This window comes from Gymnogyps californianus, chromosome 5, assembly GCF_018139145.2.
Source record: "Gymnogyps californianus isolate 813 chromosome 5, ASM1813914v2, whole genome shotgun sequence".
NCBI lineage: Eukaryota > Metazoa > Chordata > Aves > Accipitriformes > Cathartidae > Gymnogyps > Gymnogyps californianus.
In genome coordinates this window covers 22,061,079-22,205,257 of record NC_059475.1, presented here as the reverse complement: position 1 = coordinate 22,205,257, position 144,179 = coordinate 22,061,079, and the positions used below count along the sequence as shown (strand labels likewise).

Genomic DNA, 144,179 nt, shown 5'->3' with positions numbered 1-144,179 from the left:
AGGTGGTGCTGGAGGACTCTTCTAGCAGCGGAAACTCAGAGTGACCAGCAGTCACCTGAGGTAAGGTAACCCTCCCAAAACTGCCTCTTCCTGCAACTCATCAACCCCTTCACCTCCTTTTTGCTGCCCCACTCAGGCAATGAAAAATCTTACAGCAGTTTGTGCAATTACACCAAAAACTGGCAACTGTCTTCTTTCTGCTTTGCTATTTCATAAATGGTGCTATCATCCAGTGCTTCTATGGCCTGACATATTTTCTAACTAATAACACAACTGATTATTCTAGATCACTTCAGCCAGATCCCGCCAACCCTTCCCCCATTTTACTTAATGAATTAATCTGATATTCATGTCAGAACGTCTGGTATGAAGCATTTTTGTAAGTAAGTGGGAACACTGAACAAACCACTTATTAATAAAGAATAAGTACTTGCAACAGTTATTCTTAATGAAAAATGGAAGGTGGTACTGGTAGGAGTACTCAAGAGCTAATAATAGTGGGTTTAAATTACAACAAGGAATATTTAAAACAGACGTTAGGAAAAGCTTTCTAAGGCTCAGGGTAGTAACAGACTTGACTTGACTTCCCGAAGAGGCTGTGGAATACCACCACTGAAGGTTTGCATTACAAGGTTAGACAAACATCTCTTGGAAACGGCAGATACAAGTGATCCTGCCCTGAGGGAAGGGCAGACTTTGATGCTCCCTGGAGCATCTTTCCATCTGCATTTTTTTGTGGGTTTCTATGTTCTGCTCTGGCAGCACCAATGGTATGGCTGTGGCAGTGGCTGCAACCTGTTGCAGACAGCCCCCTCCGAGCCCCACTGCCTCAGCTCCTGCTATCACAAGAGCCAATTTCTTAGTCTAAAAGCCTAAGCCACAGTCAAGAGCGACTCCTCCATAGCACTGCAAAGTATGCCATGCAACAGCTTCAGCAAAACAGTGGTGGTGGGTCAAAACCAACTCCTGAGTGAGGTTTGAGCAAGGTAGGGCAAGCCCTGACAGCCATCCTTCGGGCAACTATATCTGCTGAGATATGAAAAGCCCTGGAATCCAGGCTAAGCAATCTTGACACGGAAAATGTACAAAAAAGCAGCATCAGCATGGACACAGAGTGCTTACTCTGTGGACTGGTGGTGGGGGTTGCGGCTAGTCTCCACTGGCTTTTCTCAGTTGCAGGGATATAGGTATGCACTGAAGCTACGTTTCATCAGTGGACTTTTATCCCCCCTGTGTGAGTTGTCTCTTCACCATGCTTTAACCACATCATAAACAACTACACACCCTCTCCATCATATATATGCTAAAGTAGCCCCAAGACTCTCCAAGAATAACAGGGCAATTCTGGGTTTATTTGGGGTTTTTTGTTTTGGGTTTTGGGTGTTTGTCTGGCATTTTTTTAAACAGCTGTCTCATCAACTGCTAAAAGCTGGAGAGAAACAAGTGCACTCCAGACAATTATGGAGGAAGTGGGTGGTTGGAAGTGACACAAGGAGCTGGGGGCCTCTGTGCAGGCAGGCGCTATTTTTAAATCCTGATGTGGAATGTTTGTTCTGCTCAGAGAAAATCCATTCCCCCGTACTGTGCCACGCGCACTCACTTTAAATTGAAAGACTTCAAACACCATCCGTCTACTCTTTCTAGTCTCTGCTGTAGGATTGGGTACATAACTTCTTCACAGGAAGCACATTAGATCCCAGAGACTCTGTAAACCATTTTTTTCTTCCCATAAGGATTTCCCTCCCAGTTGTTTTCTACCAGCAGTAGCAAAAATACTGTCTCCCACACATACTCACGATTAATATTTTAATCTCCACATTAAGAGCATGACTCACCATGGCTTCTTCTCCCCACTCAGCTAACACAAGCGACAAAGCATTGGTGTTTATCCCAGTAATGAAGTGTTTTTTAAATGGGGTAAGGCAAAAGGAGAAAAAAAATTAGCTCAGTGTCCAGTGTGTCCCTATACCTGCTGAGACAGGGACTGTCTCTGTGCCACCTTGTCTAGGATCAAAAAATCAGCCTGCCTTCTCCAGCATTCAGGGTGCAGTCAGAGGGTAGGACAGCTACCATGTTTACGTTAGGCACAAAAAATAACACACGCATTTAAGATCCTGAGGCACTGACACCATGATGTCCAACTCCTGCTGCCGCAGAGAGGCACAGTGGGATACACCAGCATGTGGAAGTGCACCAGGGAGGGGAACTGCATGGGCAAAGCACCACTGACGATACAGCCAGGGCCCCAGCATTATCACCTCAGCTCTTACCAAGTTTGACTGCATATGAAGGACAGACACGTTGTCCCTGTCATTTGCTTCTCCATCGCACCCTGCAGGAGAGTGCAGCCCGTACTCCCCAAAGGGGACAAGCTGCCACCGCACCACTGATGTCTCCTCCCGGGAGGCACCAGCCTCACCTACTTTCACCTGCAGGATAGACTAGAGCACCATCAGCACTGACGCAGCTCAACGTGATTTCAGAAAAATCCAGTTATCTCCTCCTCAGTACAAACACAGCCTTGTCGATATTATTAGTGCTATTTTTTTCTGTGGGAAATGCATTACTGATCAATACAGTATGTGCTACTTTGTGAGAAGATGAGTAATTAGATGAATTACAAACAGAAGGTCCTTCTCTTCTGCTGACACTATCCCTCACCCGTTCCTTCTCCTCTGCATAAATTCTGCCTGGCGTCTTAGGAGTGAGCCAGTGAAAGATCTCACAGCCAGAATAGGATTCATTATTAGATCTTTATCTGCAAGTCAGGTCTCTTCAGTTCATAAAAACTCAGGGTTAAGTGTCCTCCTCTCCTTAATTCAAGTCAGATCCTTCAGCCCAAACTGATCATGGGGATGAACCAGGAGATAGGAAAAGACTGTCAAATACAACACTCAGCTGCTTTATCACTATTATCATAGTAAAGTTTTATATGCAGGCACTGAGGGCCTTAAATTAAATGTCAAATGTTATCTGGCACCAGGAACATGAAGTATAGTCTTGCTCTGTTTGTCAAAACAGCAGTTGCCTCATTCAGCTCTTTGGGCAAATGAACCACCATTTGCAAAACAAAAAGTTACCAGATACTACTCACTAATGTCTATCAAAAAGAGGTGCTGGTGATGGTAGGGAGTAAAGGCAATTTTTTTAATCCTATTCAGATGTTGAAAAGATTGATTTCTCCACTTGTAACAGTGGAACAGAAGAAGATATAGAGATGTCTCAATTTTTTTTTTTTTTTTTTTTTTTTAAGTTGAGGGTGAAACAAGGTCATTAAATCTTCTCTCCTTTCAGCTTGCCTGTGTCCTCTTCACCAGTTAAACAAAAGAAATGCCATGCCCTGAGCTTTTTTCCCCTCTTGGGCAACCCGGGAACTGCTGCTGCTTTGTTGAATAGACTCCAGAAAGCTTGCCAGCTGAAGTTTATGAAGTCTAGTTAATTGCTTCAGCGTATTGATTTCATGTTTGTATAGCTGGAGGTACCCCTAGCTGGTTAGCCCTCCAATGGCTGGCGCCGTGGCACAGCCACGCTGGAAACACTGCTTGGTGGAGGGAAAGGTAGGATCCTCTAACACAGCAACTGCTGCTGTGTCCAGAGTCACAAAAAAACCCCAACTTCCCGAAATCTACAGCATTGGTGCAAAGGCACATTACTAGGAATTGCTGATAATCATCCAGATTTTAGAAAATGTTGCACCAAAGAGAGAAATTTTGCTTTCAGAAAAGCAGAATAATTTAGATGATAGTAATAACTTTCCCTAAGCATCTGATTCTGTCAACAAGGAGCATTCTGTGCCCCCACAGATCCAGAACACACCCCTCCCAGTGTATGGGGAGTTACGCTGCAAGCAGGAAGATGACACAGGGAGAAAACAGCAGCTCCCAACTGGCACAAGTGGGCACACTCACATGCCTAAGCACGTGCTGGAAAATATATGGTAATTACAGCTGCCTCCCTGATGCATTAAATTCATTTTAAGTGGGGTTTTAGGGTGTAAACTGGAAACTAGACTTAGGTGTGCCAGAAAACAGCTATGGTGTATGGCACACCTGACTTGGGGAAAAACAATAATCCATGGGAACAACTGTATCCCAGTCAGACTGTAACACCACAGTCCTGCTTGGATGTGCAGAGCTCAGAAAGGAGAGTAACGCACAAGACACAAGCAGAGGGAGACCCAAATTTATTCTTGACATGTCTTACTGAAAAAAATCTTTCCCCATGCCTTCATAAGGGCAAACTCAGTGCCCACTGAAGTCAAGCGTGGATATGTTAGCTGTGGGAGGAAATGGAAGAGTGGATCAAAACATTAAAGTAGAAAATGAAGCAAGTTTCCACCATGAAAGTTCTGTTTGGGTGCTCACATGCTTAAGCAACCTTTCTTCTTCCAGCTCGCAACAGAAAGCACTAAAAAGGCTCTTTCCAGGATGAAGATTTACAAAGTTTTAATGACTGCAAACAAGAGCAGAAATTCTAGATGTGCTGAACTTCAGAAGGGATGCGGGACCCACTCTGCCCCATGGTCACGAGGCAAGACTGCTGGCCCTCGCAGCTCTTTAATTAGAGAAATAAAAGGCAATTCTGAGCATTGGGGGGGATGTTGGAATCCATCCAAGTTGTAGCAGAGAAAGGAAAGGCCATGAGATTTGTAGGAGACAAAATCATAAATCTTCATCCACCCTTTGCAGAGCTCTAACATTAATGCTAAAAATAACTACAGCACCTGCGGGATTTCAGCATTTGGATTAATCAAGTCTTGTGGTGTTAGAGGGGGGAAAAAAACAGCGGAGGAACAAAGGGCAGAAGGATTTCAGGACCTGAGCATACTGACAAGGACACGGCGTCCAGAGAACAAGCTGCCATTTGTTCCTGGCTGGGCAGATGTTCCATAAGGATTACAGCAGGGGAAGGAAGGGAAAAAAAATTGGGCAGGCACAAAAGCACGTTGAGAAATGGCTCAGGCTAGAGCAAAGCTGTCAGCCTTCCCTACCCACAGTATTAAAGCTTAATTAGTCTGAGATCTCTTATTAAGGTCCATGAGCCAGGATAGGTTATCCTGGCTGCATGTCTTCAGTCACAACTTTCCTCCACGGCCTTTCAGATGCCTAGCATTGGTTTGCCACTGCTATACAACTTCCACACTTGAAGTAAACTTCACAAGCGCTAAAGTACGTGACTCAGCGGCTCAGAAGGGCAGAAACTATCATTGTGCTCCGCAGGAAAATAGATGCTGAGGGTTAGAGATGGGAAAGACCTATTGGGGTATCTTGGCTAGTCACTCTGGTTTATGCTATTATTTTATCCTGTTCAATTTATATCAAAATAAGGCAGCTAAACTTCTGATGTCTTCCTGAAAGGAAGATTATTACTGACTTTGAAGTTTGGGACTTTTTTGTAATGTGTGACCCCAATTTGCTTTTCCTTACAGTCATGAAAAGCCTCTTGTACAAAACAGTGTCATCTCAATCCTACCAATATGCTTTATTTTACAAATATGCTGTGGATTAGAAGCCACCTCTCTTCTTTTATGGTTGTTTATGAAATGGTAATACTAGACGGTGGCTTTACCCTCTAGCTTCCTCACTCCCAGTGCCTCAGTGGAAGCTCCAAAGCCACATTATTTGATACTTCCATTTTTGGATTTTGGTTAGCAAATTAGAATTTACACTAGCTGTAACCATCGGTGGCTCTTGCTCCAATGTCAGATAGAGGATCCAGTACTCTAGATGTTGCATCTTCTCTCCTATTTCCAGAAAGACCTTCCAGGCAGCTTTGTCATATTCACTCCTCCTGATCATGTTACTTCTAGCATGCTTTCTGACACTGCATGAAAAGCTGAGAACAACTTTGACTTCTCTATGATGCTCCAGTACAACCTTAGCTACAGCCTGGCAAAGTCTGGACCTTTCATGTGATGCTTGTCCAAAGCCATTTTATAATGAAAGCTAGCCCTTAAGGTAAACACTGTGGTACAAGTTCATTAAGCACCTGTCTGCAGTTCAGAGAAAAAAAAACAAAAAAACAAAAAAAACCCAACAAACCCACACTTACCAGTTACATGTTTGTAGTCAGAAAATTGAGGGGGAAAATATGACTTACTACCAGGCACATTAGGAGCCTGCTTTCTGGGGTTTTTTGATTGGCAGGCTTAATTAGAGCTTAATGCAATGTTCAGATAGGCATTAACAATACACTGCGCTTAGATCAAGGAGCATGAAAGGCAAGAGCAAGTAATGAAATGCTCAAACAAGCAATCACTTCTGTAACTTACTTTTGGGTCTGTAAACTTGAACTTTAGCCTTTCCACCACCTCCAGCCTGAGCAGGTTCAGCACAACAGGCTCTGTTCTGTAAGGATGGGGAGCAGGGGGCACTAGACAGCACTTATTTCAACTCTACAAAGCACAACAAAGATTCTCAGTAAACAATGGGAGGCAGCAATTTTTCAGCTTATTCTGTCAGCCAAGTTGCAGCAAAACTATGAATACATTAGCCTGCCCTTGTGGGACTGCTTTTGTTCAGTCAAATGACCAAGAAAGAATTAAAAAAAAAAAAAAGAAAGAAAGCATGAACTGGGAAAAGAAAAAAAAAAGCAAGAAAGAATAGCTGCCAAATGAACTGGGAAACCTGCTAGAATGAAAATTAAATGCAATTGCACAGGCAATTCATTTCTCTCATGGCTTTTTTGCATCTTTTTTAATGAAGTTGGGCTATGAGAGATGTTCCTGGATGCTCCACAGCCACCACCAAAGTCAGTGGCTCAGGAGCTTGTGGGGGGCACTCAGTCCTTGCATGTACAGGTGTTAATTTGCTCTCTAGAATGCACACTGAGTGCCTTATAAATTAATACTCTGAATGTCTAATTTGATTTATTTATAAATGGGAATAGAGGAGATTTTAAAAGTACTAATTGAGGAAGCAATCAAGGATGCATGTTTCAGGAGAGAAAAAGTAAAGTGTGAAGTTAAGGAATACCTGAAATATTTGTTTCCTTTGCTTCAACTACTCCCTGCAAAAAATTGTTGCTCTTATTTGAGAGGCAGCAGTTTGTTAACAAATGAAAGAGTTGAGGCAGAGTCTAATGGAGGCTTTTTCCAAAAGAATTTTGATTTTATCTAAGGCATTTAACAGAAGAGAATCCAAAAAATGTGCTGACACCTTGCTAGAGGGAGGCTTAGATAACTAACCCCTGATTCAAATGCCAACATCCAAAATGTCAATCCTCAACCTCCCACCTAATCCTAAAGACACTTGAGTGTCTGCCAACAAAATACTTTAGATATCCTTTTTCCCCCCTCTAGCATGGAGACCCCGTAAGTCTCAAAGACCAAACAGCCTGGCAGCAGCCTTGCACATTGTTTCCCATCTAATTCATCCACTGAACCATTCTTCTGCCTTTGCCACAGGCAGGCCACACGTAAAACAAAATGAAGCAATGCTCTCATGGTCCCCTTGTCTTACATAGCCAGCACCCTTCTAACAAAGATCAGGCTCAGTGACGCTGTCTAGTTGATAGACCTGAAGCCAGATCCTCTCAAGAGGAGTGCTCCAACTCTTGGTCTGCTGGCCCTTCTGGGGCAGGACTCAATATCTCAGTATCTCCTCCTCTCTGCACAAATAATTAGGTCTCAGTCAGAATACAGAAAAAGTTGAAGATTCATTGCTCTATATCCCAAGCTGAAACAGGTGTTCTCCTTGGCATGGAAGACAAAGGATGAAGCTTAAACTATATGTTTCTCCTAAGCATTTCTGTCTGTCAACCTCATGGATCCACATTCTGGCTTTCCTGAATCACCTTCTCAGGCAGTAACTGTTCTCACACATAACAGGGGAGCCTAGTCCCTAAATCAGAAGGGTATTTGTTATTACAGTAGTTGCTTGATGACTCCAAAGCTGAGAGATGCGATGCTTAGACTAAGGCTTTTTCCCAAATCTAGCCCCTCACAGACACCACTCTTGACAAACTCCCTCTTGTTCACATACGGAAGAGTGGGAAGAATGCAGGAGGTCCTCTTTGTGTTTCTGTCCAGTCATCTACCCCATGTACTAGCAAGACTACTGGATTTTGACATCAAGTTGCTGGTATTTTTGCTTTATCCTCATACCACCCTCCACCACGGCCCACCAGGGACGAGAGACAGCTACACCAAACCAGCACCATCTGCTATCAGGCACTTCTGCTCTGACCTCCACTCCCAACTGGAAACAAAGAAGTGGTGTAGATATCCTACCTAGCCATGGTCCCAATCTTCCAGTCCAGGGACATGTGACGGCACTGACAAGGGTGGTCGATGCTAGTACAGAAGCCTTCCAAAGTGAGTGTGGGGCATATCCCTTGCCATGTCACCAACTACCACTACCTCAAGACTTTTTCACTTCGCAGTACTCATCCCACTGCTGAAGAGCACCTCTAAACTCCATTTACCGGACCGTCACAAAACAAAACCAAATCCTATTTCACATGTACTTGGTTTCTTGTGCATGGAAATGAATTAATTTCCCATGCTCCTCACCCTCCTTTCTCACTCTAAGCCTCGTGATGCTTATGGAGTGCCAATCACTAGACTTCCTAGGTACTGCATCCTCCACTTAGGACAGCACAATTATCTCTTGAGCAATCAGCTTGTGACATAACAAGTATAAACAGCAGCTAGAGATAAAAATCAAAAGCAACAATGTTTTCACACAGGTGCCCCAAGTCGCCAAAAAACGAAACTGTAAACTTGTAACATATGGTATGCTGGCAGGATTGCTTCCAAATAGATACTTTTTTTCTAAGCAGCATCCTGAGGGACTAGTAATACTCAAGACAGAAGGCAGAATGACTTAAACGAGCCAAGAAGCATCCCAATAGTCCATTAACATCCCCCTGAAGTAACTGATAGAGGCAGAAAACAAGAACATTTTTTTCCCTCTCTCAAGAGACACTGCAGACACTGAACATGAAATCAGAGAGATTTATGTACAAGTTCCACCTGACTCCAGGTTCAGCCGTGGACTGGCTCCACTTCGGCAGCTCCACAGCTCTGACCACTGATCAGCGTGGGGCAATTCCTACACTTTTGGTTTCCCTTGCTATATGGCTCTTCTGCAGGATAAGTGTACTGTCACAACTGGTTTGCATTACTGTTCTCTCTTAAGGAAGCATTAATAAACTAATAAGTGGACACAATGGCAACACGCAGCAGGGCTTCTTTGCAGGGCCAGGAGGTGAGTCCTTTAGGCTTATACACACACATTACAGGCAATGTGATCTATCCCAGTGCTAAAAAAATATTAGCCATTAAAGCCTTTCCAGTCTGGACAAAGCCAACAATTTGAAGTACGCACAAATACTAATCCATCTTATTCAGCCTCCACCTGACCTAAGCTCCCTCTGTGCAGCAGGAAGCCTACCGACGCATAGAAGTGGATGCTCTCCTGCAAAGCACTTCTAACTCATAACAATTTTACCTGTGCAAGTGCCCTCAGCCAAGGCCCACCTGACACAGATGGTGCAGCCAGGTACCAAGTGCCTGGGAGGGTGTACCAGGCATGATGAACACAAACTTGCTAGCTCATTTCAAGAAAAATAGCACTGCAAGGAAATTAAAGCTTTAGCTAGCAAGTATTTATCTTGTCAGTAATGGAGATGGGAGCATCATTATTAGATTTGGGTAAATACAAATCAGTAACATTCAATTAATTTAACCTGTGTACATTACGATATAAATAAGAGTCAGCATTGGCCAAGGGCAGATTCTGCACAACTTGAGGAGAGCGGGGGGGGGGGGGCGGGGGGGCGGGGGGCAGGCGGGCGGGCTGGCTGGCTGGCTGATGCAGTGACAGAAAGGACTGTCAGTAATCTCACTGCAACACCAAGCCAGCCAGAGACCACTTTGCTCCAAACCAGACTCCAGGGAAGACCTTAAGAAGGTAAGGTTGTCTCAAGGGCTCAAGCATCTGTACTTTCTTTTAGTAGCAGCTGCAACCAAAGCACAAAACGTAAGAAGGGATTCTTGCCTCCTCCAAAAGTAGGGATGCTCGAGACCAAACTAAACGCAGCTAGCCATGTTTCTTCCTGATTTTCCGGATTTCTTGGTTTGCTTAATGTCTAAAGGTACACACGGACCAACAAGAACACCCACAGCTATCTAGCAATCTTATTTGTGTTAGCAGGTCTGTGATATGACATTTTCCTTTAGAAAAAAGGAAAGCCATGATCTTCAGGAGGAACCTGAAGCATTAGAGAAAAAACACAGGCTACTCCCTAGAAGAAGACTTCAAGTTACGTTTCTTCCATTCCCCTAGATAATAGCCTTTGTTTCTCAGAAACTTTAATATGCCTAATTTCCACTGAAGTCACAGCGGACCCCAGGCACAAAACAGGAGCTGTTTTTATAAACCCTGGAGGCTGAAATCCCAACTTCACATACAAAATATGCCAAGTCATAACAGTATGTAATTTTTTTCACCATGCTTTAATCTAGCAGTTGGAAAAAAAAAAAAAAAAACCTTCACAGGTAGCGTTTTTGCTAATGCTGCCAGCTGAGACAACACTTTGCTATATGCACTACCAATAGCTGCTACAGCCATCACATGGCAACAGCCTTCCACCAGTTGGAAGAAACTTGGAGGCTAGAGGACTGATATTTTGCTAACAACCCCCCCGAACCAGTCCATTCCTCTCCCTCGCTAGCGCAGGAGTTGAGGAGGAACTTCCCAAAGCATCCAGCAGTGAATGAACATGGAGAACACAGGGAGTGCTTGCTTCTTCCACTGACTGTTTTTTCTGTTAATGAACGACGTTATCGTCAAGCGAGTAATAAAACTCCCAATCCCTGGAGCATCATCTGAATATCCCTCCCCCTGTCTATTTTAGTAGTTACAAAATTAACACTATGATTTAAACACCTCCCACTGCTACAGAGTAGCACTTCTATGGGGCTCTCAGGAAAGCGGCCATCAGGCAAATTCTTGGGAGACATTCAGTGAGACCTAGCAAGGTTATAAGGGCACCTTGCACCAGCAGGTTCCTGGAGCACCCCTAAAGCTCCCACCTGACAGGGCAAGAGGACTGCACACTCAGCCACCTCCTGGAGTGACATGGCAGGAGACTGGGGGGAGAGCGGAGAGGTGTTCAGGAGAGGCCAGCCAGGTGGCAGACACACCAAGGAAATCCAGCACTGCGACGGTTATCAAGAGCCACATGCACAATTACAGCTTACGCCAGGAGCTCCCAGTTGTTTCCCTCACAGAAAGCACCCGTCGCCCTGGACTAGTGGCACCTTCCTCTCCCTCACACACCGATGCTCTGCCTTTGACCACGCCGACCTCGTCTTTATGTTATCCCCAACAGTTCTTTTCCCCTGCGGCACCTCCACACCATATACACCAAAGCAAGCGCTCCTCAGAGAGGGAAGTCACGCCCTGATGGCTCCCGAGGGTTGGTCCAAGTAACGTCCTGGCGGCTCGCCCTGTGCCTGCCAACGGAGCAAGCGGTTCTGCGCGACCGCTGGTTGTTTCCCGGCTATTTGGGCAGCGCGCGGGCTGATTGCTCGGGGTTTCCTCACTACGGTTACGGCCAGCGCAGCACCGCTGCCAAGACCGCAGCGCGGACAAGCGCCTGCCACCCGCGGCGGTCCGCAGGGCGCCGCCGGCACCAAGCGCCACCTGGACGGGCAGGGCTTAGCCTGGCGGCCGCGACCGCCGGCAGCTCCCCCGCCCAATGACACCACTCAGGCGGCGCGGCGAGCCTCGGCTCGCTCGTCCCGACTGACCTCCTGCCAAAGTTTCCCCCTAGGGCATGAGCACAGAGAGCTTCTCCACACCTCTGTCCCACATGCACTGACTTGTCCCTGCGGTGGCCTGTCCCTCAGCCACGTGCCACCTTGCGCACTGTCCAGGCAAGGTGGCTCTGTGGCACATGCCAGAGTGGCACAGAAATAGCCCTGCCGGTGGCAGAGCAGCCGTAGGCATGGGCTGTGGCTGTCAAGCAGCTAGGCGGGCAACAAATCTCTCCTGCTGCGGGGGCAGCATGCCTCTCTCATGGTGAGAAGCTGGTCTGCAGAGCGGGCAGGCACTGGGCTGCTGGGGGCCCCCAGGCAGCAGCGACGAGTGGAGACAGGAGGAAGGACAATGACGGGCAGCGCGGCGCGGCGCGGCGCGGCCCGGCCGGCCCGGCCCGGCCCGGCCCGGCCCGGCCCGGCCCGGCCTCCCCCATGCGGGGTGGGGCCGGGCCCTCCGGCGCCTTAAAGCGGCGATGCCACCCACGTGGGCTCGGCAGGCGGAGCTGCCGCACGACCAGTGCGGGGCCGCGGCAGGCAGAGCCCAACACCCCCCCCAAAACGTGCCCTTTGGTGGCCTAAACACGCGGTGTTCTGCAGTGCATACCCGCACACCCATACACTCGCACACCACCCCCACCCCCCCCCCCAGAGTTTCCTCAGTGACAGCGAATCCACTCTGCATCACCAGGGACTCGCTGTTGCTGCGTAACAAGCTATTATCCTTAATCTTGTTGTTAATTATCACTACAATTGGCACGGTTGTTATTAGTGATGCCTGACACAAACATTAAGCAGTGTAGCCATATGCGCTGTAAATCTTTTATTATTTACTCGTAGTAAGTTCCCGCTGCAGCACCTCTACCCGTTTGCTTCTAATTGCTTACGCCTGATCGTTGTGTCCTCTAGTTTTGTTCTTGCACAACAGGGGATGAGGACGGTGCATTCTCCGATGGCAAAATCCATCAAGAAAAACGGTCGTTAGCAGTGCCCTTTTTTATTGCACTAAACGGAGGGTAACGTGATGCTATTAGCTGTGTCCCAGCTTTTCTGTAGAGATCCTTTGTTTCATCACAGCTGCGCTGAGGCATTTTGTTCAATCAGATCCAGCCGGCCCAGAGCTTAGGCTCACAGTGGTTCACCTTTTGTCTGCAGGCAGCGAGCAAGCCAGTGGCTCCTTGGGCAGAGCTGAAACAGCAGTGCCCGTGGCTGCCACGTGTTTCACCTTCTTGTCTTGCACAGGTGAATGTGGACAGAGCTCACTCCCACACCAGCCATGGCAGCCAGAGCTAACCTCACACCCAAAAATGCTGACAAGGACGCAGAGGCACCTTCCCACCCACTTGAGGGGAAGCGCTCAGGATGGGAACTGTGCTGTGGCTCTGGTAGGGGAGGTGAGTGCAGGTGACCGTGAATGATGGCGCTGAAGTGTTTGAAGTGATCAGAGGAGATGGATGCAGCCCTGACCTTCCTCTGGTCCAAAGTACACCAGCTGCACTTTCATGGAAGCAGGCCGTGGCATTTGAATCCAGAACTGCAGTGGTGCAAACCTTACGCCTGTGAGCATTTATCAGCTTGCTTTCATACAAAATTGCAGTTGCAGTCAAAATGCCTTCTGGACACCAATTTTAGCCCTTACTCCTCCATCTGACCATGGCAGGAGGAAAGCCACTCACCTCGCAGCTCAGAAAACCCCTGTATGCCCCAGGGAATCCCTTGGTAGAGAAATCAGCAGTGCAGCTCCCTGCTGTAGGTGCCCCATGGAGGGATGGCTGTGGGAGAGAGGACGTGAGAGTTGCTCTCTGCTCCTCTCTATTTCATCACATAATGGACCACTGCATCCCCTTGGCATGGTCCTTGGGGGCTTTTGAAATGAGGCTTGTCAAGAAAGAAGTCAAAAGCCCTAGAGAGCCATCTGATGAAGAGCAAGTGAGTTTTTATGTGCTTTAAACCCTCCCACCCAATTTTTCCCTGCTGCCAGGCAGTTCACCCCTTTCAGCACGCATTAGCGAACATCACAGGCCTATTGGAAAAAGTGCTGGAAAAGAAAAATGAAATGTGCTCTATTTAGCCTTCAATTAAGGAAAAAGAGTTTACTCCATCTCTCTAGGGCAGCAAAAACTGGAGCAGAGTGTTAGGTTCATTGAACATTAATGATCTTTTCCTATTATGCTAAATTATTGTTTCCTTAGCCTGTGATCAAATACAATAGCTTTATTAAAGCCCATTTCAGTTAGAAAAAAGAAAGTGCCTTTCTGCTGTGGTAGCTCTTATGAATGACAAAGGAGCAAGGGCCCTAAAACAGGGTGATTGTTGGAAACAAGGGAAGCGATGGTCCCCGCTGCTTCTGCGGATGCCCTCACCTTTCCCCCGCACCAGTAACAGAGACATCGAGCTGCCTGAATGAGAAGCTAATTTCAGCTTCGTGCTCACCCGATTACAGGCTCCTCTGGCCCCCTCCACTATGCGGCAGGCACTGCTAAGCAGGTCTCTTGTGGTGCCCTGCCCACAAGTACACAGAGCTCACCCCACAAAAAAGCATAAACCCCCCTAAAAAGGCATTTAAGTCATGACTCGTGTGTGCTTTTGGCAGCAAGGAGCAAGTGCAGGCCATAATAATGTAATCCTGTGGGGAAAAGATAGACTGAAGCATATTGAGCCAATTTTCGTGCAAGTCTATGGAGGCAATGCTACACTCTTTAGACAAAATTAAATGAAACATTTTTAGTGGAGTTCTGTGGAGACCACAGTCCAATGTAATTACAATGGCAAATTGATGTTCTAAGTATGCTGCCGCTAAAAGGAAAGGATATGAAGCCACAGCAAGTACAATAGGTATAAAACAAAGGTTGAAATTAAGTTAGGGGAACATTGTAAACCACTTTTGAGATGTATTTATTTATACCATACCCCTTCTGTGTCCCTCTCTGGCACTACAGCGCCCTTGGGGGATGATTGCCTCTCACCCGTGGCTCGACACTACCCCACGTGCTGTTCATGAAAACCAGGTGCACGGCCTCATCTGCTGCAAGAGGAAAACACAGAGGCAGAGGTGGTGTCTCCAGAAGCCCCTGAGCCATGAGCGGCTGTGTGTTCCTCTCTCCCTACCTGCTTGCCCTAGATGGATGAACAGCTTGACCCTGCTGGGTCATTCAGCAGTTGGGGATCCTTCTGCAGCATTCTCAGACATTCATTTTCACACCACTCTCCCGCAGTATTTAAAATGCCATTGCTGCTTAATCTGTGGCATAGATAAAAAATTACTTATCCGGGCCATAGCTCAAACCTGAGTGGGTTTGGGTGGGAAATGGGAACGATCCGTGTCATTTGCATGGCAGGAGGCACAGGGAGGAGGGGAAGGAGAAAACCGAGTGCTGGCAGAGGAATGCTGCGGAGCACATGGAGAACAAGTCCAGCAACCCCCCGGGAGGCACGAGATTTGCTTTATTTCAACAAGACACTTTTGAGCTACGGGAACTTCAATTTTAAAATTGTTTCTCCCTGCCCCAATCTGTCTCTGTCTTGCCATCCATGCCTTAGTGCCCTCTGATGTTAAATAACCTGCTTGAAATCCACCTGAATAAGGGGAGGATCAATAGGCTCTCAGTTTTGCATCCATGGCAACACACACTTTACATATCATTTTATCCTGAACAAAAGAAAATTAAATACTTGATGTTAAAAGACTTGGGGTTTCAGGGAAGGAGGCGGGGGAAGGGAACAGGCTTTGCCTCCAGGTGCAAACCTATCATACAGAATTCTTAATGCAATGCACTTGAGAAAAGTGTTGATAGAGCAAAACTTGAGGCTCTGTGAGGAACATATGAATGCCAGACTGATTTCAGCTGATACGACTCACAGTCTAATGCAAACTAACAGAGCCATCATCAACCCTCAACAGACAAACATGCAAACAAGTCATTCTCAAAATGTAATAATAGAAAAAAGACAGCCAACCCCCTCCAAAAAAACATCACCAAGAAAGATCAAACATTCACATTTTGAACTAATCACATTCTAAACCTGATTCTGATCTGACTTCTACTGGCAGAAAGCTAGAAAATCAGTTTTCAAGCTGCAGTGGTTTAAATCAAAAGAAAGTCCTTCCTGTGTTCCTGAACCCTGGAAGTGTTGCTAATACTAGGTGGCATTTGTGATTACATTGGATTTTGATAGCTGATGATCTACAGAAGCCTCACCTATGTCTAATGATTTAAGTTAATTACTTTTCTTTCTTAATAAATGTATATTTATTTTCTTTTTTTCAAACCCAGTTATTCTGAAGTTGGGTTGAACAGTAATTAAATTAGGTAGTCAACAGCATAAAATGGCCTGATTTTCTTCTGCTCTGTCCCTAGGGTTTTATTTACGCAATCACAGAGTGAGTAAAATGCATAAAACTATACATTTCTCGTATGGTTTAATTTTACAATCATTATGATCTACACTTTTAAAAGTGCATATTCCTACACCAACAGCAGGGCAGTGGAAAAATAATTTCCTAGCGGTGTGTCTATCCACATGAAGAACCAGCTCTGCAATCCCAAATCTTTCTAAGAAGTCATTACCGTGCCCCCAGTAAGTGCACATACCTATGCTAATATATAGTGCTGCACTGACTCCTCCGATCAAGCAGTTTCAAATTTCAATTTTAAAGCTCTGCTCTTCCAGGAACAGCTTTGAACCAGGGGTGCTGTGAGACTGCTTGTGCTCCTGCTAAGGCAAGTGGAACACAAGCACGCGGTCAGGCCAGCCAGCGGGTGGTAGCAGGCGCCGTTTGCTACAAGCAAGTCTGGAGACAATGCCAGAGGGGTTGGTGCATCACATCTGAGTAACCACTGTGCAAACTCCCTGCGCATTGCAAGCCTGACACTCCTGAGTCAATGGTACCTAAGGAGCAGGAGATTGGCCCGAAAGGCTTCACCAGCACAGAGCTTCTTCCTGGTCTTTTGTTAATAATGTGTCCAAAGATGCTCTTAGCTGATTGCTAGCAAAGGCAGGAAGTCATAAAGATCATACTCTCAACAGAAAATTTGTACAGTTAATACAGCACTGTTGGGTAAAACCTTACAGATTTTCAGCGTACTTTAAGGTTGTGTATTAAGCCATCTCCCCAGGGCAGGGATCCCAGAAGACAACAGATGTAGGCATGTGAGCTATTGATGCCACATTTGTGCTAGTTAAGAACAGAAAGATCTCATGTAAATATGGGGAAAAAGAGAAATAATTAATCTGGATACTGAGGAGTGCCTACAGTCAGGTTATTCCATTAAATCCACATCGCTGCCCTTCGAGGCACATGTCACACAAGGACTCTGGGAAAAATATGAGACGGACAAAGATGTCACATTAAATACAGGCTATAACCATGTCACAGCTTTCTTTTACTTGCAATTATGACCCTGAGGCTTGTAACTATAATCCCAGGACTGCGTTACTTTTTCTTTACTCTGTAGCCTGCCTGGCATTGTTGGGAAACCAGGTAAGATCTACAACGTGGCTGTGCTGCTCTTACAAGGGCAGCACCGCAGCACCAGGCAGAGGCACGGGGGAAGCCAAGCTGCAGGAGCAAGCTTTCTGCCGGCTCCCGGCGGCAGTGTGGGCAGCCTGAGCCGCCAGCTGCCAGCTAGGGGGAAGTGGGTCCCCTGAGGGACCACAAGCAAGGGCCCCTCCTGCCCATGGCAGATGGTGAAGGCTCCTGCCAGCCTGCAGCATCAAGAGCACCTCTAAAGCGAGAGCACACTGCTGCCCGCGCAGCACGGCTAGGAGAAGAAAACCTGTGCTCAAGTCTTGGCGGCTTCGGTGCGAGGTTCGCCTTAGTTTACCTCCACCTTCAATGCAATATCTGCTAGAGCTTACCCATCACTGGCCTTGCTTTCCTGCTAAGTTAGGTTCTCTGGCTCTGCCAGCTCCATGCAATGTGCCTTTGGCTTCTCCATTCCTGTTTTCCTCTCTGTAACAGGAGGGCAATCAAGACCACTGTGATGCCTAACTCATCTTTGTAAAGTGCTTCAAATCCGTCATGAAATGCTCTGAAAAAGTCCAAAACACTGGTGTAACATCGTCAATATTACCACAGTATTTATCGTACTGCTATCTCTGAATGGTCCATGTCATTATCGTTAAGCATGAATATTATTATTTATTATCTACCCATGCTATATCTCAGCTCCTTGGCACTTGTAAAGAGATGCTGTAAATGCTTTTCTTGTATTTGCCCTTTCCCAACAATTTCAGGAAGATGTACACACGTCTGAAACGTTAGAAGTCAAAATTCTGTCATTTCTAATGTACAAAAGTCTCCATCTGGCACACCTATATTTTTCAGCTACTATGCAAACTGAGAACTGAAATGTTAATGAGCTTTATGAGTAATTTTTATCAGGCGGGATAATTTTTAAAGTTGTTCAGTGAGTACACTTTTCTTTCTGTGAAGAAATTCTCTTGATGACTGTGAACATACCGATAGTTGCTGGAACTGAAAGAAACGGGTGGATATCACTAAATTGACAGCAGATTAAAAAATTACAATGAAGAAAACACTTATTTTCTTTTCATCATAAAATAGCATGTCATGTGTTCCTTACCACCCCAGCTGATGTTTCTGGGGCACTATGTGTAGGTATGGGTAGGTCCTCCTAGCCCAGAGTAGCAAAGAGGAGGTAGCACGCCCCACGAGGCGGGCAGACTTGTCTGTGTATAGTATAACGTGTACCAGCATGTGTGAATATTGGTGGTGTCTGAGAACTTGCAGAAAAGTGTGGACAGGAGCAAAAATTATCTAGATGGTAAAGAAAAGGATTTGAGTGGTTTGAACAGGGCGAAGGGTCAATATGCTCAAGTTCCCTTTCCAGATGTGGTATTTGCTCATTACCACATAGCCCGTGGCAAGGCACTCAAATGCGCCAGGGTGTCGTAAATAAGGATTTAAGCATTTTAAGTGCCATCGGAACAGACGAGTTCGCTGGAACATGTTTCTTCCTGCTGGCCAGACTCTGCTGAGTCTCCTGCGGAAGCAGCCGTCCCACCCCGACATTTCAGCGGTGCCCCTGTCCCAGCCTTTCCACCAGCAGGGACCGTGAACCTTGGCTGAGCAGCATGCAGCTGCAGCCTCGGCTTGTGGGATGCCTCTCCCTGCTTCCTGATGGATCCTTCTGCTTTTGCTCCCCAGCTCCAAGGTCGAACCCTGTGGCTCAAGAGCAGCCTTAGCTGCCAAAGTGCTAAGGATGATCCTGGCAGGGAGAAGCACCAAGTCTGAAGCAAGCCAATATCTTTTGTTAGCAAACTTACAGAAACATTCATTTTTTTGCCACTTAGTACCTGCTAGAAATCATGTGTCGGGTTTCCCACTTGTGTCGAACAAGAGCTGTGCCTGTCCTTGCTCCTGGCTCCAAGTGCAGCCGGCGACATGGCACGCATGGCCCCACAACTGTGGGGCCGGCTGTGACTGGGGACAGCTGGAGCGCAGAGCCATGGCACGGTGCTCATGGCAGACAGGACGACTGCTCCTGGAGGAGCCCAGCTCTGTCCCCTGCGCCAGCTGCCACTCTGCCGATGCTGGATTACACTTACATCAGTGGCATTAGCACAGATCTTGCAGCTTCCCGGGCCACCTGTTTCAATCTTGTCTGAATGTGCTTCGGGTTGCTCCATGGCTTAAACATCTATTTTCAACCGAAGGGGTGGGAGGTGAAAGAGGAAGAAGGGAGATGGTTGCTCTGGGACTGATCCTGAGGGTTTTCTTCTCTGAAGGCCAAACAAAGCCTCTCTAACACTTGCACTCACCAGTGTCTTGATTCATATCAATTGCTGACACTGCATATGCATCTGTGATCTACTTACTAACCCGAACTGTCTATACCGTCACAAAGCATCAGTACATCACCCATGAAGCAACCAAGCCTTAGATCCATACTTCAGTATGTAACCTACCTGTCTTATGCCTCTTTAATCAGAGACAGCTTTCCTGATGTCACCAAAAGCACTGTTAAGACAGATGGGATTGCTGTGCTGTTTTGTAGGAAATAGATGTTGCCACATGAAGCAGATGTCTGCTCTCCCTTCGGCATAAAGGAGCTAAACCTGATGGTTTGAAACAGGAAAAAATTGTAGCCTGGTTTGTTAAGATTCACAAGGAAAAAATCCTAAATATTCTCTTTCAGAAAATACATGAAGAAAAAATTTTAATGATTTTTATGGGAATAGCTTAATTTCAAGGAATACCAATTGTAGAGTCTACAGTAGAGTTACTGCAGTGTCCTGATTGTGTAGGAGAGGTCTAGAAAATGAAACTGCCTGGAGACTCATTATTGACAAGAAGCGCCTCATTTATGTGCCTTGACTAGGAGGAGCAAAATACAAGTAAAATAACTATCTAGACTATTCACTTACAAGTAAATTACATTTCTAATTTAGTTTTAATCATCTGAAGAACTAATAGAAACATAAGGAAGGGAAATGGTTTGGTTTCCTTCTTAAAGAAAAATAGGAGACTTAAGCCAGGAGCATCTATTTAACCAATCTGTATCAGCTCCAACCACTCATGTTCAGAAAGTCAGGCATTTCATCAGCTCCATAACAACTGGTAAGAAAACTCTCAGTCATTGGTTGTGGTCCTTTGTTCTACAACTGACAGGCGCCTGAAAAGACTAGTTAGCAGCTCCTCTGCACTGGCTTGAGTGGAGGGATAAATGACTGCACTGGGCTCTGTCATTTGCGATTTCAGGAACCTCAGACTCTGCCACTGGACAGCATCCCACGTAAAACGTTGTGCTGATCCCCAGGCTGTTTCTGTCCCCCTCTGCACTGTGCCACCTTGCTGGGAAGGGAATCTACTAACCACTTTAATGAGTCTTGAAAGTAATATAGCTGGAGTCAGTGTGACAGTCCTAGTTTGAATATTTTTTTTTTCTTCTTTGCTGCTACTTTTGATAAATTTCTACATGGGTAATTGTTTTTATGAGCCAGAAGATAATTGTCTCATTTTTGGCACAATGTGAAATATTCCTTGATAGAGGAGCTCATAAAACCTCCTGTCATCCTGACTCCTGACTCTCACAGCAGGCTCTGGTTAGCTGGGCTCCTGGCAGTCTGCTGGCTCGGTCGGCAAAGAAAGGAGCAAGAAGCACCACTGTCGCTTGTCATTTCTAAAAGCGAGACGAAGCATTTCTTAAATAATACTCATCATGGATATACTCATCACCAGATTTTGCATCCAAATTGCAGGCAAATTCATGCTCTTGCTCCTGCATGGCTGTAAATCAGAAAAGAATTTAGCCTGTTACTTGCATTTAACAAATCGCAAACAGAAGGCCTGGTTTTGATCTCTGGTGGCTATCAAACCAGGAATATCTCCACTGAGCAGTTGGCTTGCTGGGTAGCTGGTGTGAAAGGAAATAATACCATTAATATCCTCCAGATCCTTGCATCCAGGTTCATCCATAATGTATGCCACCTGATCTCGCACTGCACTGTTAAAAAATAAAAAATAACTCTTTGTCAGATGAGCAAATCCTGTATGTTTTTAACAAAACAAAGGAAGTGATTGCTTTTCCTTAGCTTGAACATACTAAAGGGCATTGAAATCTTTGGGGATGATGAAGGTGACCCAGCTAAACTAAAGCAAATTAACTAACTGCAATCACTTAAACAAATAAATTCTGCGAGCAGGCTCCTAGCTCGTCTACAAGAAATCATGTATGGATAAAAAAAATTCACAACGGCAGCTTTAAACCATAGTTTATTAATGCTCTTTCCCCCACAGCAGGGCACAAAAAGGAAACTGGCAAGACAGGTGCATCAAAAAATGATGACTCCTCTGACTGAAACGTATGATATGCAGAAGTACACCCCTCTTCTTTTGTGCTGGGGTAGGAGATACTGATAAAAAACATGTTCGTTCCTTACCTCATTACCAGGTTGCATTACTGTGTTAGCATCGCTTGAGGTAAATGCCTGTCTGTCCTCACTGCGAGGCATTTTTTAAGACCCCAGCCATGAGGGGAGAAGGCTTCTGGCAGAAGAGGGAGTTTAAGGGAGGGGTAGTTGGGGGGCGGGGGGACAACAGACAGACAGACACAGATACTTTAACAGCTGCCTTTTGCTTTCTGTGAGATACCTTTGGGAACAAAGCCCTTCAGCTACATTTCAGTTAAAAGAGGAAAATCAACTTCAACTCAGGCCATTCAGACAAACAGTAATTTTAACTCCCGCACGTGCTTTTGGGGAACATGAGGAGCAGCGAGAGGCAGCAGAGAGGGGGCCCTCCCAGCCTCGCTCCTCACCCAAAACCACACCAACCCCAAACATCTGTGAATCCTCACCATCGCAAAGCTGCAGGTGTAAGCTCTGAGGATGCCTCGAGGCTGACAGTAACCCCTGGTTCAAATAGTTTGGGAAACCCTGGGCTGTTACATACTTGGTTATTAAATTATATATGTGGATTTTATAGCACCAAATGGGAGCTTTTTAATGAACTGCTCACAACTCAGAATGGGGAAAGTAAAAACATTTTCAACTTTTCATGAGTTTTGGTAAATAATATTGAATGGGTTGAATTAAATATTGGGGGCAGTAAAAATTATTGAACGTACATAATGTTACACAGCCCGAAATCCATCAGATAACAAAAACATTTAATGACAGGTTTTGAAAATGAGCCTGTGCTTTCAAGATCACAAATTGTCAGTGGTCTACACAGGGGAAGGGCAGGTCCCCTGTACTCGAGTGACGAAGGCCTCCTAGTACACACATTTTTCTCCTTGTTCTGTGACACAGGCTGCCTAGAAAAGACCCATTTCAGAGGTTGTTGCAGGAAACCTGTTACAGAAGGTAGAGAAAGGGGCTGTGCGAGACACGTTGCCTCTGCACCCATGCAATTTCCTCAAAGCATGTTTGCTGCTTGCCATCCCCAGCATCTGCAAGGAGTCAACTGTTTCTCTGTCCTTTTATGGAGCGCTTTCCCCTTCATTTCTGTGTCTTTCTATACCTCGCAAGGCGGAACATGTGAATTCATTGAACGCGTCCCATTGCTGCAGACATAGCTGGAGTAGAATTCACCTACTTTTAAGTGCCTCAAAATCTATTTCTTTTTTGGAACTTTCATGCCTTTGACTACTTCTTTGAAAACACCTTCTGCTGGCTTGACACCAAGGACTGGCTTGACACTGTGTGACACTTAAAAAAGCCCAGGTGACAGAGGGTAGAGAAGCATGATGATATCCTGGCAGTACATGTAATGGTGCAATTTAAATCTGCCTGTATTAATTGTGTTACAATATGCTGTAACTTACTCTTCCCCAACTTGCATTCTACTTGTATCCCACCTGAGATACCCCTACCTGCATAACCCTCCCTGGGATAGGAACTGGAGAGGTCTGGGTCTTCAGGATGTCTGCTCAATTTTCCCTGCGTCAGCGATAGCTGCATTTTGCACTCAGTGTTCCCGCGCGTTTGTTTCCTTGCAGAAATGGTCTGAGTGCCACACGCAAAAAACCCCACAACCCAAAACCCACAAGAAGTGGTTGAATAGCAGGATCACTCAAAACCAGCCAGTTCGATTGCAGCGTCAGACCCTCTCTGTTGTCCTGTTACTGTCGTTCATCCTCCAATAACCCAGCCGGAGCTCTTTCACTTGAGTGCAGCACTGGCTTGCTTTCACATGGGTTTACTCTTCTTCCTTTGTCTGCACAACTCCTTTCATACCTGCACACAGCAGCGGTCCCAATTCACACGGGCCTGTGTGCATGCTTCTTTCTCGTAAGCTCATCCTGCACCTCCGCCTGGAGCGGGCGATGGAAAGCCACAGCACGAGAGAGGGTTAAGACGTTACAGGTATAACACGTTGTTCCTGCCCCATATACAAAGTACACTGAGTTAGATGAGGGTGGGACTGATAATGTTTGTTAAAACACCAGTTGATTCACAACAAAATACTCTTTGCGGACATGAGTCACCATGTTGGGAAGTAACTTCTGCTCAGATGAGTGCGCATTACTTCAGTGGGGAGAGCTACATTAGCACCCAAGACAGCAAGGTAAAAGGTTGTCTAGGTCACTGAGAGTCGCAGGAGCTGTGCAGGTGCCTGGCAGGCACTGCTTACTGTGCAGCCTAGCCCTTTCTCATGGGAGCTTCACTGCGTTCAACCCAGGGAGCATAGCTCTGAAGGAGTGATTAAATTTTACGCTGTGGCTGCAAAATAGGAATAACATGCAAAATGGGATTAAGTCCTAATATGATCTTATATCCAAGCTAGTCCTGGACCACCTAGTAATATCAGTGAGAAAATTCTAAGTATTATTACCATTAAAAAAAATGCACTGAACTTCAAAGGGAAAGCAAACCACAAAAACTATGCTGGTGATGTTAAGAGCATGCTGTACGCCCAGTAAGTCAAAGCGTAACTAACTATATTTTCACTGTCTTCCACTGGCCCTGAGTTATTTCCCAAATCTTTGAATGGGCTCACATGGCCTCAGTCGGGCAGTGAAGTGTGGCGCCAGCAGTCAGCTCGGCTCCATCCCCAGGGCAGCTGCTTTTGTGTGAGAGGTGAGGGGGACTCTGCGCCTGGGAAGAGCTTCCCAAGCAGCGAGGGAAATTCTCAAAGGGAAACCCACAATGAAAATAAATCCAGATTCGAAATTACTTCAGATACAAGCAAACAAAAGCAAAGGAGATTTGTGCTGCAAATGCCAGTCTTGCTTTTTTCACTAAGTGGGAACCCCACTGAATTCAGCCAGGCTCTGCTGTTCAGTGTTATCTGGGGGTGCAGTAGCCACTGCAAGCACAATTTCGATACTCCTTAGGCAGTTCTCAGAAACTGTGAATTCGGTCCTCCGTTCACACTAGTAGGGTTTGGAGGTAACATCCCAGTGACTATGAACTCAAGCTGGGAGTAGCAACAACTCCCTCCTCTACATGCTTCCTTAGATTCCAATGAAAGAAAAAATCTGGGGGAGGCATTCTGAATTTAATCAGGGAAACATACAGAAATATGGGACTGAATGAAGTGCATTCGAATTACAACATCCTCTAAATATCTTTTTCCTGTTTTTTTCTGAAGCTAGTGTTATCAGTTAAGCACATGAGTCTCCACAGAGCTGAAAGCCAGGCCTCCTGTCTTGCATCTGGGACAGACAGCGTGCTGCCAACCCCACCCAACCTTTTCAAGACTCTTCTCAGATTTGTGCAACAGCCCGCATCTGACTGAGGCACCAGTGCAGCCAACCTGTAAGCACATACTTCACTGAAAGCCTGTGAAAAGTGGTGGGAAGTTAAGTGCATCCTTAAGTGTTCTGCTGAGTGAGGCCTAAAGCCCTACAGCCCCATTTTGATACAAGTCGCACAGCTGATTCCTTGAGGCTCAGGTAAAGTGCTGCTGAGCTGCCAGCAACGCACAGTCAGAACCGGCTGATCCTGCTACTGAGAACAACCACGTACTCACAACTTCCAGGTCCTAAAATCTTCTTGTTCTCAAATAAGCAATAGTCTTCCTTGCCTGTCCGATTACTGTAACTCAAAGGAAACTCTACTGGAAGAAAGCAGAGTTAGACAAATGCCATTGAAATTATACTACAAAAAGTTTTACAGAGTTTCACCCCTTGGTTCTGCAGGAAGATAGTCAAACATCAGACAGCATATACAGCTAAAATGGCATGCAAAAAGTGTAGCAGACCACTAATTTACGAAGCACTGTTTGCCTTAAAGAAATCACATGGACTAAAGTAAGTTTTCCTTAATATGATGGTAATTGAAAGCTTTCTCTGGCACAGAAGCAGATGATCTGCACCAGAAGAACAAAATGCAGCAACGAAGTGAAGTATAATCATTCATCCAAGCTAGTTTTCTCTGCCCTCGTTGAATAAACACGTTTCCTGATAGGGCACGGCTTCTCTAGCACAGCACCTCTAGTTTCACACCAACCTACAACTATGCCATTTTTGAACACGTAACCTATATATAACTTGAGGTAGTTACCAGTGACCAAATAGAAAACCACGTTTCTTCTTGAAAGGTGTAATTATCTAGGCTCTGGCTCTAAAGACATTGCAAAGGAGATTTATTTCCCATTAGTCATCAAAACCACAGTTGTGCCATACTTATAGAAATACTTAAACGGAAATGAAACCTTAGATGCTTGTTGCACAGCAGTTTGCTCTTCAGTGGTTTAAAATTTATGCCAGATGTTTATTATTCAAATGTATTTTCATTAGGTGAATGCGACAGAGCTGCTGCATTCAAGTTACAAAGCAATACCAAAGAAGAATTAAGAATTACCCAGTTAAATTGTGTATTATCATGTAAAAGGCAAAGGAATGTCACATGGGATTCTGTGCATCGTTCAAGAGACAAATGCAGTGAGCTATAAATACAAGTTCAATAGAGAACCTTGTCAGTTAAGCAGTTGAATGAAAGCTAGTCTTGGAGGCTGCTGGTACGTTTTAAAATAAATACTCATACACACAGTTGCAATATCTAATATAGCTAACTAATCGACCATTAATTTTAAGTTGTTTGTAAAACTGTTGTCTTATTAGGACAACACTGTAATGGCCAAAGAAAATTGTCTTTATGTGAAGTTTAATCTAAATAAATGAATATTAACAGACAAAGACCTCCTGCAGGTATGAATGCACAGCCCTTTCCGAGTTCAGGGGAAGGTTAGCGCTCGAAATACTGAAGACAGCACCTACTTGCATAGCAGCCACTGAGCACGCTGCTGCCTGCATCGAGAGGTGCCTGTCCAGATGTAGAAGAGATTATGCTGCTGTTTGACTATGGCAGGATGTATACCAGCATTTGGGGTTTAAAGAGGATTAGTTTGTCCTTTGTCCTTATTCTGGCCATATTTTGAGCCATACAATAGCCTCTTCTATGGTACACGTAAAAAAGCAAACAAGAGATGCAGATATTTTATTTTGTACATCCACTGCTACCCTACCCTACCTAAAACAAAACTTTTGTAGGAAAAAAAACACCAACTATTTTAGCAAGATTGAAAAGCTTTCCTGTTCTTCAATTCTGCTTCAATGCCCGTTGCAAAGATAACCAAAATGGGAAGAGAGGACCGAGAACCAGTATAAACACCCACTGAAAGGAACCGCCACCTCTGGAGATGTTTCTGGTACAGTAACACTTGACATGACCTGTAATTAAGAGGTTGGTACCTGGTCCCAGCACCTGAAGAGGCTGACAGCAGCTAAGCCCACACCATCTATATCAGTTTGCTGAAACTAACAACTGCTTCATTTATCGCAGTGCTAGTCAAGGCAGTTCATTTCAGGTTTTAAAAAACAGACAAAAGTCTATTCAGCTAAAGTATGCAACAGTCACATTATTTTAGCCACTCGAAGAGCTTTTGCCCTTTCAGTGACACAACAGCTAGGGGGGAGAGAGAGAGAGGGGCAGCGTTTGAAAGCTTAACTCTACCCCTCCTTGCCTCGGATGGAACGAGTAAAAGTTCGTTCAGTTTGGTGGAGCGAGAAGCTGTAAAGAGGTGGTCTCCGTCACCCATCAAGGAAGACCGAGGAGGTGCAGACTTCTCTGTCCAAGCTCAGGCAAACATTCAGGACAAAGAAAGCAAAACATTAACACACTTTACTGAAATATCAGTTTCTTTAGTATGTTACAGAAAAGCTTATGAACATATATAACGTACATAAAAGGCAGACTTTGTAAAATAAAAAGTTCTTCTTTTATAAAAAATTAAAAAGTCAAAGTAAAGTGCATGAAACAGTTTTTCCTCCACTTTAACTACTGCGTCAAAGTCTTAGCACAGAGCAATGTTTTTAAAACCTGGGAGATCCTCTTGTGTCACCCATTTGTCAGTTACTTTACTGGTCAGATGAAACGATGATGGTGATGATTACAAACAAATGCTTAAGAACCAAAACAGTTTAACCAGATGCATCCAGAACAAAGACTAAGAGCTAACGGAATATGAGCTTCCTATACACTTCTCATCGACAAGATTTAACCATCAGCGGAAAGGTTCACTCTCGTTAAAGAAAATCGGTAAGAAACAAGCTTCATAAATAGGGCAGGTTTGCTAGTTAGGGGCTCCCCTATTGTGCAATCAGTTCTTGGTCTATGAATATCAACATTCATACTTAAATAAGCTGTTGCAAAAGGAAGAATACATAAAAAAAAATGTTTCCGCCTGCCTCCTTTGGAAAGAAAAGGTAGTCGACCCCAATCCAGACAAAGACGACAGCTTTCCTACAGGGTCTCTTATGAGGGCGAGTGAACCAAGAGAGTTAAGGAAAGCACTCAAGACGCTGAATCCTCTCATTTTTTCAAGCTCTGGGAGCAGAGCCCTGGAGTGGAACTCGGCTATAATTATACCGATCGCACTCTGCATCTTCAGAGATCTTGACAAACGCGAATTAATTGCTCCTCTCGACAGCCCCGGCAGGCAGGTAGGCCGTTATTACCCGCACCCGAGCATGAGCGTCCGCTCCCGGCGGCCGCCCCCTCCCTCACTCCCCCCCCACCCCCATCCCCGGCAGGGTCAGAGGCGGCAGTCGCGGCGGTTACGGGGCACCGGGCACCGAGCTGCCGGGAGGGTCCGCCCCAGACTTCGGCGGCCGCCGGGGCAAGTAAGTCCCGCTCCCTCGGAGGGAAGAAAAACCGGAGCGGTGCGGGGAGCCGGCTCTGGCCGCCACTATCCGCCCGCCCCGGGGCCGTCAGAGCACGGCGGCCTGTGCGCGGCAGTGGGCGATATGGCGGTGCACGAAGTCGACGCGGGCCTGCAGCAGCTCGGCCTGCCGCTCCGAGAGGAAGCCGAGGCGCGCCCAGAGCGGCTCCCGCGCCCGGTAACGGCGGCGCAGCTCGGCGGCGGCACTGCGGCGGCGGTGCAGCTCGGCGACGCGACGCGCCGTGCCCTCGCGGAAGACGCAGACGGAGCGGAGCAGCGGTTCGTTGTAGGGGTCCCACATGGCGAGAAGGCGGTAGCCGTGCACCAGCCCCGCCTCGTTGTCCATGAAGACGAGCCCGCCATCAGGGGCGCGGAGCAGGTTGCTGGTGGCGCGGTGCATCACCCGCGGGTCCCACTGCAGGCTGAAGAGGTTGCTGACCAGGCGGTCGAAGTTGGCCGTCAGGTAGTCGAAGAGGATCAGGTCGCTCCACTGCACCAGCTCCACGAGCTGCGACGGCGGCAGGCCGCCCAGCTCCCCTGCCGACAGTGGCTGCAGCCGCCGGCCGGCGCCCGCCTCGGCGCCCCAGGGCGCGGGAGCCACCACGGCGGTGAGGTTGTCCACCCAGCGGGTCAGGCTGACCACGGCGCCCTCGGCCCAGTGCGAGCCGCGCAGCTCCTCCCGCACCGGCTCCCACTGCCGCCCGCGGGCCTCCACCAGGGCGAGGGCCATGGGCGGCAGCCGCTCCTGCATGCCCAGCACCCCGGCCAGGTGGTATGAGAGCGCCTCGCCCTGGATCTGCTCGGGGTTGATGCCGTAGCGGACGCAGGCGCGGCTCCCGTCCGACAGCCGCGCCAGCCGGTTGGAGCTGCGCCCGCAGCCGCCCCGCTCCAGCGAGGCCACGCGGGCGGTGCGGGCGGCCGACAGCCACGCCGCCGCCTCCTCCGCCGCGAAGCCCGGCGGCACCTGCTCCTCCAGCTCACGGCTCCAGAAGATGCCCCGCTCCACCGGAGAGGCGGCGGCGGCCGGCGGCGGCGAGGGGGCCGCAGCGAACCGCCCTTCGCCGCCCCGCTCCTCCCGGCCCGCCGCCGGCACCGCCAGCAGCGCCCGGAAAGTTTTCTGCCCACCGCCGCCGGGCTCGCTCCGCGCCGCCGGGGAGCGGCCCCAGCCCCACCGCCCCGGGGGCGGCCCCGCGGGCGGGCGCGGCTCCGGATCCGGCTCCCGCTGCGCCGCCGCCGCCTCCCGTCGCAGCAGCACCGTCCAGAGCCCCGGCAGGGCGCCCAGCAGCAGGAGCAGCCCCAGCACCGGCAGGGGGCCCGGCGCGGCCCGCCTCGCCCGCTTCATCCTCCTGCCGCTTCACGCCGCTGCCGCGGGACGCGGCGGCGGTGCAGCCCCGCCGCTCGGCCCCTCGGCGCGGCGCTGGCGCATGGCCGCGGGCCAGGCCGGGCCAGCCGCCTGGGGAGCGGCAGCGGGAGCAGGCGAGCCCCGGCGGCAGCCCCGCGCTGTGTGCGCCCAGCTCCGCCGGCGGCCGGGAGGCACGGGCACCCGCACCACGTGGGGGAGCCGGGGGGGCGCGCCTGGCCCGCCCCGTCTCCCGGCGTGGCCCTCCGCTTAAAGCGGCGATGCCGCTCGCGGCCGTGGCGCCGGGCCCACCCGCGGCGGGGCGCCCCGTCGAGGAGGTGGAAGGGTGGGGGCTAGCGTGGGGGCCGTGCCGGCGCCCGCGGGAAGGGAGAGAGCTGCGGCGGGGGCGCTAGGGTCCGCCACTTCCTCCTCCCCGCTGCAGGCAGCACAAAGGAGCCTGCACACCGAGGGAGGGAGGGGGAAGGCGGCGGCGGCGCGCGCGCCGGTGGGGCCGCCCCCCGCTCCGGTGCACGGGCTCCCGCGGAGCCTCCGGGCGCGGTCGCGCCGCCTCCCGCCCACGCCGGCATGGCGGGGTCGTGCCGCGGTCACCGGCGGACCGGCACCCCCTCCGCTCCCTGCCCGGCGCTGGGGAGCCGGGAGCCGGCAGGTGCTTGCAGAAAGGGATCGCCCGAAACACATGCGCTACGCTGTGCACATATAGCATGTGTATGTACATACACGGACACACACAGCTGCCCCCCCGAGGAGCGTAACTCCCGGGACCCAGCTGGGACACTGCGGCGTGATGCCGAGGCTCCTTGCCGGGCAGGGCCGCCGCTCGCCGTGGGCGAGGTACGGTCGTGAGACCCCATGGAGCATCACCTCTTCCTCCGCCTCCTCACACTTCGGCGGCGGCAGGGGACAGCCGGTGCGGGGCCTGCCTGCACGGAGGGGAGCGCCGTTCGCGTCCTTACACACCGACGTGTGCGGTGCGGACTAGCTTTTCCTGGCATTTTAACCCCCCCGAGAGGAAGTTTCAAGCCTGCGGAGCCGGCGGCATGGCACGGTCCCGCCCCACCGGATTTCCTGCCCGAGAGAACGACAGCCAGCCCTTCTCTTGGAGTTTTGTCCCTTTGAGGTCTTCAGGGTGTATACTGGAAGATTAGAAGAGCAGCTATTTCTCTGTCCCCCCATTTCCAGTTTCCTGCGTTCTGAACGCAAGGAAGCTTAGCTCTGCTCTTTCTGTATTTTACTGGAGACCTCTGTTGGGAAGAACATGTTTGTGAGCCGAGTTAGATTAAACACCTCTCCCTTCTTCAGTCACTGCCGTGGCTATCCTCCAAAGTAGTTATCGGAGTTGGATCAGCGAAGCAAAACCACCACATACAGAGTCTTAAACATTGCAAAAGAAAATATCCCTTTCTCACCTCCTCAACTCTTCCTACTCTCTTGAGATATCACAACTCATAGTTTTTGAACCACACCAGACTTCCAGGTTGGATGGAATGCAATTTATTTTCTTTTAATATAAGGAAAAGGGAATTCTCTCTTTTCCAGGATTTTGTTAAAAACATTCAAACTCTCCTAATCTACCTCAACAACTTCCAAAAAAAAAAAAAAAGCAGAAGCTGAATTCCCTGTCTTTTGCCTGGAATGCCCCTTTAAACCGGAACTCCACAGCCTTCCTAGGGAAGCTCCGGCTGTAAGACGCCGATGCCTTGTTCCACCTTGCCTCCAGCGCGCCCCGCGGCGCCGCAGAGTTTGCGGGCGGCAGCGTTTCTCCTGCGGCCACACGGCGGAGGGCGGCCCCGGCTGCCCCCGAGCCCGGGCGGAGCGGGAGAGGAGCAAAGCGAGCGCTTCCTCCCGGCTCCACCGGGGAGCCGAGCGGTCGTGTTGCAGCAGCGCCTCCCACCGGCCACGGCGCCGCGCTGTAGCCGCCGCCGCCGGCACCGACAGGACCGGGCGGGCGGCCAGGCCCCGCCACCCCTATCCCCCCCCACCCTAGCAGGGCCCAGGCCGAGGAGACTTGTAGGAAGCCCTTCTGAGGTGAAGGCCTCACTCCTGGGTGGAGGGGTCTCTTGGCAAGAAACGGAAGTGCCAGGCACGGAAGGGACAGCCAGCGCCTGTCAAAAATCGTGGCTGATGCCTTTTCTAACAACAAGACCTTGCATCTAATTGCAACTGTTGCAACTGGGAGCATCAGTGCTGTTGGGTCCCTCATGCACATAGGGACTTGCTGAAATAATGAGGAATAGTCACCATCCTGGCTTCTCTCAAATGCAATACAATGTGTAATCATTCCTTCTTACCCATGAATTCAGGTCTCATGCTACTCCAACCCTGAAGCCTTATTGCCAGATGATGCTTTACACTTTCACCCTTTGAAGCCACACAAGCTGCACGGTGAACACCAGGTGTGTGATTTGGAACTGGTGAACTGGTGATTGCTACAATTCACAGTGGCCAATAAGAACAGTACCATTACACTAAGCAGGAGGCTTTTATACAACAGTAGGCTGAATATTTCTACCAAAGAAATGGCACAGAATTGCCTCTGTTCTCTGCCACTTTCTGGCTTGAAATAGCTTTAAGAAAATTCATAGCTAGCTGGAAAAGGACTGAAAACAGAAAATGAATTTTATTCAATAGATAGGTTGGACGTGTATTTTGATTTAAGTGAATTACATGCATTTCTTTCAGGGTGAATTATGCTTATAGTGAGCATCCAGCTGCCAGTGCTTGCACTGGGAAGTCCCCCTGGAGAAGTACCATTGCCATGGATAAGGACACTACATTTCCTGTAATTAAGGTGAATATAAGCTCCAAGTTATGCATTACATTCATTTCAATTACAGCTTGCCTCTTGTAAGTTAAGTAGTTAATCAACAGGCTATACTGTGACTACACCCTTAAATCAATAGCTGGGAAAACAGAATCTCCCCCAAATACTCAGCCTCCTAACTACAGTATTTGGAAGGAGAACAAGCCAGAGTTTTGCCGAGCCATTCCGCTGGCTAACAGTCCTGCTTATAAGCTGGAATATTTTTAAAATCAGATGATTGGTACAGGGTTAAACATCAGCCAAGCTGATGTGCTGTTCAATTTACAGCATGTTAAGCATTCCTGCAACTGTGATCACTGATATATTTGGTTCAATCAGATGTCTTGTTACTGCTTTGCAGACATTGTAATGAGTAGCTTGGAGATAAAGGAGAACAGTCTCCAGGCTTCTCAGCCCTGTACTGGGGAAGGGAGAGCTGGCCACTCTCCAAACCCAGAATCCTAGCAAGTAAAAAGATAACAAAATAATTTCTGGCTTCCCTACCTTGTTTCTTATATTAACTTGATTTTAGCTGCCTGACAAAGCTAGGCTCATAGAATACGTAGCTGCTAGAGCTTTGCACTGATTTTAGCCTAGTGAAGGTTTTGTTCTCCTCGTTCCCCTCCTGACCCCCAGTACCCATCTTCCTGGTGATGTGGGGTAGCTGTCATTGCAGGCAGTAGTGATTCTGCCCATCAAAGGCAGAAGAAACAGGGACTGAACAGAGACTTCAAGATTTCTTCCCTGCAGTGAAAGTTACTTCGTGCTCAAGTAAAAGGCCAAACTTTAATGGGTTTTGATAGGATTAGGATCATGGGGAAGCAGATGGGGGCTTTACTTTTCTGGACACAGACTGCCTATGTTGGGGCCCTGCCTCTGATAACAATCTCTGCTGAGCAAGGAAGACTGGCAAAGCAGGTGCAGAGCAAGTCTCCATTGCACCAGAGCCTGAAACTATGAACACCTCCAAAGTACCCAGAGATCCACCAGTGCTCTCTGGGGCAGGAGGGAACCTCCTCCCATGGCTGGAGCTGCAGCTGGCAGAGAGGATGCAGCTGCAGCCCGCTGCAGGGAGGACAGCTTGGGAGAGCTGCCCCAGCCACGTGTAGGCACCCTCTGGCTCAGGCAAGTTCTGGCCTGTGGTAGCATTGCATATTTTCATCTGATACTCTCCCATGGCTCAAGGCTTCAGTACAATCCCTCCAGCTCCACCTTTCGGAGGCATTGCCATGGAAGTTATTACCCAGCACAGACCTTTTTGGACTACCAAGATTAGCTCCCCCAAATCCTTCCCAGGCTCATGGAAATTTCTCTTCCCTTCATTGAGTACTGACAGACACTTTTTGTTCATCGTTGGTTTTGGTGTATACCCAATGCCAGATCTAACTCACCTCAATGCCAAGTTACTGAGTCTGGTGGCTGCCACACTAACCTCAGCAGGGCTATGAGCTCCTTCCCTGGAGACTGCAGTAGGTGACCCTGAGCTATTACTTCATGGTGATCTCTCTCAGTAGCACAACACATGAAATCCTTCATCTATTCTGAATTGTGGTTCAGGATCGTGAGTGGGGTGGGAATAGGGGTTTTTTACTCTAGTCCAGCATAATTTTTCTAGGTTTTACCCTCCTAAGACTTTATACAGCTTGTTCCCACCTTGAGTACTTCTCCAGCTCTATCTGCACTCTTTCTTCTTTATCTATGATGTTACCAAACACCTCTATTTCTAGCCAGCATTTCCTCAGCTGTCCCCAAGCAGCTTGTTCCCACCCCTATTTAGTAGCTTTGGCTCCTGGCAGTGAGCTGGTGCCAGCGAGCTCCCAAACCAGTGGTAGCCATTTTTAAAGGGACCACCTGAGACTGCTGTCAGGCAAGGAGCTTTGAGCACATGGTGCAATGTGCCTGCACCTGTGGAACTGGGGTCTGCCCTGGGGATGTGAAAGCTGCTGCAGACAGGCTGTAGCAAAATGATGCCCCTGCTTCCTCAGTGCTGCATGTTCCTGTCCCTCCATGCTTCCTCTCTTTGTGTTTTGAGCCACTGGATCAGTGAAAATGTGGGTCTCAGGAGCCTTCCATCAGAGCAGTATCAGCTCTCCACATCCCAGTAACCTATACTGGCTGATTTACAGCACTCCTTTTCTGCTGATGACAGGTTCCTCCTTGTGCAGTCTCCCTGAGTGCCAGCTTACTTGGTGGTGAGAGCACCTTACGCTGCCCTTTTGCACTGCCTGAACCTGCGGCCTCCGGGAGGAAGGGCAGCTCCTGCACAGAGCCCCTCATCCATGTGGTCTGTGTGTTTCAATTCTTCCCTTTTCAAGGAAGTTACTTAGACCAGCTGGCTAGGGGAGAAGAGTTGTGCCTGCAAAGCCATCTAGTACAGATGCAGGGTTACCATCAAAACAATGCTACTGCCAATACAGCTTGTTTCTCTTGGGGAAGGGTGGGAATTTTGGAATAAACTATACTGGTAAAAAGCTAGTGTACAAAAATGTTATGTGCTTAGTGTCACTGTAAGTTATTTCCATGCTAGGAGTGCTTTGTACAAATATATCAGCAACGCAGCCCATGTATATGCCTGACTATCACCCTGTCAAGGTGGATTTGTATTTCTCAACCTAAAAAAAGCATCCCTCATGATACTCCAGCAACCGAGGAGTAGGATTTATAGCTGGTTGTGACTGGGGGAGGGCTGAAGAAGTTAAGGTGCTCTGCATTTTGTAGCAGGGAGGTGAACACTAGACACCTTGCCCTGCAGGTGTGCTGGCAATTTCTGGAAGTATTTACGAACTTGTCTCAGCCTGGAATAGAGAAATCTGGAGGCTTTTCTATTGCTTTGACTCCATAGTTGATTTTGCAGAAAAGCTCCCAGACAGATGGGACTCTACAAGGGTTTTTTTTGTAATCTGAAGCACCATGTAGAACATGAAACTAGGCAATTTCTGTACACAGAATGGATCTTATCTCCCCTGTACTCTGGGACTCTCTGTTTTTAATATCTGTAACTCTCTGCTTTTAATATCAAAGCAATAAATGAGTAAGTGCTTGAGCTCTTATGCCTAGCTCTTGAATGTGTTCATAAGACTTGTCAGGTGCCTGATGATGCTCAGTCAGTTAGGGGATTTGTTCTCATCCCTATTAAAGGTGAACTGCAAAGATAGAAAGAAATTTGTGGTATTCTCAGGGTCTCAGACAAGCAGGATCTGCAGAACAGTCATCAAAGAAATATGTTGAAATGATAGGTCAGCAGCATCCATTATACAAATACAACCCAGCCTCTCCAGACAGCTGATGATTCAGCTGGGAGGATTTTCCATATAAGCAGCATCAGGCACGATGGCGTTGCTTTTCATGGCTTGGGGTGAGATTCTTGGCTTATCTGAACTGACAAAGCTGCATGGTGGTGAGCGGCTCACTGAAGCTTGCAGCATCCACATTAGAACAGTTCTGGGAGGTCACTGCTCCCTGCTCACCCTGAAATACAGTCCATTCTGGAGGGAAACATAGTAGCCATATGTGTCCATTACAAAAAATACTTTTTTTTTAGGCCAGGAATTAAAGAGGTCCAAGAAACCTCTTCAAGTGAAACTGCTGAGGCGATTTAGGGAGACAAAAGGTAATTACCACGAGAGGATAAATAATGCATTGGGTACTAGCCTCTGCTTTCAAGCAGGGTTTCCCGAAGGGTCAGATCCCATGGCCTGCAATATTCATGTCATATATGTTGGCAACTTTTCTCCTTTCCTTCTTCTGGCTGCCAAAATATGTGAGTGAAGAATATTGTTCAATACAGTTCACACTAATTCCAGGCACCTGCCCTAGTGTAGCATAACAGAAGAGAGAGGGGAAACCCAAACTCGGTGTCTTTCCAGAAGAGAGAAGGTCAGACTACCTTGATAATAGCTCATCAACCTTCTTTCCTCCTGACTCACCCTGCAAACCCATGAAATTGTACTTGAAGAAGTATGTATGATTTGGAAAGATACTGCGTTTAGATAGAGACTCTCCATCACCTTCTGTTAAGCTGGGCCAGGGGTTAAATACCCTCACTATTAAAAATATCCTCACTTTAACGTGTTCTCCAGGCACTTAGACAGCCCTGTGATGGGCCCAGTTAAAAACTCAGATGGACCAGACTTGACTAGAAAAATGAGGCCGGGCTAAAGGTAAAGTTACTATTGTTACAGGAAGGAAAAAAATGGTTGTAAGATTTAGTTTCTACTGCAAAAATACATCCAGGACACATCTTAAACTTTTCAGCAAGTCCTAAAAAAGTGCAGCTTTTGCACTACCAGTGAAACTGTTCTAATTAGTCTTAAGGTAAAAAACCCGGCTGTGACAGTGGAAAGCCTCTCTAAGCAAAGCAGAGAAGGACCAGCTTAAATAGGAAACCCAGTTTCCAGGCCCCTAATATCTTCTCTCTGTTGTGTTGCCTGGAGAGGCAGCTGGATTCTTTCCAAGGACCGAGGAGCCCCTCTGGCTGCCAAGAGTGCTGGAGGGGGAAGACACAGAAGAAAGAAATGTATGAATTCCCTGGACCTTTGCTTTTCCCTCCCCAACCTCTCCCCTTCTTGAAGGTGTCCTCTGCCCCTGCATGAAGCTGTGAGGTGAGGTGGTGAGAAATGGGGAGCAGTGTCCCAGTCCCTCTCCTTTGGCCCATGGGTCCTGCCAGAGGAGGTCCTCTCTGCACTGTGCCTGCATGGTGCAGGGTTTCTCAGCTCTGCCTGTCTCTTACCCACACCAGGCACTCCAGGAAGCCTGTAGCTTGCCCATAGGGGCATCCCTGGCCTGACACTCAGTCACTTAGGGCTGTACAATAGCATGCTGAACCAGCAGTGTACACATCAACGTATGCAGCACCCCGTGGGCTCCAGGATGTGGCCTCCAGCTACATATGGGGAGCAAGTCTACTACTGAGGACAGGTATAGTCCCATCTCAGGTGACAGTATAGTCTTTTGCATCAGGCCACACTGAGGCTCTCTCTTCATTTGTGGGGACTCTTCCTTCTCCACATTCTCTAGGGTTTTGTTTTGTCCAATTTTAAGTGACTCAAATGATGAGATTTCCACCCCTCCTAGCTCTATCCAGCAGATGTGTCTGCTGGGAGCATTGACTGTGGCTGCAATTCCTATTGTAATCGTTTTTCTACACATTCCAGCTGTTGGGATCAAGTTATTGACTGACACTCTCAGTCTTCACTGAAGAAAATAAGTAGGGTCTACCTTGATGTATGTAAGGAGAGACAAACTGTCTGAAGGTAAGCCAGCTGAGCCTGGATGTGATCTAGCTGCATTAGCCAGGCTCCCTGTCTGAGCTCAGAAGCCTGGGTTCAGGTTATTAGCACAGGAATACTGCCACACTTGCATGACTAGCCTAAATCAAGACTCAAGTGGACTTACCAGTTTGGGTCTCTGCAACCGCAGTGATCCCTACACTGCGATCCATTCTGCAGTGGAGATGTTCCCTGTCAGGAGCCCTCCTGCTGATGGGGTGAGAAGCAGGAAACAAAAGAACCCCCCCACATCTGAGTCACAAAGGTGTCCCAGTTTTGAAGGTCCCAGCTCGTGATTTTTCTGTGATTGGGGTTGGTGACATTGAGAAGTTTCCCTGCTGCGCACTCCACATCTTAATGTGACCCATTTAAATTTCTAAGCCTTATTAAACACAGCATTAACATTCCATAAATGTCTCATTGATTACGTATTTACTTATCTGGTATTTAACTAGCATTCTCTTAAGTAATGAATAAAAAGTCAGAAGCAAATGACAGTTACTGCATGTGATTTAAAAGGAACTGGGAAAGTACCCTTCAGAGGTTAAGGACTGCAGTCAGGAACTGAATCTGCACAATATCTAAGCACCATAAATGTTTTTATATTCGGTAGGCTTCATTAAAAATACCATAATGCTTTTGTTAAATCAAAATGTATTTTAACTCTAAATGAAATCCAAACACTTTATCTACAAACAGGAAAGCATTTCAGTTACTGCATAGCTTAACTGGCCCAAAGCAATACTTAGTTCCTCAGCCTGCAAAGCCTATGGCTGGCCACTAAACAGCACAGCAGTAAGGAGTAACGCTGGTTAGTGGCCGGAGCTTTAGGCTGCAAAACTACAAAATAAAGATATGATTTACAGTTCTACTGTAGCTGGGCTGTACATTCTACCACGTGCTCTGGTAGGATATGCCTCCTCCACCTCGCTGGGGGAAGAGGTGCTGCTCATCTTCCTCCAAAAGCCTGAGACAGGTTTAGGACTCCTGGCAGCCAATTTAAGAGCAGTGTAAGAGGCTCCATGTTGTGCTTATCACATGCTGCACAAAGTGTGTCTTTTATCAGGAATGATGAAATACAAAAGCATAAGAGTGAGTCTCTCCCTCAGCCTTTCTTGCATCCAATAGTTTGGCAAGACAGGTAATGTAGGTGTTAGTTTCTACAACTGGCCCTACTGCATTTCTGCTCTGTGACATCAGGTGAGCCACTTAGCTTGCCCGTGCCTCAGTTTCTTCACTTGCAGAATGAGATGCTGTGAAGATAAGTTATTTGATGATGTCTAAAGAGGAGGTCAAGTTCTCCCTGAGAGCTGGGAAGAGCTGGTGGACACTCAAGAAAGCCAATGCAGCAGAATTTTATTATTTTTGTTGTTGCTATACACTGTCATTTCACATAACTCCTGATTTGTGTAGGACTGTGTCCTTCTCATTGATCTCAAACTAAAGATTGGAAAAAAGCAAAAAGTTTTGGGGGATAAATGAGCTTCCCCATCTTCCAGACCAGCTACAGTTCGTTCAGTTTTCACCCTGCTCAGCTCCCCGTTATCGCGTTTGAACTTCCCCAATATGTGGGTGGAGAGGAAGAGCAGCACAGACATTACAGAAAAGAGCTCTTTTTCCTCTGGGAAACTGACCAAAATTTTTGCTTTAATTTAGCCCAGTTTCCTTGCAAATGACTTTCTGCCTAGCTGTCAAACTTCCTGTGAACAATTTAGTGAGAGTCATAAAATAAATCCCCCAAAGAAGAGAAAAATAAACATAGTCATGAGTTACTGAAGTGAGCTCTCTCTTCCTCCTGCTCTTTGTTAGCCATCACAGGAGCTGATTTTCCACTGAGTCACAAAAAAACAGACCAGGGAGATAACAGGAGACAGCACAAACAAACAAAGGTATCATGGAGAAAATACACATTTATTTTTTTAAGCTTTGAGATGGATTTGAACAGACATCTGAAATTCCTTAGATAGGGAGTGGCACTAGAGATGCAGCTTAATGTGATCTGCCCCACAAGAAATGGCAAGTAGTGGTGTGGAGGAGCTGAGCTGGTCCTGCATGTCTCCGGGCTGGAAAAGCAGCTGCATGGGCATGTGTGCTGCATCAGCCCACCGTTCAGATTACCAGGACCCATCTGCACCCCTCTCTGGTTCCCTGTCCTTACATTATAGTTGTCTTTAAGGTCTGTATTAGGATTTTGGAATCACCAAGGCAGATACAGGCATTACAGGTCCCTTCACAGCTCTATACCAGATGCTTTTTATTCTGGGACAGAACTAAGTGTAAGAAATGCATTGCATTTCTCTAATTGCCCTTTTACACAGTTCCTCAAATTAAGCACCAACATGGAGCAATTCAGCTTTGTAGGGCTTGCATCGCCACGAACCTTCTCAGCACTCTGTACTGCAGTGTTATGCCACTGTATGGACGGGCAACCTGAAGCAATTACGTAAAAAGACTTTTGGTGCTCTCTCCTCTGCCTGCTAGGGTGAAGGACAACAAGGACAAAGCCTATGTGAAGACCTTGGACCTTCTTTCTGTATATCGTCTCACCAGGAGCTGCAGCACTCAGGAGCCCACACAAGGACTTTGAGAGCTTCCCGTCTCCTGCTGCCAAAACTGAAGAAAGCACAATATTGACTAGGTTAAATATGCAGCGTGAGGATGATGCTCAGGCTGTGCTTAAGACTACAGCTGCGACATGCTCAGATGGGCTTATATTATGAATTCTGCTCAGGAAACAAAATAATATTTAATGTGCAACACCCATCTTAATTGCTTTATTATCTTAAAATGTCGAGGTTAAATCTGCTTATGGTCAAATGCTCTGAAATGTCCAAAGCAGTTAAAATGCTGTCAATGTACCACTAAGAGTCTCTACTTAAATGCAAGTTATTCCATGATTTATTGTTTTTAGTACGGCTTGACGGTCAGAGTACCAACATAGAAGTAAACAGCTCAGCTCTCTCAAGACTTGTCTATATGAGACTTCTTCCCCACTCTGGATGAAATGAGGTCAAAGATGCAAAAGACACATTTAGTTCAATAAGATGTTGAACTAAAAGGAGTCACAGAAACAAGGGAGGTCAGGTTCTTTTGCGAACGAGCAGCAGAAGAATTTGGATCATACCTCCGCCATGTGCAGCTTGCACAGGATTTGTGTTTGTGGCACATGGGGCTATCACTGTGTGTGGGAAAGTCAAAACCACACAATCAAAATCAATCCTCATGATGAGAGCTCTACAGATTGGGATGTCAGCTTTGACTTGAGATAGTGACTGCCTTCTGTGCACATGTGCACTGTGTCCAGAAGCCAAGGGGAGCCAAGAGCCAGCTGAGACATTTCTTGGAGCTCAGAGCCTTTGACACTCTGTATTCTTGGATGCGGTTGACTGTGCTGACAGGGGTGTAATTGGCAAAAAGATGACATCATCTGGGGTCTGGATCTTTAAAATAAAACAACAGAAGATGGAATCAATCTTTGCTCCAGGAAAGCTGGTTGCCTGTAGGAGTTCCCTTCAGGCAGCCTTGGTAGGAGAAGAGTTGTGCTATTAAATTTCCAAGATGTTTCTATTGGTGAAAATCCAAACATTAAATTTAGCTTGGCTATTAGCTTGGCTGGTGAGGGGGCAATTAGCTGAGCAATTAGGTTGGCTGGTGAGGAGCTAGGAACAGAAATCATCTATAGCCTGGCATGTACAGAAAGGAGCTCAGTGAAGAGAAGGTGTATCCAGGGCTGCCCCCACCCTGACTTACCTAAGGGGTAGGTCAGGAGCCCTGCACTAATAAGAAACTTGAGCTGAGGATTTCCTATGTGCAGTTTCAGTACATGGTTGTATGTCTTTAATCTTTGTGAAACTCCATCTGTCATGGATCTTTATTTGTGATCCTCTTTAGGATCCTCTGTAGGGTCCTTTAAAATGCTCTTTAGGATTTTAGATGCAGCTTGAGTTTTTCCCTCTCAAGTTGTGATTTGATTTTCACAATTGCAGTTCTGCTATGCAGCATCAGCATTGCTTGAATGTGCATCTTGATTTTACAAATGTTTTTATATCCCCCTTGGTATTTACCGCAGGCTCTAATTTGACTTGCCTGGAAATGGGCAGGTTCACTAATAGCCAGGGAGCCTGGAAAAGGAGAAGATCCAGATTGCCTTACTTAGCTCTCAGTCTTTACTAGTTACTTGTTGTGCTCCGTGTTGGCCAGTTGAATAGACTTCATTACAGATCCTGGCAAAGCTAGAGAGATACAGTGACGTGAACTGTTCAGGTAACAGAAATCCCAGCTGGGGATCTGTTGGGAAGGTCAGGTGTTGTCCATCAGTCATTTGTCTGGGCTGCCCAACAAATGTACCTGTAATCCTTGCTCTGCTGCAGACCTGCTTTGTGCTATGCCAGAGCTTATCAGCCTCTACTGAAGAGTGTCCATAGGGAAGCCAGAACACTTGTCTGTGCTTTTTCAGGGCAGTGGCTCTTCACTGCTGCTGCAGCAAGTTTCTGCGTGGTTACACAGTGCGCTGGTAGCAAGGCTTGGGGATTCCCGCTTGCTGAGGAATGGCACGGCTGATCAACATTTTCTACTTCCCTAACCATGATTTATCCAGCTCCCTCAGTCTTGCTGCTCTATTAGCACTCTTTTCTCCTGGGCTTTCAAGAAAGTCCAGATGAGAGACTTTCACCCTGAGGATTTTACTAGTCTCTCCTTTGCCAGAAACAATTTTTCCTTTCATATGCAAAGTAAAAAAAAAAAAAAAAAAGATACTACTTCTAGTTGTAATAAAAATAAATCATGGTAGTATGGCCATCAAGCTCTTTATTGAAATTCCTTTCTTTCAGTGGTTTTCCCTCTACAGCAACAAACAAAACCCATAAGTATTAGACAGGAAGTATTCATCCAAAACCACAAGAAAACACAAGTGGGTAGAAACCAGGAAAATTGTTTGGATTTGGCACCACACTTCCCATTTGAGTCTCATGAAGGTTTCCAGGAATGATCTTGGATTTGCTTCTCCTCAAAATCCATGAGGCTCATGAATAGAATTTGAATGAAAAAAGTGTTCAAAATTAAAACAGCACTGTAGAAAATGTTTGGGTTTGCATCACAATTTTACTTCAAATTTAATTTTCCCCACTTTTTAAATTATTTGCATTTTTTAATATAATTTCCTGATACATTACTAGCATGCACTGCTGCTTCTGATATATTGCAATATGACATGATACAGTAGCTGAAATGCTTTATTATTTTAATGTAATTTAGTGAAATGTATAATGTTAATAATTAGCAGTAGCTGTTACTTAGAGCTAGTTAAAACTTCATGTCATATTCTCTAGAGTACTTTATCTTATTCTTTCAACCTGTGCTGCAATGTAACAGATTGACACTTTGTGCAGCATAAATACTTTGAGTGCCAGGGTGAGTCAACAACAAGGATTTGCAGAAAGCAGTGTTAACAATGCTTTAAGAAATAGCTTAATATTAGTCGTACTTTGTGCGTAGCTCATATTTTCCATCCCTATATCAGCAGACACTTTACTAAGACAATTAAGTATCCATTCATTACTTCTGTTTTCCAGATAGGCAACCAGAGGCTCAGACCAGTGCAGTGATTTCAGGGCAGCGTTAATATCTGGGATGTGCGCTTTGTGGGTACTGCCATATCTTTTCCACACTGTTGTTTTCTAGGGGTTTGCAAATGCTGCAGGAGTCCAGCACAAGAAGCAACACAGCACTTATACTCTACCCAGCCAAAATTTCCCTCTGAACTCTCTGGTATTCAGGAGAAGATAGTTCACTTCAGAAGGCTCAGCTTATCTCTCCTCTTACACTGGCCACTTCTGGTCTCTTGAGGGACCCTTAATCTCACTCATCCCTGAGTGCAGAGAGCAGACTTAACTCCAGTTTCGTGCAGGCTGCAAAGGTGGGATGTAGCAAAGGAGAGGTGTCACGGTTCCTCCTAGGTCCACTGCATGCCAGCACAGACCTTAGTGACAAGCTGGGCCTAACCACAGACCAGCACCTCTTAAAGGGCTGGCTGAGTTTCTACTGCCTTGGACTTTGGATCAGGCCCAAACTGAGCAATTTGTTTTGTCTTTGACTCGTTGTATTCTTGAGTGGGTGACACCTTCTCTCAGCTATGGCTCAGACCAGACCCTTATATATGGGTCAGCACTTCAGGTGGGGCATGCTGGCCTTGGCCATCTCTCTTGCAGGTGCAACCTGGAGGCAAGCATCCTTCACACCAAAAAAAAAAAAACCCATAGGGATTGCTACTGTGCCAGAGGATGGCAAAGGCCTGTTCCTCTCCCTGTCCTTGAGAGGACAGGTTGACTCAGAGGAATGAGATGAGATGAGATGCACAGAGGTCTGTTTGCTTCTTCCTCTCCTGTCTCATTCACTCTCAACTGTGCTGCTATTCCTAGACACAGGGACCTAAATCTGAGCCACAGGCATTTACACGGCTTGATATTTTTATAGCAATAAAAATGAGTTTCCCTTTAGTCAAAAGTGGCTGGAATCCCAGGTCTGGAACTATGCTGATGGGGTAATGTCTGGAAAAAAAAAAAAAGGAAATCTCCAACATGGAAACACTAAATGCTATGGCAACAAGAGGAGCAACAAATAGGGCTTAAAGATACAGGCTCAGCATTAATTTAAGTGCTGGGAATTAGAGAGAGGGAAATATCAGTAGTTTATAATGCTGTGTTTTATCTGGGATGAGGAGATGGGATCCTATGCCCTTAAACAGCAAGGTATATATGCTAGAGGTAGACAGACAGGCAGCATCCTGCTGCAGGCTGCTGGCTTTCATCAGAATCCCTTCTGGCCACTCAGCTGACATTACATGTGGAAACTGAGCTCTTCTCACATTATCCCTTTTTCCTGAGCCTTTTTTCCAGTCATGGAAATGTGTAAATACGTGCTGTAAATACAAAGGAAGGAGCATATCTGTGTAATTTGTTAATCCAGTGATAGGAGCTGGCTGAGCTGCTGCTGCCAAACCATCCACTCTTGAGTCATGGAGAGATTCCTCCCTTCCCTGAAGAGCAGAGATTTTTCTCCAGTGACATCTGATTCGCTCTGTGCTAATTGACAGCTCCCTGTTGAAACTGATGCATGTGTTCAGGATATGCTGGGTTTTGTCCCAGTTTATCCTGGCCCTAGCAACGACACTTCACAGGTCTCCCTTCAACCCCTAAATCCCTGGCAAACAGATAATTTCCATACATAAACCTTCTGACTTCTATGCAGAGTAGACCAAAGGAGGTTTTTCTTGTTTCTTTTATTTCCTTTGTAGATATGAATCTCTAACCATCATGGCACAGTAGTTTGCAGTAAACATCTGGAGAGGAGAGACAGGTAAAAAGTAGTCTGAAAGTGCTCAGTGGAAGGCAGGGGCTTTTGAAGTCAGGACACAGGCTTCAGCTCAGCAGATCTGAATTTAATGTGTTTGCACTTCTGCCACAAACTTCTTTGAGATCCTTGACAAGGCATCCCCTTTCACTACGCCTTCAAGCTCTGAAGAGACCATAACCCATCTGGGCAAGGAATCTCTCCTGTGTGCATGTACATAATGAGGCTTCAACCTGAGCTGAGACCTGGTGAAGCTACTTCCATATGACCACCAGGTGAACTTGTTGTGTAAGGTATTGACAGGCTGTTCCCTTGCAGCACATCGTGTTGCAAAGCTCAGCACCTGGATTTCCAAGATCCTGGAGCTGCTACCTCCTAATGATGTATGTATAATAATTTGGAAGTCATCTTTGTGAAACAGACATATTTCCTTGTAAAAAATGGAGCAATTCTCCACTGTGTGTTTAACTGTTTTTTAAACTTAAAACAACGGCATCACAAGACTCTGCTTCTCAGCATCCAATGACAATGACATCTGAATCTCGAGCAAATGACTCCATCTCTTTTTCTTATTCAGCTGCTCTGAGTATCCCTTTCCTGGACTAGCCAATTTTCTCCTCCTGTAAGGTGGTATTGCATTTCCCCACTGTCCTTGCCCTTACCCCAAGGCCCTTGCTGTGAGCCTGTCCCAGGCTGCGAGGAGTCATAAGGAGGAGACATATGGCCTGAACGTCTGCTGCTCTGGGGACAGGACAGGCTACTGCAACACACTGAGACTGCTGTCGGTCACAGTGTGCGTGATGTGAACTGTCTCTGCGTGCGTGTGGTACACGATGTTTGTGTAGCACACTACTCAGAGTACTGACCACAGCACAGCAAAGCAAGGAAAGTCACAGCAAACCTGCCCTCTCTTAGTGATGTTGTTTCTGTGTCCAGGCTGCCCAGGGTTTGGAGAAAACATGTGCCAGGGTGGCAAGAGGGGATGAAGAGTAGCAGCGGCAGTAGAGGGAGAAGATGAAATTTCATCAGTGTGAATTCCTCCCTCTGAAGAGCAGACTGAAGAAGCAACTCTCGCCTTCAGCGTGTTTCACAGGACAGGCTAATCATGGGGGACAGGAACAGGACAGTGGTTATTTCTCTCCCCCTGATCTACCATTTGATCTTGGACTATTTCCTTCATTTCTTGTTGTATAAGTTCCCTTTTTCTATAATGACAGGATAGGAATACTCTCCTTTGTGAAGTCCTTTGATATCCGAGGAGGAAAAACATCATATAGAAGTTACAGATTATTAGCTTTATCAGCGTCACAGCCATCTTCCTCTTGGACAAAGTCTCTCATTTGTACAAAGACCATCATTGTTGAATAACTCCCTCTGGTGTTACACCAAAATATATCTGCTTTCATTGTGCAGAAAGAGAGAGAGTTGTGTTCCTTCATTCAAGGAGTTAAACTTCTTAACATGTGTTCCGGCAAGGCATCATGAAGAAGTGGGTACAAGGGTAAATGAGAATAATGACAACCTTTTTCTTTGGCTTCTGTCTCAGTGGATTTGCGTTCTCTGCGTTTCAGCAATTTCCAAGTAAAAAAAAAAAAAAAAAGGCAGTTTATGGTTTTCACGATTTTATCCAAGTTTCCTCAGAACTGGGGCCAGGTACATTCCAGATGAAGGGAACCTTTTTGACCAAACTGCTTGGTTTCAAGTGTGTAACATAAATTCCATGCGATTTTGTGTTTAAGCTGAGCACATTTCACACAGCTCTGTTCAGGACTAGGGCTCTCGTCTTATGCCGGCTCCTAGAAGACAACATAGTGCCAGTGCTTTCAGCCTCACTCACTTGCCTATTTCATATACACATGAACAGCTTCTGTCTCTATTAAGCATTGGTAGAGTACTGCTCAAGGCGCAATGGAAATCTCTGTGACACTATTTCCTGATGCAACCCTGATACATTTTGCATGGAGGTAGAACCCAACATTTTTTAAATAATAGTCAGTGGGATCAGAGGTTTTATTGTTCAGATGAACATCTTTTGAAGACTGAAAGGCTTTTGTTTTTCACTACATCAGCTGTGTGACTCTTGTATCTGGAAAGCAGCCTACAGAACCAGAGCAGGAGAAATCAGCAAACTCTTAGAATCATAGAATCATTTAGGTTGGAAAAGACCCTTAAGATCATTGAGTCCAACGGTAAACCTAACACTGCCAACTCCACCACTAAACCATGTCCCTAAGCACCACGTCTACACATCTTTTAAATACCTCCAGGGATGGTGACTCAACCACTTCCCTGGGCAGCCTGTTCCAATGCTTGACAACCCTTTCACTGAAGAAATTTTTCCTAATATCCAATCTAAACCTCCCCTGGCACAACTTGAGGCCATTTCCTCTTGTCCTATCACTTGTTACTTGGGAGAAGAGACCGACACCCACCTCGCTACAACCTCCTTTCAGGTAGTTGTAGAGAGCAATAAGGTCTCCCCTCAGCCTCCTTTTCTCCAGACTAAACAACCCCAGTTCCTTCAGCTGCTCCTCATAAGACTTGTTCTCTAGACCCTTCACCAGCTTTGTTGCTCTTCTTTGGATGTGCTCCAGCACCTCAATGTCTTTCTTGTAGTGAGGGGCCCAAAACTGAACACAGTATCCAAGGTATGGTCTCACCAGTGCCAAGTACAAAGGGATGATCGCTTCCCTAGTCCTGCTGGCCGCACTATTTCTGATACAAGCCAGGATGCTATTGGCCTTGTTGGCCACCTGGGCACACTGCTGCCTCATATTCAGCCAGCTGTTGACCAACACCCCCAGGTCCTTTTCTGCTGGGCAGCTTTCCAGCCACTCTTCCCCAAGCCTATAGCGTTGCATGGGGTTGTTGTGACCCAAGTGCAGGACCCGGCACTTAGCCTTGCTGGCTCTTGCACTGCAGTGAGTGGGCTGTCATTGGTGTCGGAGCTCAAAACTGGTGTCCATGGACTACCAGGCCAACCTGGGCCATGGCATCCTGGTAAGAGTTGAGTTGAGCTTATTTGAGTTAAATTCAGCTCTTTTCCCAGCTTTTGGAGATGATCTCAAGAGAGGAACAAATGGGTCCATGTCTTTTCTTTCCTTTTCTAGCTATAAAGCCTGAAAGAGTTTTTATTTTATGGGTATTTTGAGAGAACTTTTCAGCAGATATTTTGTACATGAAAAATTCAGATCTTGTCTCTACTGTTTTTCCTGATAGACTCTCTGGACAGCTTGAGATCTAATAGGATTATGATATCTTTGATAAAGCACGAATAGCTGAGAGAGGAAGTAAATTTTATCTAGGCTGTTTGAAATGCTGGGTTTTGTTAGTACATGTTTAATGCAACCCCCCTATATACAGCTGGAGAAAAAAAATATCAATTTGCTAAAGATTCAGTTCAGTCTGCTCTATACAGCCAATATCACAGATATCCATGCAGTTTCACAAGAAAAAGCAGTGAAGATGAGCCTTGACTTTTCTGATGCTTCAAAAGTTAAAACCAAGAAGAGAATGGAGACTTATCGAGAGGGAGAAAAAGTCCCACTTTTCAGGCCTTTTTTTATCTGTCTCAAAAAGGAACAAGAAGAGCACAGACTCATCTTGCACTTCCTTTTGCCATTTCACCCTTCTGCTTCTCCTTATAGCTCAGGAAATGTCAGAAAAGAGCCGCAGTCAAGGCAGAAGTTTCTGGCTGGAGAGTCACCAAGTGGCAAGCAGCCCAGATGTGTGTCTCCCCCTCAGCCTTGAGAAGCTGACCTTGCAACTAATTCTGGGCTTGAAACATCCCAGAATGTTTAAAGTAATGAAATAAAAACAAAACAGTGATTGCTCAGACAGCAGGGTTTTCTGGGAGCACTGAAAGTCCTGAACAAAGGCGCATCATCCAAACAACCATTTCTACCAATTGCTTTGCATATCTTGTACAAAGTGACACAAAGGGAAAGCTTTGCCAGATGTTGCCTTATGGTGTTTTACCAAGGGTGGGAAGTAGTCAGACCTCTGCCTTACATCCTGCAGAAATTAGCAGTATTGTGGAGAATTAAATCAGGGAATACAAGAAAAGGAGGGTGCCTTCTGCTCTTCTGTTACAGAGTGGCACAGAAGACCCAAACACCTCATCTGGGTTCCTTAAGCCAAGCTTTTCAGCCATTTGCATTTGATTTTTTCAGGTTTCTCACTTGCCACCCCAAGATTTGACCAGCAGGAGGGTGGGCACTGATAGCAGTAATGGAAGCCAATGGGAGTCTGCTCTGGTACTTGTTGTGGTTTAACCCCAGCTAGCAACTAAGCACCATGCAGCCGCTTCCTCGTCCCCAATCCTAGTGGGGTGGGGAGGAGGAGGGGAAAAAAAAAGTAAAACTCGTGGGTTGAGATAAGAACAGTTTAATAACTAAAGTAAAATAAAATACACTACTAAGAATAATAATAATAATATAATAATAATAATTGTAATGAAAAGGAATATAACAAAAAAAAATAACACCCAAGAAAAGACAAAAGTGATGCACAATGCAATTGCTCACCACCCGAAGACCGATGCCTGAGTAGCTATCCGTGCCTCCTGGCCAACTCCCCCCTGTTTATATACTGGGCATGACGTTCCATGGTATGGAATATCCCTTTGGCTAGTTCAGGTCAGCTGTCCTGGCTGTGCTCCCTCCCAGCTTCTTGCACACCTGCTTGCTGGCAGAGCATGGGAAACTGAAAAATCCTTGGCTTAAGATAAGCGCTACTTAGCAAGAACTAAAACATCAGAGTGTTATCAACAGTATTCTCACACTAAATCCAAAACACAGCACTGTACCAGCTACTGGGAAGAAAATTAACTCTATCCCAGCCAAAACCAGGACAGTACTGTTAGAAGAAACAACAGAATTTAAAAGCAAACAAACAAAGAAACAAAAAAACTGTCTAAGCATCTCATTTTGGACCACGGAAACAAATACACTCCTGAGCTTAATCTGTCAGCCCGTCTGTCTCAGCCTCTCAAGTGAAAAATGAGACACAGTTATCACCTCCTTGCTTAGAGCTGTGAGAAAGCATTCATTAATTGTTATGAGGCATAAGGGTAGGATACTTATTCGAGTATGTTTAGAAGAAAGATATTCACAGTCAACAACCCTAAATCCACTATTGCCACAAAGAGGTTAATTACTTCCCTGTCTGCTTTCAGTCAAAATCCAGTCAGGAGATGTACATAGTTATCTCACAGAGATGCTGATACCAAGCACACTTGTTAAGGTACAGATTACTATGATGTATGGGGTTCAGTGTAAGGTCATGAACGCAGAGTCACACGTGTATGGCAGTGGGAGGACGTGGAAGGAAGCATAATGCATGGGCAAATGGTCAGAAAAGAATGGAAAATAACACCTGGTCCATTGCAGAGATGTTTAAGTCCCCAAGGAAGTCAAGCAACCCATATTTTAATGAAGAATGATCAGGCTCCTGTGTGGATAGAAAAGAAATAAACTAGTTCCAGAGAGAGGGATCACACCTGCCTGCATCCCCTGGAAGGCTTCAAGGGGAGACCAGGCTTGAGAGCTGTCATGATCTGCCCAGCCGAGTCCTCCTGTGTGTTAAGGCTGAGGTGAAAGGCATACGGACAGAGATCACCCCTGCCAGGTGCGCATGGGGAAAGGCTGCAATGAGTTGCTGGGAGAAAGGCAGAGAGAAAGGGAGGGAGAGTGTAAAAGGGAGTCCCTCCCTATTGAATCTCAAAAGTTTTTTTTCCTTCCATTGCTTCACCTTTACCTTTTATAAATTTTGTGACACCATTATCTATTTTGGATCTCACAAGTAAATACTGTTATTTGTAACTGATTGTCATGGTTTAACCCCAGCCGGCAACTAAGCACCATGCAGCCGCTCGCTCACTCCCCCCACCCAGTGGGATGGGGGAGAGAATCGAAAAAAAAAAGCCCCAAAACTCGTGGGTTGAGATAAAGACAGTTTAATAGGACAGAAAGGAAGGAAAATAATGATAATAATAATAATAAAAATAAAATGACAATAATAATACCAAAAGAATTAGAATATACAAAACAAGTGATGCATAATGCAATTGCTCACCACTCGCTGACTGATGCCCAGTCAGTTCCCGAGCAGCGATCTGCCCCTCTTGGCCAACTCCCCCCAGTTTATATACTGGGCATGACATCATATGGTATGGAATATTCCTTTGGCCAGTTTGGGTCAGCTGTCCTGGCTGTGTCCCCTCCCAGCTTCTTGTGCCCCTCCAGCCTTCTTGCTGGCTGGGCACGAGAAGCTGAAAAAACCTTGGATTACTATAAACACTACTTAGCAACAACTAAAAACATCAGTGTGTTATCAACATTATTGTCATACTAAATCCAAAACATAACACTATACCAGCTACTGGGAAGAAAATTAACTTTATCCCAGCTGAAACCAGGACACTGATCTTATCCTGGCTTGAATTAAGAGTGATTTCAAGGCAACTGGATAATAACAAGGCACTTTTCACGCAAGGCTATGCCAATCTATAAAGTGGGATGCTAGGGACACTTCAGTGGGCTCCTTTGCTCCCAGTGCATTCTCCACGCTGTGCCCCCAGAGGATCCCTACAAGCCAGTTCACAGAGAGAGGAAATAGCTCTTGTTACACGAAATGATATGGCTGGGAAAAACTGACAAGCTTCTGGGCTAACTCATGCTTTTGTGCTTGAAAGCTTGTCTGTTTTTTCCAGCTATATCACTTGGCCTAATCAATAATCTTCCTCCTCCTATGAACTGTGCCATATTATTAGCCATGTGATTTTAATAATGTCTTTTCCCTCTATTATACAAGGATAATATATTTAAAGAGGCTGAGTTAGGACAGAAGAAGCAAAGGATAAAAAAAACAGCGGCTAATCCCTTATGCCAGGAATATAAGGTAATTACACTTCTGGAGACAACTGAAAACTTTGTAAGCGTCACATTTGATAGGTGAATTTAAACCAGATTATGATCTTGATATGGCAGTTCTTCCCCTCCAGATAGTGCAACAACTGTGGCTGGTGAACATGTTTCGTCCATCCCCATTCAAGAAAGTATTTAAGGACCCATTCAATTGTAAACATTATCCTTATGAAGATAAGCATCTATTTGAGAGCTTTTTTGACTGTGTATGCTCCACCATAGGATGGGGTTGCCTGTTTCTGGTGCAGTTCCCCATACCAGCCAGCCACCAGGTCGTGACTGGGCCTCCCCATAAGGTGCCCTCTCTTCCCGGTTGTCCGAGGGCACCATCTGTAGAGATGCTGGGTTACCCTCTTCAGCAGGCCACCACTGTGCCCAAAGTGCCCTTATGGAAGTATCACTGCGGCATCTTTGCTGCTGCCGTCCTGTGGGGTACAGGAATAGGAGCATCTCTTCCTGGCATTTCTGCCTGGAGGGTGTTTGGGGTAATATTGTAACTTCCATGGCAGGTAAAGTAAACATTCTGGATGTAAAATCTTGCAGAATACAATTATTTACTTAAATAAAAGCAAAAGTACAAAAAAGTAGTGGACAAAGTAGTAAAAAATGCCTGTATCTTAGTTTTCTCTGACAGGCATTTGACTTGAACAATGAATGAAAATTACTTTGTTATTCAGTCATGGTGTTTCTTTCTCACTGTTTTCCTTCCTTGCTTTGACTGCCTATTCCCACACATTAGGAGAAGACCTTCTGCTGTGAAAACATTTCTTTGATCCTCTCACTTGCTAAGATTTCCTGTCCTTTGTGAATTCCTCAGTTTTATCCAGCCCATCACCAACGTCTGGTCTTTTTGCTTTGATGTTAGGCATCTTCCACTTTCCACTTCCCCTTTCTCTCTTGCAGAGAAGTTGGAGGAGCTAATGAAAGCTTGTAGCCAGCCCATCCTCCCAAAGTATCTCCCTTAGGCAGGCTATCAGTATGGTTTAATTACTGACACCTTCCCTTTCTGGCAGGCACTTGTTGAGATGCCGACAGGCCCACTTTCCATGGCAGAGCAGTTCTGGAAACCAGGGTTCATGCTTGGGACTGAAGCACCTGTTCCAAAGCAAGGTTTCTGCCTCGAGTAAAGGTACTCGCAGAATGTGCTATAGAGTTTGCTGTCACACTGGCCCAGCACCTATTTAGTTCTGTATTTCATAAATTAAAAGTTATTTTACACAACAGGTAAGATGGGTAAATCAAAGGCAACTTGCAATGCTAAAAGAATCTCTCCAATAGTGTGTGCCCAAGGCTGCACCCCAGACCAAATAACTGTCTGGCAATTAATACTCAGAACACCAATGTGTTAGTTTCTGAAAAGTCAAAATAGAGTACAGAAAAGGTAAATGCCTTTCATGCGAAACCCACTATCTAGAGATTAATCTTCCATAAATACCTTCCTTATTCTGAGGAACTACAAAGAATAAAAGAAACAATGATGCGTTTCTGTGGAAGCTGAAATTAGATGTTCATTGCCTGTGATGTCCAGGAAGTTCATATTTATTTTGTTGAACATTTTACTAACACTGGGAAAATATGCTCTTTTCCTGAACATTTGCCCTTTGTCACGTCGCCAAAGCTTTACAGAATGATGAATCATTCTCTAGTGACAGTAGTGCTATTATTGCTCATTTGTAACATAAGCAATTTTTTTGGTGCAAAAATTTCAGACACCTCATAGTGATGTTGCAATGGGACCTAATGCCTGCATATTTGAGCATATGGGAAAAAAGTGCATGAAGTGATATTAAAAAATCATGATTCCTCTGGTAAAATTAGGCAATGCTCACACCGATTGTTCATACCAATAGGGCTGCATGTATACTTGACAGTGAGATCCACATCATAAATAATGGGGAATTACACAGGTGAAGACAGAAGTTCAGCAGGAACCACCTGAGGCTGCAGCAGATGGTGTAGCTGTGCTGGCACTGTGAGGAGCTCTGAACTCATAATAGCAATGGCCATTGCAAGACAGAAACCCAGTTGAATTCACATGAGAGTAAAGCAGTGGGTAGAGGGTAGCTGGTTGCCATAGCTCAGTTAGACTTCCCTGCAGCCCCTTCTGAGGTGCCTTATAGAAGGACAGAAATAAATTTAAACTATGGCGGCTGACAAAGTATATGGGTCAAAACTGTCTGCGACATAGGAAGAAAGAGTAGGAACGAATGTTTTTTTCTCATACCGGACAACATAGGTGTAGCGAGATGTCTAACATGGATGTGAAGCCATATATAGTTTAATACACATATTAAAGAGGGGTGAGCTGAGACCTAGCAACTGTGGCACATAGTATAAGGTTAAGCTGATCAGTTCAGACCAAGGAATGTCTACGAGGAACTTGCAAAGGGTCCAAGCATAGTCTGAGCAAGGGTCTGGGGAAGCAGACAACACAACAAGCAGAGTTCAATACAAGCATCAGAAGAGTAAGTTACCCCTACACTTCTCAGTTATAGGTTAGTTATATCAGCTCAGACAAGTGAGCTGCATCCTGCTCTGGGCAGACCAAGGAGGTGGTGGCTGCAGTGGCAGCTGCATCCCAGCAAGCCAGCAAGTATGGACAGAGGAGAGCATGATCAAGAGAATGATGCAATGCTTTGATCTAATCAGCGGGATGGCCCTTGTGGGATACTCACCTCATCCCAATCACTGCATTTCAAATGGATGTTGTGGGACTAGAGGATGGAGAGGAAAAGGGGAGAGGAAGGGAAAAAACATTAAACTGGTCCCTTGGTAGCAATTAAAAAAACCATGAGAATTATCTTACCAAAAAATAGTAACCTGCTGAATCAAGAAATTGTTAGAGAGGCATGATTTAAGTGTTTGCCTTGGTTTTTAGGAACCAAAGGGTAATTTAATGAAATAGAAGGTGGCCAGTTCAAATCTGACCAGAGAAATGATTCTTGGTGCAACATGTAGTTAGATAATTGATCATTTCCACTGCATATCTCTGGGAGCAAAATCTTAGCAAGTTTAAAAGGGGTATTAGACATATGTGTAGATAGCAAGAGGTAAGGAGTATAATTGCTAAACCATAGGAGTTTAGGAGTTGAGTTAGTCTTTATTAGTGGAGAACAGGATAGAACTGTGAGCTGGAACAGGTTATCCCAATGAGTTTACTGTCTATATCTGTTGAAATATATGGTCCTGGTCATTTCTGGAGGCAGAACACTACACAAAGAGGATACTCAATCTTGTCTGGCCTGACTGTGTTTATGTGACAATATTCCAACAGACTTATGAACCCTAGGCCTGAAAGAAAAGGAGGGATTGAGGAGTGAGGCTTTTTGGCAGAGCAGTTTGTAGTCCAGTAATGAAATAGCAGGGAATACTTCAGGTCAGTCCTGAAGTGCACTGCAAGAGCCATCCAGTAATAGAAGTCACCCATTTATCACTCAGGCACAAATATTTTGAAAGGAAAAATTCTGGACAGGCTCGGAAAAGCTGGCTAGCTCATCATTCCGATGAGATTTCCATAGAGAAGTTACAGTATTTGCAAGGTTGCCAATTTTTAAGCAATCCTCTCTCAGCCCATTTCTTTATTTCCCTCCCCACACTACCAAACTTGAGTAGATCATATTATGAACATATTGCCTGCCAAATTTCATCTCCAATTAATCATACTGAGCACTGTGACCTTATAAAAGAATCTTAAACTGATTAACCTGTTTACTCTGTGCCTATGTACAGAGGAAAAAAAAAAGTCTCACCATCTTCTTTTGGAGTACTATTTATTAAGGCCTCCTGATTTATGTTTTCCTCCTCTTTTTGAAGTTGATATGTCATACTTGAAAGGGAAAGGCTGTAAAAGAAAGCAGTGGCTCCACCTTAGTTGTGATCACGTGGAGGATGGGGATGATATAATACTAAATATACTCCAGATAGCCAGGAATATGCAGATCTCTGTTATCTGCATCTTACTGTTCCCATTTATTTGTTTACACTGTGGCCCATGTGGCTTCTTTTGGTTGAGAAAATCATGAGACATTTAAAGCAGCTCCTCTGTGCTGGCCAGTAAGGCTTTACTCTGCTAAAACAGCAGAGAAGAGCTGGCACTGAAGGTCAGATCATCATGTGGTACTTATCTGCCACCCTTCTGGCATCTGTACTCTGCAGAAGCAGACAATATTTTGCTTCATGATGAATGGCAACCCGAACCAATGCAATCTGTCCCATGAAATACAGGTTTGCAGATTAAGTCAATATTGCATTTTACTTTTTTACATGGCATGCAGTCTTCACATAAGTTCACTAAATTGGGTTTGGGTTCACCTTATCTAACATCAGACATCCTAAATGTCAGTGTTTACATCAAAGGTAGTCATATAAAAACCCTTTCTAGTGCATGGAAAAGAACAGAAAACTCATCCTAATGCTGATTTTTAAAAAAGTGCTAATAAATCACATACCAGAAGTTTCTAGTTCTCTCCATTTATAACGAAAAGCACCTAAAGCACTAACTCAGATATCTACGTACAATAATCTAACATTTGGTGAGATGGATGCTATCCTCATGTCTGAAATGGAAGACTCATGAAAGAGTACAAAATGCTAGAGGCCAGGACTGAGACATGTCAGTTGAATTACACCTTAGATCAGGAATAGAAGACGAGGCAGGAGAACCATTTTTCACTGACTGACTCCCCTTGAAAGAGCAGAAATGCCATGTATTATGAAAAGGAAAGTGATTGCTGTCTACCTTAGTTATGCATTGTAATATTCCACCATACGCCACAATCCCGTTAAGTGAGTCATTGAGTTGCTATTGTAGGCTTCTGTCTAAGATTTCTTACTCATAATGATGTATGTCACAGTTGTATGTTTAGAGCAGAGAGATAAAAGCTGCACGTGAAAACTAATTAAACATTTCAAGGTGCTGGTATTGGCTTTGGCCTTGAGATACTGCTGTTACAAGTTAATTGTCTAAAAGCCAATGCTTACTAGGTGACCCAAGAAAGATGCATAGTTTATAAATTTTAACATGCCAAAACATTTGGGAAACACAGCTGAGGACATCAACAAGAGAAGAATTTCCCTCTGAGATCAAATAGCTGGATGTACTCAGTTGTGCTCCTGTCTTTGACAGTGGCTACTTCTGAAGGCATAGAAAAGCCATCTTTGGATAGTTACTACATAAACAGTCCATATAGGAAATTTCCTCTTAATGTTTGTTTTGATAGTGTTTGGGAAAATCCTTGTTCATGAGCACATTTAATACAGTAAGAAATATCATATTTAATTTACAATTTTGCCTGTAGTCACATGGATCTAGACAATGAAGTTATTTGAAGTGGCACACTCATATTAACTATGCCTATATTGCCTGCAAAGGATGGTCCCACGACTGCCCCCGAGGATGAATTGCCTATCATCTGCCATAGGGTGAGCTTCCAGGCCTGGCCTGAGGTACAAGTGGAGCACCATTTCCATCATCTAAAGGATCATGTATGCCCAGGCCAGCCAAGAGATAGGTCAAGACAGGCAGGAAAGGAAACAAACCAGGCTCACAAACATTCCAGAGGTTTCTGTTTCCAACACAGCATAGACATGGCCTTCTTTTTCAGACAAATTTGTATCAGCTAATCATCAGCGTCCTTATGGGCCTGCTCTGAAGGCCACTGAACTCAGTGATAGTCTTTCCATTCACTTCAGTGGCTTTGGAGCAAGCTGTTTTGGATTAAAAATACATGAAGAGAACTCTAAAACAAATGTCAACGGCCAAGAGATTCTTCACACAGAAGACAATGACTGAATACAAACAATGGAATTATGAACAGAACCAAATATATAGCAAAAAACCCCACAACAGTCAATAATCTTTTAGCGCAAACTAAAAATTCTCTACTGGATCCAAGACTGGCTCTTCTGAGGTCATTCCTAAAGCAGTTTAGACTACTCAAAAGCAGACTTTTCTATGTAGATTTTTCTTTCCTTGCACGATTTGGTGTGTTATAGCACAATGGGAGTTCAGGAAGGTCTCAAGGAGCCATGAATAGATATCAGAAGTTTAAAGCTATGCCATCATGAGGCACATGCTCTCATTGTAGTTTCAAGATAGAGAAATAATAACAAGGATGGAGAAATGTGGATTTTCTAGCAGGACAGAGTGCAATGGAATAGACTATTCCTGTCTTTTATTGCTTAAACTTGTAAGATCTAAGTCCTGCTGGAGAAAACAAGAATTGCTATTATTTCTTTTCTACTCCTTTTTGTTGCTTCTCTTCTATGAAGAAATGTTCAAGGTAATAAAAATGAATACCCTTTCTGTCAGCTTGCATGCCACTGAATGCTAACAGTCAAGGGGAGCAACAACGGTGTGGTAAAATCTTTTACTTTGCTTCAACTCAGTTTTTTCAATCTTTAAAGGGAATCAGCAGTGTTGATTTCTAATCCTGGAGGCTGCTACATAAACATTTACTAAAAACTCTGATACACCTATTAACAATGAGTGTTGAAGGCTGTCTTATTTAGAAACTCCTGTCACTCTTTCAGTATCTCCGAAGTAGTGGTCTGGTGCTAGTCTGTTGGTAATCCCAGTGGGAAATCTGGTCTGACGGAATCTATTTCTTTTTATTTCTTGTACAACGCAGACAGCACAGTGCAAATGAGAGCCTCATTCCTGTTTGCTGCTGAGGGTGGCAGCTGCAGTAACAATAGCAATGCTCCACATCTCTGGAGGTGTGGGAAGTCCAGCCAGGCCAGGACTCGGGCAGAAAGTTTTCCATGTGACCCCTGACATTGTCACTTCTCCCATTTTCAGTTATGGTTATCCACTAAGACCTTTAGGCTTCAAAAACTTAAAAGAGTGTCATTTAGCCCCACTGAATTCAGTGGGATTACTGATTTAACCAAAGTTAAGCGCGTGCTTAAGTCTTTGCTAGGTCAGAGTTTAAAATACCTTTGCAATCAGTACTTGTGTAGTATCTTCATGGATATTTTAAACAGAGGTCTTATGAGCTATACAAAGTCTTCCATTAACTTGAGTGAACTTTTTAGCTCATGTTTTTTGTGTATAGAGTCTTTTTCCTTGATTAACAGTCTTCTAAATCTCCCCAGCTTATATAGCTATAAGTAACAGAATTATAGTAAGATGCATTTTTTGTGTGGCGTTAAATACACAGAGGGGGATTTCCTGATACAAACATATCCTACTACTCGCTGAGCATGCATTCCTGAAAAGTGTAACAGTTAGTGATTTGACACATAGCAAAACAAATTTTGCCATAGGAATTAATGTAAGGGCAGTGGGTGGGATCTGTGCTTCAGAATTACACACAGTTTAAATACTGAGGGACAGTATGTTACAACATATGATCTTTCTGATTCATATTCCGATATCACTGCCTAAAAAAATAATAAAAGAATAATTATTAGGAAACTTTTTTTTTTTTTTTCAAGTTTTTAAGTGAAACATCAATAGTGGTCTGGCATGCCAGAGTTCGAAGATGACAAGGATGACATGGAGAATAAATATGTGGAAGCAGGATCATCGGGACTGTCAACTGCCACATCAATGTCTGATAGGGACAGAAGAGGTGGAAGACATGACTGCATATTGGCCTGAGATTTTGTTCAGTATATCTTTTTATATCATGGGATTGAATTTTGCAATGCCCTGGTGACCTTGTCCAATTGTTCTCAGAATGGACTACTGTTCTGAAAGATCTCAGCCACTTCATCTACTAATTTGAGCAATCTTGCCCTCTCTTTCTGAATATTTTTATTGTCTTTGTCATCTTATTCAGGTCCCCTCCTTTTTGTCAGGGTCAGTCAAGTCAATCAAGGGAGAAGGACAGAAAAACTGGGAAATGATTAGCATAAGAGGGTGTTAAATGATGGATGGCAGAACTCCCAAAAGATGCATTGGGAAGATACACGGTGTGTTACGGTACATTTCCTGATTATTTACTTGTATGACATGTAAGACAACTGTTTAAAAGGTGAATGATTTCATTACTCCTTGTAATTAGAATTTCACAGTTGTTCCTAACTGGACTTTTTCACAGAACATCCATAAGGACATTTTGGCAAATTTGACCTACAGGGACAGAGAAAGTGACTCTTAATTTCAGTTTTTATGGGCATCAATGAAAGGAGAAAAGGAGATCACAAAAACCCTGCATTTCAAACTAAGCTCTTAATTTGTTAGACAGTACTGCTCAAGTCTCTACCTCACTCCATTATCTAACTGCAATGCAGTTACAGTTCGTGTAAATCATATTTCCGGAAGTGCTATACTTTTACATTTCCAGTTTGGAAAATCAGGCATTCAGCACCTCTGAAAAGCTGACCTTCCACCAATTACTTCCAACATACATTTTTCTGACCTTTATTTCATGCACAAATTCATCTGGCTGCACTTCATGCTGCAGTGCTAGGCTGGCCTTATAGGTGGAGCATGGTTAGGTTTCTATCTCAAAATCATATTCTTTCTTGGCTTCCATGCTGACTCACATGCACCCAAGACCATAAAACATAAGCCCAACCTAAATAAAACCAAAAGAGTTTATAATTTTCTGTGTCTCTGTTGTTTTGGTGATCAGTTTGAATCTGCTATACAGACTAAAAGTTTTATTCATTAACCTAGAAAGCCTTATTTATTAACCTATGAAGCAAAAATGTCACAAGAATGACTGAATCTACAGGTTGTTCATGTCCACACAGGGAAATATGTAATTGCAGCCCTTTTTTGTTACCCCCTTAGACTGTAATATCAGTGTCTGACTGATTGTTAAGTAGGCTTGGCTACTGGCTAGTTTTAATTTCAAACCAAATCTTCCACCTGTTTCTTTTCTTACGTGTTGCTATGGTGAAGATCATCACAGACTGTATATAAAAGTGAAACACAGAAGGATCACTTAAAAAAACATCCAGACAGCTTAAGACATGAAGTAACAACTGCAAAAAAGCATATTGCTTGTTAGGTGCCATTAAGCAGTCATATTTTTCTGGCCATATTTTGCTGATCACCTGCTCAGAAATGTATTTGGAATCATAAGCTTTAAACTACCTCAATTTTCCTCACAAAATCTTCTTAACAAATACAAGCATTATCATTGTCATTACAAGTCCCATTAGGTCAGGGGCTGTAATGTGTGCTGGCACTACAGCTCCTAGCTCTTTTGGCTTCTCCCATTCTCACCCGTTTAGCTTGCTTGGACTGTGATGCTTCAGTCACTGAGGATTAACATCCCACAGAGAGATAGGAATAGTTTGTGAAGCTCAGGCCAGAAAAAGCCGTACAAAGTGCCCTTGCATGTAGGTGCCTGTGTAGATACGCTGCCACAATTCTACTGTGGTTCATAAATGCTGGATATTGCATTGCATACATTTGGCAGAACTTGAAGCCCAAAGGGCAAAGTATACTCTTAATACTCCTAGAAACTTATAAAATGTTCCTTATAAAAGGTACAGTAAGGTCTGGGATTTCTTTTAAAAGCTGTGTTTTAAAGGCAAACACTTTGTAATCTCTCCTTTAAAAGGACCCCCTTATTCGACAATAAGGCTTTGAGGGGAGGAATAAAACATTAGTGCTAATCTTTCATTAACTGCTGTTGCTGCTACTCTTAAAGCTCCAGGTCTGAGTTTCATTTGAACTTTATTTTCCCTCTGAGATACAAGCCCTTTCCAGCCTCTCAATGGGTCCATTTTTTTTACAATGTCTTTCAAATGGTTTCTTCAGATTTTGTTTGAGTGGGATGGGTATTATTGGGCAGTCACTAAAGTTCAAGACCTAACTCCACCAACCCTGCTGGGAGCACGTTTGAGCTCAGATGATTCAAACTCTTTCTTTGGCAGAAGACCCCACTAGTCTCAGTGGGAATCTTGCTTGTGAGAAGAGAGAGAAATGGGCTCCAAATGTTCTTGTAAGAAGGATGTCCTGTGAAGGCATCCAATCTGTAGTAGTGTAAATGAATAACATATTGAAAACCACAGATTTCCTTCCAGCAGAACCTCTGGAGCTTTGGAAGGTCATCAGGGCCATTTGGGATGGAATCATCTGAGCAGAAGTCACAAAAGAAGAAAGTTTTCTGGTAATGTTCCAGTAACAGAAACAAGAGATTTCAGTAGTTTGTGAAAATGGGAGGAAATAAAAAGTTAACTGAAATTCCAAAGACTGAAAAAAAGCCCTTCTGGCTCTGAGACAGTGATTTTATTTCAAGTCCAAATTGAGTTTTTTCAGAACCATACATTCATCCCTAATTATTCTTCACTGAGTCCTCTCAAGCAGGACAGTCCAGAGCTTCAAGTACCAAACAGGGGTGAAGGTACCGTGTTCCCTTCTTGACCCGCCACTGCTTCAGGATATGAACCTCAGCTCATCTCCCTGCATGTCAGTTTTTCCCCTCTGTAAAATGGTGGCATTCTTTCTGTTCTTGCAGACTGGACCACACAGTGTTTCCATGTCTCAGATTTGATGGTGGATTATTAGAAGTACAAGTTAGTGGTATTAATTACACTTTAATTATTCACTCAGTGGTCAATTATTAATTATCAAAGGGCTTGTTTTACTCTAGGTTGAAATGGATTGCTAGGTACTTTAAAATGACTATTAAAATATGGTAACTCTATCAATTTTTGCAGCACTCTGTTTTACAATTCAGTTTCAGTGAAATGTAGTTTTCAAACCCGTACTCTAAGTATGTTCAGCAATAGGGCAGATACAAACATTGCAGCCAAATGCTACAGTGAGATTCCTCAGCAGCACACATGGTTAAGAGCTTTTAGCTTTCTTTCATGGAGGATTACATACAGCCTGAAATATTTGGCCACTGCGATCTGCCTGGTTTGGTCCCTGCCCCTTAATAGGAACGCAAGAAGTGCATTCAGAAGCACTGTGTAAGTTGCCCGGTCATTCCTGGGGCTAAAGCTACATCCCACCAGACAACCCGTGTAAACAGGCCATGTGGAAATCTGTGGGATCATGGCTGAATTCACTTCTTTGGCTGCTGAGCCATCCTCTAAGGAGGCAGTGGATCCACCAGTGAAACTGATTTTGCAAGGTGCCAAGCTAAGTTAAGCACTGTAGAGTAACACTGAGTGCAATTATATTTCCTGGTGGCACAATTACCTTCCCCCAGAGACAAGAAAAACCAAAAGATGTCATAGATCTACCAGTTTACCCCTTTAACCCACTCCTCCATAAAACAGAATGACCACTTCTCCACCCTAAAACAGAAAGTGGCCCTGCAAGAGCTGCTCCTTCCACAGGACAAAGACACAACTTCAGCAACTGCTTTTCTACCGTGCTGAACATCTCACCACAGGAACTGGCTCAAATAAACAAACAGTTGTGGCCCTTGTGGGTACGTTTTCCCCAGTGGTTCTGGCCTTTACGAGAAACCCAAGTATTAGGTCCTCTATGTCTGGCCTTAACACTCCGTTTCCCTATGTCCAGCCTCATTCAGTGCTCTGGATTTCCCTTCACTTCACACACCAAAACCAGATTTTGGCTTACACGCTCATGAGACTCCCCCTCAGAGATATCTAAACCTCAGATATCTGTAAGCCAACTTTCAGTCCTAAAAGGACTTACTAGGTTAAATAACTTGTTTACTAGAAATAAGGGCTAGGAAATAAACTAATCATGACTCCACAGACGTTAAAATAGTTTTGTGTTTCTTTGTGAAGAATTAAGGGCTCCCCGTTTTCACTGTTTTCATCTGGTTTGGGGGGCTTCAGTATTTTTCCTTAGTTTTTTTCCTCCTGCCACTGACCAGCAATGGCTTGTTAGAGGAACCCAAAGCTGGAATTAAGAAAGAGTTTTGAGCATGTGTGAGCAATCAGAAAGGAGCAAGGGGCCACCAAGGCAGGGTTTCAGGGGCGTGGGGCATGAGATGCCCATCAATGGCTCTGGGGGAACGTGGTAGCTGAACCATAATAGGGCCCAGTGGGACCTGGAGAGCTTTGGTAGCCTCCTCCTGAGCTGCTGAGCAGCCGGGGCACCAGCCGGGCTGGCTCAGTGAGGACGGCTCACACGCTTGGATCAGCAGAAAAGCTTTAGTCCGCTTATTAGGACTTCGGTTTCAGATTGCTACAGACCGTCGTTGCAATGATTCCTGTGCCCAGAGAGAGCTTTCCACTCGACAGCCTTGGTTTCTTCACCTTTTACAAAAGCTGTGAACGTTTTGCCTGTGACGTCAGAAGTGGAGAACAGGAGCTATTATGAAATATAGGGGTGTGTGGAAACTAAATTACTGTACGGGTGTCGCTGGTGAGGTGCTGGCAGTGGGGGCTGCAGGGGCCTCTGTGAGGAGAAGCTGGGGCTGCCCCATGCCTGACATGGTCAGTTCCAGCTGGTTCCAGCCAGTTCCAACGACCCTGCCACAGGGCACAGCCAAGCCCCTCAGCCAGGCTGGTGGCGTCTCAGGAAAAGCATGTTTAAGAAAGGGCAAAAACCACCAGACAGGCAGAGGAAGAGAGAGAAAAAGTGAGAAACACCCCTGCAAACACCAAGGTCAGAGAAGGAAGAGGGGAAGAAGGTGCTTCAGGCAGAACAGGGATTTCCCTACAGCCCACAGAGAGCCCACGCCAGAGCAGATATCCACACCACAGCCAGTGAAGAACCCCACGCCAGAGCAGGTGGATACTTCCTGAAGGACTGCAGCCTGTGGACAGCCCATGCTGGAACAGGGTAAAAGTGTGAGGAGGAAGGAGTGGCAGAGAGGAGCTGCAATGGACTGACCGCAGCCCCAATTCCCTGTCCCACTGCACCGCTCTGGGGGGGGAGGTAGAGGAGTCAGGAGTGAAGGTGTGAAGCTTAGCCTGGGAAAGCGGGGGGGGACGGACAACGTGTTGTTTTACTTTTCATTTTTGTTTCTCACTACCCAAATCTATTTTAATTGGCAATAAATCGAGTTGAGTCTGTTTTGCCTGTGACAGTAACTGGTAACCAACTTCGCTGTCTTTATCTTCATCCTCTGTCCTGCTGAGAAAGGGGGGGTGAGTGAGTGGCTGGGTGGGAGTTTGGCCCTTAGCCAAGGTTAACCCACCACAATTAGTATCAATAGATCATACTGAAATAGTTAAAAAGATGGTGTTTGAGAAGTGGAAACTCTATGGTTATTGATTGATTGTTACTGTATTTGCAGTTAGCGTTGGTTCCACTGTTGGGAGCCATGCAGAAAGTCAAATGGCAGCTAAGTACAAAATGTCCTTCAAGTACCATATTATGTTGACATGTTCTGAGTAGTACTATGTGCCATAATGGTTAAAATCTTGGCATCTATCTCAGGTCTTCTTATATTAGTATTCTCAATGGTGGGTTTGCATCAGTGTTAGAGATTTAGAGAAAAAAGACGATCATGAATACTTTGGTACTGTTTTATATGGAAGGTGCACAAACACTATGAAGACTGTTCACAGTTAAAAGTCAATAGGTTGGTAGACAGACAAGCATAACCTAGAGAGATGTCTGCATAAAGGAATTCACCCCGTGAAAGACCACCTGAAGGTGTCATGGATTTTCCACTGCAGTAAACTACTCAAGGTTTCCATTGGCTACTGCTCTCAAATTTTTGAGGTTGCACAACATGCCTAAGAGCTTTACAAACAGCTGTAGGTATTTGTTAAAGCTTTTTGAGATACTTGAGTTTCTACTCCAAAGCAAATGCCAGTATTTCAATTTTTCCCCCTCACAATATATGTAATTTTTGAAAACTTGCTACAGAAATGAAATTGAGAAAGTCTGATTTAGAACTATGAATTATTCCCTTTGGATAGTATTGAAATATTGTGCAAGAAAAATATTAGAAAAAATAAAGTGTACTGCTATGAAATATGGGCTGAAGACCAGATAAAATCAGTAGCATGTGCTAATAGAAAAGACAAAACAAAATACGACACAAAGATAAAATCCAAATTAAATGGTCTCTTTTGTTTGAACATTTCCTCAATATCAACATGTTCCGACAAAACATTTCAATTTTGCCAAAATTGCATTTCCTGGCAGAAATGGACTCCGTAAAAAGGGTTTGACTAGCTCAAGCGTGTGTATGCCAAGTGATTCCTTTTGTGTTTTGTGGTTTTCATCCACTGTGGACTGAACTTTTAGTAAGCCTCATTCATTCATCTGCCCCACCATAAAAATGCATGGCTATTTTAAGCATGTCATAAAGTGGAACATGTCACTTGGCCAGGCTGCCCAGTCATGGGACCGTGGGCCAGGAATCCCTCTGTGCACCCACCCCACACCCAGCCCTGCCATTAGGGGCAGCACCCCAGGGATGCATCAACCCCTGCAAGCCCAAAGGGAGCATGTACAAAGTCCCTCCTTCTGGAGATGTCTGTAACTTCAGCTCACCCACAGCAACTGGCATGACTCATATAAACAGATATTCGCATTTCTGTTTCTTCCCCCTTTAAAATATCTTTCTTTCTGAGATGAAAATCACTATCTCAGAGCTGAGCACTGAGCCAATAAACCCATTACAAAAGGGATCGGCTGCCAGAGTCCAGAAAGGGTTAAGGCAGCAGTTGGAGAGGTTTGGGGTGACGTCGTGCTTCTGGATGCCTGAGAAGTCTCTTGAAGGTAGTTCCCCTCTGGTGAGGATGGGAGCGAGCTGAGGTCTGAAATCCGAGATCCCTCGCAGCCTGGAGCTGGTGAGGTCCCAGTAAAAGCTGTTTGCCTGCTTTCCCTTCCTGAGCAGTCACAGCACTGCACTGGCCTGGGCAGTATGGACCGAGCTCCCTGGATACATGTAGGACTCACTCTCCTCCAGCTCCTGCTCATCTCCTGCTTGCCAAGAGGTACCGTAAGTGAGTGTGTGTGTTCCTGGCACGGCCGAATGAGTCCCTTTCCTTCAGTGTGGTCAGAGGGGTTTGATCTCATGCGCTGTCATGGGAAGTAGAGAGATCTGCGGGGATGGTAATAATAGAAAGGGGATCTGCTTTATTTATTTTTTTCTTGCTGGCATGGAGTGTGTGTGGGGAGACGTTTGCCCAGGGATGATTTCCAAGCAAACTTAATAGCCTTAAAGAGAAACAACTGGCTGGATTTTTTTGCCAATGGCCATCAAGAAAAGGGTATGCAATCACTTCGCTTACTACTGCTTTATTTTCTCAACACTCAGTGCTAAGGAAATGATAAAAAGAGGCATTTAAGTCTCTGAATTGTAAAGTGTTATTTGTTTAGTTTGGCAAGTCAGAGACTTTCCTCTCCAGCCTCAACACCATGAAGGCAAGGGAGGAAAAAAGTGAAGGAAAAAAAGAAAACAAAAGCCACACATTGTTTCCAATCTGGGCTTAGTTCTGCCAATATTATTCTTTCGAAGGGGAAGCCTTGTTAAAGCAGAATGATCTTTTTTATATTCAAGCCTCGCGTCAGTTTATGCTGAACTAGCATGTATGGTTTCTTCTTGATAAGGTTAAGCAAAAAGCATTTACTGTTGAGTGCAAATTTGCTGTTGTTATGGCCACGAACATGGGCTGTTTACACCTGGAGGTGGCTGGAGCTGCTTGCAGCAGCTAGCTGTCAGCACTGCAGGCTGCTTTGTCAGGAGTTGCAGCCCTAAGGACTGGGAGGTGAGGTGCCCTCAAATCACCCACCCTTCAAGCTGCCGCAGTTTGCAGCACTCCTGTCAAGGTAAGCGCCTCTCACCGGGGGAGCTGTCAGGTACGCAGGCACTCCGATTGCGATGGCTATAAATAATCGGTGTCAAGGACAGCGCTTCAGAGCCTGCCTCGCGAGGGGCCACGGCAGAGGACCTGCCTCTGCAGTGCCCTTCCCTGCCGGCCCCTTGGGGCCCAGGGTGCAGGTGACAGGTGGTGACCAGGGACATCTGCCCGCCAGGCTGGCCACCAGTGCCTGCAGCCGTCCTGGGATACTGACCTCCTGCCAAAGTTTCCCCCTAGGGCATGAGCACAGAGAGCTTCTCCACACCTCTGTCCCACATGCACTGACTTGTCCCTGCGGTGGCCTGTCCCTCAGCCACGTGCCACCTTGCGCACTGTCCAGGCAAGGTGGCTCTGTGGCACATGCCAGAGTGGCACAGAAATAGCCCTGCCGGTGGCAGAGCAGCCGTAGGCATGGGCTGTGGCTGTCAAGCAGCTAGGCGGGCAACAAATCTCTCCTGCTGCGGGGGCAGCATGCCTCTCTCATGGTGAGAAGCTGGTCTGCAGAGCGGGCAGGCACTGGGCTGCTGGGGGCCCCCAGGCAGCAGCGACGAGTGGAGACAGGAGGAAGGACAATGATGGGCAATGGGACATGAGGGCAGTAAGGCTGCGAGCTTGGGAGGGAGGATGCCAGTTCCCCCAGACAGCAGCTCCTCACGCGCCAGGAGCAGTGCGAGAAGGGCCTGGGGGACACATGAAGGAGATCTGTCCCCTTCGCCCCCTCTCCTTCCTTGCCATGCCTCCCCTGCCCTGCTGCTGGTGGAGCGGCCGGCACGGGCACTTGCCCAGCACACAGCTGGCAGCATGAGGAGGGGGCCAGGAGCTCCCCTCCGGCAGCAGTGGGAGAGGCACTCAGAGACGGGCGCAATTAAAAAATGCGGTGGCCTTAGCATGTTAGGGCAGGTTGGAAAATATCACTTTGCCTCCTCCCCACAGATGTATCCAATTTTTATCCATATTTATCACACCCAGTTGCACAGGGCCTGCCTCAAGAGTTGGGGGCAGGAGTTGGGGAGGTCTGGGAATTGATTTTTGGAATAAACTTGAAGTGCAAGTGACTCATATTTCCTTAAAAATATATGTGTGTTTGTGTGTGTTTCTGCCTATCTAAACCCTTCCCAACCTCTCTTCCCCTCCCCCTCCAGCCTCTGTCTAGAGAAGTGGAGGCCAGATGCACTCAGACACATCCAGATGCATTCAATCTTAGCAAATGGGTTACTTCAGTTCACATGTTTAGGTTCCTAGCATGGACAAAGGGAAAGAGACTTGCTTTTTATTTTGGAGAAAAGCTGAGGTTACTCACTCTTGACCCTGAGGCCACCTCAAGGGACTCCCAGGAGTCCCTCCAAGCCTGCTGGTGCCCAGGATTTGGCTCTCCATTAGCCCAGAGGGAGCCCTCACCACCGCAGGGCTGTGCTGGTGCTGCCGCCAGCACGAGCTCCCTTGGGGACATGGATGCCCCTCTCCCTCCTGCAGGACCAGTGATGTGGTGCAGGGGCAAACGGGGATGGAGGCCATAGGGCAGGGAGGCAAGCTATCAGCAGGGACAGAGGGCTGGCAGCCTGAGGGCATCTGCAGTCCTTGGTTAGGGCTGGACTACACACCCCAGGGGAGCTGTAAGGAGTAAAATTTGAGATGGAGGCTCGGGGTTTTGCTATTGTCTGTGTGGACTATTTCTATCTGGGCAACATGAACTGCAAGTAAACTGCCAACATGTTCCAGGTCTCACACCGTTACAGCAAGCAAGCACTCAAGACAAGTCCAGCACCACTCCTCCATGTTTATAACACCAGCACATTCTCATGTTATGTGGTCATGAATTTCAATACTGCAGCTGCTTCTTCTCCACAAGTTCCCAAATATTCTCCCCTATTGCAGAAGTCCAGCTTTGCCCCCCAGACCCCATTAGCAAAGGCTGGGCTCTCTAACCTCATCGATGCTGTCACTAACTCAAAAGTGCTACATTTATTACCTGTTCCTGTTCCTTGTCTTGCACCACAGAGAAAACAAAATCTCTTTCTGATCACACTAGTATAATTTTTCTGACCAGAATAAGCTCCTCTGTCCCAGAAAGAAATCAAGGCCTGAAGGGTAATGTGGCAACCTCTGAGTTTTAGCCTTACCCTGGCTATTTTATCCTGTCACAGCCCTTCTTGGATGAAGACACAAGGCCACAGTGCCGATAATAAGATCACAAATGCCAGCTCATAATTACAGAGAAGAAACCAAAGGAGGGGGAGTTTTAGGGCAGACTTCTTCAGGTTACTTTAGATGCTAAAAACATCCTGGTTAGTGGCCTAGATGGCCTGTAATTTAAATCCAACTATGACAAAAAGATACAGTAAAAGGAAGCTGTGTGGTGTTTTGAGGGTAAGGGGAAGATGCATGCAGAGGAGAACGAGGTTTAAAGTGGAACTGGATCTGAAATGTGGTGGAGGCATGAACACTTGATGCAGCTCTCTGGGTCTGTGGCCCAACCGGCCTATCCTTAAAGGTAAAGGAGGGGATATAAGGGTTTAGTACAAGGAAATGGGGAAAGGAGCAGTTTCAACTCAGGAGGTGTGGAGTATGGCTCTATTTTGCATGTTACAGCTTACCATCAGGGAACAAGGGCTACTGAAATGTAGGAAGAAAGGGAACAGGAATTTTCCAATAGGAACAAGCATCTTACCCTAGAGCTACCTGTCAGTCCTCTCCACAGCAGTGGGTAGAGCAGGCAAGAGGTACCTGCAGGGCATGCAGGTTTATTGAAAGAGGAAAATGGTGGGAATGACACAACCGGTTGGGCTTCACAACTGAGGCAATGTTGGCTGAGGGGTAGTGGGATTACTGAGGCTTTAACATGTAGAAAGACTGAATTGACAGTCCTGTTTTCAGTTAAGACTGGAAACAGAAAACCCTAGACCTATTTGTGTTAACGCTGTTTTTGCACTAACCCACTGTTATAGCGCTTAGATGGGCAAAGTCTAGACCTCACAAATAGGAAGCACAATTTTTATTTGGCTTTCATTTTAGTTACACTGAAATACTTGATTTTTATCACGAACAAAGGAAAACAAGACAGTGTGGAGAGAGATACAAGCTTTGGAAGTCACATGGGAAATCCTGTTAAGGACCTGATGGAGACCTCAAAAATAATTTTTTTATTGAGCTAACAATTCTTCTCTCCTTGGAGCAGAAGTGTTGGGAGTTTATGATTTGTGTGTCATAGCCTAGTTAAGAATAGAAGCTTGCAAATGTAAAAAAGGCACTACCGTAGGAGCACAATGAAGCAAACCTACAGCCTATCAGGAACAACATCAGCACTATTTATTTCTGAATTTATAGCTACTAAACCCTGTATGACAACAGGAAACCTGGAATAGAGACCCTCCTATCTGAAAACATTAGGTAGACCCCAATTCCTGAATCAAAGGAGAATGCGCAGTAGCCTTTTTTTCTATGTGAAACATGGTCTGAATTGTTAAAAAGGTAGAGCTTAAGACAACAGTGGTCTCATCCAGCAGAACACAGTTGTACTTACAGTAGACAAGTTTTCAATGCGTTTCTTAAACAAAATATACTTTCTGTAGTAGTTTAGTCTGCTTTCAACACAATCCTGCATTTGGGACTTAAAAAAAGACAGTCAAGTTAATGCACATTTATTAAGTGGACAGATTCAGCTTAGTATAGTAGATTTCCCCCTGTGTTCATCCACTGGCTTTGATTTTTTTTTAACAGAAATCCTTTCTGTTTTTTTTCCCCCCACTCTTACTGCTGTGTGAAAGCACACACTAATGGCCAGGAAAGGTTGCTAACTGACTCTGTAGGGGAAGCAGTCTAATTATTCAGCAAAGGTCTGTGACCCATAAAGTAAGCACACTGAGTAAAACTAAAACAGGGATGGATTTTAGCTCCTCTTTTAATTAGCCCAGCTGCTAAAAAGAATAATAGGTACATAATTTCTAAAGAGAAGCAAGTGTTTTTAGAGACAGCATTATCCCTTTCATCCTCTTAACACATCTGTTAGGAAAACAGGTATCATTTGCACAATAGGTTATCTGAGGCAAAAAGAGGTTAAGAATAAAGACCTGCACTTTCCTTCATTATTAACGGTTTGGGGTACACTGTTTTCCAAAAGCCCCAGTAAAAGTCTCTTAAAGGGAACCTCTCTCTTCCCTTCCAAGGTCTATTCTTCTTGGCCTTACTGAAATCAAATGGAGAGTTTTACTATTCATCACAGTGGAGCCACAGTTTCACCCAACATGTTTCTCATTTCCAGCTGACAAATTCTAGATCTCCTTTGTGCTCAGAGCTCTTCTTGTTGTTAATGTTAACATCCACACACATGATACCTATGGGGTGGGGTGCAATGACAGTAGAGCTGAGTAAGAAAGGAGCAGGATAAAACAGTAATAAAAATGAGACAAACCTAAAGAAAATGTTAGCTGTTAGTAGGTTTCACCTCTGTTGGATCTATTTTTTCTCTGAATGAGAAACCATCATTTCAGAATTATTACATAGCCAAACATTCCCTAATAAAAGCCTTAAGAAATTGCTCCTTAAAACTCAAATGCTCGTTTCTTCTGCAGAAGGCAGTAATTGGTTTTGAGCATCATGCTGAAAAATTAAAATGCAATCAAATAAAAAGGGGCATGTTCTCATCTGTGGAACATGAACTGGTTGAATTATCATTTTGAAAAAGCCATCCTCTATGGACTCTAATTTTAGAGATATATCTGTTCATATCTGCTCTTACTTACAATGCACTGTTAATTTGTACGGCACTTTTCAAAGCAATTTAAAATAATACTTCTCTGAGCCTAGATAGTGTTTTACCAATGTGCTGATGGATAAATTGAGGCATTGAAGGAGAACTCATCTTTGCAGGATAACAGAATGGACTTGTAGGATGGGAAGTTCCATCAGTTCAGACCAAGATATGGATGTCCTTATAAAGCACTTTCTTCCATCTTTCAGGAGTTCTGATAAATACATATATTCAGCAGGGTCCTGAGATGCTTTCTCTTTTGGAGGACTGTAGAACACATTTAGGTTGTAAACTTTTCTTTTTTTCCCCCAAGGACAGATGGAGATGGCAAACTGTTTTTCTGCTGGATCAGTCCTCTGATCCCTCCACATAGCAGCTAATGCCTGCACAAAGATAGGGAGTGGGAATGGGAAGTCAGGGAGAGAAGGGAGGAAAGTGTCCCATCTCAGCAGCAGCCTGGGCTTGTATCAGCTTAAAGTGACTGCAGGCTAAAAAAGTCATTCTTCCAAAGAAGTGGAAGACACAAGAGTTAATTGGTGTAATCGAGCTTGCTTCAGTTCACCTTAGCCATATAATTTTCCCAGCTCTCAGATCATTGGAACAGAAATCCCCTTTCTATCTAGCAAGGTGTCTATGACTGACAAATTCAACATGGCAAAAGACAAGTGTGCTGAAGCTGAAGTTTTACCATGATGAGCTGCCTGACCCGTCTCTGAGGCAGCAATGTGCTTGTGAATCTATTCACGAATCATCAAAGCTTTAAGCCTGACCTAGTAAGACAAACCAAAATTGAAGTTGGTTTACCTGAATACCCCAAGGTGCAAACTGCAGTTGGTTAGAAGCTCACTAATATGTGGATCACACTTTATTTGTTTCCACACCCTCAAACCCTTGCTCACAGGTTCCCCATAAACAACCTCCCTGAATATGAAAGCTAATAACTCACTACATTGTCCGCCACGGTCTTACATTTCATCTGGATCCCCATCCCACAGAAGTCTCTCTTCCTCTTTCCTTATTTCTTTTTTCTTTATATGGCTGAAGAACCTTTTGCTATTATTTTAATTTCCGTTGCAAGGTCAAATTCAGCTTGGCTTTTGGCAGTTCTTCCTTTGTCCCTGAGCTCTAAGATATAGCTTGCTTTGATGATCAGACTTTTCCATCCCTGATAGGCCTCTGCTTTTCCCTTGAATGAGAGATTTGACTGGGCTCATTGTATATCCCACAGGATTCATCACTATCCTTTCCAGCAGACCTCATATTGAATAGAACTAGTGCTTTAAGACGGTCTTATCCTTGCAGCTATTTTTTATTACTTGGGCATCCTCTTTGAACTCACTGGCATAAGAATAAGTAACATATCTCCAGTCTTCAGGGTGAGTGCTAATGGAGCCTTCACTTATCTTCCGAGGAGACTTCTGGCTTTTCAGAATGGTACAGTAAAAACTACCCATTTGGAATGTTGCATTTCCACTCAATTTCAAACAATATTTCTGTCAAACCTCCATCACGACCCTTCCCAATTACTAATAAAAGAATTTCTTGTGTGGTTTTTACCACCTCATTTTCCAAAGTCCTGCAGTTTGGAACAGGACAGCATTTGAGGTTTAGTGAGGACAGAGATGACTGAGTCATATGTGTGCCCAGACCATGAGGGTGATAGGAAAAATAGACACACTTATGTCAGGGAGATGATGACTACATCGCTAACTATTCAAGCTTCTCTGTTGCACACCAGGCTGCCCAAGCACATCTTGCCCAAGGAAGTCAGCATGTTTTGAAAAGGTGAAGCAAAAATAAGAAGCAAAAAGGAATTCTGGGCCAGAGAAAGTGAGGGATGTGGGTGAGCCTGGCAAGTCAAATCAGACCAGGATTTGCTGCAACTTCGTAAAGGAAGTGAGTGACAGTAGAAGCTTGATAGTCCAGCAGATTAAAACTATTTACCCTTCAAGCTATTGCAGCACCAGGAGTAACCTACTTCCACTCCTTCCCTTCACTGGCTCCTGTGGGTTCATGGTACAGAGGCAGGCCGCCAAGCACCACTTTTAAAAAGGCAAACGCTGAGCCGAGTCAAAATTAAGAGCAAAGGCTGAAAGTTTTGCCTTTGCAGTCTTGAGGATCTGTGGAGAAACTGAGGTCCTGTTACTGACAGGGGAAGTCAGTAAGCATTAACTACTCAGCAAATGTGCATTTCATTCGGTGCCAGCTCCTCTGTAGATGCTCTTCATCTGCTTTTCAGCAGCTCAGCTCCCAGTGCCGGCTCAGCGGAGGCCAGAGCAGGATCAGCCAGCCCACCCCTCCACACAGTCCTGCTGCATCTTCTCCTTGCTGTGGCTCATCACCCGCACACAGGTGATGAGGGCCGATCTGTTAGCAGGGAGGGCTCCCCAAAGTGAGGAGCCTTTGGCTCCTCCAAAGCCCCGGCTCAGCACTGGGGAGCAGGGGTGGTGGCAGCATCACTGTGATGAATTGCCATCGCTGTAACTCAGCCCTCAGACTGATGCTGCTAACAGGGAGGACATTGACTGGGAACATCCCCTCCTACTGCCATCTTCCAAAATCCATCGCTGGCAGCCTTTAGGATCTGAAATGTGCTTGAGTGACTAGGCAGTCTCGCTAGGTGCAGATGTCAGTGAAAAGCATGAACGTGTTGCCATCTGAACCTGGAAACGCATGGGAATTACCAGCCACCCTGTGTATGCCTCAGTGCTCATCTCCCACCTCAGTTGTCCCTCAGGCTGGACTCAAAGCATCGGGTGAAACATTGCGTTGTGCTTTGCCAGGCTCCCGAGCTGAGCAGGTCTTTCCTCTGGCACCTTCCCTGGCGGTTCATGTGCCTTCCCAACATAGCCATTTCTCGCTTGGTTTCCATCGTCTTGAGCTGCTTCCATGTGTGCTGTTTATGCCTGGATTTAATGGGCTTTTCTTCCATCATTAAAATCCCATAAGTTAATCCACTGTTTATGTGCCTGTCCAGAGACTTGTTTGTTCTTTTCAGCTAAATATTTTGCATGGGTTGTCAAGCAGCTTCTTCCTGCTTCTCCCAAAATCAGGTCAAGCCACTTTCTGGACTGTGTTTGGTGCTGGGAGACGCAGCCACTGCCTGCAAGCCAGACTGCCTGCTTTGGAGGATTATCAAAGTCAGGCCCACAAAGCACCCCACAATTATCTCTGCCACAGCTGGCCAAGGTCTGGCTTCCAGTATTTTACTCAGTCGATAAATCTCCCCCCACTCTTCTCTGCCTCATTTTCTTCTGTTTTGGGGTAATAATGGCCAAGTGTGGGTGTGGGAAGCTGCCAGTGGTTACCATTCCGCAAACACACAAGGGGGAGCGGGGTTATGCCTCTTCCTCCCTGGAGGCCAGGCTGAGGTCAGCAACACAAACATTCATTACACATGCTAGCGGCTCTGTGCATCTCCCTCTTTAATTTCTGAGGGAAAGGTTTCCTTTGCCTTTTGTTCAGTAGCCTGGAGATACTTATGCAAAACAAAAGGGATCCTACCATTATTAAAGAGGTGCATAAAGTCTTCACACAAATTTCTTTAAAGAATAGCTTCTACAAAACTTCAGAATAATAGATTTCATGATTTCTGTGAAGAAAATCCTAGAGAGGATCACTTCAAAAAAATCTCAAATCCAAAATTTCCTTGTCAAGGCTATATATGTTGCCCAAACTGCAGTACCTGAGGACCTGAAAGGAAATTAAATTGTCAGTAAATCAAAAGACAGTCTATTTTCATTGTCTCAGTTAAGACAAGGGCAAGAAGTGAGCAAACAGCATTTCTAGGTGGCAGCAAATTTATTTTTACAATTCTTTAAGGGCCAAGATCTGCTGCTCCCACCTTAACACTAAATATTACCTTAAACTCAACTTATGCTACACACACACCCATTTGATTCACCAAGAATAAGTGTGGCATCTACTTTTTGGCCCTGTTGTGTACACAAGGTCTACATATAAAAATAAATACGCATATGCACACACACACACTCTCTACACACATACAAATACATGTGTAATATTTTATGGAAGCATAGAGTAATTTAGGTTGAAAGGGACCTCTGGAGGTCATCTGGTCTAGCCCCTCTCTCAGCGAAGTGCTAACTTGGAAGTTACGTTGTGTTGCCTGCAGCCTTATCTCACCAAGTTTTGAATTCCTGCAAGGATGGAGACATGCCTTAGTCACCTCAGTGCAACTTTGCCTGTGAACATTTGGATCATTTTATAGATAGCAATTTCTCTTGGGCAATTTACAGCTATAACCCAAATGGATACAGGCATTTTATTAATAAGTTTTAACAATCTTGAGAGAAATTAGATTTTTAGCTTGAGTTGGGAAACACGAGAATTTGAAGGAAGCTTTGCAAAAGCTCCTGAGTGTTGGGTAGCTATTTATTACTCAGACTTTGGGGAGTCCTCCTTCAACAAGGAGTGAGACCCCCATACACCACAGAAACAGCTATTTTCAGTCATGTATGGTGAGATGTATCAAACTGAATGTCAGTTCTAATATGATAATTAGACACGTGTAATCAATTTGCTCTGGAATCTGAATCAGATACAGTTCATAGATAAATGGCTTCATTAAAAGAGAATAATAGCCATAGGTTAAGAAGTTCCAACTTGGCCAAGTTGATTGACTGCTGTTCTGGGAATTAGAAGGCATGAATTTAACTCCTGGCTCTGCTATTGTTTTTTTCTGGGACCTTGAGCAAAGTCACTTCACCTCCCTTGTGCTTCAGTTTCCCATCTGGAAAAAGGACTTTGTAGAGCATGTCGAGATCTACAGTCAAAAGGCTACATAACTACTAAACACTAAGGTTATTTTGATGCAAGAATTTATTATTGGAATAAAAAAATTACAGAACCTTATTGAATGACAGAAGTGGCTTTCTTTTTCTTTTTGGAATGATTATGGGGGCGGGGAGGGGGAATAGAAAGGTTTCAGCACAAACAGCAGCCTGGTTTCCAAACTCAGAGCAGCAGTGGACTCTCCCCAGTTGGTACACCAGGCACAAGGGAAAGGCCCAGTTCTGAGGAGCACGAAGGGCTGAATTTCATTTTCCAGCCAAAGGGAAAAAATGAAGAAACAGTTTGGTGGTCCCTTTTTTATGGAGCCAGTAAATATCATTAGGGGAAAAGATAAGCTTCCAGGAACCAGGCTTCATGAGGCCATGGAGAATCAAGTGAGACAGAGCAGCAAGGTTCAGTGGTAGGGAGCTCCAGCATACACAGTAACTAGGTTATGAGGCATAATGAAACAAAAAACAGCAGTGTGAGAAGGGAGCCAAGTACAGGCACGGACGGGAGTGCTGCACCTTAGAGATGTATGGCTTGTTGCAATGACAAGGCAGCTCTGTTACTCAGGGTTTAAAACAAAAGGAAAAAGGATGTTACCTAACCACAATGAAAAAAAAAGAAAAAAGGGGAGGAGAGAGGGAAGAAGAAAGAGAGAGTCTCATTATGTTTCCTTCATGTCTCATCTTTCTAGTCTGCGCTCTCTCTTTTTACTATCAAACTCCATGAAAGCAGTCATCAGGTCTGTCAGCCAGTTAGGAGACATGCTGACAGCACTGTGCACTGATTAGACTTCACTTTGTAGAATTTAGACAGCACGCTGGTAGAGAAAGATGGGATCTGCACTTACTGTGGCAGTCCGGAGTCACAGTCTGAGGTTGTTTCCTAAAAGGGCACTTCCAGCATATCTTAAATATCATCATATGAGGTTATGCTAAATAATGAAAAGATATTAATAATGTTACTATATTAGAAATGCCAGACAAAATAAACCTTTAAAAATAATGAAAAATCTTATTTCCTTTGGCAGTGAAGCTGAGTGCAACGCTGTGTGCTTCTAAGTGAAAATAGGGAGTGAAACCGGCAAAAACCCAGCCTCAAAATTGGCCTTTCCTGGTGGACACCCTAGTCTTCAAGAGTACCAAATTCACAAACAGAAATATGACCAAAACATGTTATTATAATTTAAATAATCTATACTACATATGAGGCCATAAATCAGTCCTGCAGTCTGAAGAAGACTTTCTCATGTGACATCGTCCTCTGTGGTTTTTTTAAACTATTTTTCTCACCACAGAAGTGGGAAAGCCTTCCAGAGAGAAGACTGAAGTGAACACATTCCTTCCCTCTAGTCTGTTTGCCTCATCTGGCTGGCACTGCAAAACTGCCTGTGTGTTCTTTAGACACCCAAACTGAGCTGACCTTTCGGCCACGTGTTACCATGTAGTTTGGGATTTCCTGGGCTGAAGACCTCGGCCAGCCTCATGCCATACATGATCTGACAAATCACTGAATAATAGATCCTGTCAATCCTCGGCAGATAATGGATTATTTCCGTGTGTCCCCCTCTCTGTTTCCTGCTTGCAGAGTACACAGTGATCAATGAAAACTGCCCGGGCGCCGAGTGGAATATCATGTGTCGGGAGTGCTGCGAATACGACCAAATCGAGTGCATCTGCCCAGGACGGAAAGAAAGAGTGGGCTACACTATTCCCTGCTGCAGGAATGAGGAGAACGAGTGTGACTCCTGCTTAATCCACCCTGGTATGTTTAGGGCCACACTGCGTTCGCACCAGATCTTTGGCCAAGGCACCAGCACGTAACGGTAGCTGCTGGGCAGGGGAGCGGCGAGAGCAGGCACATCTCACTGGGGCATGGGATTGCCCCGCATCTCCTCAGGAACTCCCTCTGCCACTCTGCTGACAGCAGCAAGACACTTGGCAAGGTGTCCCTGCAGCAGGTAGCATCGCTGCCAGAAAAGAAAACACTTTCTACCAGTAGTGTTGTCCTCAGGGCATCTTGGGCAGGCTTGGGAGCTGCCAAAGGGTGATGTTGCAGCTGGCTTCACACCAGGAGTGTTTTGTAGGTGCTCTGGGATAATTTGCATCCCCAAAGCTAGAAGGGAGAGACGACTTGGAAGTCCGGCTAGCAAGGAGGAAAGGGCAAAGTGAAAGGTGAGAGCAGGAAGAGACAGGACCAGGTTAGAAGACATCAGAATCACTTGGGCTGGACCCAGGTGGCACCAGCATCCACATTGAGACTCCTGAGAGAGGCATTTACAGTCGGAGCAATGAGATTTAGAGGTTTGGGCAAGTCAGACTGGGAGTTTGGCTCCAAATCTCAGAGTCTGAGCTGCCTAGGGTTTGGGGGTGGAGACCGGGTACGGTTCACAGCAGGGAAGCTGTCAGCACCACAGCAGTCAGTAACGTCATTGGTACTTTGTGTGGAAGAGAGAGATGCTGCTCCTCTCCCCGCAGCACTATTGTCCTGGTTTCAGCTGGGACAGAATTAATTCTCTTCTTAGTAGCTGGTACAGTGCTGTGTTTTGGATTTAGTGTGAGAATACTGTTGATAACACTCTGATGTTTTAGTTCTTGCCAAGTAGCCCTCATGTTAAGCCAAGGACTTTTCAGTTTCCCATGCTCTGCCAGCAAGCAGGTGTGCGAGAAGCTGGGAGGGAGCACAGCCAGGGCAGCTGACCTGAACTAGCCAAAGGGGTATTCCATACCATGGAATGTCATGCCCAGTATATAAACAGGGGGGAGCTGGCCGGGAGGCATGGATCGCGGCTCTGGCATTGGTCAGCAGGTGGTGAGCAATTGCATTGTGCATCACTTGTCTTTTCTTATTTCTTTTGTTTGTTTGTTTGTTGTATTTTTTTTCATTCAATTATTATTATTATTAGTTAGTAGTGTATTTTTATTTTTACTTTAGTTATTAAACTGTTCTTATCTCAACCCATGAGTTTTACTTTTTTTCCTTTCCTCCTCCCCACCCCACTGGGAGGGGGGAGGGGGAAGCAGCTGTGTGGTGCTTAGTTGCTGGCTGGGGTTAAACCACGACAACAATTCACCTTGGCTTTCCTCTAATGCAGTGGCTCTCCTTTCAGGCTGCACCATTTTTGAGAACTGCAAGTCCTGCCGCAACGGCTCCTGGGGAGGGACACTTGACGACTTCTACATCAAGGGGATCTACTGTGCAGAGTGCAGAGCTGGCTGGTACGGAGGGGACTGCATGAGTAAGTGTCCCACACGGGCAGGGAGGCATGTCAGGGGCAGGGAGTGGTGGAACGGAGCCAGAGCCATGCTGTGCCTTTCCAGCTCTTCCTGTACGGCAACTCTTGCAAAGGGCACAGGCAGAAGAGGGCAAACACAACCAGGCAGTAAGCAGATTTACAGTGGGGAAAACTTCTCTCCCAGTGCTCATCTGCTAGGGATTGGCCCGGGACCAAAGACACAGGAGGTTACAACCCTACTAAACTTCTGGTTTGTTTTGGTTTATTTTAAAACTTTAACTACTGTGACTCTGGAAATCTTCTGTTCTCTGCATTTCTTGGACATACTTCAGCATAACTGATTCCCCAGAGGCCTTCAGCAAAGCATAAACATTTACAAGGGCAACAGCTATATCAAAGAGCTTCTCCTCTTCCTCCTTCAAACCCTGGGCTGCAAAACCAGCCCTGAGGAAGTACCAGTGCTCCCTCCCTCCTTCACACAGCTCCAACGCACTCCAAAGCAGCTCTGGAAAACAGTGTCTTGCAACTGCTAACAGCGCCATGATGGACCAGGAGTGTTTCAGGCTCTGGTAGCAATATCTGAAGGTTTTGTTCCCAACAAAAGCTCCTCCTCCTTGGATTTTGCTAAGCTGTTGGTCCCAATGCTATCTTTCAATAATGAATTCCATAAACTAGTTGGATACAGTTTAAGACTAGTATTTTCTTTACCAATTTCTCACCGGCGAAGGTATAGCCTTTCACCAGCCCTCTTTCAATTTTTATTGACTGTCTCTTTGTTCACATTTCACTGAAAGGGATGAAAGCAGAGTCCGCTTTTCCTACTCTGTTCTGTCCATTATTCCACACACCTTAGTCTTGTCTCCTTTTAGTCACTGATTTTAAAGCAACAATTGAACTTGCTTTCCCAACACAGCCCATGACCATTCAGGAGGTGAAAGCAAACAAAATAAAATCATTGCTTCAAACAGCAGAATATGGGGAATCAACGTGTTTCAGCAACAGGGCTAACTCAACCTTGGTGCTTCGGAAGTTGATAAACTGAGTACCTTGCAGCTTACAGTGTGATTTCTGATAGCACTTTAAAGTCCCATTTGCTCTGGGTCGATGCTAGAGATTCCCCTGCCACTTTTTATAAGAGCAGAGACAAGAAAGAATCATTAGCTCATCTAATCCTTCCTCCCTCTTGCCTGAGTAGATCGGTTGCCTACAATGTATTTCAGCCTGCTCTGCCTACTTGTGTTTTAAAGCAAATACACCCTCACACTGCAGTCTATTTGGACATTTTTGCAATACTGAAATTTTGCAGAGCTTTGTCTTACAGTGTTTTTCCTACTACTTGCTTTTTTGAGGGAAGCAGTGTGATACTGAGGATGTGGTCTCTTCTGCCTGGTTCTGCAGTACTTCAGAGGCAGGGTAGGATGGGCAGATGGCGCTATGGTCTCTTCCACTCAAAGAGGAGCACAGGGGACAGTTGCGATCCCAGCACACTCCTGAGCTCCCCTGCTCTGGCTCTCATGGCTATCTCACTTTTGGCCTTGACAGTAGGCTCAGGAATGCTGAGACTGCGTGTCTGGAAAGCAGCCTATAACCATGCCAGGTGTTGGCCTGTAGGCTCACAGCTATGTGGCATTGCGTCTGGAGGGCAGCCAGCAAGTAGCCTTTGAACAACAGCATGCACTGGCTGCTGGAGCAGTGGATGTGCTAACACGACACATTTTGGAGAGCGGAGGAGGAGGCATCTCTTTGGTACCCACACACAGGATCACATCTGGAAATTTGCAGCCTACCCTGGGCACCTCGCCAGCGGCAGAGTGCCAATAAATCCCGGGAACACAAGGGAGTGCAACCACAGTAATCGGGGGATGTAATCTGTCTACTTCATCCTATATGGCAAATGCCGGTGCCCTCTGCTAGCAAGCACATGGATGGCCCGTGGGACCTGCGCTGACCAAGCTGGTCGTGCACACAAGCCGCACACAAAGCTTCACTCCACACCAGGTCGGCGGCTGTGGGGAGCAACGTTGCCACAGAGGCCAGAAAGAAGGGCTCCTCCTGTCAGAGCTGCCCTTGCAAGGCGTCTCTATCTGAGGCTTCTTCCCCAGATTTTACCTCCTCCTGCCCAGCGAGGCCCGCGTCTACCTTGCCCCTGCGCCGAGGGCAACCTACCCGCAGACTTCACACCACCTGCCCACGCCTGAACGCTTTAGGGCGGTTGCCCAGAGCACGGGCCGGTGCGGCGGAGAGAGACGGAGGTGCGGGCAGGCAGCCCCCAAGCACTCGGCAAGGCTCTGGGCGGACCGGCCGCCGGGCGCCGGGCTTTGTCTCCCTCTCGCGGGGCGCAGGAGGCGTTGCCGCAGAGCACCGTCCCCGTCCCCGAGCTCCTGCTCCCGGGACCGAGTGCGCCGGGGCCGGCCAAGACGGCGAGAGGCTCGGGCGGGCTCCTCCGTAACCGGGCGAGCGTTCCGGCGCCAAGTGGACACCCCTCCAGCTCCATCTCTTCACTACCGGACCGCCCTAAGAAACTGCCCCGAGCACGGCCCGGCCCGGCCCGGCCCGGCGGGTACTCCCCTCCCGTCGGCGCAGCCTCCCCCCTCCGCCCTCCCGCCGCGCCATTTCCCTCAAGCACCCCGGCCCGCCCGCAGGGCGCCGCGCGGCACCACCGCCGCGCGGGCGCTAGGTGGCGCCGAGGGGCCCTGGAGGAGGCCGTAGGCTCCAGGCCCCAGGCCGCCGGCGCCAGGCCCGCTCCTGTCAGCCAGCTGGGGAAATGGCCGTGCGTGTAGGCACAAGGGGATGCAGAGGGGCGCAGCTGCAATTTAGCCTATGGGCAGGATTAATGCCTATTTAATACCGCACTCGTGTGGGGAGGCAGCTGTGGGGCAGGCCCTGATTACCCCAAGGGGAGCAGCAGGGCCTGCCCGCAGGGGCAGCCCTGCAGCCCTGGGGTGCCCTGTCTGGCTCCATGGGCTGGTGGTGCTGCCCCAGCCACGGGGCAGTGGTGAAGGGGCTGCCCGCAATCGCGAGGGCAGGGTGAGCCCCCGGGAGCGATTTCTGGGAACTGCCAGCAAAAGTGGTGATGTGCCTGGAGGGCTGTGGCAAGGAAGAAGTAGCATGGGCCAGCCCATGGGGCTGTCCGGTTCGTACTGTCTGCTGGCATAGCCGGACACATGAACATGGCTGAAAAACAGCCAAAGGACACCAGATCATTTGGTAAAAAGAGAAATGGTATAGGGTAGTCCAAAGGAATGTTATTAGGAAAAAAACACACTGAATAGAGTTAATTGGGTACTGGGACATTTCCTAATGGGACTGTTTATTGGATTGGACTATCATGCCCTAAAAGGCACATCAGAATCTAAAACCAGAAGAAAAACGACCCTGCAGGACCCTTTCCTCTGTACCCTGCAGTACCCTTTGTCAACCTTCGATTGTCATGTCGATTGAGAACACATACTCCATCAAAGCGGGGAAGAAAGTGGTGTTATCTAACAGCTGTCCTCAGCCTTGCTGTCTGAATGTGATCCCCATGACGAACAACAGTTCTTGTAGTTTTAGAGACTTTGCAAACATTAGTGTTTCACATAATACTGGTGACCAACAAGCAACAGGTAGCAACAAGGCGTGACGAGTGACATCTGCCTTTCCATATCAGCCTGTTTCTGAATGCCAGTAATGTTTCTACTCTTATTCTCCTCTGTTCAGTCCTCTTGACCTTTGAAGGAGCCCCACATTGATGCTGTAGCACTTGAACAGCAGATAATGAGTTTTTACCAGAGGTCTCCTCAGGACCTCTCCCTCCATCGACCCACAAGTCTCCGTGGGCTACAACTCAGAGGTCTCCTGAATTGTTTTCTTTTCTGTTAGTAATAAGCCTTAGAGGAAATCTTACTGTGGCCCTGAAAGCTGCCTTTTTTTCAGAAACAGGAACGGAACAAGGATGTTGACAATCCGCCAAAGTGGATTATTTTTTTCTAAATGAGGCAGAATTTGCCAGCATTTGTGTTTAGGATGTAAATTATTTTTGAGAGCTTTCCAGGTCTCCCGCAGATTCAGAGTGGGAAGAGAAAAGACTCCTTTTGATCAACAGATATTTGAACTGTTGGTCTGGGGAGTCAGCCTAACTTCTGCTAGAAGGGCTGGAGATACAACAGCACAGATCTGATGTGATTGCAAAGGTGCTTCGTGCAGAGAAGGGCAGTAGCAAATCTGAGAACGTTCTTTTGGAGGCAGTCATTGAATGGCTCCTCTTTAGCCTCTGGACCACCTGCTTTGCTGGCCAAACCTACTTCCTTGGCACGAGTGTTCAGAGAGTTCAGGCTGTACCACTGCAAACAGAAAAGTGCGTTTAGTATGCCGTGCATACAAGTATCTCTTTGCACCAGTTCTTTGGCTTTCCTTTGTTAAAGGCATTGGAAACTCAAAAGCCCTTCGGGATGAAAGGGAAACTTTCTTTGAGGTGGTCCAAGCCCCCTGTCAAACCATCTGAAGATTTCTAGCAGCTTTGTCTCAGGTTGTTTTTGAGGCAGGAGCCAGCGGCAGCACAAGGTTCTGTTTCTTGCTGTGGGAAGGAGCATTATCATGTGCAACACAGCAGATCCTGCTGTACTCGCTGAATCCTAATGTGGTTGCTGGGCACAGTCATTAATCCTTCTTTTTACAGAGGGAACGAAGCGAGCCACAGAGGAGGACGAAACACTTTGGGGGAACTCTTCTGAGCAGGATTTCTGTTTTCTTGGGTCCTGCTTAATTAAGGGTAACTGAGGGTAAATGAACAAAGGCTTTTTCATTTGAGCAACACTTTCTTAAGAAGAAAGAGGAGTAATTGACCTGCAGTTTTCACGTTTCCCCATAGACCAGATGCAGCAGGACTGATTTCCAGACACTAAGATCAATGGGAACTGCAGATGCTTGGTACTTCACCAAATCAGGTCACTGTCACTCTCTTCTCCCAAAGGAAGGAAGGGCCCTGAGGCGAGTGTTAAAACCCACCATTTCAGTAGGAAACACTCATCCTGTGTTACTGGTTAAAAGTTTAGGGTTCCTCTTTGGAAACAGATGGAAGGAGCAGGGCTTTCTGTTGGACTAAAGAGGTAAAAAGAAGCGAGAGAGTTGCTGTAGAGGTCTTTTGGGTCATTTGTCTTTTTACTTATTCTCATTATCTGTGGTGTGCAGCCTATCAGAGTTCCCCGGGTTGGTGATGCTGTTAGACTCAATTGCAATTTCTGGCTTACAGGTACAGCCTTATCCCCTAGCAAGGCAACAGAAGGCTTACCAGGGAATGTAGCCGTCTGCAAGACTCCATTCGGAAAGACGTAGTCAGGAAAGTAGAAACTGAGAAATTAGCTCTGTTTGGTGCGTAATAATTTAACTGTGCATTTTGCTAGCACTTGCATTTACAGATCACAGAAGGCTCTACAAAAATCACTGAACAACTTTCCTTCTTCCACAGAGGAAAATACCATTAGCCATATTTTATAGCTGGGCGAAAGGGAGAAGTTACTGAAGGTGAGAAATCTCTCTGAGCTAAAAATGTTCAGCATCCAAGATGAGGAATTAGGACAACTATCCCTGGACAGCTGCCTAGGGACAGCTGTAGGATAGCCATGAAAAGATATTGCTTCCTCAGTGTGTGACTTTGTCTGCTGTTTGTTCAGGTCATTGTCCTCTGATGGTTTTCTCAGACTGGGCACAAATGACCAGAGTCCTTAATCTTATTCTGTTGATACTGGGCACTGAAGTACATTTCATAGTATGGTGAAAAGCTGACAGTGACACAGGCAGAGTGGGACAGGATGAGAGGAAGGATAGGAATGAACCTGAGAGAAGGGATGAAGGCTGTATATTATATATGTGTTACATTGAGTCATTGGTGGAGGAGCTGTGATGGTTATACGCCTCCATGGGCATGGTGACATTAGCATATAAGGATGATGTGGTGAATCCTGAGGACAAACAGATGTCTCCTCATCAGCTGTTTTTCCTCCAAGAGTCTCCTTGTGAAGGACTTGAAACTATGATGTTGGGTGCAACAGCTTCTCCTCTCATTGTTTCGCTCACTTGAGCTAATTCAAGTATTCATTGTACCTTTGGCACTTTCCCACCAGCTTCCTCAGCTTCAGTGATTACACAGGTCAACATGAGATCCATGAAAACTGTTCTGAGCTGGAGTGTCAGCCAGGTGGGTGGGTGAACTAATCAAGAGTGGGGCAAAAGCTGTAAGAAATGGTTTTATGGGGCTGTGTTGCAAACCAGGGAGAAGCAATCAACTAAAACTTTTCTAGGGGTGCTCTTAGCCTAGATACTCTACTCTAATAGAGTCATAACTCTTTATAGCCATTGTGTAGCTGTCCCATTATTTTATATACTGCCTTGTAAGAAAGTGTGTATCTTCCTAAGCCACCCTGTCTTCTCATTCCAGTGTTGTTTCTACATGTATTTTCTTCAAATGCCTCTTGAAGGTCCCTCACTTGAAGGTCCCTCACAGATTTTTTTTCTTCTTTTGCTCCCCAGGGTGCGGGCAGGTTCTTCAGGCTTCTAGAGGTGAGATTTTGCTGGAGGGTTACCCACTGAATGCACGATGCGAATGGACTATTCATGTTCAAGCTGGTTTTAACATTGAATTAAGGTAGGTCATACTGACTTTTAGCCAGCACTGGTTTCAGGTGGACATTGGGGCATGTGAATAACCAAGAGTCAATGAGGGTCAACAGCTGGGAGCCCTGGGGCAGTGAAGGTAGTGCCACCACTTTGCATTTGGTACCTCAGCTCTTTCCCCTGGTCTAGCTTGTGATGGGCAGCCACTGCACAAATCATCAATGCTGTGCCTTCAATTCCCATTTAGGACAGCTGGATGCTAAGGAGAGTTTCTCAGATATTGGGCACAATGTATCTCTCTAGAAGTCTCTTCAAGACCTTGACACCAAAGCACCCAATATTTTCTGAAGAGTGTACCAGGCTGAACTAAGACATTCTTTGAAGAAAAGCTGTAGGAACATTTTGATATGATGTCTCATGCCAGGAGATAGTTCCCCATGGGACCTGCCTTGCATTTAGCCTACATTTTTCCTCTCTTATTTTAATTTCACTCATTTTACAGCCCTGTCCTCTACCAGCTTCAGTTATTCCTCTTACCATTCCTATATCTGGAAGATGTGCTTGGTTCTCCTGCAAGTCATCGCTCCTCTGACCTGTGTATGCTTAGACCTGTTAACCCACCCCTGCTCACAGTTCTTGACTGGGTATCCTGCCTAGTGCAGGAGAGCCCCTAGTTGGGGTAATTAATACTGTTTTCACGTGCGTATAGCAGGGAGATCATACATGCAGCAGGAAGCTTGGCAGGGGATTGTATTCAAAACCCACTAGCTAATATAATAAATACAGTAGCTAAAGCCTTCACATCGATATTTCACCAGCTTTGGAGCCCAGGCAAAAGAACTATGCTAGATACACAGATTTTTTCCTATACACCCTGCCACTCATAACTCTCCAGCCTTGGGGCAGATCTCTGGGTGATCCCCTGAACAAGACCTGAACCACATTCAGGAACATGCTAGTTCCTAGCAATAGGACCATGTTAGTTTCAACATTCCAAGGATATTAAAAATTTTCAAAATTCTCAAATGCTACTGTAATTAGCCTGGAGGAGAAAGGGAAGGTGAAGGAAGGTGTCTCCCCCATAGATTAGCTCTCCGAGAAGAAAAGGTAAAAGGTGTAATTATTAATAGTTTCCGCTAGATATCTCCCGAAGTACGGAGATAACAACAATGCTGAGTACAAATACCGGATTAGTCCCACAACCAATAATTTTATCGTACCATAAACCAGTGTTACACAGTACAGCAAAGCGAAAACCTTAATCCACTTCCCATGGGTGATAAGCAGCAGCACAGGGACTATATATGGCAAGTGAGGTGATACATAACACAACTCTAAGAACGAGCACCATAACTCTTAAGAGCCAATAAATCAACATTGTGACCAGCAACTATTAAACTAATATAATGAATGCTTATAACAAATTCATTTTAGCATGCTCTGGTCAGATCTGTTGTTATTTCAACCCTTCAGGCCCCATATTGGGTGCCAAAAAGGACTGTCATGGTTTAACCTCAGCCAGCAGCTAAGAACCATGGAGCTGCTCCCTCACTCCTCCCCCTCCCCACTCCCAGTGGGATGAGGAGGAGAATCAGGAAAGAAGCTAGAACTTGTGGGCTGAGATAAGTGAAGTAAAACATAATACTAACAATAATAAAGAAGAAATATAATAATAGTAATGAAAACAAATATGACAAAAAAAGAAGAGGGGGGAAAAAAAGAAAAAAAAAAAGAAACAGTGATGCACAATGCAGTTGCTCACCACCCACTGACCGATGCCCGAGCAGCAATCCGCCCCTCCTGGCCAACTCGCCCCCATTTATATACCGAGCATGACGTTCTATGGTATGGAATATCCCTTTGGCTAGTTCGGGTCAGCTGTCCTGGCTATGTTCCCTCCCAGCTTCTCCTACACCTGTTTGCTGGCAGAGCATGGGAAACTGAAAAATCCTTAAGATAAGCGCTACTTAGCAACAACTAAAACATCAGCATGTTATCATCAACATTATTGTCACACTAAATCCAAAACACAGCACTGTACCAGCTACTAAGAAGAAAATTATCCCAGCCGAAACCAGGACAAAGGCTTAAAAAGTGCTTCAGGAGCTACAGGTGTCACCCTGTCTTCACTTTTGTGGGGGTGGGTGTGAGAGTGGAAATGGATCCTCTGCATGCACATCACTAGTGAATGCACCCGTCTCTGGGTAAAGAGTTGACAGCCAGGTGGCACCAAGCACAAGGTACAAGAAAGGGAGGAAAGGCTATTTTAGCAAAGGACACTAGATCGAACAGCAGTACTTGCTGTGGCTGTGCTAAGGAGACTCTTATCCGTTTTCAAGGCAGAGGAATGGGGAGTGCTGTAAAGTAAGCTAACAGATGTACTAACTCTTTGGAGAAATCAGACCTCCATTCTAGACCCTGAGGGCCACCCACACATGTGCTAGGAAGACGTTAGTGTCACGTGAGATCTGTACAGTTCACTCTGTTTACCTTTGCTGTTACCAGAAGATGCAAAACTTTAACATGAGGGGCATCCTGCAGAGAGTGCCTTTCTCTTTTTCCCTGTGCCCATCCTTCCTACAGTCAAACAAACACAATACTAGGCATCTCCTTCATGTGACGTAACGTTACATTCCAACTGTGAAAGTCTCCAAGAGGGAAGCCTGAGCTACCAACCTTCTATTGTCAGCAACTACATTTATCTGAGCTGGGTAGCGTTGGAGAGGCCTAAAGCCCTGTGCCCATCCTGAGCTGAGCTTGATGTCTGGGTGCCTGAAGATCCCAGCAGATGACACAGCACTTCTAGGGAAAGATCAGGAACTGTCCTGAGTGTCCACACTTAATCCTGCCACCATGCAAGTCAGGAGGCATAGGAGGAAGCCTCCAGGGCAAACACAGAACATGAAGACCTATGTCTACCTCACATAAGGTAACCCTGGAGTGTGTTCTGAACCAGCTGAGGTTTTAAAGGTGGACCACCTCAAAGCAGGCCATTGAGGTACTTCAGCAGTCAATACTGTGGAAAACTGGTACATTTAGCCTAAAGCTTCTCCTTTAGGCCATTCCTACACAGAAGGGCAGGTACAACTAAGCAGGCCACCAGAGTCTTCCTCCTGGGTCTGCCATCCATGCTGAATCATTGCCTTCACTGCATTTTCATATAAACATGCTGATCCCCTCTGTGGGTGCTAACTCTGCTTAGAGCTGTAATGCACAGCCAACATTGTGCTGAATCAGCACAACTGCTAACAAAAGAACTCCTTTCTTCATTCTCTCTGTGCACAAATCCTGTTTGCTGCCGCTCTGATGGCTTGCGAGGGCAGGGATGGGGACAGTGTGATACAGAAGGGGAACAAAGTGGTTTGTCTCTGCTTACATAGGGCAGGAAGAGTAAAACTCTCAGGAGCACTGATAAATCTTCCCGTGCTTCAAGCTGTGCCACACAGTCCTTTGGGGGTTGGTTAAGCAGAGCTGTTTTGATAAATGGTGCCCAGATTGTGGTGGTAGTTTGTTTTCTCTGCTTTTTTCCAGCCTTGTTTTTATTAGGGTTGTGATGTATAGGCTCCCTCAGCCCAAGCCATGTCAGTGATGTCACACCACAGTAGAAGTAGCTCACAACTTTCAATCATTTTCTTTAATGCCTCAGCAGAGATACAGTTTTAAATATTTTCCTTTAGCTATAGAAGCTTTCCTCAGAGAGGTTGGTGAATGTATTCACACTGCAGATACTGATGAAATCAAGACAATACTTTGCATTCCAGTTTGTATCTGATGACCAGTGTATCTGTAGCACTAAATTAGCATCCTTAGTTTCATAATATCCAAGAGAATTATGATATAGTTACAGTTTCACAGGTGAGGGAACTGAGGTTCATTACATTGCCTGTACCTGTGATTTAAACAGCGATAGACCTCGTGGTCTGTAAAGGGTCTCGTCAACTGGGCCATAGCCAAGAGGTTTTGAAAAGCTTTCGTAGGTTTCCTGACCTGCCAATTCTGAGCCTTAATCATGGGTTCCCATGTGATCAGTACAGTGTATCTGCTTCTGTGCTAAGTTAAATAAAATGCAAATCAGAACCCCCTATGCCTTTCACATCTTCCATTTTGTTTTCATCATTTTTTAAAGCAGAGAAAGCAAACAATTAAAAACAGTATTCTGTGTATGGCTCTTTCATTCTGTGCCTTCACTCTGTGTGAGTATCTCTGATATTCTTTGTTCAGGAACGCACTGCTAGACGGAATTTACCTTTACATCTATAAATAATACTGCTCCCATTACGTGGTGGGCATCCCAGAAAATTTCCTTCTGTACTTGCACTCATACTTAATTTTAACCAGAAATGTACCAGTTCAAGGAACCGGTAAATATTTTTAGGATTGAGTCAGGATAAACTGTAGCCTGATAAGTGTGACAAGAATGAATGGGTTAATTTGTATTGCTTTATAACTTCCGTAAGGGTAGATCCCTGAGGTATGATCCGCCAGTGAAAGAATGTTTTGAAGATGTAGTGTATAACCTGATGCCTGTGAGGATGTCTCTGGCAAACCTGACAGAATTAGAATTCAACTCATGCATTTTCTGCAAAGCTAAGTTGAATTAATCTCTCTCTACTGCATATTTAAAGCAGATGTCATTTTTTTCTTATTCTACATTCCACCAGATGATTTAAAAAATGAGGGGCTCTGCTCCATTGGTGTAGCTTCCTGCAACTGTTTATTCATTTCTCTGTATGTAGTGTACTCCTGATGCTCTAAAACCAACCATATGACCTGAACAAAGGTGACTGAGTGAAGAGGCCTCTTAAGTCAGCTCATGAGTCGTCAAAGAAAGGTCATTTCAGATAACATGGGGCCCTCCTTAACATGGGGGCCTGAGTCCCAAGAAGAGAAGAGCAGGAAGTAGGCTCCAGTACTCTCTTGCCTCTTCAGACTGTGAGATCCAGCAGCAGAGCCAAAATTTGTCTCACCTCTTTGGTGTGAAAATGCAGTCTTTGCAAATCACTAGGCCCACACTGGAATAAGCAATGTGGGAGATTTAGCCTAATCCTAAATACACATCTGCGGCGTTAGGAGTTCTCAGGAAGACTGAGTGCACAAGTTTCATTTATAAAATATTCTGCTGAACAGTTAGTAGCATGGCCTCTCCCAGGCCCAGGTCTTCTCATTCTTATCTGCTGTACCAAGGCTAGTCCCAGCACTTCTGGCCATTGGTCATTCTCCAGAGGTACTTGGTGTTTCTCACTCTGTTTCTCATTCATATTCTGGTGGTATGCTTTGGCTCTGTGCCCCACAAGAGCCTCATGCAGTGGCTGGATCAAAGCTAGGAAGGACAGACATTGTGGGAAAAGGCTTTAAATGTTTCCCTTCTGCACTAACTCCTGTCCCTTACTTCTGCCCTCGAAAGAAGGGCAAGTGCCAGACATTGGGGATTTACTACCATTTTGCTTTCTACCGCAAAATGTGCTGCAGTGTTTTGGATCCCCTTTCTCTGCCTATTTCTGCTTCTGTTACATCCCCAAGCTTTCCTTGTACCCCTAATTGCTGACTTCTGAACATCACGTGTAAATAGCTTTTGAGCCTTGGGCTTTGATACTGTTTACTTTCAGTACTTTGAACTTTATTTAGGGGAAATAATGCAGAACAATTTTCAGCAAACAGCCACAATAGAAATATGCCCCCTACAGCGTGTGACCCTAGATGAAAGTTCTAAGATTGTAATGTGGTTAGGGACCTGATGCATGTGAACAGACTGTATTACTTCAATTTAGACTTCACTGTTCTGCCACTTAAGTATTCTCATGGAGCAACTGTGTAGAGTTGAACTGGCTTCTGAGGATCATGATGCAAAAATTGAGATGAAATGAGGGGGACTTCATGTGATTAGGTACTTGTTGATTCATTGAGGGGGGGGGAGGCATTAACATAACTAAACATCCAAATAAGAGTCAGGGTGCACAGGTGAGCATGCAGTCTGACTGTGTGTCCTTGTTCCCCAAGATTTTCCATGCTGAGCCTGGAGTTTGACTACATGTGCCAGTATGACTATGTGGAGGTCCGTGATGGGGACAATTTGGACAGCCAAATAATTAAGAAATTCTGTGGAAATGAGAGGCCGCCTCCCATCCGAAGCACTGGGTCTTCACTCCATCTCCTCTTCCAGTCCGATGGATCCAAGAACTTTGATGGATTTCATGCTGTCTTTGAAGAAATTACAGGTAAAATAATCCAAAAGAGGAACATGCCACTCATTCTCATTAATTCAATTTCACTAATCTCTCTCCCTGTTTTGCTTCATTAAAAACTTTCATGCTATGTTGCCAACAGCAGCTTACACAAAGTCAGTGCAGGGAAGATTGAAAAGCCGTCAGATGGCATGTGAATGTCAGGCTTTTCTAACAAAGACTGAATTCCTTCTACCTGTGTGAAGAACAAGCACATCAGCCAGCACAGAAAAGCTGTTTTGTGAGACTTTTCTGTTTGAATCTGAGAACTAAGAGCACAGAAGGAAATAGAGGAGAGGGCATGTGTATCTGCAATTCCAGAATTGCTCAATGCTGTGTGCAGGAGCAGAGTCACTGTCTCAATTAGCAAAAACCTGATGCAAAGCCTCATAATTAGCTCAGTGAAAATGCCCTGACATGACTCTTGTGTTGGCTCATGTATCATACCGTTAGGGCTTAAAAAAAAAAGTGTGTACAAAGGACAGATTATTTTCTTTAAGAAAAAAAAAGAAGCATTTCCCATTCTGTGATGAACTCAGTGTTATGAATGACAGAAGCAGGGCTCCAGAATTCCTGTGTTTTTGTTAGTACTCAGTGCTTGAGTCCCCCACACTGCTTTCCATGGTTTCTTTCTGGCTGCAAAATAACATTGAAAGTGTAGCTGGCTCCTCATTTTGCCATTACATTTGAAGCAGCCTCTACACTCTTCCTGGATCTTCCTTGTTTACCCATGTAGGGAATTTTGGTTAAATCTACCTACAGTACTCTGGGCACAGTAGGCTAATCAGAGTGTACTGCTTTGCCATAGATAAACCCTGCAGGATCTATGACTCACCCTAACTTGCTTTCCGCACACCCTGGTGACCCACATTTCATGAGGTCATCCAGGGTATATCTGGCTCAGGAAGTTTAGTTAGTTTATATAATCCTTATATAAATACACAAATCTACAGTGGATCAGCTCTTAACAATGATCAGGGGTGTAACTAGCAATCCGAAATGTGCATACCGCTGGATGCAGTGCCTATGCCATTTCTTAGCCTGCCCTGTTCTTCAAATGTTACCTTTAGTACCTGTTAGTAACATAGCAGGTGCAGTTAGCTATTGATAGTTCACTTGGGCTTACAGCAGGGAGGTGATATAGAACAAATGAATGTAGTGTGGGCTATGTTGCATAAGGGCTGCCTGCACTCAGAGAACTAACATTTTCCATATGGTGCAAGCTGAATTGCTTCTGTTTTCTCTGCCCAGCAGGGAACACTTGGTATTCGAATACTGTTGAGCGCTTTATTTCCACCCCATTTTTAGTGGCAGTTATTCTGAGTGGCTGCAAGTGTGGTAATCCACACAGAGCATGTTGCAAAGGGCTTCTTAAGAGTTTGTGAAGAGGTCTAATTGTGCACTTTATTATGAGGCTGTTCTGGCCTAATATGTAGCTGCAGTGAAACGCTTTTAAAACACTCCCAGTGTCTTTTTATGTGAAGCATTAACCTGGCCAGCAGGACAGTTTAGGGGAAGAATACAGCATGCATGGGGCAGCATAGACTTGAAAGCGGGAGCAGCACAGGATCGCAAGCTCTGGCAGCACATTGCAAGCTGAAAGATTTCTCCTGAAATTTCCCTCTGTGCACAGCACTGTGAAAAAGCCGAGGTCCCCAGAACAGATTGCACAGGGCTTGCTAGAGCAATTCCCTGTGCTGCAGGTGAGAGCAGCAGCAGCACTTGTGCTTACAGGATGTGGACCAGGCCATGGAGGTGATCTGATGTCCCCAGCACCTTAGTGGTGTAATAGAGAGGACTGAAGAAGCATCTTGTGCTGTCAGAACTGAATTCCTTCTCTTTCTGTCTTCCCTTCCTCTGAGCTCTGTGCTGGCTTATAAGTCATAGCTTGCTGAAGCAGTGGCACTGACTGCACAGAGGTCACTGGTTCAACTGCCAGAGAGGTTTTGATTGATACAAAATAAGCTGCAAAGCCTATATCCCTTAGGAAAGGTCACTGCATGTGTAGTTATCAAAGGATGAATCACACAACCTGCTGCGCTGCCTGGTCTGGAAGCAGGTGTTAGGTCCCATCCCATGCCAAGTGTCAAATGGGAAGCAGTAATTGGCATGAGTGACTACAAATCATTCAACATACTTCAGATAAGAAGGATGGGGGGGCCAGATAAGGAGGCATCAGGGTCTCTTAGAGATTAGACATATGCTGGATCTGGTTAGATGAAAGCCTGTTACTGAATTTCAGTAACACTTTACTTTCTGTACCCCCAAGCTAGTGATCTTTGACACAACATAGGGGCTTTAACCTTTTGTAGTACTGTCCCATGTTGTTTGACTGAAGCCAGGAAATCAAGACTCTTTTAAAAAGAAAAATATTTAGTGCTCTTGAGTATCAGGCATTTCCAAGGACAGTATCTAGCACTTATCCTTGTTCACCTGACATGCTTACTTTTACAGAATCATGAGACAAAGCTGGGGCAAGGACAAAGCCGAAAGTTCACTGGCTTCAAACCAGTGACTACAAAATACCAGTTTGTCCAGGCTCTTCTGCTTCTCCTTCCCTTTCTCAGTGATATTTTACATTAGTTGGATACAGTACAATTGCCACATATATATTCCTTTTAACGAATGAATTACTGTCCTTAGTCAGACCTTAGTCTTCAATGAGACCTGGAAGATATTCATTGCCCAGCCATGTATGAATTGCTATTACATCACCACATGAAACCTCCAGAGAAATCCATATGTGGCATCTATATATTTCTTGTCTCTTGCCATCTGGATATAAGAGACTCAAAGATTATGCTTCAAGTGAAGTCTTTGCAAGGAAAACTACTGATTCTGATATCTGTTATTCTGGACTGCAGCAGAGAGAATACTTTAAATGTAATAGTACACAACCTCACCATAGGTCCCCCAGGGCGGGTTGCTCATGGTTGCAACACTCAATGGCTGGTACAAAAATTCATATTTCTGTTATAACTGAAGTAATCAGTGTATTTAGCATGGAAGGACAAAGATGATCTGTAAATGAATTAGAATGCAAATCTTTCTAGCAATTATGATTTCAAAGTTTAATCTGTAAGTTATCAAGCATGCTTGGATAATTCTTTAAGATGGCAAGGAATATGTTTTGTAGTCAATATGTGAGCTGAAACTGAACTCAACTTCTGGTATGGATCCAGATGTGAACTTTGCTGCAGAGTCTTGTTTTATTAAGATGAACTTGAAGCAGGGCATCAGATCCCGAATTCCTCAGGTGTTGGAATTACTTGAATCTTAAACTGGATCTAAATCTTGAGATTTTGGCTCTACTTTCTGTCTGCTAAAACCCACACTCAGTTTGGAAAATAATCTAAGTGGAAATGATTTCTTTGTATTTTTGAGAGTAAATTATGTTCTACTCACTCATCTTACCTTAGAGCAGGCACAAAAAAAAGTGTGTGTTATTGCATAGTGAAATTTGCTGATATTAAATGGTGCAGTTACACAGTCTGATATTAATTTATGCTAATGTGTACAGTTTGATGTGTATCACTGCTAGATTTGTGGTGTGCAAGAGCATACCTAGCAGACTTAGGGTCATTGTTACCATTCAGAGCTTTCTGAACGCAACACCAAAGAAGAGCTCCTCAGGGGCAAAGCAACTCCCAAAGTCTGGGGTGACAAGATCCAAGACCCAAAAAACCCTCCAGAACCATGGATCCCAGAACTTATCCCTAAACTCTGGGATGAATGGCAGGAGAAGTGTAGGTTGATATTAAACTTCTTTAATTTAGGCTAAGCTTTAAACACTGTTGGAGCTTGCTGTAAATTATTTTTCTTCCACAAACCTTTCTCACCACTTGACTACAGTTACAGGAAAATGGTAAAAGTGATGAATGCTGGGAAAAGAACTGCCCATCCCTATAAGATCCCCTCTCTAGTAAGTAAGAAAGAAGAGCAGAAGGTTTTTTGACATGCGTTAGGCCCTTTATTGTGTCTTCCTAACTTTTAACCAGAATATGTAATTTACCCCAAGACACAACCATCATGAGGAAAAATAGATAGGACCTCCATCTCATAAGAGACCATGAACATTCTTGCTTTTCTTTTATAGCTTGTTCTTCATCTCCATGTCTTCATGATGGAACGTGCATTCTAGACAAAAGCGGTACCTACCATTGTGCCTGTCTGGCTGGCTATACAGGGAATCGCTGTGAAAACTGTAAGTACAGACACTGTGTGTATGACCAGCCTCCAGGGTTGTCACTGATGCAGGCCATTAATTGTTAGGAGTGTCATGATATGTAGGTTAGGTCAGTCACAGTGCCAGAGCATGCACTGAGCTTTTTGTGGCATTTTTTAAGACGTGTTGCTTGCAGTTTATGAAGATTTCCACTAAATAGTTCTGGAGCTTTATATCTATATGTAAAAAGGTAAAACAGAATTGGAGCTCGGAAACAGCACACAAGAAATCTTGTAATGGACTAGTCTTATCAGATAGAGATATACCTGCCTGCTATTTTCCACTCTGTGGATTAGCTTTTCTCTCTAAAAGCATATACTCCAACTGAGCCCTGCGCTTGATGCTGTAGCCAGAGTCAGCCCTAGGAAGTTTATCTTCCCTCACAGCCACCTGAAAGGTAGACTTCTGGCACCATGAATGACAGAGGCTTGGGAACAAAACAAATGAAAAAGGGTAGATTCTGTCCATGTCTGTGTTGGTGGTCCTCACTGTATGTATAGTCATACACCTGATTTTGTCCTGCCAAGAGAATTGTAAAATAACTGGGTTCAAATGAGTTCAAATCAATTTTCTGTTCTAGTGATTTAATTCTTCATGCTTGAGCAAATGTCATCTAACAGGGCTTGAAAGAGCAAGGAGTAGTAAGAATTGTGCAATATATGCTATGATAAAGGCTATATCATCTCTACTAGCTGAAAGAAGCATTGTGCAATATTTAAAGTCACTGAGCTAAAGCTCCAGCTGACCCTGGAGGATTTCAGTGATACTAGTGAAATCCACTTGGGATATATTTGGCCCAAGACAGAAAGCATGGCTTACTGTGCCCTGCTGTGGCATTACTCTGGCTGTAAGGCACACAATGCCTTGCCGGCTTGCAGAGTTTTCAATTCTATGTCAGAGCAGCCAATATACACCAAACCTCACGACTTCAAAATCTTTTCCCCACACGTGCCATTGTCAGGAGTGGATTTCTCTCCTGGAATTGCTTTTACTTCATCAGGGGAGTTAAATCATAGTGACATGGTACCTCCTTGCACGGATCATTTTGAGATAAAAGACCTTTCGCTCTCTACAGATCCAGAAGTAGCTCATAAGACTTGACTTTTCTCTCAGCAGACCAGAGGAGAGGTAGTTTTACATTTTCTATAAGCCTGAAAAAGTTTTGGTTCTGAACAGCATGCCACATTCTGCCAGATTGCACAGATTCCTGGTATGTTTTCCGTAGGGAAGGGATTGCTGAAAATTGAGGGTTCCTGACCTCAGGGCTAATGTGGCTAGCTCTTCTGCTAACAGCCTCTTTCCTGTGAGTAGTTGTTTAGCAGGTCATTTAGGGACTGGAAACTCCCTAGCTCTTTGCAACTGCAACATTAGTTCCGTTCCTGTCTTTAGGAGAGAGTTAAAAAACTGAAAAAATTCCTGTCTGGTTCAGAACCAACCTAAATTTCAAATTAATGAAATTTCCAGCAAACCTCAACCCTAGTTTTGGCAGGCTCTACACTACAGTCAAGGCAAGAAATGAAGCTCACATTCTTTTACTAGTTTTCTTTTGTAATTCCAGTGTAGAAATTTCACCCATACAACACACAGAGCAAACAGAGGAGGTAGTCAAAAAACAATGGAATGAGACTTCAGTCTTATTGTAAACAATGAAGGGTATAGGTAGTAACAGAATAAAAGGGAGGAGACACTTAAAAATATATACAGTAAGATTTTTAACTTGACAGCAATGCTGTAGTTTGATTTGTGAAAGAACAGTTTAGATGGATAAAATACTGTTACTTTATGATGTTTGTGGCTGTATGCTTGCCTTTTGCTTATGCTAGGAAATATTTTTTCCAGCACCTATATTGCTGTCTTCCATAACATAGATAAAGGTTGACATTTTTTCTTGTATGTGAATAGCAAACCTCACAGTGGGAAAACATCATAGCAAATCTCTGTTCTCTCTGGCTTCAAAAAAGTTTTTTCTTAAGATATTTCCTTCAGTTTTGCCAAAACACATCCTAAGTATTTTCCAGTGTACGGGGGGAAAAAGGCAGAAAATTAAAGTTTGATTTGTTTTTTAAGAGCAAAGGAAGAACTGGAAAAAATATCTGTGGCTGTAATTCTTTAAAAATTAGTCATGTAGTTTCCTGAATGGCATTGCAGTTTAAGTGTTAAAGGGGGATCTTGTCATGCTCAGAATCTTTCTGTCTGTTAGGTCTTGCAGCAACAGTGCTGTCTTGTGAGGTGGAGCCAAGGGAGATAAATTTATTTCTGCAGAAAACAATCATAAAATGGTCACTTTTGGAATATTGAATATGACTTTGGACTCTATGATGAGGCTGATTCTTTCAGTCTGGTTTTCTTGGAGCAAGTCAGGTGCAATCCCATTAAAATCAATGGATATATGTTGATGAAAAATAGGTATAAGAGAGAAGAAAGTTAGAGCCCCTTAATGTTAAGTGCATGTAGAAGATTTGAGGTGGTGCAACAGAAGGTACCCAGAGAGATACAAAGGTTTTAAAGAAATCCAAGGGACATACTTCAGAGGAAGGGAGACCGTGGGATTATCTCATTGAGCAATAAGTTAAGGCCAAATTAAACAAATTCAGCAATGGACATTTCATGACAGAATCAGAAATCTTCTAAGTCCCTCACCATCCCAATGCAGCTGTGTCTTTTTGTCTGTTACCAAGTTTAGTTTTAAAGATGTGGGAATCACTATTGGAATTATGGAAATCATCTTAATAGGATAAACCACAAGGAACCTATTTTTTCTTTCCTCTGTTAAACTAAATTCCATCTATTTAACAGGATGATCAACATTGGTCAAGCTGCTTTCCTGGGGTAATATTCAACCCTAATTGCTCTGTCAGTTACAATTTGCAATATTAGTAAAATAATTAAAGGCACAGGTTGCTTATAACTAGCAGTGTCTTTTCTCTTCTACTGTGGCAGCCAGGAGATTGTCTTTTTGTTTACAATTTGAGGGGCTAATATAATGATTTAAAGGCTTCAACAGCATAAAGTGAAATGCAGGCATGTATCTTTCTAGCAGCTGTTAATATTTCAATCAGTCCTGTTTCAGGGCAAGAAATATTTTACCTAAATATGTCTGATTTCACTCCAGAGACTGTTTTAAAAAAAAATCTGTATGAAATTGTAAAACAAATGCTAATCAGTAGAGTGAGATCTGTCCTTCTTTCTTCTGCCCTAAAACACAATAAAGACAAGTCCTAGAGACCAGCAACAAATACCTTCTTACACACAAGCATGCTTTGTTATGATGATACAGTAAGTAGAGAAAGCTAATTCCTATTTTAAATACTTGGACTTCTTTCTGATCTTAAACTGAATTTGCAGTATACCTGCATATCCCTACCAGTGACCCCTTAGCCGTGCTGACATGATTGAGGTCAAACTCAGGCTTTTCTGTCTGACCTCTGTGGATTTTAATGCAAATAATCCTGCAATCAGAGGCATTAAAAAAAAACCCCAAACCAGATCATCTTCTTCTCTTAGCCTGCAATACCCTGAAACAGAGCAGCAACTTCCTCAAAAGATGCATGTTAGGGAAAAAGTAACAAACTGACTAGTGGCCTCATCCTGGTGCTCTGCATGCTAAAAAGCATCCACTCAAGTATCAGACTGTCAATGACTCTGTACAGCTACTTGTTCAACTCAGACTAAGAAAGGTCTTTTCCAAAGTCTCAGTGTTGAGTTTGCCTGCTGAAGATGCAGCTGTAGAGAGACGGTACTGCTGGTACCCCATGGTAAATGCTCTCCCCCTCCGCTTGTCCTCCTCCTAGGACGGGGTGTTCTGACTCAAGAGTCCTCCCAGGACTTGCGGGCCCCAAAGCAAGAGACCTTGACCTCATCCTGCCCTGAAATTTCCTGTTACCTTTATTTCAAACAAAGCTAGGCGAACTAGAGTTCCTGCACAAATAAGAGGAACTCATGCTGAATGGGGAATTCAGGGCTCAGATCCGATTTCCATTTTTATTCTGTTTCTTGCTCCTGTCTGCCAAGAAGAAGAGGTTTGTTCTGCATCCTAATGAAGGGTCTAATCTAACTGACTAAGCTGTATAAACTAACTCCTTACTGTAGCCTTTGATGTTGGTAGGGCTGGCCTTACTATGTTCCAACAGGCCTCTGAATATAGCTTTCAGGTCCTTGCCCACTGCTTATATAATCCCCTTCCATCCTTCTTGGGCTGGTTCTTAGGGATGCCCTCACCCTTAACAGACTGACTGCTGATATTTAAAATAGGGAGAAAGCATTAACACTCCCCCACCACCTGCCTTGTTCTGCTACGGGAGAAATGAGCCCAGCTGTCAGTGCTTGGTGTAGGCTAGACAGAGTTTTAATCCCAGCAGAGTCTAGGATGAGGCACTGGGGAAAGGTTCTGGACATTAAACCTAGTTTTCTTACCTGACCATGGACATGTAATGCAGAGTCTTCTAAGGGAACACTTGGAGTTTTTTAAAATTTTGCCAGAAAGATTCTCAGCAATAGCTTTCAAGGAGTGCCATAATCCCTGTCTATAATCACTGGTATATATTGTCCCATTTGCAGCCCACATGTGTTAGACCATGCCTACTCTGCATGATTACAGTGGAGAACTTCAGGTATAACCAAATGCCCCTGAGCCCTTTCTCGCCATTCTGGCCTGGAAATCAGTCCTATTCCAGTTAGGGAAAATGTTCCAAAACGAAATACAGCTCTTAATTTCCCTACTCCTAGCCCTGCCATTGGTTTTTTTTTTGTTGTTGTTTGTTGGGTTTTGCTTATTTTTTCCAGTGGAAAATAGCTTATTACAGCTTTTTTAAAGGGACAGAGTTCTTCCCCACTTGTGTCAAGGTGGCTTTTTTGGTGGCTATGTCAAAGAGATGAGATTAATGCCACTCTTTCTCCATCACATTTCTACTGTCCTCCATATAGGCTTGCGAGTATAGGGTGGGAGATAAGAACCCAAGTCCTGCTGCTGCCAAAGCACATATGTACCTGGAGCTGCTAAGGAGTAAAGGCTAGTGGCCTTTTTTCGGTATCACAATCCAAGGGTTCACCTGCCTTGAGACCCACACACTAACAAAACCCTTTCACTGGAATGTGGCAGTTCTCAGGTTTTGCAGACCCATTAGGGGTTACAGGCTAAAGCTTAAACCGGCACCAACCTTTAGCCTGTCATACAGCAACCCTGTAGTGTGAACACAGGCAGGATGCTTTCAGAGGTGGCTTGTTCTCCAGAACCTTCCTGGGACTCCCTCTGAGAGGCAACGTAGTATTGCTACTTGTGCCTTAAGCACTGTTACTTGGTTAAACTGCTATTTATGGGCAAGACTGTTCAGAAGGACAGTTAGTCCAGACAGGGTGAGATAATCCTGCAGTGAAGACATGGCCCGTGCAGTCATACAGGAAGCTTCATTGACCCACATGTCTCTGCAAAGCCAGGTAAGATAATAGTACTGCAGTCCTCAGAGAGGTTTTTAATAAGTCACCTTCAGAGTTCAATTCTGGTGGGATAATGCCCTCTTTTGTTCTCCTGAGCTGATCAGAAGAACATTGTGATGCTGGCTAGATGTTTGCTAGGATGTTATCCTTGCTGCCCCATACTGCCCCACAGTATACACTTTTTCAGAAGAATCATGTGTTTACAAGGCAAGATCTGTATTGTTTAGTGACTAGCACGTGAATTTGAAGGGCTTGGCTTGAGATGGAGGTAGAGATTTCTGCTCCCAGTTTTCACTTCAGTATATTTCCTGGAGATTTCTCCCTTGGTTAGAAGGATGCTGGAACTGTTCACACAGCAACTGCCAAACCACCAAACATTATGTCTCCTGCTTTAAGGTTACCTAACATCAATTTTGGGTTGTCTTAATTCACTAAGCGATAAGCTAAAGCTGTTCAGCTCCTGTTATACAAACAGCCAAGATGCTCCATAGGAGGACAGAAACACCTAAGAGAAAAATGAGGTTGATGGCTGAGGATGGAAATTGCTACAAACATCTGAAGCAATCACGAAACAACTGCTGCCTGTGAATCAGCCTGCAGAAAACTGGTCCCTAGGACTGCTCTTTCCTTCAGCTCTGTCAATATGACTGTTGGATTGGGAAAGTCATGCAGTCTCTGGGAGGAAGTTGCTCATACCATTTAGCAGTGTTTGATTTCATAATATTTTTATAGTGTTTTGAAACTCCAGTGAGTAAGTGTAGCTGACAGCAAGGCTAAAAGAGACAGGACATCTGTGTTATTGACAACTCCTCTTATCCCTTTGTTATTTTCTCAGTGTCTATTAACTAGCCAGTTTTTTTAGTTTTTCAGAAAGTGAAACATGTCTGGTAAAAACCCATGGTATTCTGCCCAGAGCATAGCCCCAGGCATTGCTATCATCTAAATAAATCAGAAATTATCTCTTTGTTAACATAATCCATTCAAGGATAGGCCTGCCATACGAAAAGAGGTGTATTTCTAAACCACATTAAATGGATTCACAGGGTATCTCCAGTTGCCCCATCCCAAAACAATCCTGAGCTTTTTCCTCAGTCTGCTAAGATGCCTTAGAGATAAAACCATCTACAGGATTCTCCCTGGTATGACTTGCCATGTGGAAGGATGACTCAGTGTTGCAGGAGGACGGGTTGGACCAAGCTACGTTCCAGGTATTCTTGCTATGCTAGATGGGACAAAGATACTTTTCCCTGTCATTTCATCACTGAATCACTTAGGAGACTAACTCTTCCTGACAGGTCTGCTCTAATGTATGGCATAAATCAGCTCTTCAGCACAGAATAACTGCATGCAGGCCAAAAAAACAGTCTGCACCACTGGCACACTTTAGGCTCACCCCCACCTTTTGCAAAGGTCACAGACGACATGGGGCTGGTATACAGTTATAAGTTGCTGATGGAAATGTTTTCTGCCTCCTAGCTGAGGGGGAGGAGATGTATCTTTTGGTTTCTTTGGAGCTAGAAGAAATGAGAGAAGGGCCTGGAGTGGATTATAGATTTGGGGTCTCTGCCTCTAACCACTCCTTGTCCTCTCTGAAGACTACTGATACACTGTTCATAGCTTCTGGGGTGCAAGCATACAGACTGCATGTTCTTGCAGTGCTTTGGGGTAACCTTAAAACTACTTTGAAAGTTTGCTGTAATAACCAGCATGCTTAAATGCTGACAGTTTCGTTCTTTTCCCCCGAAGTTCATTCAAAGGCTTCGTTCCTCCTTGAGGATTTTACACTCAAACATCTCTGAGGCAAGCTACCTTACGCACTTCCCTTTGTTGCGCTCATGGGCATGATTTCACTGTCTTGCACGCTGTTTGCAGCTGATACAAAACACTGCCAAGGCAGAATGGCCCCAGGCGGTAGGAATGATGACACAAACGACCAGACAGTATCCCGCTTGCTCTTTCTTACAGCTCCCATACTCCTCTTTGGTTTCTTCAAGAGCTCAGGAACTGCATTTCACAGCCAACCAAATTGCCCTGCTACTTCCTTAGTACCCTCCTGCTTTTTAGTGCCCTTCATTTTCTTTTTCCCTACACTCTCATCTTGACACTTGGTAATTTCCATCTCTTTTTCTTAAACAGGCAATGCCAGATCTTCCTTTCTGTCTGAAATCCAGCTCAGATCCCTGCAAAAGCCTGAATAAACTATTCTGTCAGCTAGGGTGAACCTATATCATTAAATGGTGTTTTCCTGTTACAGTAAATGCACATTCACAAACATTGTTTCAAAGCAACATGCATTTCTTTAGAGTGTCTTTCTCATCCAGCATTGTCTGGGCTTGTCCCTGTTTAGCTGGAAATCTGACATCTCCAAAATGAAACACCTCAAGATGATTTACTTTCCTTGTAATTCGGTATAATAAAGAGCATATCAGCTTCTCTGTTGCCCTACAGTCTTACCCCTGAGCAGATAGTGCTCTCCTCTGCAGTGTGATATTGTGATGTTTTCCAACGGACACATTGGGGAACCTATTCTAAATGTTAGTTCTAGCCACTGATAGAAAAAGTGAATGTTGAGGATCGTTAGGATTTCACTCACTCCAGTATCTCATGCACAAACAGGTCCAGTTCTATGATTAAATAGGCCATCCAAGTACCGGAAAGGTTGTATCCAGAGACACAGCTTTCTAAGGGCTAAGAATAATGCTGATAAAGATCAAGTGGCTAATTGTAAGCAACAACCTCCAAATTGCCTCCGGATGAATAAATCACAGTGGGTGATCCAAGATATTTTCACATGGATACGGTCTCATTCACAGAAGCAGGGAGCTGGAAAACATCAGGGCTGAGTTCCAATTGGCTGGAAGGGAATGAAAAGATTTGAATTTCAGTAGGGATTACATCATAGTTTTGTGTAATTATTCCTAGCTGGTGGAACCACTGCAAAAGCGAAGAGGCCCAGAGAGCAGGACTGGAAATCTACTGTCTCTGGTACCTGGGGCTGGCTGATCAGCTGCTCTTGTTATGATTTCCTTTGACATTTCCAAGATTAATGTGAGGACTGGCAAAATGCAACAATGAGAGGAGATTTGAACTTCCAGAACTCTTTCATGGGGGATAAATTAAGGCCAAAAATCTTTGTGGTGGATTGTCTGTCCCAGCATTTCTGCATGAGCTGTGGCTGGAGCTGGGCATGGAGCTGGGAGAATGTGTCCTGGGGCATCACAAGAGGCATGAAGGAGGGTGAGAGTTTCCTCTCTTTTGAAACACAAGTGAGTGAGGGCAGAGATAGTTTATCCAAAATCCTCCCTTGCTAGCAACCTGAATGGAAGCTACTGCAATGCTAGGGGGCACTTTTGGGGAATAATCCTTGTTACCTCTCCAGGACTTGTATCTGATATACTGAAGGCAAGTTCCTAAGTGACATTTGGGGACTTATTTGCTCTTTTAGCTACTGAAATCACCATGACATGGGCACCTTTGTGGAGCTGGCTGTTAGTATCTTAGCCTTGCTGGCTAAAGTGCCTGTGATAACGTAGAGCTCGGAGGTACCTCTGAGACCCCTGCCTAAAGCCTCACCCACTTGTTGCTGAGCCTGCGGTGACAGGCATGACCAAGCAGAGCAGTGCTGTTCAGAGCACCCTTGTTCTTCAAGGTCCAAGAGTCTCCTTATTCCAGAAAACACTGCCATCACTGTGAACACCTTTTTATCACAGTGATTTCCTTGCCCTTTCCTGTACAGGATCTGCTGCAGTGTTTGCATGTATTTGTTCTCTGCTTTGAGAGTCTTGCTTAAAAAAAAAAAATTTTCAACCCAAACCTTAGCACTCTTGGCTTTCCTTGTTCGTCCCCTTCTAATTGCTGGTTGTAAAAATTGCAACCACACTCTTTTTTCACCTAAACACAGAGCCAGCCAGCTCCAAAAAGTAAAAGTTCAGAGGGGCAACAAAGAAGACAAGCAAACATGCTAGCCATGGGGGGACACCAGCTCCCTCAGTCATGGCCCATGTAAACACACGCCGCCCCCGGAAAGCATTTCCTTCAGAGCGTCCTGACCAACACTAGCTGTCCTCCAAAGTGGTTCAGCTCCCAGCAGTCTGTTCCTGCTGTGGGAAAGAATGATGATCACATAGCAAAGCTAATGCCATCGAGCCTCTCCTGCTCTCATTTACATCCACCTCTTGCCAGGGTCTGGAGGAAAACAGCTGGGCTGCTTGTCAGTGTGTGGCTTCCTAGTCATCAGGGCTCTCCAGCGTAGCAGAGGTGGGAGGTTCAGGGAGGTGGTGACAAGGAGGTTAATGTCCTTATGGTGGATCCTGCAGTGTTTGCTACCATTTGTTCAGGAGAGCTTGAGCTGAGAGTTGATCTTGAGAGCAGCATCAGAAGATGCCAGGCTCTTTCCTGAGTGTAAGTACCATCACTGTGAATTGAGCTCCTTGTAGGAACAAGCCTGTGCTGAAATGATTGCAGGCTCAGGGAGAGTGTCAGCAGTGCCACAGAGAGAAGGACATTCCCACCACAACTTACACAGCTTGCTCTGTGAGGCACTGCAGGACCTCATGAATCCAATGTTGCTATCATCATCAGACTTATGATGTGCCCATGATCCCAGCATGCAGAGAACCTTGAAGGCAGACAGGAGCCAGACAAGAACACTGGGACTCCTGAAGCATAAGTCTGGAGTCAGGGCTCCTGTCTCACAGTGTGTGTGACCTGACACATCAAGGTCTGGCAGCCCTGTGCAGAGGAGAGTGCAGAGCCACACTGCCTCAGGATGGCAGGATGGCCTGATGCCTCCCAATGCTGGCAGGCTGTATCATCAAATCTATCGCCAAACTCATATGCTTGCTTGAAAGCCCTGCTCACTGCTTATGAGAAGGAATAAAAAAACAGTTCTCCTGAGCACTCTGAGCCACGGCCACCAGAAATCCCTCACCTCATTCCCTCCTTGAGGACACAGCCATTCCAAAAACATTTTGACAGCCAATGTCCTTATGCTTTTGGCTAAAGTTAGTCTCCATGGGCTTATGTGTTAGGCATTAATTATCTCTGGGCTGCTATGCCAAGCTGCAGAGGGATTATGTCTCAGGAGAGCCATCTGAGTCCTCCCCCACATCAGTTCTTTTCTGCCAGCAAACCCTGTGAGGACCTGGGGCATCCTCACCTTGTGCATGCACACTGGGGAGAGAAGGGATAAGTAGGAATAAATGGTATCAGAGATTTACATGGACTGACAGAGCTCATGGGCCAAGATTAGGAAATAAGCTCCGTTATGAGTGAAAACAACAAATTCTGTAAGTCTGAATTCAGAAAAGCTCTTTACTCATGGGGCTTTGCAAAGGGCATCACAATACCCAGCAGTAACTGCTAAGCTGCTTACAGCTGGTTCCCTCCTTAACTCCTGTGCTTTGTGTTCAGGCACACTGAACTATCTGCTCCCATATGGCTCCATCACCTTTGTACAAAACAATGCTGCTGAGAATAATGTGTGGATTATGTAATGGTGTAATTATTTAATGCTGATTTCTGCACAAAGCTGGGTCAGTTTAAATGTAAATGTAGTAAGAATATCAGAAGATGATAGGACTGTTCCTGGCTCTGCCACTCACTCACTGTTTGCCTTCAGGTAAATCACTTGATATCTCCATGCTATAGCTTCCCCAGCAGTAAAATGCAGACAGACACTAATTTTATAAAAAACTTTTTGGAAATACAGAGATTATAAGCTTTAAGAACTGTTATATAATGATACTCAGTCATGTAATCAGACTTGCCCTCGACACAGAAGTTAAACCAGGAAGAAGAATTTGATCAAATCAGAGACTTGCAGGCAAAGTCAAACCTGATGGAATTTATCACTATTGACTTTAGCAGGCTTGGCCATAGGCAGCTACTGCAAATATCAGTGAGCTGCATGAAGTGCATGTAGGTAGAGCTGGCTGGGAGTTTTCTGTTAGAATGGTTTCATAGCAGTAAATTTTCAAAGGTATTTATATTTTCTGCTGGAATTTTATTTAATTATTATTTTTTAATCAGAGAGAAAAAAAAAATCACTTCCACATACTCTGCATGTTATGCTCCCTCCAGCAACAGCATCTTGGAACTGTGATTTCTGGAGCTTCCAGGTTCTCTGGCTCCAGGGTACTTGCCAGCCCGCTACTGTGGAGCCAGGAAACCCCAAAGCTCAGGATCCAAACTCCTGATGCTGAGGTTCCCTGCACAGTGTTTCTCTGGCTCAGGGGCTGCTGTGGCTTTTAGAAGCATGCTGGGTCATGATAGCATTCACTCGAGAAAAGAATGTCATTTAGGCTTTCTCCTGACAAAATGTCCTCTTTCTGAGGATAGTTATTGTCCTGGTTTCGGCTGGGATAGAGCTAATTTTCTTCTTAGTAGCTGGTACAGTGCTGTGTTTTGGATTTAGTGTGACAATAATGTTGATGATAACATGCTGATGTTTTAGTTGTTGCTAAGTAGCGCTTATCCTAAGTTAAAGATTTTCCAGTTTCTCATGCTCTGCCAGCAAACAGGTGTCCAAGAAGCTGAGAGGGATCATAGCCAGGACAGCTGACCCGAACTAGCCAAAGGGATGTTCTATACCATAGAACGTCATGCCCAGTATATAAACTGGGGGCAGTTGGCTGGGAGGGGCAGATCGCTGCTTGGGCATCGGTCAGCGGGTGGTGAGAAATTGCGTTGTGCATCGCTTGTATTTTCTTGGGATTTATTTATCTTCTTGTTGTTGTTGTTATATTCCTTTTCATTATGATTATTATTATTGTTAGTATTATATTTTATTTTACTGTAGTTACTAAACTGCTCTTATCTCAACCCACGAGTTTTACTTTTTTTTCTGATCTTCCTCCACATCCCACTGGGAGGGGGGAGGGGGGAGCAGCTGCATGTTGCTTAGTTGCTGGCTGGGGTTAAACCATGACAGTTATTTAAATTTCTTCAGTTTCAGTCTCTATCAGGCTTTCTCTGACAGTCATTAGACTGGTTTGGCTAGGATGGTGATACCCAGGGTCCCAAACCAAGTCCATGATCTCTCTTTCACTGCAGAAAACATATGCTAGGATTCATGACAGCAGAAGCTGCTCTACTCCCCTGCTTGTTACCAAGTGCAGTTTGTGTGGCCATTTTCAGTGTTTGGCCTCCACTGAGCATGCCAGCACACCTTATGCGAAAGCAATATTACAAGTACATAGAAATATGTTCCCCAGAGCCACTACTAGATAGTCAAAATATGCTATATCCATTAGCACGGGTCAGCCTGAAAGCCAAACTCTGACTTGGGAATATGCAACAAGATAAATTTCTTTAGCACTAGCAGTATTAAAAAATCCTGTAAGAAAATTAAGAACAAAACTCCATACAATTACAAGCTCTTGCACCTAATATTTCAGGGGGGACAAAAATGGAAATGTAAATCTTTTATTAGGACTAGTAATGAGAAAATAGATTTATTTCAGGCATGCAATATATTATTGAAAGGTTTGCAGAATTTAGAGATAATGTATGATAAGTTTGAGGGGGTATATATTATTTAACGAGGAAGTGAGTGAGAGGAAGGCAGCAGAAAAAAATGGTGTTCATTTAATGAAGGGACCCTGGGACAAAAGCAAAGGATAATTCCATCAGGCAGGATTTGAAGGACATTGAAGAGAGAAAAGTATAGCTCAAGAGATCATCTAATTTATCTCATTGGTGATAAAATGAGCATGAAAACTATTTCTAAATGGCAGATAATTCAGATCTGAGGAATGTATCTTACATATAATTTAAAAGGGAGAGGAATTTGTACTGTTATTATTAATAATGGAACATTTTACTTAAAAATTTAGGAACTTACTGCTCCTCTAGTCTAGTTTTTCTCAGATTGTGGAAAGTTGTCTGTGAAATGTGGATCCATTTTAATGTTTCATATGGGACACAAATATTGTTTTCTTTTTTGCAAGACACCAAAGTAAGAGGCAAGAAGGGTAATAAGTTTTATCGGGAATCTGTGAGTTTGTTATATAGACACTTGAGGCAGCTCTTGTTTTTATTCTCTAACAACTGGGCTGTCACAATTGAGCATTTCCACCAGAGGTGCCTGTAGCCACCTTGTCTTATACCTTTCTACTTTGCTCTCTTATGAACTGACCCTAAAGTGACAAGGGTTACCTGTATGCCTGTATAGATTAATTGTGGAGCTTCCCAGGAATAACATTGTGTAGCAAAATATGGAAAAATTAAAACAAAAAAAATCTCTCAGCTTATAATGGGCTTGCTAGTGCTGCCCTGTTCTCTCCAAAGTCTGTTCCAGTTTTTTTTTTAGCTGGAGTTTCAATTTTCAAATTATAAGACTCTCATCATTTCCACTTACATCCTACTATGCCTTTCAAACATTTGTCAAGGAGACTTTTATAGAGTTTTTCTTGAGTAAGAATTCTCCTGTTCTTAATTTTATCCTGCCTATATATACCTCTTCATCTTCCTTTAAACATTTTACTGTATCATTTCTGGTTTTAACTTTTAGATTATTGTAGTTTTTAGCTGTTGCATGACCAGGATGGTCATTCTTAGCCCTTAGTCACCCTCAAGATTGTATTTCCCTAACATTAGTTTCACCTTTCCCTGAAATCTCTCTAGTTTTCCTATTGTTTTCTAGATATAAATTCACCAGAATCTTTATAGGTGTGGTGACACCATGGCATGAAGAGTGGGATCAGCCTGACCCTCATGGAGTCTCTGGGTTGCTCAGACTTTTTTTGGCAGACCTTGAATGAATGTCTTTTATATTTGGCTGTCCATTACCATCTCATAGTAGAATTTTGCAGCCACCTAGTCCATTTTCTGGGTTCCTGGTGGCTTTGGTCTTCTGTTTGTGGAGAGAAAGGTGCAGAGACTGAGCACTGCAACCTGAAATCCTGACAGTCTTAGTTCCATTTTGGCAGGGTTGTCTCAAACCTTACAATTTGGGGTGAGTATGGCTGACTTCATGGTACATTTCATAGATAATTCTGTCTGAAGCTCTCTACCTTGTGTTTTGCTTCTTCCTCTGTCTGCTTTGCAAAGTGTACTGAGAGAAAAGGTAGCGTATTAATCTTGTGAAAAGCTGGGCAGTGACTGCTATTCAGAGGGCATTGCAGTAACACTAGGGAAATGTTGATAAGGCCTTTAAGTCAGATAAGACCTATGGTTGCCAGTTCTTTCTTTAACCACTGCTGTGTCAGTGAGAAAGTCCTCCCATGGGTTATCAAGACACTGTCCTACTCCTTCCTCTCTCATTGTACTATGGAAGTAGTGCTATAGCCAAACACAGTACAAATGACACATGCCTAAGACACCTTAAAGGTAGGAAGCCAGAGTCACAGGGCAGTAGGAATCATTTATTTCATGTGGAGCAGAGCAGTCAAACTAGTGGCCTCGGAACAGTTCAAGACCATGGAGTGCTCCTGGCCAGCCCACTACCTGCTTCCCAAGGAAGTGCTGCCCAAACGGCTCACAGCCCCATCTCTGCTGTAGCGGTCAGGCTAGACCAGGCACAGGTATAGCTGGGTGTGGATACAAAGTGGGATGGGGATGGCTGTGGGTGGATGAGGGCTGTGAGGGGGATCCAGCCCGCATGACTATGAAAGCTGGACCACGCAGAGAAGGAGGACAGATATTCAGAAATACTCAGTAGATGGCAGGATCAGGCCCATCCTGCCTAGGCAAGGGAATCTGAAATCATATCAAATATCTTACAGACCCTAGAAACTGAAGAGAATTGGGTCAGCTCAGGTGGTTGGATTTTATGGCTAGTGTGTGTATCCAGAGGGTAAGGGCAGAGCTAGGTACGAATGACATTTACAAAATGTCCTTTTCCTTTCTTTTTGACTTCTGAGAAACATCTGTTGGAGAGTTGGATATAGTCTTACACCAGGATAGAATGTTGAAAGACTTCAATAAAATACCTCAAACAAAGGAGGCTGTCCTGAAATTCAGTGGAATATGCTGCACATTCTGAAAGATGTAAGAACCAGTCAAATTCACACTCTTGATGGGAAGCTATCCACAAAAAGATAAGAGAGAATTGGATGAAGCACACAGGGGCTAGGATTCCCTTCACAATAACTGTTCAAAACTCCATTGCCTGAAGTGTTCACAAGTAAAGGGAAAAGGTGCAGAAGAGCTGCCTGAAACATATTAGGTGAAAGGGATAAAAAGCAAGTCAAACTGAAGAGGGAAAAAAGCTATAGAGCTCAAGCCAAAGCAGTAGAGGCAGGTACTAGAGTAACTGTATGTGACTTTCAGGCTAAATAATATAGCTGAAAACAGAGAGCTCAGCTGTGATACTGAGATTCAGGGAACATCTCAAGATTCAAAACCACATTTAATTTGTAATGTTGTAAATGAACTTACAAAATGATCCAAAGAGAAAATAAAATGAGTGGCTGTGCCTCCAGTGGCAAAATTTAAAGAATAGGACAGACCATGAGGGAAGATCCTGTGTTACAAGAGAACAGACAACCGGTAGATAAAGGCATGGGTAACAAAAGGGATATGTCTATTAATAATAGTTAGCTGTTTTGCCATCAGAGAAACCCCACGGTGACTCTGTGACACAAGTGGGTATGAGCTAATGCTTATAACATCCCTGTGTGGAAAGGGGTACTCTCATTTGTTAAATACAGCAGATGAAGCAACTTACCCATGGCCACAGTTTTATAGCTATGATTAGATCTCATGCCCTTCTGCCTCCATATCCTCTATTCTAGGTCATAGTTCCAGTACTAAATGAATCTGTGCATGAAACACTGAATTTACATCATAAATAAAACCAGACTTGTTCCAGCTGGGTCACACTAGCACAGAGAATCTAAAGAAAGTCTGGCAACCAGAGCAAATCAAAAGGACTAGAAACTAAATATCTTAATCACTTAGGAGACTGAACAAGAACAAATACTTATAGTTTGGGGGAAAAAAAGTAAGTGTCGCTTGATGACATTTTTTCCAGGATGGACCTAGAACACAAAAGCACCAAAACATTTGTTCTGCAGAGCTGAATTGGACCACAAGCAAAACAGAAAACCTATTTTTATGATAAAAAGGAGAACTCTGAGTGGTGCACAGATGTTTCTAATCATCTTCTTTTCTCATTTGACAAGCTGAGTGAGACTTTATATTGAAAGAGAGAAATATAAATGTGGTGAAATGTATTGCTGTTCAGAGAAAGATATGGAGGGAGTGACTGGGAATACAAAGATCATGACTGGCAATACAAGTGTTCTGAGAATTTAAAACACCTAGAAAATCTATGCTCCCATTATTTCCCTTTCATTTATGTATGTGCTTGTGTATACACATATGCACCTATATATGCATGTATATGTATGTGTGCCTATATTTCACATGAGAAACGTCAAGGGCTAGGAATGAATTGTGTTGAATTTTTATCATTATTCTTTTGCTAAAGATGACACTGATGCAGAACACTTGCAGCCAAGAGGAAATGTTGAGCTCTCCTAACTGGATGTGTTTTGATTTGGAGCAGTGAGTCTGGGCCCTTCTCTAATGCTTAAATGTTAGACAGTTTTTCTTTCCAAGGCATGCCAAGAGGCATGGACATTCTCTGTCTCTCATAACGGAGAAAGTAGAGCATCAAATGAAATTATCAGGTGGCAGGCTAGGAATCAAACCAAAGAAGGCAGTGTATTTTTCACACAACACTTAGTCTGTAGAACTCATTGCCACAGGATATTGTGGACTACACATATGGACTACAAGTATGTAGCTGAGTTTAGAAAATACTCAGAGAAATTGATGCTAAAAAAAAAATCACCAGGGTATGATATACCAAAAATACCATTGTAGTTCAGGTAGACCTTGAGCCCCAGATTGCTGAATGCTGCCAGAATATGCCAGGAAATTATTCGATATGCTTGCTCTGTTTTTATATTCCTTCCACCAAATCTACTGTTTACCACCATTGAAGACAGTTTTCTGTGCTGGATGGACCTTTTTTCTGATTTAGTATGGCCGGTTTGATGCTCTCAGAGAAATCTTGCTTACGATGTTTAATCTAGTATTTACTACTTGCAGTAGTTCAATAGACCATTGTCTGTAAGTATTTTCCCAATAGAGCAAACCCTGTGGAAAGGGGAAATATCACAGCTTGGTAAATATCAAGGTTCCTTTTTAATGTCATTATGATAATGTTTGATCTACACAAATAATGATGCTTTAATATTTCAGTGAGGTTATCTCAAAAACTATATAAAAATGGAAAGAATTTGAAGGAATTTCAATATAAGGCTTTTAAGGATCTAAGTTTTTTCTTGACCAAGCATGGTAGTTCATTCAAAATCCCTGTTAAGATGGAAAGTGCTTCAAGTACTAATATTTTGAGCAAATGAGCCCTAATGATACAAACACTAATGCACATGATCACTTCACACTTCTGAGTAATCCCATTGAACTGAATGGATCTAGATAGGTTTTGAAAAGTGGCGTATATCTAAGTGTGTGTAGAACTGATGTCTAAACAATTTTCTAAAGATCGGCATATACCTGTCTTGTAATTTTGACTGCTGTGCCCATTTTAATTGGTTTTTCAATGTTCTAAATAAAGAATCATCCTAACACAGTCCTGTTTTTGTAATAAAGTGGATTTTTTTGAAATATCTGAACTGTCAGTGGTGATGTGTAGGACTCCAGGTGCTCCTGCTCATGGTATTGTGGAAGGAGATGACTTTAAATACGGGGCCCAGGTTTACTTCAGGTGCAACGCAGGTTACAGCTTAAAAGGCAGCCGTGTTGCCTACTGTCAGCTTGATGGGATTTGGTCAACACATCATCCTGAATGTGGTAAGGTCACTTTAAGTTTTGATTCTTATCAAATGTTTTGGCCAATGTATTCACATGAAACTAGAATATCCACATCTCACTTGAAATTTGGTAGATCTGTGGCTTAACATGATGTTCTTTTGTCTTCCTGTCTTTAAGAAGCAGTAGGGATTCTTATTTTACTCTACTGGAGCCCAAGCCTGCAAGACTTACTTATATAAAGGTCTGACTGAAACATTAAATGACTGAAAAATAATTTCCTCAAAGACTTTAGGCATACATCCTTCTTACACACAGACTGAAAATGTCTAGGACCAAAACCAAGTGAGGGACATTATGCAACAATGAAGAGCTACTTCCATTACTATGTACCTCTGGTACCTTCTCTGCAGAAGTCTGGTGCACTCTGTGGAGGTGATTAGGGGTTTACTGCATGAAGACTAGACTCTTATTTCAACAGAATTCCCATCCTAGAGAAAAATTGATAAAAGAGAAACTTCCATTCATTCTGGCTATGCAAGTTGGCATACCTACCATTCACATTGATTCAGCTGTGAAATTCCAAGCCCCTTCTTCTCATCCAAAGAGACTTAATTTTTCTTTAGTTGTTTTGTATTGCACAATTTTATTTCCATATTCCAGAATCATTTGTATCAATTGGAAAAGTCCTTTTACAAGTGTGTTGTGGCAAACAATGTAAATTTGCGAGGGAGTGTTGTGAAACAGCTGTATGTAAGTTCATCTGAAAGAGCAAGCAATAGGCATTCTTCTATCTAGAGAGGACGTCTCCAGTTGCAGTAAACGTGATCTCAGGATTGTGCTGAAGTCCCTGCTGCATGATGTCCCCGGCTAAAGATCTGTTGAAAGATCTGTATCTAGACTTGGCTGTTACTGAAGTGCTAGGTGGTGTAATTTGGGTCTCTCCTTCCCAGATGTTTTCTCTTTGTTTTTAATCCATCAAAAAAGTCATAACCCTGAGCTTAGGGAAGAAGAGAATTACTGTTCAAATTACTGATAGGCATAGGTTGAAATAAGAGAAGGCCTTCATTGATTTGTTTGGTCAAGCTTAGGTACATTTGGAAACATGCACTCAGCTCATCAGATGATGCCTCTAGGCTAGATATCAGTGCAGAAAGCAACTTGCAAATAAAGCATTATACTGTGGGTGATTCCCTGTAGTCTTTAGCTGCTATCAGGTTATCAGTCACTTGTGGTTTACAAGTGAGAGAGCCTGTGAGGTACAGAGAAGAAAAATGGAGCCAAATTAAAAGGAGACAGGGTTCTGCTTCTCCCTTTCTGCTAGTTGAGAGGAAGTTCAGATGTCCTCTTTGTTTACTGAATATAACTCATGTGGAAAAGTATTTAAGTACATATATAACCTTCAGCATATGCTAAAATCCAATGTTGTTAAAGAAAGCACTGAAATATATGCTTAGTGTGAATTATATACTCAATGTTAATAGCATATGCTCTTCATTGAACTTGTACTGTTACAGTTAGCTATGTGCTTACATGCTTTGCTGAGCTGGGCTCTGTCTGGTGACATGAGGATATGGGAACAGGAGAGGACCATACCTATGCAGTGTTACTGTGCTCATTTCACAGGGATTTAAATAAAAGTTTAAGTGCTTTGTTATATGTTGGTGCTTTTGTGAAGTGAGGCTCAGCAGGCAGCTGAGTCTGGAACAATGACATGAAGAGGTCATTTCTGGTCAACTGATATGTGTCAGTCTTCTCAGCCCTCCATAAGCAGAGCAGCACCAACACTAGCTGTCTAAACTAGATGTTCACTGGTTATCCTGCAATGAGACATCAGACAGAGGAATTAAACAGAATTGCATGTCACTGTCAGCCTGACAAGAAAACTGAGACGAAATCCAAAGGGAAAAAAAAAAAGTGCCTTTTCAGCTGCTAAATAGAAAGAGCAGAGGAGTGAAAAATATAGGGAAAAACATTTATTAGCATCACATAGGGAATACTGTCATCCAGATTTAGGCCAAAATTTAAGTTTATTGAGAGAAAAAACCATAACAACAAATTAAAAGAAGGAGAAAATATTGGGAAGGAGGAAGTAAAAGAGGCTTTATAGGCACAACCTAGCATGAGTAAGCTTTCCATATTAAATTTTTAGTATCAGTAAATATATATATATGTTCTCTTTCAATTCCCATATTTCCCTGGATTATTGAGATCTCTCTCTCAGTGCTAAGAAACCAAAATGCAACCAAACATAAAAGTAAAATTAAGTAGTCTAGTTTTATTATCCAAGTCCAGTGAAGTATTGAAAGTACAGAAACAGGAAAAGAACGCCAAGGGCCTGTTTCCTGCAAATAGTTTAAGTGCATCCTTTTATGCTCTTGAAGTAGCCCTGCTAATGTTAGTGGGTTATTAACATCATGTAAAGTCAAGGTTCTTTTTCAGGATTGTCAGCTATGTTTTAAGGTCTTTTTAACAATTTGAGAATCTTACGCTTCCAGTGAAGACTAAAGTGTGTATTATAAACAAATATCTGTATATTATCATTTCTTCTTTAATATTTGATCTTTTCAAAGACAGAGATCCCAGATGGGTCTTGTAAAGGCATCTTTAATAAAGTGTAGATTGTGTAGTAACATCTGAATGAAATGCCAAACAATCTGATGGGTGAAAATAATGCTGTGAACCTGATAAAATGGTTACTATTTTTTTCCCCTGTCATTAGTTCTAGATGAAAAAAACTGCTCAGATCCTGGTGGCCCACTCAATGGCTACAGAAGAGTAGTAGAAGACACTGGGCTCTTGAATGGACGCTATGCAAAAATTGGCACAGTCATTGCTTTCTTTTGTAACAACTCGTATGTTCTTAGTGGGAATGAACAGAGGACCTGCCAAGATGATGGAAAATGGTCAGGGAAGCAGCCAATCTGCATAAAAGGTAGTTACAATCTTTTTTTACCACAACCCACAAAAGCTGCTGTGGTTTTACTGGAGTTTGTTTTATATAATTTACACTCGCCAAACAATCATTTTTGCTAAGAATAAACCATCTGACTGACACCTGATACTGAGATTGGTAGTTTGCCAGCTCTACTGGCTGCTAAACTCAGCCAGAGAAGATGCCAGCGATTCCAGAAGATGTTTCCATCTTTAAACATGGAAAGGAATGTTCCCTAAGACCCTTATTACCCTCATTCTAGGATCAAACCTGCATAAGATCAAAATCAAAGAAGATCAGGAGGGAACTGAAATAGAAGGAGATACTTGTCTCATCAGAGTTGCTGTCATAGAGCCCAGCTCTCCTCTCACAATCCTTTTAAGTCAATGGGACCAGTCATGAGTATAAAATGCCAAGCCTGTAGATTGCAGCCTTGAAGGTTTGGTTCAGAAAACCACTTGAGGACATGCTTAAACTACCTGTATTCATTAAAACACTGAAACACATCTTTAAATACTTTGCTAGAAAGGGAATTATGCTGTTGTCCTAGAGCTACTCTAAGTGTGTCTGAAACCCTGAATGAATGAATCAGTTTGGCCTGGGGAACTGCCAAATTCATTTTCCCAAAGCAATTGTTTGACACATATTTTAATGGATTTTTTTTAAAACTGAAGTAATGATAATATAAGGAAATATGTCTATACCCTGGGGAATTTGCTTTATTCTGTTATTTCAGATGGAAATAATCTCTCCCTGAAGTGTATAATCATCTGTGGAAAGCATCTTTATTGATGATAATCATTTGTGGAAAGCATCTTTATTGATGTTAACTTTGATAGTGACATAAAGGTTAACATATACAGTAATCACAAAGAGCTAGATATTGTTAAATCCCACAGAACACAAGTGCTCAGGCATACAGATAAAATCCATCCTGCAAGATTCCTTTTCTTCCACTGTGCGCAGCAGGAAGAAGATCCTGGCAGAGTTATTTGAACTGATAAACCTGAATATTTTATCCTGCTCTTAAAGTAAATAAACTGAATATGCAAAATTAAAAATCCTGGATCTCCCTTCTGTTATTTTGTGCATATTCAGGTGTTCCTTTGAATCAGAGACATCAGCTCCTTCCAATGGGTGCACAAGCAGACAGACTCTTACAAGTCTGTAACATCCTGCAGCCTTTCTCTGTATGCTGAGTCACTGGGATTAGCTGTGTGTGGCTACACAGATGGAAATTAAGTATTTTTTATATAATTTCATTATTGCAAAAGTTTGCCTAGATTCCAGACCATCAGCTGTAGTGGTGTAAATCTGGCGTTCAGACACACTGATGGACAAATCTTCTTCCATGGCTGAAAGTGCCAGTGCAGAAGACGCTCAGTTGCTTCCACCATTGTAAATGGGATAGATCTGGCGATCTGTGGGGAAGTATTTCTCCAAGGCTTTAGGTTTTAGGACCTATCTTTATTTTAATGCATGTAATCTACTGCCTCTTTTCTTAATCCTGTCCGCTATGGCTAGTGAGAGGAAAGAGTGGATGTGTCTATGAACAGTAACACTTGAACTGTGAATGTGGAAAAGTACTGTGCAACATTGTATTTTTTCTAGCCTGCAGAGAGCCAAAGATCTCTGACCTGGTGAGACAGAAAGTGCTTGCAATGCAGGTTCAGTCAAGGTGAGAATGCAATATCTCAACTACAGTTTAAATAAAAAATGTGATTGCATTTCCCCTCCTCTCCTTTCCACCCTGTGTGTTTAGCCTGCCTGAGCAGCCATTCCTGCAACTGCGCTGATAACCGAGCAATGAGAGCTGCTGGGAGGGGAGGTCTGATTAAGCACAGGTTTGCAAGCTGCTGGAGGCAGCCAGGAAGAAATGCACAGTTAGAGATGTGCAAACTACTGGACGATGCCGAAATTAGGCTTGCAAGCTTATGACAGGCTATGAGAACAGTCTGAGAACAGTTCCTTGGGGCTAATGATGTGTCTTAAAATATGAACATGTGTCGTCTTAGTGAAGAAATGAGTGGGGAGAGCACAAGGAGAGAAGGGGGTATAGCAATGTAATCTGCTCCCATTAAATTTCATCATCCAAAGCAATATAGCACAATTGATATAAAGTTGGGTTTGGGGTAGGCATGCAGGAAAGGAGGAGGTAGAGTAGGAGGGGAGGAAGGAATGAGCGATCGGACCCTGTCTGGGCTTACCCTTCTGCTGATTTCTTGAAATAAGCCCAATCTGAATTAGTTATGCTGCAATGTTCAGGTTCATTTTTGTCCAAGTAGTAATTTCTCATTTCAGATTTTTTTTTTTTGCAGTACATGATTCATTTATTTTTAGATGCAGTGCAAGAACTGTCCTCATCTTTGGTCTTAAGAACAGCCATACCAGGTCAGAATAAAGGTCCAGCTCAAGCCATATCCTGTCTCTGGCAATGGCCAGTAGCAGATGCCTAGAAAAGACTTTAGGAGCAAGGCAAGCACGTACTTCCCAAATACTCTCCCACTGTCCAGCTCTGTGATGTATCATTGTAGACATGGCCCTGAGAAGCCATCAGGAGGCTTTAGTAGCCATCAGGGGATTTTTCTTGCTTAAATTTCTCAATTCACTTTTGAACACAGGTCTTTTTATGCTAAATGTTTCAGATATTAACACCAGCTGTATGAAAGCGCATACATGCCCCCACCTCCATAGAATCATGATGGCATCTCATGTTCATGGACTGTTTTTATCCCTTGAAGTAGGATCTCTGTTTCATAGATTAATAGTGAGGCAAAGTGTGGATTATGCAATATTGCAAGGTCACATGTGAGTAGGGAATGGGACCCTGGCAGTCTAAGCACGACCACAGCAGCTCTCATCCTTCTTCCAAAATACATGAAACTTGCCATTGCTCTTGTTCTTAATAACTTTACTTTCCTTGAGTGCTGTTACATATCGCCTCACAGATTCTATATGACGGAGGCAGTCTGTGTCTCTCTGTGATCAAAACCAGAACTACCACGTGTAAAAACATTCTTATGGCTTTTCTGGATGCAGGCAGTACCAGAAATCTCAAGGGAAATTAATTTCCTGCTGAATTTTTCAGACATAAATAGTTTTTTCTGTAGATATGTGCTTTTAAGCATTAGAGCAAGGGACATGTTCTAAGTGATGAAGATTTAAGTATGACTGTAGTCAAGCTTATGGTCCATATCTAGGCTGGTGCATGTATTTATTTTTTTAATTATGGGCCATTTTCCAGCTAATCAGTACAATTTCTAAATGGAAGCTTAGGGATTATTGCAATTATGAAATCACTGTGGTGAGGCAATTATCTCTGTTAATTGCTAAAGCAAGCAACTTTATCAACATGATTTAATCTGAATCAATTCCTAATACTGTCTATTAAATTGTTGACTAGAGAAAAGATGTGCCTAACTCCTCTCTAGTGAGAATTAATTACGGCAATGCCAACTTCCAGTGTAATTTCTTTATTTAAAAACATGGTATCTCAGTCCTTTTGTGAATGGCAAAAACTGTTCCACATTCAGAGGCAACTGGTTGCAAGCCAGAAACTGTAAAATGAAAAAAAAAGAGACACAAATAGAAAATTTATAAACATATGTGTATTTATATACGTGTACATATATATATGTAAGTAAAATAGCTGGGATGTAAATGGAAGTATTGCTAACTATGTTGGAATGATATTTTTGGCCTTATTCTTTCACAAGCAAACTTCATATGCTTTTAAATGATACTTAACACAGCTGGTGATAAAGCTATGGTAATGATCGCTTTTATATTATTATTACCTTGTGTTCTTTGTGCCTTGAAACAGGGAAACACCTTTGCATCAACTTTACTCATCTGCATTCAGCAAGCAAAAGCTTGAAATCTATCCAACCAAGAAGCCAGCACTGCCATTTGGAGACCTCCCCCCAGGGTACCAGCATCTGCACACTCAGCTTCAGTATGAGTGCATTTCTCCTTTCTACCGCCGCCTGGGTAGCAGCAGGAGGACTTGTCTGAAGACAGGAAAATGGAGTGGGAGAGCCCCTGTGTGTATTCCAAGTGAGTCTCCAAGGGAAAAAAAATGCACACATCTCTGGGTGGATGGGGGAACAGGATGTGTATTCATCTTAGATAATTAGGGAGTCCCAGCGGTGCAGGTTGCCTATGCTTCCAGCTGGGAGATAGGAGCAATAAAGCTTGGAGGATATATGGCTCTTTTTATCCACCAGTAGAACTTGTGCAGTTGATGGTAAAGGGATCAAGCTTTCAGCACTGTAATTTGCCATTAATTTTTCTACTCTTTTATTGAGCAAAAACTGTAGTGAGTTTCTCTCCTGATTTGAAAATGTTTTCCTACTATCACTTCATGATTTCCTGTATTATTTACTGCAAATGTGATTTTTCTTTCATCTCTATACTTTGGCACACAGCTGACAAAAAGGTCAAAGTTTAAGCAATAGAATGGAGAGTCTGCGTTTTAAAGAGGCTCTTCCTTTAATATACCCTGCTAAGGAAGGGTTCATATTGCAAACTGTAAGTCCAGATAAAATCTTATCCAGAGCTAGTGCACTGTCATGGTTTAAGCCCAGCTGGCAACTAAGCACCGCGTGGCTGCTCACTCACTCCTCCCCGCCTGGTGGGATGGGGAGGAGAATCAGAAGAAAAAGGTAAAACATCATGGGTTGAGATAAGAACAGTTTAATAGGACAACACAAGGAGAGGAGAAGTAATAATAACAATAGTGCCAATAAAAGAATGTACAAAGCGAATGATGCACAATGCAATTGCTCACCACCTGGAAGCTGATGCTCAGCCCATTTCTGAGCCATGATCCCTCCTCCCCCCGGCCAGCTCCCCCAGTTATATACTGAGCATGATGTCATATGGTATCGAATATACCCTTGGCTAGTTCAGGTCAGCTATCCTGGCTGTGCCCCCTCCCAGCTTCTTGTGAAAATTAACTCTATATCTCAGCTGAACCCAGGACATTATGCACCCTTTATTCTATACCATCTATGTCATGCCCAGATCCTACACTTTCCAATTAATCACCACCACTTTCCCTGTCTTTGAGATGAATAGATATGTATACACACACACATGGATATCATTCCCTTAGTCTATGGGCCATCCCTCTAATGTGTCCATTGAGTTAATTTAATCCATGCCTTTGGGGTTCCATCTGTCATAACAGTCTTTCAGGGTAGGAGAGATGGTGTGTGGTGTTGGATTGCTGCATACTGCATCCAGAGCTCACGGCTGGTGTATTTGGTGTGGCCCACGCCCATCGTCTGTGGGCTGAAGATGTCAGTCTTGAGGAAGTTGCTGGGCACCAGTTGCTAAAGCCAGTTCAAGCTCCATCACTGCTGCACTTCGCTTGGTTTCATCAAAGACCATCCTTCAGTGATTTGGGTGATTCTTACTGTAATACCATTGATACAGCATATAGCAACTGTAGTAGTGATGACATACAGTGGCAGGGTTATTTAGCAATTAACATCATACAATTTAATTCATTGGCTATTCTCACCCCAAATCAAATCCCCTTGAGTACACATCAAACTTCCCCATCCTTCTGCATCAGCCACCAAGTACACTCAGGTCCTTGAGCAAAAGCAATTCCGCAGATGGGCTTGCCTTTGCCTGAGGCAGGAATAACCCAGACTGTCTTCCCTAATATATTCTTCATGTGCACTACAGGGACTTTATCCCCTTCTACAGTATGTGGAAGTTTTGATTGGGCAGGACCAGCTTGATTGGTAGATCCTCTAGTGTGAACTAACCAGGTGGCTTTTGCTAAATGTGTATCCCAATGTTTGAAGGTCCCACCACCCATTGCTCTCAGTGTAGTTTTTAGCAGTCCATTGTATCGTTCGATTTTCCCAGAGACTGGTGCATCATAGGGGATGTGATATACCCACTCAATACTATGCTCTTTGGCCCAGATGTCTATGAGATTGTTTCAGAAATGAGTCCCGTTGTCTAACTCAATTCTTTCTGGGGTGCCATGTTGCCATAAGATTTGCTTCTCAAGGCCCAGGATAGTGTTCTGGGCAGTGGCATGGGGCACGGGATATGCTTCCAGCCATCCGGTGGTGCTTCCACCATTGTAAGCACATGGCGCTTGCCTTGGCTGGTTTGTGGGAGTGTGATATAGTCAATCTGCCAGGCCTCCCCATATTTATATTTCAGCCATTGTCCTCCATACCACAGAGGCTTTAACCGCTTGGCTTGCTTGATTGCAGCACGTTTCACATTCATGGTAACCTGTGCGATAGTGTCCATGGTCAAGTCCACCCCTTGATCACAAGCCCATCTATATGTTGCACCATGGCCTGAGGTGTCATGGGCCGACCAAGCTATAAATAAGTCACTCTTATGTTGCCAGTCCAAATCCACCTGAGCCACTTCAATCTTAGCAGCCTGATCCACCTGTTGGTTGTTTTGATGTTCTTCAGTGGCCTGACTCTTAGGTACGTGGGCATCTCCGTGACGTACTTTTACAACCAGGTTCTCTAGCCGGGCAGCAATATCTTGCCACAATGCAGCAGCCCAGATGGGTTTACCTCTATGCTGCCAGTGGCTCTGCTTCCATTGCTGCAACCACCCCCACAGAGCATTTGCCACCATCCATGAGTCAGTACAGAGAGAGAGCACTGGCCATTTTTCTCATTCAGCAATGTCTAAAGCCAGCTGGATGGCTTTCACTTCTGCAAACTGACTTGATTCACCTTCTCCTTCAGCAGTTTCTGCGACTTATATAGGACTCCATATAGCAGCCTTCCACCTCCAATGCTTTCCCACAATACAACAGGACGCATCAGTGAACAGGGCATATTGCATCTCATTTTCTGGCAGTTTATTATACAGTGGGGCCTCTTCAGCATGCATCACCTCCTCCTCTGGCAATATTCCAAAATCTTTGCCTTCTGGCCAGTCCATGATCACTTCCAAAATTCCTGGGCGACTGGGGTTTCCTATGTGAGCCCATTGTGTGATCAGTGTGACCCGCTTACTCCATGTGGCATCAGTTGCATAATGTGCAGAGGAGACCCTCCCTTTGAACATCCAGCCCAGCACCAGCAGTCAGGGTGCTAAGAGGAGCTGTGCTGCAGTACCAACCACTTCTGAAGCAGCTTGCACTCCTTCATATACTGCCAATATCTCTTTTTCAGTTGGAGTATAGCAGGCCTCAGATCCTCGATATCCTCGACTCCAAAACCCTAGGGGTTGGCCTCGGCTCTCCCCTGGTGCTTTCTGCCAGAGACTCCAGGTAGGGCCATTCTCCCCGGCTGCAGTGTAGAGCACATTTTTAACATCTGGTCCTGCCCAGACTGGCCCAAGGGCTACTGCATGAACTATTTCCTGTTTAATTTGTTCAAAGGCTTGTTGTTGCTCAGGGCCCCATGTAAAATCGTTCTTCTTCCGGGTCACTTGATAGGGAGGGCTTACAATCAGACTATAATTTGGAATATGCATCCTCCAAAAACCCACAACACCTAAGAAAGCTTGTGTTTCCTTTTTGCTAGTCAGTGGAGACATAGCTGCTATTTTATTAATCCCATCCATTGGGATCTGACGACACCCATCTTGCCATTTTATTCCTAAAAACTGGATCTCCTGTGGAGGTCCCTTGACCTTACTTCGTTTTGTGGCAAAACCGGCCTTCAGAAGGATCTGAACTATTTTCTTCCCTTTCTCAAAAACTTCTGCTGTGTTGACCCATACGATGATGTCATCAATGTACTGCAGGTGTTCTGGAGCTTCACCCTTTTCCAGTGCAGTCTGGATCAGTCCATGGCAAATGGTGGGGCTGTGTTTCCACCCCTGGGACAGTCGATTTCAGGTGTACTGGACGGCCCTCCAAGTGAAAGCAAACTGTGGCTGGCACTCTGCTGCCAAAGGGATTGAGAAAAACGGATTAGCAATATGAATTGTGGCATACCACTTGGCTGCCTTTGACTCCAATTCGTATTGAAGTTCTAGCCTGTTCGGCATGGCAGCACTCAGCAGCGGCGTGACTTCATTCAGGCCACGATAGTCTACTGTTAGTCTCCATTGTTCATTAGACTTTCACACTGGCCATATGGGGCTGTTAAAGGGTGAGCGAGTCCTGCTGATCACCCCTTGGATCTCCAGTCGACAAATCAGTGTATGGATGGGAATCAGGGAGTCTTGGTTGGTGCGATATTGCTGCCGGTGCACCGTTGTGGTAGCGATTGGCACCTGTTGTTCTTTGACCCTCAGCAACCCCACAACTGAAGGGTCCTCTGAGAGACCTGGCAAGGTGGACAGCTGTTCAATTCCCTCTGTCTCCAAGGCAGCTATACCAAAGGTCCACTGGTACCCTTTTGGGTCCTTGAAATACCCCCTCCTGAGTTAGTCTGTGCCAAGGATGCATGGAGCCTCTGGGCCAGTCACAATGGGGTGTTTTTGCCACTCATTCCCAGTTAGGCTCACTTCAGCTTCCAATACAGTTAGCTGTTGGGATCCCCCTGTCACTCCAGAAATACAAATAGGTTCTAGCCCTTTATAGCTTGATGGCACTAGGGTACATTGTGCACTGGTGTCTGCTAGAGCCTTATACTCCTGTGGGTCTGATGTGCCAGGCCATCGGATCCACACAGTCCAATAAACCCGGTTGTCCCTCTCCTCCGCCTGGCTGGAGGCAGGGCCCCTCTAGTCCTGGTGATAGTATTCGTTACTCACTTTTTGTATACATGAATCAGAAGTCCCTTCAAGAGGATCAGAAGTGAGATCAGCCCTTCTACTCTGTCTGGGGAATTGCCCGCTGGAAACTGGAGCGGCATTTTTCCAGGAAGAATCCCCTTTTGTGATTGTTTTTCCTTGCAGCTCATGTACCTGTGCCTCTAGGGTCGAGGTAGGTTTTCCATCCCACTTCCTCATGTCCTCTCCATGGTCATGCAGGTAAAACCACAGGGTACCCCGTGGTGTGTACCTTCTCTATCCTCTCTCTTGAGCAGATGAACACTTACTCCTAAGAGCTGAGATACTGGTCCGTACAGGTGGGGAGTAGGACATATCCTCTTTGAATTGCTGGAACTCCCAGGACAGTTTCTCCACAGCCGAGACGCAGGCCCATAGGAGGAAGAGAGAATTCCTTCGTATTGTCGGAGTTGGCCAGCCATTTCATCCACCATTGGTCCCTCACCTTCTTCCCAGGACATTACTGCCAATGAGCTGGCATACAGTGGTGCACTTCGTAGAAACTTCCGCCACATGGGACTTGTGCATTGGACTTCATCTGGATCTGTGGGTAACTGCTCATTTTCCAGATCATTTTAAATCACCTCCAGCACAGCTAATTCTGTCAGGTACTGGATACCTCTCTCCATGGTGGTCCACTTGCCTGGGTGACATGTAACATTTTCCTTGAAGGGGTACCTTTCCTTCATGCCTGACAGAAGTCACCTCCAGAGGCTGAGAGCTTATATCTTTTTTCCAATCGCCTTGTCAATGCCCCCTTCCCTAGACAGGAGTCCCAGCTGCTTGGCTTCCCTACCCTCTGATTGCAAACTACTGGCCCCGTTATTCCAGCATTGGAGCAGCCAGGTAACAATGTGCTCACCTGGATGGCGGCTGAAATCCTTTTGCATATCTCACAGCTCACTCAGGGATATGGATCAGGTGATTATCTCTCGTTCTGCCTCTTCCTCCTGTTCTCATGATGACCTTGGTTCACCTTCATCCCTCACTAAGTGAACTGATTTTTTTGTGTATTTCTTCTTCTGTATAGGGGCGACTGATGCTGGCACAGGTTGGTTCTCTGGTTCAGCTGCAGTGCGTGTCGCCAGGGTTTGAGTAGCCACAGTGCCTGTCGCCAGGGCTGGGGTAGCTGCAGTGCTTGTCACGAGGGTTGGAATAGCCGCAGTGCCTGTCGGTCTGTTTTCCCTCCCTTCCCCCTGAGGGTGCTGCATAATATCGAGCACTGTTTGGTAGATACTGGCCAGGGCCCAGCACAGTGCAGTAAGTTGTGCCTCTGTGGAATCGCCACAGCATTTTCCTTTCAAATATTCTGTCACTTCATCAGGGTCCTGTAGTTGTTTGGGAGTGAAGTTCCAAACCATTGGAGGTGAGAAGTTCTCTAGATACCTGCCCATATTCTCCCACAAGCCATGCCACCCATGACTATCCAGCCTTGGGGCAGATCTCTGGATGGTATTCTTAAAAAATTTTTGTGTAACCCTAAACAAGACATGAAACGCACTCAGGAGACATAGCAATAAGAGCATGCTGGCGTGAACATCCCAAGGATATTCAAAATTCTCAAAAGCTGTTGTAATTAGCCTGAAGGATAAAGGGGAGGTGGAAAAGCGGGAGAAAATATCCCCCTTTTCCCCATAGATTGGGTGCAATTACTAATAAATTCTGAGAGAGGGCGGCTGAGGTACGGGAATGACAACAGTGCCACATACAAATACCAGCTTAACCTCATGACCAGTGATGTAATCATATCATAAGTCAACATTACCCAGTACAGCAAAATGGTAGTCCTGATCCCTCTCCCAGAGGTGATAAACATCACTGCAGGGAATACATAGCACATGTAAGAACTTACATAACACCACCATGTGAACAAATGAACCAACATTGTGACCAGTGACTATTTAACTAATATAAGAAATGTGTATAACAAATTTGTTTTAACATGCTCTGGTCAGATCTGTCGTTATCTCAACGCTTCGAGCCCCACGTTGGGTGCCAAAAACGACTGTTGTGGTTTAAGCCCAGCCGGCAGCTAGGGACCCCGTGGCTGCTCGCTCACTCCTCCCCACCTGGTGGGATGGGGAGGAGAATTGGAAAAAAAAGGTAAAACCTCGTGGGTTGAGATAAGGACAGTTTAATAGGACAACACAAGGAGAGAAGTAATAATAATAATACTACCAGTAAAAGAATGTACAAAGTAAGTGATGCACAATGCAATTGCTCATCACCTGGAACCTGATGCTCAGCCCGTTCCTGAGCCGTGATCCCTCCTCCCCCCAGCCAGCTCCCCCTTGGCTAGTTCTGGTCAGCTATCCTGGCTGTGCCCCCTCCCAGCTTCTTGTGAAAATTAACTCTATCCCAGCCGAACCTAGGATATGCACAGAGTAAATCAGGGTAGGAACATCACAAGGTTTGGTACAACCCACTACTGACATCAGGCAAACTGTGAAAAGTAGATCCTAACATCAAGCAAATTTTTAGAGTTCTTGTTTGTGGTTTTGCTTTGAGATCATCTCATGTATTGAAAAGTATTGCATTCAATCCTTTTCACTATGGGCATGCACACACTACATCCCACGAAAAAAAAATGTCCTAAGGGAGACCAAAAAATGTGACCACATGATGTAACTCTTTCAACTGAAGTAAACCTTTCCTAATACAGGAAATTTTACCCCAGGTCTGAGCCTGGGTAATATATTCCTAGAACGGGGCAGAGCTTTTTCTTTTCCCCAGGATGGCTGTTGATTTAGATGCATTTGCTTCAAGGTTCATGTTGCAAGACAAGTCTGTTCTCATAGGCATGAACCCATCTGTGCTAAGGTCAGTTCTAGGAGAGGACCTCACAATTGCTCTGTGACTGCCTAGGGTGAGTTTTAGTGCATTGCTGGCTTTATGATGTTTTATTACAAGCAAGAATCAGGGGTGTTTTTTCCATTTCTTTATGCAGTCATATCATTATAGTGCAGCTTAATAAGGTTGTCATGAAAATTCACCTGCTCAAATGCTAAATCCACATTCCTACTTCAGCCAGGAATTCAGATAATAATGGAAAAATTTAAAGTTTTTTTTTAAAAGCTATATAAAATACTCTTATATTGTAATTTTGCAGGTTGGAGACTGAGGTTAATTAGAAAGCTGTCCCTCATGGTAACCATTGCAGTTTGGTTTCTTTCGGCACATCCTAAGCAGGAATCAAGAGTGATATTCAGATTCTTTGGTGGGAAAAAGGCGAGACTTCATTCTTGGTTCATGTTTCCTCAGTCTGTGGAAAAGCAGAAAACATCACCCTTCAGAAGACAGTGACCTCTACCAGGTGGCCCTGGCAAGCGGCAATCTATCGGACAGCCAGTGGGGTGAAGGAGAACAGTCTCCGGAAAGGGGCCTGGATCCTTATCTGCAGCGGGGCCCTGGTGAACGAGCGCACCGTGGTGGTGGCAGCTCACTGCGTCACTGACCTGGGCAAGACCATCGTGCTCAAGACAGCAGAGCTCAAGGTGGTTCTGGGGAAATTCTACAGAGACGATGACAGGGATGAAAAGACCATCCAGAACCTGCGGGTGAGTAAGTCTGCTGGAGTGGAAAATGATGAGCACAGACAGATGCTGATCACATCCATCTTGTATGGGGAGAAAAAGGTTATCCTTTGAGCAATATATTGTTTTACACACTGTTCTTCAAAATGCATATCTAGAAATTCAACTGACAGAACTGTCATGGCACAAGCTGTAGTTCATTAAATTCCCCTGACACTGTCCAACTCATATGTTCACTCCCTAACACAGATCACTAAGAAAATAGGTTCCATGGGCCATAATGTCTTGAGTGATATTGCCAGAAAAAAAGTAGAAGAGATGCCAGCTACTGTCAAAAGTGATTAGCATAATTTATGAGGGAAACACTTGTGCCCTAGATCCTGGTTCGATGCCATGAGCACATTTCACATCTCAGCCCCAAGGCTGTACAGCTCTAAACTCAAAAAAGTTTATGTCTGACTCCAGCTCCAAAAATAGCACCTCAGGCTCACCAGAGTGGTTTGTTTTTTTCAAGTACAACTAGAAAGGTTGAAGTCAAAATGAGGAGAAATACAGCAATTTTGACTGTATGTGTCTCTTTTTCTGGAGTGGGGGATACGTGAGTTAATTAATGGATTTTATCCAAGAAATCATAGTTAATATGATTCTCCCCCTCCCCCTATTTTTAGTTTCTTTCTCTAATTCCAGCTTTTTCAGACTTTTCCTGTAAGGAAATATATTATTTTTCACAATATTTCCTTATAGGAATCCTATCTGTTCTTGTAGTGTTTCATCTAAGTAACTAGCAGTAAAGGTTTGGCCCCAACATTATGTAATGCATTGCTAGCATTCTTTTTTGGTGGGAAGATGGTTGAATTTCAATAAGAAGATAACATTTTAATTCAAAGCACCCCCCCGCCATTCAAATACTACAGGCTGAAGATGACGTGGCAGGTAAAATCTTTTCAGTAAACCGTGGAAAAAATTGACCTGCACATTAACTCCCCGTTTTGCTGAAAATGTCCTTGACTGCTTTTCATCAGGAAGAGTTTCATGCAATAAAAACTGTCCTGAAACCCAAGCCAAAAATAAAAAGTCAGAAGATGCTTGATCTCTTTGCATGTTTCTCATTTGAGTGAGCACTATCGTGAAAGAACAGTCGGGGAGTGAAGGGTAGAGAAGAAGTATGCAAAATAAACTAACGGGTATTATAGCAGTATGGAAAGAGTGCTGCTGACTTGCCATTGCTATTAACTCTACAATTCTTCCTACTCTGTTTCCTCCTCAGATTTCTGCCATCATAGTGCATCCCAATTATGACCCTATATTACTTGATTCTGACATAGCTATCATAAAACTCTTGGACAAAGCCAGAATCAGCAGTCGTGTTCAACCCATTTGCTTGTCATCTTCTCATGACTTGACTTCATCCACAGAGGATTTAAAAATAATGGTTACTGGCTGGAAGGTATTGGCTGACATTAAAGACCCTGGATACAAGAATGACACAATCCGCATGGGAGCTGTTCAGATCGTGGATTCACTGTTGTGTGAGCAACAGTATGAGGATAATGGAATACAAGTCAGCATCACTGACAGCATGTTCTGTGCCAAACAAGACCACACAGCCTTTTCTAATATCTGCCCTGCTGAGACTGGTGGGATTGCAGCCATAACTTTGCCAGGAAAAGCATCTCCTGAGCTAAGGTGGCACCTGATGGGATTAGTGAGCTGGGGTTATGATAAAACTTGCAGCCTAGAACTCTACAGTGGCTACACCAAAGCTCTTCCCTTCAAAGACTGGATTGAGAAGAACCTGAAATAAAAAGCTGTGTCTGGAAATGGCATTTTATAACTATCATAATATCTCTCTCAGTCTCTGCTGCTTTAGGCTTCTCATCCCAGTGATGAGCCACATCTGGGATAAGGTTAAGGCAGATAGCCTGGTAATTTGTCCTAGGATCAGATGTTCCATCAGGCTACTTTTACTTAACCCATGACAGAGGGTCTTAATGCGTGAGAAGTTCTGCCATATTTCGCCTGTCTCCCCTTGTGGGAGGATGATGATCTGCTCCTGAGTCTGACATACAGAAACAGGACAGCAAATTCTGACTGAAGTTAATCTGTAGTGTGGAGTCCCCTAGAGAAATCGACGGCGAGCCTCTCCCAAAGATCTGTGTGACTGAGTGGATTAGGAGGATGGAAAGAGTAGCCTGAATTCATTAAGATGGATGAGCTTGTTACGGTATGTGCTGTCTGTATTGCCATAGTACAATGTAATCTTTTTCCCTCCCAAGTATTTTACACATTTAAATAAACCATGATTTGTTTTTTTAACCTACATACTGACATTATTTAGATTCCTTGTTGCTTTATCTGTGCCACACTCTAGGGACCCTCTACTGCCCTTCTCTGTTTGCATGTGACTCTCACCTGGGACTCTTCAGGCACACTGAAAGGCAGAATTAGCACAAAATTAAATTACTACATAAATAACAAGATTTTTTTTTCTTAATACATCCAGTTCTGCTATCGTTGTACATGAACCATTGCAATGAAATGTACAGAGGAGTTCTCTCCCACCTTGTATTCTGAACAGATGAAAACGTGAAACATACTTTTAAAAACATTTTTCCGTGTGGATTATTTCAAAGACCTATGAAAACCTCAGGAAAACTTCTGGTTTCCATCAGTTCACATACTTTTGTGGCAAAACAACTCCTCTGTAGCTCTTCAGGGTGAAGAATAATGTTCCGGTCTCACACTTAGCAGAGGCTTTTCTTAACTGGACTGTTTGACATCAAAGTGTAAGATTCTCCCATTGGACCTGTTGTCCAGTGGAGAGACTTTGGTCTCCTCATGGTCCTCAATCACTGCTCTTTCACTAAATCATTCTCTGTTCAGTTGTGGCTAAAGACTAGAGATGAGCCCTAGAAAAAGTTGTGGAGGAGGGACAGGGGAGTGTCTCCCATCAGTAATGACTCCTGGAGTGAAGGCTGGAGATCTGATGAAAGGATTTAGTACTCTCACCAAGAAGGACTCAGATCCTGAAGTCGTGTTCTGCCTAACCTATTGCATGGCTATGCCAATTGTAAGCTAACAAATCTGATTTCAGCTCTGATTCTCTGATGCTGTGAAATCTTGTTAAGAGATTCAGTAGTTTCCACCTACTTTTGAACCTGAAAATTGCTGCTAAAAGGGCAGTTAGTATTGGAGGTCGTTCCATGTAATTTATTTCTTGCTTTCCTGGGCAGAAAGACTTAATGTGTTATCCTTTTGCACTTTTCTTATTTTCACTGGCAATAGGACCAGGTGATGTTGCTTGAATCAAAAAGTTTAAGGGCTACAACCAAAGTATATTGCTTCTTTTTATCTTGTTTGTCTGTCTCCTCCTGCCAGAAGATTATGCTTGGCTGACAAACTGCATGGCAACAACAGCAACAAAAATTCTGAATTAAATGTGAAAAATAAGACGTGTTTCATTCCTCTGCTGGGAGGAACAGTGAACATGTGGTACTCCCCCACTGACGGAAGGGGTTAGAGGAAATTAGGTGACAGTTTTGGAGAAAGGCAAACTTGCAGATAGTCAACGTGTGTTTCTTCCTAACACTATTGACGAAGAATGAAATGAGAAAGGAACAGAATTGTTTATTGGAGCCTGGCTTGCCCAGTCAGAGCTCTTCCATGATTACATTAAATGAGAGTCTCTACACTCTAATGGAAAGAGAAATTCTCTTCTAAAACAGAAATCATAAAGGTCTGTGAGCTGGTTCTTTTCTCAGTTATGACACCATGACTGCATTGCTCTCCATAGCATTATTGTTCTCCACTGCTACAACTGAGAGAGAAGAAGAGGCCCTAAATGTTTTTTTCTCCCTCTAGGATTTGTCCAGCAGAGAACTAAACAGTCTACACAGATCTGCAAAAGTCTGCGTTAATTCCAGCTTTAGCCCTCTCTTCTCCTTTTACTAAAGATCAGCCATGCCTAGTATTTACTGATCCTCTAACTCCTTGTCAGTGTTGAATCCCATCCCCATTTGGCTTCAAACCACTCACAGATCTGGCAATGAATAGCTGAAAGTTTCTGGGCTTGGGCAGCAACAATATAGCTGTTCACTGGCTGTGTATCACACAAAAGTATATACTTGAAGAGAAACTTGAAGGAATTCATGGAATGAAAATCACAGGAGGAGGTTGCTACAGCTGTGCGTGCACAGCAGAATTCGACCCCTCTTCTTTTTACAGTCATGATGCTCTTCAAGGAAAACAGAAGCAAGAAAACAGCCAGGCTTCTCTCAACACTAGGATTCAGATTTTAGCATAGTCCTTTATAGAAAGAGGAATTAGCTGTAGCATTTGGTTCTACTTTTGGACCTCAATGATATTTGAATCCTAGATTCAATTCTGGCTAATCTTTAAATGCAAACATAATGTTTTATTTCTATTGTTATATGGCATATGTATTCACATGTACGAGTGGGCAGTCGTATCAACATATCCAAGCACCTGTACCATGCCTAGTATTCGTAGGAATTACAAATCAGCTTGTCCATCCTGTCTGGCAGGCTGACCCACAGTAGTTCCATACTTACAGCCTGAGCAGAACAGGGGTTAACATCTAACACCAATAATGAGGAAAAATAGGGGATGAATGTTTGAAATAACCAACCTGTGAGCTGGAATCACTAATCCCTTTGATAGCTAGGATCTATTTTTATGATGCAAAACTATTTCCAACATCTCTTTCTAAACAGGTGAGGATGTATGCCATCTGTTGGAGAAAGGGTGTGAAATAGCACAACATGGATAGCAATACATCTTCCCTCCCAGTAAAAGAGCTGTGCATTCTGGAAAGGCCATAAAGATATTGCTATGAAAAAAAAAGAGCAAAACAGTCTCTGCATTCTTACTCACTCCGACAGATTTATACTTCTCCCTTTGTATGTTTTTGGGGCTGGGGGTACATTAAATTACTTCCAAAAGCCAGGGTGCTTAGCTGAAAAATAGCACTGTAAGGAAATGGACATACTGAAGTCCATGCTCTTCTCAGGCATACCTTCAGTGACTCTAATGGAATTGCCCTGGTAACTTGTTTCCCTTGAAAACCTAAGTCCATGGTAAGATTACAAGAAAAAAATGTGTATTTGAATAGGACAAGTGAATGCATACTAAGCTGCATCCTGACATTTTTAAGGACAGGTACTGGAATTGGCTCGGTTGCAGGAAAGGCGTCCTGGGGGAGCGGGAGTGGTGGGCAGTCACACAGCCTTTGCTCAGCTGTGCATCCCCTGCAGCCTCACAGCTCCTTATTGTGGCAGGGAGCTTCCCGCATGGCTGCTGGCTTTCTGTGCCGCCTCCCTGGTGCAGAGGGAACAGGCTATGGCAGAAATGTTTGTTCCCTGTGAAACGGGACATCAGCTTGGTCAGACTTGGATGGAAAGACAGCACCAAGGTTGGCAGGCAGAGCCTCAGCTGGGGGAAACTGAAGCGAAGGTGCATGGCAGTGCCTTGACATGGCATGAGTGTCCCGTGCCCCAGCACAAGAGTGCAGTTACTAAACAGGACGAGAACTTCCTGCCCTACGCTGCAAACATGGCCCGGCTGCAGCTTGCAGGCCAGGCAGTGGGCTGCCAGACCAGCCCAGAGGCTACCAGCCAGAGCTGGTAGCAGGATCTGGAAAATTCCACCATAAATCGTGCTGCAGTTCCCAAGAGTGATGAGGTGAGGAGGCAGCGTCGCACCAGGACAACCCTCTGCTCTCCTGGGAGCCGAGCTGCTGTCAATGCCCCTCCAACCTTCCCTGCTCTGGAGAGGGGCCTAACAGGGCGGTCGTGGCCCGGGCCCTGCCCAGGCTGTGCCCCGGCCGTGCCCTCCTGCCCGCGTTCCCTGCGGCTCCTGCTCCAGCACGGCGGCCGCGCCCCAGCGGCTGCCGTGAGCACCGCCCTGCAGCCCCGCCGGCAGGAGGCCCCGCCCGCACCTCAGCGGTCCCGGCCCCCGGGCCCGCCAGGCGCCTGCCACGCGCGGCGCCCCCCGGCGAGGCGGTGCTGAGGGGCGCGGCAGCGCCGGGCGGTGCAGGTAGGGACGCGGCGCGGGATGCGGCGCGGGGCGGGCCCGGGCCCGGTCGAGGGCGGTACGAACGGGCAGAGGGCGCGGGAAGGCGCTGCGACCACCCGCGGGACGGCGGCCTCTTCCCGGGGCCGCGGCGGCGCGGGTCTGGGCCAGGTCCGGCGCGCCCGGGCTCTGCTCCGCTGTCAGGCTGAACTTGCGGGGACGCCGCCGCAGGGCCTCGCCGCCCGGGCCGGAGTCCCGCCGCGCCGGGCAGGTGGGGCCTCCGCCGCGGCGCCGCCCCCGCCTCCCCGGCAGGGGGCAGCACCGCCCCGCGCCGCCGCCGGGCCGGGCCGGGGCCCGCGCACTGGGTGCGGCCGCGCCGCGCCCTGCTCGTCCCTGAGGGCAGGCGGAATCGCTCGCCGCCAGCCACGGCCTTTCGGTTCTGCCGCAGCCGGCAGCCAGTTCCGGGCCGCCCCGGTGAGACAGAACGGCTCTCGCGAAGGGCTGAACGGACCGGGCCTGGCGAGGGGCGGCCGCCCAGCGCCATGCCGGGCCGTGCAGCCTCGGGAGGCTGCCGCCGCGGCGTGGCGGGAAAGGTGCCTCGGCTGCGGGGGCGCAGCCCGGCAGGCGTGGAGGCGGCGGCGTGCCCCTCGGCCGGGCGGGCTGCGGAACTGTTCTCCCGCTGCAGTGCCGGCCCGCTCGCCAGGGGACATGAGGGGCATGAAGTGGATGAGGGGCATGAGCCGGACACCCACAGGATGTGTGTGTGGGATTCGCTCCTTCCCGTTGCTCTGGCCGGGTCCCCGGAGTCCCGACGGGTCCTCTCAGTGCGGAGGGCCGGGCCTGCCCCGGGGAGGCGGTGGCGGTCCCCGGCGAGCGGGGCAGGTTGCGGTCGGCTGCGCCCGGCCCTCCTCCTGCGAGGGGCTCGCCGCCGCCGCCCCCCCCCCCCCCCCCCGCCCCCCTCCTCCCCACTTCTGTCAAGGAGCGGTTGGGGGGATTTATAGGAGTAACAACGGCTCGTGATGTCAGCCCGTGCCTAAAATAGAGAGGGATAGACTGCAAATCCACGGCTCGAGGGCTAAAACCTTCCAATCCAGCCTCAGCCAACACCGCGCCGATGTGAAGTCACCCCCACCTCTCGCACACGCACACACGCGCGCACACACGCACACGCACCTCACGGCGAGGGGAGGGCGCCGGGGATCGCAACCCAGGTGCCAGCGCCTCCTCGCCCCGCCGGCCACTGCTGGGCGGCCGCGGGGCAGCAGCGCCGGTCCCCGGGGCACGGAGAGCCCTTGCTGGGGCGGCGGCGGCGGGGTGGGGGACAGCCGAGGAGCGGAGCTGCCGGATCCTCGCCCTGCGGAGCCCCTAGGATTACAAGGAATTGCGTGCTCCTTCCCAGACGCGAGCGAGGGTTATCCCAAAGAGCCAACCTCCTTCGCGCCCTACTGTCCAAAATAATCCCTTGGACTCTTGAGAAGACAGGGGGGCTTTCGGGACCATGGCATCGGCAGAAGGGTGAGGGGGACCGTCTCTTGGGAGGGAGGAACGGGAGGATGAGGAGGGGGTCCGGCATTGTGCTTTTGGTAACAGTTTCCTGTCATCCGCTTCATTGTTAATCGTTGCCCCTCGCCATTCCCTAATGGAGTAGTTAGGGAGCGAGAGGAAACAAGAAGCAGACAAGCCCCATTTAGGAGAGGGAGAGAGAGAGGGAAAAAAGATTTTAAAATATGAGCCACTGGAAAGGTTTTGTTTTTCCTCCCATCACTTCTTTAACCCCTGGATCAAGCTTAAACCACCTGCCTGAAAGAAGAGTTCAAGTGAATGGTTAACTCAGAGGTGGAGAGGGGAGCAGGCTCCTAAATATAATAATAATCAATAGTTCAGAAAGAATCAAGGAGCTGTCCCCCCACCCGCCCCTTAAAAAGGCAACAAACAAATCCAACTTCTTGAGGAGTTTTGCAATTTTGCAGTTTTGTGCCAAATGCATTACAGTGCTAGCAAGAGAAATGCTGGGAAGGGTGAAGGGTTATACAAGAGGCTTTAAAGAAAAGCAGACGCGGTTCAGCCCTGGTAGCATCCCTTGGAAGAAAACCTTTCTCCCTACCCGTGACAGGATTGCGAGGATCAGCTGCTTCATCGCTGTGGTGGGGCTGGTGGCTTGTTCGGTTTACAGAGTAACCAGTAGTAGGAAAGAAAAGAAAACGTTTCTTTGATCTCTGGTTGCCTTCTTATAATACTAGTTAGTATTAGACTGCATCTGGTGTGAGCCTCCCCTTTATCCCTAGATGTTGTCAGGTTGTATCAGCATGATCTGCTCTGGATAGGACTCTCTGAGGACAGAGTGCAGAAGGAAGCTCTGTTTATATTGCTTTTGTGTCTCTCAGGCCAAAAGACTTGCTGAGCTGATTTAAATAACCCAACACATGTCTGGGAGGGTGTGCACGCAAGTGTCCCGTTACCTGGACAAAGGAAGGAACTGGCTCTCTGCGGAGCTGCTCCCGAGCACTTGGCTTGGGAGGAGTGGAAGGTTGGAAACTATTAGCTTTTGTTGCTTTAGAAAAAGCACAATCCCCTAGGTCTGACAGAGCGCAAATCTGTGGGGCTCTTCTGGCTCTTCATGGGACTGTGACAGAGATAACTACCTTAACATTTGCTACTGCCTTGCATTCACAGGGAATTTCTGCTCCAAATTTGTACATTCCTATTTTGGTAGCAGCCCAGCAGTTTAATCTGCCCTGTAGCATTTCCTCTGACAATGAAATCACTTAACTAGATACTGTCAACAAATAATTGGAGCCATGAGGAAGAAGGTCAGAGATGGAGGAACCAGCCTACACCTGTAGGGTTGCAGCTCTTTCTTCTCTGTCCCTTCTGTATCCTTGGACTACCCTAGCTTTCACTCCCCTCTGGGTGCTCCAGTCACCTGCTGTTTTCATTCCCACATAACGTGGCTCTAGAGGCCTGTGCTTGTTTCAGACCAGTGGGGGAATGTGGGATCTGTTGTGCAGGTGTTTAATAAGAGGAGACATGACGAGAGGTGGCTGTGTTAGAGGGATTTGTCAGCTTTGGATGAAAGGAGGTTTTAAATGTGTGTAGAAAGAGACGTGCATTTAAAAGAAGTTGGCTGAACAGGTGTGCTAAAAAAGATCAGAGCACCAGAAACAGAAAGGCTTCAATAGATGCATGCTTTTGCTTTCCTTACTGGACAGAGCTAAATTGTCAGGGTGAGAAAAGAAACAAAAAGTTTAGGCTTTGCTTTCAAACTTTTTAGGAGACTTACCTAGACTAAGACAAGCTGAAACTTTATTTGGTATGATTCAACTAGTGTGTGGTGATAGCTGAAGGAGGGGTGGAAAACAAGTTGAGTGGGAAGCATTTCACTTGTCAATTCCTTTTTACCAGGGAGAACCTCTTCCAAAATTGAATTGCCATCTTTCCCTCCCCTCAGGTAAAAAGCTGAGGATGGAGATAAGCTTTACACTCTGGCCTAAAGGTCAGCAAACTCAGGCACCATAAGGATCATCAGGGAAAGTGAATACTGACCAGACATCATTCAAGAAGGGCTTTCCACCAGCACCGGCACAGTGGGAAAAAGGTAGCAGAAAGTACTCGTAGCTGCACGCAGAGCAGTGTGTCTCAGGCACACACAGGTACATGGAGAAAGACCTGCTGGAGGTGGGGGCAAACTGTATGCACCCCAAGTTTCTGTCTGGTGGCTTTTGGGATGTTCAGATATATACGTTAGTCAAGATCTGAAGTATATAAAGCCTTTATTTTGTTGTGATTGATAGAACTACTCCAACCACAGTCATTTTTGCAGTGTGTTATTTCTCCTCTAACAGGGGAACTTACATAAAACCTCCAAAGTGGGGATGTCAGGGGTGTAACAGGATACTTGGCGAACAACAAAAGGCCCCGAAATATACACAGAGCAAGGGAAATCTGTATTCCATTGTTAAGAAGTAGTGGTCACTTAGAGCCAGGATTTGCTAGGAAAGATTTCCTTGTCTGCGCCTTTCCAGTCATTATTTTTTTCTTTCAGTGTCTTATTTGGTTAAGCTTATCCATGTATGGAAATTTGCTGCCCAAATCTTTCTGTTCCAAGAGGATGGTGGGCAACGGGAAACTTCAATTGGTTGAAAATGAGAAAGGAAATGGCAAAATCAGACCCATGTGTCCTCTGGGTCCACCTTGCTGTAGTTCCAGCTAGCGAGGCTCTGACTTACTGTTGAATATGCTGTCTGTATCTTGACTGTTAAGTCTTCCTTTCACAAAATCCCCTGATACAGATCTCATTACCAAGATGGATTTTTGGTGTTTAGCTGATGCTGAAAACGGAAAATAGCTAGTTCAAGGAGGAAGGGCTAGAACCAAGTATTGATACTGTTCAGGGTTGCTTGTTTTTATGTTCTCTGTTTAAACATCCTCTGCTGGCCATCACTACAGACAGGGTGCTGCTGGGAGAAGTGGCCTTCTGATCTATGCCAGCATCGCTTTTCGAGAGTCGTTAGCGTGGTTCAAAGATCCAGCAACATTAGTTCATATTCACAGATTGTAGTGTCTGGCATAGGACTCAGTATGTGGTAGGTTGAACCTATGGAGACTTACCGTAGCAAAGCCTTTAAGCATTTCCTTTGCTTGTACAAGGTCTGAGAGGACCTAAAGGTTAAATGAGATTGACTCTGATCCAATTGATGCCCCAGCTTGCCTTCAGTCATTTAAGCAAAGTCCTGACCACCTTGCTTCACATGGTTTTGTTATGGCTCTCGTCTCTCTCTGTAGTGTTACTGTTTCAAAACAGAAAGAATGCAATACCTTGCTACTGTTTTTTAAAAAACCCACCACATTTGTATAACCTAGAGATAGCTTTTAGATGTTAAATCAGCATGTGACTTTGTAACTCAGATATTAAACCTCGAGTGTTTAAATTATTTATTTTCTTTTACCTATTTGAGTGATGCTGGTTTAGATACTCTAAAAATCTAGAGACGCGTTTGTATTTTGTATAACTTTGAAGAGTGGGAGTTTCAGGTGTGAAGTTTGGGTTTGGGTCTGTTTCTTCAAGAATATAGCCACTAGGAGACACTATCACTGCATCTATAGTAGTAAATTAAACAGAGACAGAGCAGGTGTCTGGGCTGGGAGCTCAACCCTCTGCGTGCAGGTCAGCCTCAGAGCAGTCCCATCATGGCTTTGGCCAGGCAGCCCTCTCCCAGTTCATAGGCATGGTTAGGGAGTCAGCATGGGCCAGTGGCCATTCCCAGTGGCCAGTTTGGATGTGATCGCCGTATTTTGGAGAGTTTAATAATACTGATGTGGGCTTTTCCATTTCCATTGGTCTTGGTGCTAGAGAACAGTCCCAGGGCAGGTTTATGAAAAGAAAACAGACGTTACCCTTACGGATATATCGTACACAGTTAACAGGCAAGTCTGTGTGTGCGTGTGTGTATGCACCCTGCTACAAAATAAATGTAGTGAAGTGGAATAGTACGCAGAAACATTATTATGTTTGAAAACACACAAGTCTGGGTAATTGCTTAGCATTGTGATTTGATTAGTGAAATAGTTGTAAGTGCTTCACAATTTTATGTACACTTAATATAAATGGTGTTTATGTAATATGAAATGGCACGGATGCAGAGCTTCCATTCTGTCCAAAGTAGCAGATATACTGTGTGCAAGCTACAGAGATCCCTGTCTTGATATTTGACTTTATCAATATCTCACTTAACAGGAAAAACAAAACCCAGAAAAACCCAGCTGTGGTCCATTCCTCCTCTCCAAACATGATTGTTCCTACATTCTTCTTCTATAGATACTCTCTATCTTTGTCCCAAGTTTCACTGTCTCTGAAGCTACAGTTCCATGGTCATTAATACAGTTTGTCTGTACTACCTGATTACCAAACAATATGAGTTTGGTCCAGATCAGGGAGTGTATGATTTGAGTTCTCTAAAATGAGCCACAGCATATAGTATGGAACTCACACAGGTTTTATACTAGCTGTAGAAAGATGATTATTAGTCAATTCAACGTAAAGTTAACACAGGAGGCACAAATACTAAATACTTTACGTGGCATCAAGCCCTGTGGATGCAAGTTAACCTGTCAACATTTTTTGAACAAATTTGAACCTTAAGAATTAATTTATTATACAGGATTAGTGTTTTAGTCATGCAGCTGTGGTGGTTTTGGATCTTGGAGTAGGAGTCCTAAAGCCATTTGCTGCATTGTCAAGACAAAGCCTGAAACGGAGATCGCCAACACATATTATACGCCTAGCCCAGAGACAACAGGACACACCTAGGTGAGTCAGGAAAACTAGCTTTGCATTTCGTGGTAGGGTTCAAGCACCTAAATAGGAGAGTGGGTTTTCAGGATCTGCCACAATATGTACAACAAGCACACCCACAGATTTCTTGTCATCTGAGTTTTTACTCTGTAATTTACTCACAAAATTCCTTTAAATGGAAACTTGATGAAATGTGCTGGCATAAATGTTTAGATACTTCAGAGGATGAAATCCTCCTTCACTGTTATTTTTATGCAGGATTTGAACAGCACCAACTCAGGATGGAGATGTTCTACTCTATGCTCTTTCTCAGACATTTTGTGGGACAGATGGAGTGGATGTAGCCTATTAGTTAGACATATCAGCTGTGGCTCTGACCTCATTTCACTGTTGTCAATTGCAAATCTCTCATTGATTTCAATAAAATAGAATTAGGCTCTACAGAAGATAACTCATGTTCCTTAAAACTAATCTAATGACACAATAGTTCTCATGGCCCCAACCTTCAGTTTGGCCTTGAGCTACACTTTCAAAAAGAAGTTGTCACCTAGACATTAACTCCATTTTTCTACATATCCAGATCCTTATATAGATGCACAAGGATTAAAATACTTCTTATAAAGTCTACAGGGCCTTATTTATTCTGAACTTTTTGGAAAAAGCAGATTATAGTATTGGATTAGATATACAAAGGCTAAAGGGAGATAGTGCTTCATTAAAAAATGGCTAAAGGTTTCAAAAGTCTTGCCTTACCATAGCTTTCCATGAGATAAATAAACACATATGTACACCCTCCTCCATGAACATACATGCAGATGTATATGTACAAGTGCACTAAGAAGCTAGTATACAAAGCAGTACTGTATTTCTATACTAGCA

At 44.9% G+C, this 144,179-nt stretch overlaps 2 protein-coding genes across 3 annotated transcripts; one reads left to right on the top strand and one right to left on the bottom strand.

Annotated features, from left to right (window-relative positions):
- Positions 1–28,273: 28,273 nt before the first annotated feature.
- Positions 28,274–29,739, bottom strand: FJX1 (four-jointed box kinase 1). Its single transcript, XM_050898161.1, has one exon. The coding sequence runs from the start codon at positions 29,737–29,739 to the stop codon at positions 28,447–28,449; it is 1,293 nt and encodes a 430-aa protein (XP_050754118.1). The 3' UTR covers positions 28,274–28,446.
- A 37,084-nt stretch (positions 29,740–66,823) lies between these two features.
- PAMR1 (peptidase domain containing associated with muscle regeneration 1) lies at positions 66,824–133,292 on the top strand. Of its 2 annotated transcripts, XM_050898159.1 has the most exons (12): positions 66,824–66,884; positions 78,886–79,062; positions 80,408–80,536; positions 87,041–87,155; positions 93,122–93,339; positions 97,442–97,549; positions 115,628–115,828; positions 118,509–118,721; positions 120,333–120,399; positions 122,545–122,777; positions 130,707–131,002; positions 132,246–133,292. In XM_050898159.1, the coding sequence occupies exons 2-12, from the start codon at positions 78,933–78,935 to the stop codon at positions 132,780–132,782; spliced, it is 2,247 nt and encodes a 748-aa protein (XP_050754116.1). In that variant the 5' UTR covers positions 66,824–66,884; positions 78,886–78,932; the 3' UTR covers positions 132,783–133,292. The 2 variants fall into 2 exon arrangements, with proteins under 2 accessions (XP_050754116.1, XP_050754117.1); XM_050898160.1 differs by lacking the exon at positions 115,628–115,828.
- Positions 133,293–144,179: the final 10,887 nt, after the last annotated feature.

What these genes read in the sequence shown, in the direction of transcription:
- FJX1 (XM_050898161.1), bottom strand. Translation starts at nt 29,739, where the DNA reads ATGAAGCGGGCGAGGCGGGCCGCGCCGGGCCCCCTGCCGGTGCTGGGG.
- PAMR1 (XM_050898159.1), top strand. Translation starts at nt 78,933, where the DNA reads ATGTGTCGGGAGTGCTGCGAATACGACCAAATCGAGTGCATCTGCCCA. An exon ending in CTCCTGCTTAATCCACCCTG is followed by an intron (nt 79,063 to 80,407) that starts GTATGTTTAGGG and finishes CTCTCCTTTCAG; the next exon opens with GCTGCACCATTTTTGAGAAC. An exon ending in GCAATGCAGGTTCAGTCAAG is followed by an intron (nt 120,400 to 122,544) that starts GTGAGAATGCAA and finishes GCCTTGAAACAG; the next exon opens with GGAAACACCTTTGCATCAAC.